At 33.4% G+C, this 144179-nt stretch overlaps 2 pseudogenes; both read left to right on the top strand.

Annotated features, from left to right (window-relative positions):
* The first annotated feature begins 20574 nt into the window (after positions 1-20574).
* On the top strand, positions 20575-27288 carry LOC149562502 (disease resistance protein Roq1-like; annotated as a pseudogene).
* Positions 27289-38032: 10744 nt separating this feature from the next.
* LOC149562501 (disease resistance protein L6-like) lies at positions 38033-125942 on the top strand (annotated as a pseudogene).
* The last annotated feature ends 18237 nt before the right edge of the window (positions 125943-144179 follow it).

The following is a 144179-nucleotide window of genomic DNA, read 5'->3' as shown; positions in this document are numbered from 1 at the left end:
CACTTGAACGTTGGAAGTGGTTGTTGAGGGCCAAATGCACAAAGTTTTGATTAGTTGATAACTTGAAGCCACAAAGAAAAGAGTGAAAACATGAGAAATATTACAATTGATGATAGGATGAGCCTAAAGAAGAGGAAGAAGTGGGTCATGTTGATTTCATTTTTGGAGCAATATTGGGAAGATAGTTATGAGATGTTGAAATTCTTGTTGAGGAATTAGAGTTACAGCTAGAAGATGAAAAAGGTGAGAGTAGCCCAGACGAACAAAGAAGAAAAGAGAGGAGAAAAAGGTCACGTTGGACTGTCATTTGGTGAATGAAAGCTACTGCATCAAATTTTGGGATTCATACTTTTTCACTCAAACTTGGGTTTTTGCAAAGAATTCCATATTACTCTCTATCGTAACTAGGAGAACATATTACTCTCCATCATAATAGCCAGAGTGTTATCTATCTAGTAAAGAATGTTACTTTCCATGCAAGAACAAAGAAAATTGATGTACAATATCATTTTGTTTGTAATATGGTGGAAGATGGAAAGGTGAAGTTGGAAAAGGTTGTTACTTTGGAGAATGTTGCAAATGAATTGACAAAGCCAATAAGTATTGAGAAGTTTAGATGGTGTGTTGTGTCTATGGGCCTTGGGGCCTATGTTGTGATACAATAACTACTGTAAGGTTTTTGTTAGGTGGGAGGTTATTGAGATAAGGTGACTCAGCCTTATCATGATTTACTAATTTTTTTTTTAGAAAGATGCTAAATGAAGATGAAATCTTTTACAAGGATGGACTTGGAGAAGAAAACAAAAAGTTTCCCTTCCATCTCTAATTCATTCTCTTTTCTTTTAAAAGGAAACAGTTATGCATAAAGAAAGTTTATAATATAATTTGTAGATGCATTGAATGTAGATGCTTTAGAAATTATTTCCTTTTGTACGAAAACTCTATAATTACAAGGCATTGTTGTAGAGAATTATGAGAAATGGAGAACTGCTTGAAGATGTTGCTCGAATTATTCTAGATTTTGATATCTCATCTAATTACTCTTGGAGAGTTGTGGCTCTAGAGACTGTATTGTAACTTTGTTGCTGATAATACAATTGGGCCTTACTTTCGAATTGTGCATTTTTTTCCTAGAAGGGTTTCCCTGTTTATGTGTATAATCCATTTTATGTATGTGTTTATTTAGCTTGCAATAGTTTAAGGATTTGTGAGATAAATGTTAGCATCATCTCTCCTATTAGATTTAGCATTTGGAAGGGTTTCAACACTTTAGTTTTCCTTCAATAACAAATATAAAGTCAAGGGTTAAATACAATTGTGTATATATATATATATAATTTCCTTAAAAAAAAATTGAAAACTATAGTAAATAAAAATCACACAAATATAAAAATAGAAAAATGGGATCAATTTCTATCAATATAATTGGACTTTTTACATTGGCTTTTCATAATCAACACAATTTTCATGAATTATGAGATATTCTTTAGTTTAAACTAAACATAGAATTAAATATAAAATCTTGAGTGAGTTTCAAATATAGAATAATACATTTACAATTTCATGTAACAAATTATTTATTACTGTGTTAAGTTTTGAAGACTTCCTAGTTAAGAGGCTTACAACTTATTACTGTGAATTTAAATGACTATGGATTTATTATTTTTTAATATAAATTAATAATGATAAATTTAAAATATATTTACATTATTTTTTATTAAGTTAAAGTTCATGTTAGCCTTAGAATTAAATTTAAAGTTAGTGTTAGGATTAACATTAGACTTAGAGTTAGTGTCAGTATTATAATTCTCATACTAATCTTTCAGATTGCAAATACTTGATATCAAATTGAAGTCTAAAAATATAATTAGAAAGCATTGCATTCTAGAAACATCATTGAGAGGTAAAAAGTTACAGGGTAGTTGATTGAAGTTGGTCTCTGAAAAATCAATGATAAACAATTTAATCATGGAGGGAAGCATCATGGTGGGCATATGGTTATTAAGTATTGTAGTGATTTTTGGTTGTTGTATTTTCATTTAGATTATTATAGAAGAATAATTTATGTATTTGAACATAGCATATTTAATTTGTATTGAAATATTTTTGTATATATATTTGATCCACAACTCTACTTTAAGCATTTTTTAGGCCACTTAGCTTTACTATTTTATGCTTACAAATCATGGAATCTAATAGAGACAAAGGTAAGTTAATTTCCAACATGTATAATTTGAAAGACTACAAGTTGGAGAGAGAGTTGAGCTTAATGTACTTGTCCCAAAGAGGAAAAAATAAGTCATTAGCATAGTAAACAAATTAGAACAAAGTAAGTTAGAGATTTAATAATATTATGACAGCTCCTAAACTTAAATGTTGGACTGCATTTGTTAAGTGTAAGTGCTTTCATTTAATCCAATCTCTTACAAAATTGACTTTTAGATTTATGTTTAACTATTTTGTATGTTTCTCTCCTCCTATGTCTTCACCGAGCTATTATCTTCTCTAAACTAAAAATCTTATTTTTCAATAGATAGAATGACATTTTAATAATAAGGTTTAGGATGTCCATATTGTGCGTTGTTTTAATGCTAGTTACAAGGAAGATGAATCACCAAAGTTAAATTAGTGCACACCATGCCATTCACTTTAAAAGGCAATTAAATTATCAAATTTTTTTAATCTAAACTTTTTTGTTCAAAGTTATATACTAATATTATATTTATAATTCAGGAAAATAATTTCTTGTCAATCTTATTTTTATTTTCATTAAAAAGGATAACAATGCAAATTATTAAAATTAGAAGTAAACTTTCTTTAGTGTTCAAATACAATCTTTCTTTTGATGAATAGTTAGTTTATCGGCCTTGTGCCATTTGAATTTATGGGGTGATCTTGTATCCCCCGGTCCCTTTTATGTCAATATGTAGCTTTAAATTATAATTAGTGGAAAAAGGTCTATTCATCAAAAAATATAGTCTTTCATCTAATCAAAATTAAAATATTTTTAAAAATAGATTAATATTTATTTATAAAATAATATTTAGATGCTTAACAATATTATAACAACGCCTAAACTTAAATGTTGGACTACATTTATTAAGTAAAGTAATTTCATTTAATCTAATCTCTCACAACAATGACTTTTAGATTTATGTTTAAAGTATATTCTAGGTGTCTTCCTCTTTCTTTCCTCCTTTATCTTCACCTCTACTTTCAACTCTGGTTAAAAGCAAAATGATTCACCAAAGTTAAAGTAGTGGTCATTCACTTTGTGCTTTCTAAAAGCCAATTAACCTAACAATTTTTTTTAATGTGAACTTTTTGGCTTGAAGTTATATACTAAGATTATATTTATAATTAATAACAATAATTTCTTGTCAATTTTTTTTTAATTAGAAAGGACTACAATTAGAACACAACTCTTGTTTAACAATTAAATTCATTAAATTATTAAAATTAGGAGTAAACTTCAGCCTTGATTTTTTCATTCATTTTGACTACTTTTTAATATAAAAATAATTTAAAATGTTTAAAAAATAAAAGCAAGATTTATAAATTCTACATTTGCTTAATATTTTTTAATTTTTTAATAACAGATTTCTATACAACTAACTCAATTTTATTAAGATCTTTATTGTATATATTCTAGTTTTCAATTAATATATGTTTAGTAAATTCTATTTATTTAAGATTATTTTTTTAAACAAAAATAATTATGATTAATTGTGCCTTTGTGTTTAGCGATGAAGGGAAAGCAGAGTTGTTGAAGGCTATTGAAAGTCATGTTAAGAAGCATGATTAGAAGATTCCATTAGTGGTGGCTGATCATCCTGTTGGTGGCTTGCAATTTGAGAATACAGTATCGGTAGCGCTTTCAATGAATTATTTCCACATTTGCAATCTTTGTTCCCACGGTATTCGATTTCTCAAGGTCTTTTGAAGAAGATTCATGATTCTCCCGCCGGCAGATCCCGCCGTAAATGAGCCTGAGATGGAGAAAAACTGTGCTTCTTTAAGCAGAATTTGATTTCTAGAGATCTTTTGTAGAAGCTTCATGATTCTTGGAAACAATAAAAAAAAATTGTGTTCTTTGAGGGTTACTAAATGCAATTGTGGTTAAAGATTTGATTCTCTATATCTTTGCTTAATTCTTTGTTTAGAGTTTGAATTCTCAGTGAGTGTAGTGGTAGAAAGATTTTTATGGATAGTGTAGTTATATGGATATTTTGAATTAAAAAAATTCATAGTTGGAGCGGACAAAGCCATTAATGAACCTGAAATGGATTTTATTGGTGTTTCTGTGAGGCTTATTGAATGCAATTGTGTTTACAGATTTGCTTTGCTTAATTCTTTCTTTAGCATTTGAACTCTTTGACTGTAATGGTATTCAATTAAAAATTTTCATAGTTGGGCTTTGTCAGATCGAAGTCTCCATTGTTGAATTTGTTTCCAAATTTTAAATTTTAAATTATTATTATTTTTTAGAAACTTATTAAAGTAAAGAAGTGTAGGTATTGATAAGAGGACATAATGATATAGACTTTGAACCTTGTTTCTTGGAGATTAAGGCAGTTTTAAGAAACTTAAACTTTATGAACGAGATTTTATTTTAAAAAATACTTCAAATACCAGCTGTCTTTTATGTACACAATCAAAGCTTTCTGAAAATTTGTAGTTAAATATATCGTTAGGAAAGGAAAAATAATAGTGAATGGAGGTCAAGAATAAACATTAATTCATAAAAAATGGAAGTTAAATGCATAGGAAAGGTAGAATTTAAGCACCATAGAAGTGGATTTGGCACAATTAATGACAGCTAACAGGAGCACAAGTAGTATTTGTTATTTGGCTATTAGAATTATAATATTTTAATTGTTCTTTGCATTCGTATATTTAAATTTGGGTCATTACTTTCAAATTCGCGAGATGTTCTATTTTTTTATTTTTAAATTTAAATATGTAAATTTGGGTCATTACCTTCAAATTCCTTAGACATTCTATTTCTTTTGATTTTTTATTATATATATATTATTATTTTTTTATAAATCAAAATTTTATGACCATGAATTAGATAAAAAATGTATTAAATTGCTCAACGAATTTAAGAAATCAAAATTTCACAAGCCATTAGCTCTTTTTCTTTTCCAAATTTTTATCTTATTTATTGAGGTTGTTAAAGAATACGCTTAGTTGCCAAATTGTATATACATATTTTTAGTTTGTATTGGTTGTATGCTAAATATCATTACAATAACTTTTGATTAAATAGTGATTAAACTATTCAATTTGAACAAATAATTACTCAAAATTTCTTTTTAAATTTTTTGGTTAGATTTTTATATAGCAACCTACTACATTTTTATTTTAAATTTGATCAAAATTCATTTTCTTGACGGTGTTGGTTGAAATGTTGGTAGTTTTATTAGCAAATTGAAAAAACTATGTCTCTTATGAAGCTATTTTTTTGATGCACATATTTCACCAGATTTTTATTATAGTTCTACTAGAATTTCATTAGTGTTGGTAAACAAATTCGTCACCTAGAAAATATGACTTGGCCCAATGGAGTATGTGGAAAATAGATGTCTTCAATAGTTGGATAGGCCCTTGATATCCAACCTTCCTCTGCATTTAGAGGGGTAGCTCCCTCGTAAGATAAAATTTGTGAAAAGATGAGTAGAACTTAGAAAATAAAAAGGAAAACCATTGATGGTGAATGCACTACACATCTTTAATGTTTTCATAAAAATGATGTAAATTGTTAATGAGAGCAATCAAGGACTACACTTGAGAACTATCACTGACACAATGCTAGTTCAACCATTCACGAATACTCACACCATACCATGAAAATACTCATAAATGAATCAACACTTCAACAATTCAGATTCTTTAGAAAGAGAACGCCAAATGAGCTTCCTTAATTTTTTTGCACCAAGAAAGTAAGAAATAACTGATTACAAAAATAACAATTGTGCACACTTTCCAAAAATTGCTTTGTTATCAGAGCATAAGTGTTCCTTGTCTCCCCTATTGTAGCAGTTATAGAACTTCTCGACTGGAAGAGAAGAACCTATTACAATTGATTTTCAATCTTTAAATAATTGTTTGCCAAGAAGTTTGGCAACCGCCCAACTTCTTACCGAACTCTTCTTTCAACTTCTCCTATACATTACTATAATAACTATTTCTATTAAAGAACTAATTATTTTACAATCATTTGCTATATCCTCGACTCTAATTTCACAAACCTTTATCCACACTATAATAATAATTAATTCTATCAAGAATTAATTATTTTACATTGCTCTTCAAAATTTAATCCACTCCCTCTAACTTAACAATTATATAATAATTAATTAATTCTTGCGGAATCAACTATGTGAAAGATTGATGCTCTTTTAGATTAATTTGACATTTAACTATTTTGCTTTTAAATATATTAATATTCACCTCTTTTAGGAATTAAACATTAGATAAAGCAAAATAATTAATAAATTATTGATTTAAAAGATTTTATCTTTCCTTTTTAATACCTTTCCACATATTCTCAGCAATTTCTGGAAGAGATTGTGTCTGAGTTTTTTGTGTCAACATTTCGAATCACACTCTGCCATTTGTTTAATTTACCTTTCCACATAGTTGAGCGGAAGGGAAATACTTAGGGTTTAAAAACCCTAGGTAACAATTAGGAATTTTTGAAAAGAGAAAGAATAATTAAAAATAATTTCTATTTAATATTTATTTAAATATATTCACAAATTTTACTTTATCAAAAATTCCTAAATAAATAACAAATCCAAGACCTTCCAGATAAGTTGTGTTGTAGGCTTTTGCCTTTAAAATTAATATGTATTATCTTTTACTTTAATTTCTTTAAAATTTATCTTCTAACATGTATAACAATTAGTATTTGTTAAGCGATTATTTAGAATTTCTAAATAATATATTATTAGATTAAATATTATATTCTTAATCATAACACTTATTTTAATTAATGATTAAAAAAATTGTTTGGACCAATTAAAAGATTTTAGTTTTTGAATTTTATTATAAATTTATTTTTTGATAATTAACAACATCTATATAAATATACACACATGTGTGTTTGTATATGCACGCACACACACACACACACATACATTTATTTATTTATAGTGAAGTTCGATACTTATATTAATAAAAACTGGTTTAAAAGGGCTTCTAGTGAAAATAAATATTTATGAAATTTTAAAATTGTGAAAATTATGTATTTTGAAGTTGTCCTGCAGGTCTAAACCCTCTATCAAAAATAAAATACAAATAAAAATACATATTTCTTAAGTTTATGAATTGTAATATATAATTTGTAGTTATTGAATTGTCCAAAATATTCAACTCCCTATAAGATGATTTCAACTCCTTATGCTTTCTCTCTTCATCTTATGGATTAGAGACTAGAGAGTGTCAACCAAATTTTGATGAATAAATACAGGTGATCTAAGATTCATGAAGTTGGATTGACAACTTCTAGATATAGTTGTGCCAATATTACCATATAAAATTCTTCAATGATATAGTTATTTTTTAAGTTCTACTCATCTTTTCACAAATTTTATCTTACGAGGGAGCTACCCCTCTAAATGCAGAGGAAGGTCGGATATCAAGGGCCTATCCAACTATTGAAGACATCTATTTTCCACATACTCCATTGGGCCAAGTCATATTTTCTAGGTGACGAATCTGTTTACCAACACTAATGAAATTCTAGTAGAACTATAATAAAAATCTGGTGAAATATGTGCATAAAAAAAAATAGCTTCATAAGAGACATAGTTTTTTCAATTTGCTAATAAAACTACCAATATTTCAACCAACACCGTCAAGAAAATGAATTTTGATCAAATTTAAAATAAAAATGTAGTAGGTTGCTATATAAAAATCTAACCAAAAAATTTAAAAAGAAATTTTGAGTAATTATTTTTTCAAATTGAATAGTTTAATCACTAGTTAATCAAAAGTTATTGTAATGATATTTAGCATACGACCAATACAAACTAAAAATATGTATATAAAATTTGGCAACTAAGCATATTCTTTAACAACCTCAATAAATAAGATAGAAATTTGGAAAAGGAAAAGAGATAATGGCTTGTTAAATTTTGATTTCTTAAATTCGTTGAGCAATTTAATACATTTTTTTTTATCTAATTCATGATCATAAAATATATATATATATATATATATATATATATATATATATATATATATATATATATATATATATATATATATATATATATATATATATATATATATAATATAAAATCAAAAGAAATAGAATGTCTAAGGAATTTGAAGGTAATGACCCAAATTTACATATTTAAATTTTAAAATAAAATCAAATAAAATGTCTCGCGAATTTGAAAGTAATGACCCAAATTTAAATATACGAATGCAAAGAACAATTAAAATATTATAATTCCAATAGCCAAATAACAAATACTACTTGTGCTCCTGTTAGTTGTCATTAATTGTGCCAAATCCACTTCTATGGTGTTTAATTTCTACCTTTCCTATGCATTTAACTTCCATTTTTTATGAATCATTGTTTATTCTTGACCTCCATTCACTATTATTTTTCCTTTCCTAAGGATATATTTGACTACAATTTTTAGAAAGTTTTGATTGTGTACATAAAAGACAGCTGGTATTTGAAGTATTTTTACGCCGAGAGGCGTTCTATACAATGGCAGCACAAATGCCCAGCACGGGAATATGCCAAGATTCCTGTCAACAAAAAAGAATTGGGAGCAGTTACAAACTTCCAAATTAAATATTAAAAAAGAATTCCCCAAATAATAGCTGGCCGAAATAATAGGGAGCCAAATGGAGGCCGAAATAATAGATGGCCAACATAAAAGACAATAAAAAATATTTCCGAAATAATAACTGGCAAAGAAGATGCCAAATGAAACCCGAAATAATAGGGTCCGAAATAATAGGCTCCTATAAATTTTAATAAATTACATATATTCTTTTTTAAAATATGAAATAAAAATACAAAATTAATTTTTTTTAAAGTGAAATTTTTTTTTTAAAAAATTAAAAATTTAAAAAAAAGTTTTAAAAAAAAGTTTTAAAAAAAGTTTTAAAAAAAAGTTTTAAAAAAAATTTTTTAAAAAATTTTTAAAAAAAAATTTAAAAAAATTTAAAAAAATTAAAAAATAAAAATAAAAATAAAAATTAAAAAAGAAATTTTAAAAAACGAAAAAACAAAAAAAAAAACGTTATGTGAACGTGGTCGCAGCGTGCGGCAGTAACAGCCGCTGCTGTCAGCGACAGTTACTGTCGGCACTAACACACATGTCAGTGCCGACAGTAACTGCCGCTGACAGCAGCGACAGCAGCGGCAGTTACTGTCGCACGCTGTGTAAGTATGGGGTGGCGGGGGTGGTGGCCCGTCACCTCATTTAAATTTTAAAATTTTTTTTTTTGAAATGAAACGCATGCGAATCTAATTATTAAAACATTTTTTAATTTAAAAAATTATTATCAACGACGATGTGTAGCGACGTGTACACATTTCATATGTGTATTTTTAAAAAATTTAATTTTTTAATGTTAATTTGAATTTCGAATTTGAGTGAAGTAGTGGAAATTGAAAAGTTTTTTTAGTGGAAATTGAAGAGTTTCTTAATGGGAGATGAAGAGTTTTTTCCGTGGGAGATGAAGAGTTCTCTGTCTCATTATAAAACACTCATCTCCTCTCATTTTTCTCGTCATTTGTAAAAGAATACATTTGCAGAAGACAAGTTTTCAGTAAAGCTTCATTGTTTTTGTTGAGAGAAGAAAAGAGGGAGATAAATCATTTGGAAAAGCATTCTACATTTGAAGATCACCAAGTAGATCAAAAAGCTAAGTAAGTTTTTTATTTATTTTTTGTTTATATTAAGTTTTATTTCGCATTTTGATTTAATGTTAATTTGAATTTCGAATTTGAGTGGAGTAGTGGAAATTGAAAGGTTTTTTTAGTGGAAATTGAAGAGTTTCTTAATGGGAGATGAAGAGTTTTTTCCGTGGGAGATGAAGAGTTCTCTGTCTCATTATAAAACACTCATCTCCTCTCATTTTTCTCGTCATTTGTAAAAGAATACATTTGCAGAAGACAAGTTTTCAGTAAAGCTTCATTGTTTTTGTTGAGAGAAGAAAAGAGGGAGATAAATCATTTGGAAAAGCAATCTACATTTGAAGATCACCAAGTAGATCAAAAAGCTAAGTAAGTTATTTATTTATTTTTTGTTTATATTAAGTTTTATTTCGCATTTTGATTATTATCCACATTAAGAATTGTAGTTACACTATTTACATTTAGTTGTAAGTTATTTTTTAAATTAGATTTCTTAGCTTTTACATCGTTGTATTCAAATTTACATTTGCATGTTTCATGCATAATTTATATATAGTTGCATGTTATATATTTAGATATGATTTGTGTAGATTATTGTTTTTTCATATTTTTCAATGTTTTTTATAGATTAATGTTGTATTTTGTTTTCTATAATATTTCATATGGATGGCAATGCCGCCATATCAATATTTTTTAAAAATAGTGATTTATAAATTTAATGATTACTATTTTCATTTACAAAAGTAGTTTGATTTATAATATTTTTTTAATTAAGAATAATATATTGATTTATATTAATATTCTGAGTTAGATTACTATTTCGATCAAAATAATTTTGTAATCAACATTTAGATTATTACGCCGAGAGGCGTTCTATACAATGGCAGCACAAATGTCCAGCACGGGAATATGCCAAGATTCCTTGTCAATAAAAAAGAATTGGGAGCAGTTACAAACTTCCAAATTAAATATTAAAAAAAAATTTTCGAAATAATAGCTGGCCGAAATAATAGGAAGCCAAATGGAGGCCGAAATAATAGGCTCGAAAAAGTAGGGCCCAAAAAAGTAGGACCCGAAAAAATAGGGGCGAAATAATTTCAATATGATTTTTTTTTTTGTTAACTATAATTTTGCATGCACATTCATGCCTTTTTTTTGCGGGGAGTGGGGGAATTTGAAACAAATTCGTGGAATGTGAAGAGACGTCTGTTGGGGGATATGAGGAGCCTCCCAGAAGTTATAAAACCAAGGCTCCTCATTTCATTTTCATTTTATGTTTTTGCAGGAAGGAAGAGGTGGAGGTTATTGGAGGATTAGATTGGAGTTTTTGAATAAGAGTAAATTGAAGTTTTGGAGTAACATTTTTGCAGGTGAGATTTCTATTTTTTATTTACATTTTCATTTAGATTTAGATGTAGAAGTAAATTGAAATTCAAAATTAGTTATAATATTCTACTTTGATTTACATTTCAATTTTAATTAATTTCATTTAGATTTAGAATTCTGTTCATATGACCGAAATTGAGGCCACTGGAGGACCTGTGCAGAGTTTTTCGTGGAGATAAGCATGTGGGTACTGAATCAAGGCACATTAGGCCTCTTGGAGATGTAATTGCGGTGACTTCCATGGCTTTTTGAATCGAAATTCTTTTTTTCCTTTTCAGCCGAAGACTGCTTGCAAGAAATTTTGCAGAGTTTAAGATTTGATTGCTTATGGCCGACTATTCTTGGTAACTAATATTTCTATTGTATATTCCCATGCCAGCACGGGAAGTTTTAATCTATACAATTTATTTTGTGCATTTAGTGCACAAACTAAAGAATGCATATGCAATCAATTTTTTTATCAATCTTTATGATAGCTTTTTTTTTAAAATAGAAAATAGAAATTATTCTTTTACGTATGTAGAAAAAAATTAGAAAGATTTTATGTATGTAAAAAATTAAAAGAATTCTATATACATCTAGATTTATTGAAAAGAATTCTATTTACATCTAGATATTTTGATTGAAATAACCATAATGTAAAAAAAAATATAAAATAGAAATGTTAATATATGTATGTAGAAAAAATTAGAAAGATTGCATGCATCTAAAAAATTCTATTTACATCTAGATTTTTTTACAATGGAAAAAAATGGATAATAGAAATATCAGTTGCATGTTTGTAGAAATAAATTTGAAAAACATGTATCTAGAAATTAAAAAGATTCTATATGTGTCTAATTTTTAGATTTTACTTTATTCTAAACTAATTATTGATGGATATATATTTTAAAAATATTTATGTAGTTTAAAGTTTAGATTTTAATTAATTTGTATGCAAATAGGAAAAAGAATAAATATTTTATATATATGTAGATTAATTTCTATTTTTAAAATTTACAAGTAAATGAGTACTTTATTCATTTAAAGTAAACAAGTTTTTAAGTAATATATTTTTATTTTAGAAATATATTAATCATAATGTTCATTTATTATTACTTATTTAATATACTTACTCTCAAATCTAAGACAATAGAAATGATATTTTATTAACTTTGAAATAGGGAAGTGTTAAGCAAGTTTGTTTACAAAAATACCAAAAATATATTTGGTCTTTGATCAAATTGGAGTTAATATTAGAAATATAAATATGATCATTAACAATTAAGCTAAATTCAGTTCAAAACAATAATGTTATTTAAATTTAAATAATTTTTTTTGAAAAGAATTCTATTTACATCTACATATTTTGATTGAAATAACCATAATGTAAAAACAAAATATAAAATAGAAATGTTAATATATGTATGTAGAAAAAATTAGAAAGATTGCATGCATCTAAAAAAATTCTATTTACATCTAGATTTTTTTAGAATGGAAAAAAATGGATAATAGAAATATCACTTGCATGTTTGTAGAAATAAATTAGAAAAACATGTATATAGAAATTAAAAAGATTCTATATGTGTCTAATTTTTAGATTTTACTTTATTCTAAACTATTTATTGATGGATATATATTTTAAAAATATTTATGTAGTTTAAAGTTTAGATTTTAATTAATTTTTATGCAAATAGGAAAAAGAATAAATATTTTATATATATGTAGATTAATTTCTATTTTTAAAATTTACAAGTAAATGAGTACTTTATTCATTTAAAGTAAACAAGTTTTTAAGTAATATATTTTTATTTTAGAAATATATTAATCATAATGTTCATTTATTATTACTTATTTAATATACTTACTCTCAAATCTAAGACAATAGAAATGATATTTTATTAACTTTGAAATAGGGAAGTGTTAAGCAAGTTCGTTTACAAAAATACCAAAAATATATTTGGTCTTTGATCAAATTGGAGTTAATATTAGAAATATAAATATGATCATTAACAATTAAGCTAAATTCAATTCAAAACAATAATATTATTTAAATTTAAATAAAATAAGCCATGTTTACTTTGAAACATCAAACAACTAATTAACTAATACAATAATTAAAATAAATGAATCTATTATGACATAGAAAAATATTTTCGAAGTATAATTTCTTTGTTTTTAAATCAATATGAGTTTTTTTTTTCTACTTGAAAAGATAAACCATCCTAATTGTCATCCTTAGTTAACCCTAACAACAACCCCTACCTTAGCCCTAGCCCCAACAATGATGTACAATATAACTATAATCCAACATTAAACTATAATTATAGCACTAAAACATATCCCTATTGATATAACGAAAATCTCAGTCCAAACCATAATCTAAACCAAAAACCTACACACTAATATTGGTTATAGTCCTAACCCTAAAATCTAACCCTTAACCATAATGTAAAAAAAAACTCCAAAATATTGATCAAAATCCTAAACCTACCTATATGGATAACCATGATATTAAACTCTAAATCCAGTCCCAAGGTCCTAACCATGGTGTAAACCTATAACCGAACTCTTAAAAAATTTACTAATCCCTGATCCTAATCACATTCCCAACTTTAAACTTGAACCATAAACCATAGTTGTAACCATAATCATAAACTTAAACAAAACCCTAACCCTAAAGGTACAATCATAAAATTAATCATAGCTTAGACCCTAATCCTAGCACAAACCACAATCATGACCAAATATAAATCTTCACCTTACCCCTAATCATAATTTCAATGTTAACCCTAACATTAGTTTCAATCCTACCATGATATGAACCCTAATATAGACTTCACCTTGATCCTCACCCTAATCTTAAGTCTAATTAAACCCTGACTAAAACCTAATCTAAATGATATATCTAACTATAATCCTAACTGTAATTATCATACAACCCAATGCTAACCCTCATGTATATTTAATCCCTAATCTTAACTCTAAATATTCTATAAACTCTAGAATTGACCTTGATTCTAACCATAACCCTAAAATCTAAATTGTAACCATAGCACGAAAGGTGGGGACCCTTGCTACATGGCACAATTCTGGGTCTTGGAGCCTTGCGAAAGCACTACAGAGTGAGGAAATGTCATAAAGGTGACATGTAGTAGCATGATGCAATTTTGGGCTTTAGAGCATTGCAGAAACAATGCAGCTTAAGGAGGTGCTAGAATGGAGACTCATGGAAAGAAGAGGAAAGACATTCATGTCGCTGGCAAAAAACTATGAAAAGAGATAACATGATGTCTTAACCTCCCACAAAAAATGCAAGGTTGATCCCAAGGGGGAATTTGGTTTCCCCAAAAATGAATGTTGGTCATCGATGAAGGTCTTCCTCTCGAAATAGACGGCATAGATGCATCGTGAATCCTCACCAATGAAGGATTAAGTCGCAACCATCGATGTAGATTCTCCCCTCAAAAAGGATGATTGAGATGCAACGAGGAAACTCCTCCCAATGAAGGATTAAGTCACATTCGTCGATCAAGATTGGCTTTATTTCCAATGGATGACTAAGATGTAGTGAAGAGATTCCTCCCAACAAACGAAGCAGATAGCACAAAAGGTGTGAACCCCCTCCATGTGGCACAATTTTGGGTCTTAAAGACTCATGAAAGCATTGTGGAGTGAGGAAATGTTGGAAAGGCAATGCGTGGTAGCATGATGCAATTTTGGGCTTCAGAGAATTGAAGAAACAATGTAGCATGACGATGCATCAGAATGGAGATGCATGGCAGCATCTTGTGCAATTCTAGGCTTTAGAGTGTTTTGAAGACACTAGCATATAAAGAAACATTAGAATGGGAATGCATGGCAACATCTTGCACTTTTGGGAAGATGGGAAGATAGCTCGCGAAGAAATAAGAGTTATCGAATCTCGCAGCATGAATCAACCCGACCAAGAAAAAATGATCCAGCGTGGTCAATGAAGAAACCGAGCCAACACAAAATGTTAGCCGCCAACTTTAGCGATGTTAACCCTCTGCAAAGAACCTATCCCATTTAAGGTCTCTCAGATCAGACATCAGTGATGGGTTGAATAGGGGGAAAAAATAGCACACAATGCCCTCCTAAATGAAATTCTAAATGTAACATTAATAACCACAGTCCTACTTCTTTCCCTAACCTTATCCATGAGCGTGGGAATATACATATTATTATATAGGGCACCTTATATAATAATAAATATAATCTAAAATCCCAACCCTTACTCCCCTCCTAACTATAACTGTGACCATAAGAAAACTTCTAAACATAACCTTCCTCTAACTCTAACCCTAACCCTAACCCTAATTGTAACCCTATCCCTACCACTAACTGTAACCCTGGATCTAACTCTACCATAATTGGACTTTAACCCTAACTATAATTATAACCCTAAACCTAACTCTAACCTTAACTGTAACCATAACCGTAACCCAAAACCTAACCCTAATCATAGCTAGGATTCTAATACTCTGTCTACCCCTAACTCAAACTATAGCCCTAACTATACCTCAAACTCTAACCGTAACTCATATTCTAATCCTAAACCTAACCCTAACCTTGACCCTAACCCTAACCCTAAGCCTAAGCCTAACCCTTTGTCTACCCCTATCTCTAACCCTAACCCTAACCCTAACCCTACCCCTAACTCTAACCCTAAATCTAACTCTTTCTGTAAATCTAACTCTACCATAATTAGACTCTAACCCTAACCCTAACTTTAATCCTGACTGAAACCCTAACCCTAACCCTAACTCTAACCTTAACCCTGACTCAATCCCCTTACCCCAACCTTAACATTGATATAACGCTCTCTCTATATAACCCTAACTCTAAGTATAAACCTAACCCTAACCCTAACCCTAACCCTAACCCTAAATCTAACTCTAACCCTAACTGTAAGCGTAACCCTACCCCTACCCATAACTCTAACTGTAAATCTAACTCTACCATAATTGGATTTTAATTTTAACCCTAACCCTAACTCTAACCCTAACCTTGACTCAAAACTCTAACCCTAACCCTAACTCTAACATTAACCCAACTGTAAAATTAACTCTATTGGTAACTCAAACCCTAAAACTAACCCTAATTCTAACCCTAACTCTAACTCTAGCTCTAGCTCTAACCCTAACTCTAACCATAACTCAAACTCAAACCCTAAACCTAACCCTAATCCTAACCCAAATTATAATGCTTTGTCTACCCCTAACTCAAACTATAACCCTAACCCTAACTCAAACTCTAACCCTAACTCATACTCTAACCCTAAACCTGACCCTAGCCCTAACCCTAACCTAGAACCTTACCCTAACCCTAACCCTAACCCTATCTATAACCCTAATCCTAACCCTAACTCTAATCCTAATCTTAACCCTAATTCTAATCCTAACACTAACCTTAACCCTACCCCTAACTCTAACCATAAATCTAACTCTACCATAATTAGAATCTAACCCTAACCCTAACCTTAACCCTAGCTCAAACCCTTACCCTAACTTTGTCCCTAACCATATATCTATGTATGACTATAACATTTTACATTACAATATCCCAAAAATAAAAAATATATTTTTATCTAAATTAAACTCCTTATATTAAATTTAAAATAATATTTGACTCAAACCTTAACCGTAACCCTAACCTTAACCATGAGCATTACTCTAACCCTAACCTTAACCATAAACATAACTCTACACCTAACTCTAACCCTAATTCTAACTCTACCATAATTGGACTCTAATCCTATCCCTAACCCTAACTATAAGCATAACTCTAACCCTAGCCTTAACCATGAGCATAACTCTAACATTAGCCTTACTATAACCCTAACACTAACCCTAATCATAACCATAACCATAACTCTAACCCTAACCTTAACCATGACCATAACATTAACCCTAACCTTAACCATAAACATAACTCTAATCTAAACCATAACCATAACTCTAACAATAACCATAACCATAACTCTATCCCTAACCTTAACCATAGCTCAAACCCTAACCCTAACTCCAACCCTAACTCTAATGCTAACCCTAACCCTAATTCTATCCCTAAGGTTAACATTAACTATAATGGTAACTTTGTCCCTAACCATATATCTATGTATGACTATAACATTTTACATTACAATATCCCAAAAATAAAAAATATATTTTTAATCTATATTAAACTCCTTATATTAAATTTTTAAAAATATTTTGAAGCATAATTTTATACTAACTTCATACAACTCTAATTAAAAATTAATTAACAATTTTATAGTAACCTTATCAAAATAAAAAATAAAAAGTAAATATTTTTCCTATTGCGCCGCGACTGCCACTAGCTATATATACCTCTATATATATTACGCCGAGAGTAATCGTTCTCGAGGCGCCTATTTTTATTTTCATTAATCCCAACTTCGATTAAAATAACTTTGGGATTAAATAAAAATAGGCGCCTCGAGAACGATTACTCTCGGCGTAATATATATAGAGGTATATATAGCTAGTTTAAAATAAAATCTCGTTCATAAAGTTTAAGTTTCTAATAGCTATAGCCGTCTAGAGACTTAAAACTGCCTCAATCTCCAAGAAACAAGGTTCAAAGTCTATATCATTATGTCCTCTTATCAATACCTACACTTCTTTACTTTAATAAGTTTCTTAAAAATAATAATAATTTAAAATTTAAAATTTGGAAACATATTCAACAATGGAGACTTCGATCTGACAAAGCCCAACTATGAAATTTTTTAATTGAATATTATCCTTACAACCACACTATCCATCTATGACTAAAATCCAGCTACCATTACAGTCACAGAGTTCAAACGCCAAACGCTAAAGAAAGAATTAAGCAAAGCAAATCTGTAAACACAATTGCATTCAATAAGCCTCAAAGAAACACCAATAAAATCCATTTCAGGTTCATTAATGGCTTTGTCCGCTCCAACTATGAATTTTTTTAATTCAAAATATCCATACAACTATACTATCCATCCATGATAAAAATCTTTCTGCCACTACACTCACTGAGAATTCAAACTCTAAACAAAGAATTAAGCAAAGATACAGAGAATCAAATCTTTAACCACAATTGCATTTAATAACCCTCAAAGAACACAGTTTTTTTTATTGTTTACAAGAATCATGAAGCTTCTACAAAAGATCTCTAGAAATCAAATTCTGCTTAAAGAAGCAGAGTTTTTCTCCATCTCAGGCTCATTTACGGCGGGATCTGCCGGCGGGAGAATCACGAATCTTCTTCAAAAGACCTTCAGAAATCGAATACCGTGGGAACAAAGATTGCAAATGTGGAAATAATTCATTGAAAGCGCTACCGATACTGTATTTTCCAAAAGAACGACGAATCGCCTTCGCGGCTTCTTTATTCTCAACAAAATGCGAGCAAATCCACATCAAAGTCGCCGCCTGAGTGCGCGGCGAGGCTCTCAAATTGCAAGCCACTAAATTCTGAATCGCTTCGGCCGCCAGTTCTCTACAAATTCAACCATTTCACAGTCCACCGAATTCGAAGATTTCAGAAGCTGCAAAAGGTGAGCCAGGTTAGCCCTAACTGACTCGCCGCGGGCAAATTTATCCATTTCTTTCTCCTCAACAGCCGAAGAAGAAGAAGATCCGAATGATAAATCCGTAGAAAATGCTGCCGTAAGTGAATGCTGCCGCAAAGTAATAATCCCTTTTCACAGGCGGGAGTCGAAATTTAAAAATGAAATTCAAATTAACTGCAGCTGTCACTATCCCCGGGGAGAGTTAAAACAACCGTAATAGAAACCGGAAAACAGACAAAATGCTAGATGGGACCACACCAGCCACTTAAGCGGTCAAAGCTTAGTGTGTGATGGTTGAGCCAGGCCGGTCGCCACTTCAAGAAAAGCCTCCCCATCTATTTTTATACCCCCCCACAAGATGAAAAGTGCCATACTTAGATGAAAGTATGACACTTGTGTCCAACCCCTTGAATATGAGAATGTGGATCTATTTCTCTATAACATAAAAGGTATGGGCATCTAAGCAATGGATGTTCAATGAAGCTAAAAGAAAATAATTATCCTACTTTTACTTCAAGAAAAGCCTCCCCATCTATTTTTACCCCCTTAAGAAACAAGAAACTACCCCGTCTAGCTCCTTGCATACTTCATCTGAGCAGAAGATTTTGGACAAAGTTGTGAACAAAGTTCCATTGAAGTTAGATACCTCTAAAATGGGTAGTTTAGAGATATATACCTATTGAAAGATATAATAATCTCTTGAATGTAATGGACCAATTGTCCATATTGGGGTTCTCCACTCCTTCAATTCATAGCTACTCCTCTAATTCCTTAGAGGAATATTTCAAAGAGTTTGACAAAAGGTGGTAGATAAGAAAAATAAAAAGAAAGACAAATTGGATGTAGGGAAGGATAGTAGAAAGGGAAAAGTCTTAGGGAAAGAACCTAGTTCCAAAAGATTTGGGAAAGAAAAAGAGAATGGAAAATAACCTGCTTTGGAAGGGTCCCACAATGATAGAAATTTGAATTGAAGAAAGCAGGAAAGGTAGAGTAACCATGAGTGGGTTTACTCTAAAGAAAAGAGTAGCTTTGTCCCATAATTTTATTTTGATGATGAAAATTTTGTCATGGATTCTTAGAGGTCTAAACACCCTCATAGTCAAGAAGTTGAGCATAATGCCTATGTACCATCATCAAAATGATATAATGGGATTTGCAAGTTAAGAGAAATTTTTATGAAAAAATTTCCAAGCATGAGCTTGCACTTGAAAGTTGGAAGTGGTTGTTGAGGGCCAAATGCACAAAGTTTTGATTAGTTGATAGCTTGAAGCCACAAAGAAAAGAGTGAAAGCATGAGAAATATTACAATTGATGATAGGATAAGCCTAAAGAAGAGGAAGAAGTGGGTCATGTTGATTTCATTTTTGGAGCAATATTGGGAAGATAGTTATGAGATGTTGAAATTCTTGTTGAGGAATTAGAGTTACAACTAGAAGATGAAAAAAGTGAGAGTAGCCTAGATGAACAAAGAAGAAAAGAGAGGAGAAAAAGGTCACATTGGACTATTAGTTGGTGAATGAAAGCTAATTCATCAACTTTTGGGATTCATACTTTTTCACTCAAACCTAGGTTTTTGCAAAGGATTCCATATTACTCTCTATCATAACTAGGAGAACATATTACTCTCCATCAGAATAACCAGAGTGTTATCTATCTAGTAAAGAATGTTATTTTCCATGCAAGAACAAATAAAATTGATGTACAATATCATTTTTTTTGTAATATGGTGGAAGATGGAAATGTGAAGTTGGAAAAGGTTGTTACTTTGGAGAATGTTGCAAATGAATTGACAAAGCCAATGAGTACTGAGAAGTTTAGATGGTGTGTTGTACTTATGGGCCTTGGGGCCTATGTTGTGATACAATAACTCCTGTAAGGTTTTTGTTAGGTGGGAGGTTATTGGGATAAGGTGACTCAGCCTTATCATGATTTACTTAAATCTTTTTTAGAAAGATGCTAAATGAAGACGAAATCTTTTACAAGGATGGACTTGGAGAAGAAAACAAAAAGTTTCCCTTCCTTCTCTAATTCATTCTCTTTTCTTTTAAAAGGAAATAGTTATGCATAAAGAAATTTTATAATATAATTTGTAGATGCATTGAATGTAGACGCTTTAGAAATTATTTCCTTTTGTACAAAAACTCTATAAATACAAGGCATTGTTGTAGAGAATTATGAGAAATGGAGAATTGCTTTAAGATGTTGCTCAAATTTTTTTGGATTTTGATATCACATCTAATTACTCTTGGAGAGTTGTGGCTCTAAAGATTGTATTGTAACTTTGTTGCTGATAATACAATTGGGCCTTGCTTTTGAATGGTGCATTTTTTTCTAGAAGGGTTTCCCTATTTATGTGTATAATCCATTTTATGTATGTGTTTATTTAGCTTGCAATAGTTGAAGGATTTGTGAGATAAATGTCAGCATCATCTCTCCTATTAGATTTAGCATTTGGAAGGGTTTCAACACTTTAGCTTTCTTTCAATAACAAATATAAAGTCAAAGGTTAAATACAATTGTGAGAAATATATATATATATATATATATATATATATATATATATATATATATATAGATAGATAGATAGATAGATAGATAGATAGATAGATAGATAGATAGATAGATGGATGGATAGATAGAATTTCCTTAAAAAATCAATTGAAAATTATAGTAAATTAAAATCACACAAATATAAAAACAGAAAAATGGGATCAATTTCTATCAATATAATATGACTTTTTATATTGGGTTTTCATAATCAACACAATTTTCATGAATTATGAGATATTCTTTAGTTCAAACTAAACATAGAATTAAATATAAAATCTTGAGTGAGTTTCAAATATAGAATAATACCTTTACAATTTCATGTAACAAATTATTTATTACTGTGTTAAGTTTTGACGACTTCCTAGTTAAGAGGCTTACAACTTATTGCTGTGAATTTAAATGACTGTGGATTTATTATTTTTTAATATAAATTAATAATGATAAATTTAAAATATATTTATATTTTTTTATTAAGTTAGAGTTAAAGTTCATGTTAGCCTTAGAATTAACATTTAAAATTAGTGTTAGGATTAACATTAGACTCAGAGTTAGTGTCAGTATTATAATTCTCGTACTAATCTTTCAGATTGCAAATACTTGATATCAAATTGAAGTCTAAAAATATAATTACAAAGCATTACATTCTAAAAATGTCATTGGGAGGTAAAAAGTTACAAGGTAGTTGATTGAAGTTGGTCTTTGAAAGATCAATGATAAACAATTTAATCATGGAGGGAAGCATAATGGAATTTAATCATGGAGGGAAGCATCATGGTGGGCATATGGTTATTAAGTATTGTAGTGTTTTTTTTGGTTGTATTTTCATTTAGATTCTTATAGAAGAATAATTTATGTATTTGAATATAGCATTTTTAATTTGTATTGAAATATTTTTGTATATATGTTTGGTCCACAACTCTACTTTAAGCATTTTTTAGGCCACTTAGCTTTACTATTTTCTGATTACAAATCATGGAATCTAATAGAGACAAAGGTAAGTTAATTTCCAACATGTATGATTTGAAAGACTGCAAGTTGGAAAGAGAGTTGAGCTTAATATACTTGTCCCAAAGAGGAAAAAAATAAGTCATTAGCATAGTAAACAAATTAGAACAAAGCAAGTTAGAGGTTTAATAATATTATGATAGCTCCTAAACTTAAATGGTGGACTGCATTTTTAAGTGTAAGTGCTTTCATTTAATCCAATCTCTTACAAAATTGACTTTTAGATTTATGTTTAACTATTTTGTATGTTACTCTCCTCTTATGTCTTCATCGAGCTATTATCTTCTCTAAACTAAACATCTTATTTTTCAATAGATAGAATGACATTTTAATAATAAGGTTTAGGATGTCCATATTGTGCATTGTTTCAATGCTGGTTACAAGGAAGATGAATCACCAAAGTTAAATTAGTGCACACCATGCCATTCACTTTAAAAGGAAACTAAATTATCAATTTTTTTTAATCTAAACTTTTTTGTTCAAAGTTATATACTAATATTATATTTATAATTCAGGAAAATAATTTCTTGTCAATCTTATTTTTATTTTCATTAAGAAGGATAATAGTGCAAATTAGAAGTAAACTTTCTTTAGTGTTCAAATACAATCTTTCTTTTGATGAATAGTTAGTTTTGCGGCCTTGTGCCATTTGAATTTGTGAGGTGATCTTGTATCCCCCAACACCTTTTATGTGAATATGTAGCTTTAAATTATAATTAATGGAAAAAGGTCTATTCATCAAAAAATATTGTCATTCATATAATCAAAATTAAAATATTTTTAAAAATAGATTAATATCTATTTATAAAATAATATTTAGATGCTTAACAATATTATAACAGCGCCTAAACTTAAATATTGGATTGCATTTATTAAGTGAAGTAATTTCATTTAATCCAATCTCTCACAACAATGACTTTTATATTTATGTTTAAAGTATATTCTAGGCGTCTTCCTCTTTCTTTCCTCCTTTATCTTCACCTCTACTTTCAACTTTGGTTACAAGCAAGATGAATCACCAAAGTTAAAGTAGTGATCATTCACTTTGAGCTTTCTAAAAGTCAATTAACCTAACAATTTTTTTTAATGTGAACTTTTTGGCTTGAAGTTATATACTAAGATTATATTTATAATTAATAACAATAATTTCTTGTCAATTTTTTTTAATTAGACACGACTACAATTATAACACAACTCTTGTTTAACAATTAAATTCATTAAATTATTAAAATTAGGAGTAAACTTCAGCCTTGGTTTTTTCGTTCATTTTGACTACTTTTTAATATAAAAACAATAAAAAATGTTTAAAAAATAAAAGTAAGATTTATAAATTCTACTTTTGTTTAATATTTTTTAATTTTTTAATATCAGATTTCTATACAACTAACTCAATTTTATTAAGATCTTTATTATATATGTTCTAGTTTTCAATTAAAATATGTTTAGTAAATTCTATTTATTTAACTTTCATTTTTTTATCCAAAAATAATTATGGTTAATTGTGCCTTTGTGTTTAGTGATGAAGGGAAAGCAGAGTTGTTGAAGGCTATTGAAAGTTATGTTAAGAAGCATGATCAGAAGATTCCATTAGTGGTGGCTGATCATCCTGTAGGTCTTGATGAAATTATAGAAAACTTTCAAAGCTATGCATTTGACTCTCCTCAAGATGTAGCGCCAAGCGCCTCTCGAAAAAGAGTACGAGGTAGTCCCATATCACTGTCACCATATGTAAACCCAAAAACTATGGCATAGTGTCGTGGACTATAAAACTTACTTACTTACTTACTTTTTGTAAGAATTGTGGAAATTGTTGGCATGGGTGGGTGTGGCAAGACCACACTAGCAAAAGAATATTATAACAATACAAGACATTCAATCTATAAATGCAGCTTTATTTCCAATGTGAAGGATGTGGCTAAGAAAGATCTACACAAGTTACAGAGAAAAATGTTAGAAGACCTTGGTTTTGGTGCTGTAGAAAAAAAATATAATGATGTTGAATTTGGAAAAGCAATCATACAAAAGTATTTGAGATCTATTCAGGTTTTTATTGTACTAGATGATGTTGATCATCGAGATCAATTGGAATATCTACTTCCAATAAAACACAGTCTTGGATATGGTAGTATAATTATTGTGACAAGTAGAGATTCCGGCATTCTTACGTCATGGGGAATTTCATACATATATAAAATGAAAAGCCTAAATCCCAAATATGTCAAGAACCTCTTTTGCCATCACGCTTTCCCACAAGCCTCTCCAATACATGAATTTGAAAGCCGTATTCACGAATTCTTAGAAGTTTGTCAGGGATTGCCCTTATCCTTAAAGGTTTTAGGAGGATTAGTTTATGGGAAATCTAAAGATTATTGGGATGATCAATTAAAGGTGGTTTCTAGATTATTGCAAAAGGATATTAAAAGCATATTAAAAGTGAGCTTTGATGTATTAGAGGAAGAAGAAAAAGAGATATTTTTAGATATATGTTCTTTCTTTATAGGAAAAGAAAAACAGTTGGCCGTGAGGGTGTGGGATGGGTCTGGATGGAACGGGCTATACAGTTTTACAGTACTTGAAAATAAGTGTTTGGTTGAGGTCGATGGGAAAGACCTAATAAGAATGCATGATCATCTCAGGGATTTGGGAAAAGAAATTGTATATCGAAAAGAAATTGCAAAGTCGCCGTACCGTCTATGGTCGCCACAGCAAATAAATGAGATTGAACTGGAGGGACAGGTGAGTGTGACATACTGTTTTGCATGCTATTCAGTTTTTTGCTACAGAGATGCTGTTGCGAACTGTTTTTTAATCTCGCTCTGTTTTTACATTCAGGAAAGCGTGCTGACTCGAGGGGTCAGGGGGATTGTAGCAGAGAGAGATGATTTTAGTAAAGAGTGTACCGAGCTTCTGGAGCGTGTGAGAAACTCGGGTAGAAGGGTTGAGCGGCGGAAGTTAGAAATCCTGACTGTTGAAGGCAATGGGATGCGATGGGACTACTTTCCGCACAGAGTTCTTCCGCCGTGGCTCTCATTGAACAAGTTAAGAATTTTAGAGCTTGAAAATGCTAGGAATCTAGAAGAAGTGTGGAGCGAGACTGCCGAAGTAAGTAACTTCCTTTTCTGTAGAGGATTCTATGCACAGTTTCCTATCTTCATGCATTAGTTGTATTGTGTTGTCTTAATAAAAGACGAACGTTGCTGCAGCCACCTGTTCAGCTGAGAGAGCTACATATCTCTCTTGAGCGTAGTTTCCTGATCAGATTTCCAAGGTCAATAGGACGTCTACAACATTTGAAAAAGATATCGATATCATTCAACATCACGGGCAGTGGAACAGATTCTCTACCAGAAGAGTTTTGCCTTCTCCGATCGCTGGAGCACTTACAGATAGTTGGCTGTGAGAGGCTCAAATGGCTGCCTGATAGGTTCGGCGATTTGACAAGCCTGCGGCATCTAGATTTGAGCGACTGCTATGGTTTGAGTATTTTGCCAGCTTTATTCAAACAGCTCATAAATCTACAATATATTGATTTCAGACGGTCCTCCAAGCTCAGCTTCCCGTCTGAAATTCTTGAAAATATGAGAAAGCTGGAGACCCTGTATGTGGAATGTTGCATTCGATTGAAGGAGTTTCCTCAGTTAATCGCAAGCCAGGGGTCACTCAAGAAGTTGGATTTTGGCGGCCTGCCAAACTCAGCATGCTGCATGGAAATTCCAGATAGCATTGGTCAACTGAGCAAATTGGAGGAGCTGAAGATAAGCAACTTTTCGTTGACAGCTTTGCCAGCTTCTATCGGGAATCTGTCCTCCTTGAGTGACCTCAAAATTTTTGAGTGTGATAAGTTGGAATCCTTACCAGAAACACTTGGGCAGCTTACTAACCTTCAATCTCTACATATCTGGAAGTGCCCTCTGACCGAATTGACTATCCAGCCGGGGTGCAGCCTCAAAAGAATATCACTTTGGTATATATCTCTTGTGAGGAGGATATCAATATCTCAACAATGTTGCCCCAGCCACGAATATCTACATCTTAACCATAATGAACAATTAGAAGAGATCGATAGCCTGCCAATATCAGTCAAGGATATAATAGTGCTATCGTGTCAAAAGCTGAAAAGGATAAGCCCTAATATTGTTATGCCTAACCTAGAGAGTCTTCTTATACGGGATTGTGAGGAAGGATTAGATGAGCTTCCAAACTTTGCAGAGTCAGTCTCACTCCAAGTTTTTGAAATCAACAGGTGTGGTCAACAGGTGAAGAAAATACAAGGCATAGAAAATTGCAGGTCATTGCGGACATTGACAGTACATACACGTTGGGAGGCGCCAGGTATACAGAGTCTTGAGAATACAAAGAGATTGGGAATAGTAGAGCTGTTGGCATGGAACATATCGGCACTGCAACACTGTCTTGAAACTATAAAGGTAAAAATAACTATTAGATACACGAACTCATTATTATATGGGTCGACTGATGAATGTGTGTACGTTTTGCAGAATAAATCATTGCCAGCTGACTGTGTGATCTGTGCAAGGACTGTGCGTGGCGTAGAGAATGTTGTGAACTCTTTAGCCTTCCCAGGTCTCACTTCATTTGGCCATACAGCGACAAATGACAGGAGTTGCACGAGCTTAAGATGTGGGCAGAAACGTTCTTCCGACGAGGCAATTATGTTGTGCGTTGTTATAAATTCATCTTCCAATAAAACCTCTCTCAACTTTAAACATCATCGAATGCATATCGAGGAAGGAATGGTAGAAGATGAAGATGAGGATATAGTAGGTAAGGACGTGGGAATGGGTGGGTTGGCGAAAAAAACAGAGTTATTGAAGCCTTCTATCAGTTATTGCAAAATCTAGAGAATATGACACTACCATGAATCAATAAGAAATATCAGCCATTGTAAGGTTAGAAAAGTTATGACTGTGTCTCTAAAACACCTACTTTTCAGGGCATTTTTGACTAGATTATAAATTAAGAATAAGAATAGAATTCATTTGTGCATAATGTTAATTGTCTCATCAATGATGTTAAATTATTTGATTTATGTCAAGATGTTTACATCTTTTGATTTTATTTATGAGTTGATGATAAGATGTTAAGATATTTTTATTGGTTTGACTATATAATTACGATATCATGTTTAATGTTCATCATTGTAAATGATTTTTTATTATGATGTACATTATGATGAAATATATTATTTTAATGAAATTCATGAATATGTGGTATGTCTTATTTGCACATGTGGTATTTTTTTTGGTAAATTATGGTATGTTAACAAATACAGATTTGTGATTGTCACGAGTGACAATTTAGGATTTTTTTATATGCATATGTTTCATGTGACCTTAATTTATTTTTAAATTCTTAGAGGAAATATTATTGCGAGAATGTTAAAGATTATAGGGGATTAAGAATTTATTTTAGTAAATCTTTATTTTAATCTCAAAATATTATTTTTGATTTAAAAAAGTTTCAAATAGGATATCATTCAACCATAAGTCTCAAGGAAGAAAAATTTGGCCTTTACTTTGAATTAATGACATATTGAACCATAGTCATTGTGAAATCTATTTTTTACTAAAATATTGGAGGAAGACTTAACTATTTGCTTGCGTGTAGGAGTGGGGAATTTATGGTTTTCCTAACATTGTTTGTTCTATTTTCATCAGGAGGCATTTCAAAGGGTTGGGGGAAAAACCAAGCATAGTGTTATTAAGGTAGGGGTCCTATGGGAGGGGCTTGGAATTTTTTTCTGTAAAACAGGAGCTTCAAATGTTTAGCTCTCAATTAAGTAGGTGAAAATGGCATAGGGCTAGAAATAGCCCCACGAGCTTAGGGAAGAATTTCATCATTTTTCAACAACCTCTTCTTCATTTTTTCCACCAATATGAAATAATTGCACAACCAATTTATTAGGAAATACAATTTTTTTTTTAAATTATGAGACAATCAACTTCCTTGAATTTAAGAGTTATACTTTTTAAGTTGATTCACATATAAAATTCATGGGTCTTCTTTTCATTTTTATATTCCTAAAAAATCTTAGTAGCACCTGCTCTATTTTTAAGGAAGTGAGTACCCATGGAACCCTAGCATAATAGGAGATTTCATCTCCTCTAGAAGAGGAAAAGGAAGAGCGATAGTTTTTGGGGAAAGAATTTGAAGTGGTGTTGCAGCTACTTTAAAAAAAAATAGCTTAGCATTGACTAGGAGGAATTGAAAATTATTACTCATATTGTGAGAAAAGGAGGTCACATCTGGGAAGAGTCTAGTGGCGATGTACAATTCTGCAACAAAGAAAAAAATTTCTTTCACACAACAACTATCTAGCAAAATCCAGGTTTTTACTTCTTAATTTGAAACTATTTCTCTTAAGTTTCTATGTGTGATGGTGTTAGAAGTGAAATCTAGCTAGAATGATAAATAAAGAAATCACATTGTCTTGCTTTAGTTATTTTATTTAATGTACTTGTCTTGTTAATGGTATTATTTTTACTCTCAGTCAAATGTCTTCACAAATTCTAGAACATGTCATTTCAACACTCTTGGTTGAAGAAAAGAGAAAAATTATAGGGGGTTCAAGATAATATGATCAACTCATTCGTGCATTATACTCAAAGGACAATATAGAAAAGAGAATGTATGGTAAGAATGAAATTGAATATTTCTATTGTAAAAAGGTAGGACATATTGCAATCAATTGATAAATTTGTGCAAATGACCTTCTTAAAAGGTAAAATTAAATAATCAACAAATATAGTAGTTCACACTTAATCACATGATGTTGTTAGTGATGATGACATAATTGAAAATGAAGAACTTGTTTTATTTTGAAGAATTCTATGCTCTTAAAATAGAACAAGATGTAGAATAGCAAAAAGAAGGAATAGATCTATAACATAATCAACAAGAGCTATGATGTTTGAGAACAATGGGGCAAAGACATTTTTGAGAGAAGAAATGAACAAAATAGTATATACAATGAACAAAGTGCAAATTAGACAAGGTACAAACAAGAATCCTTATGAATTATGGTTTGGGCATGTATCATCAGTGATTGCCTAGCTAAGTGGGCAAAGTTAGATGTTGTCTAGCTAAGTGCGCAAAGTTACATCTTGCATTTGTGAAGAGTTATGAAGCTTGAGAATCGACAATTTTATGTAATTGTAAAATATAATGTAACATGTATTCTATTATCTTAATGAAGTCAAATATTATAGTTGTAATTTTAGAAAGCTATTAAAAAGATCAAATTTCCACAATCCATTGTAATACATTGATTTTTTTCTGGATTCGATTGTATTAAGATTTTTACCATCAAAGTTTTGAATCACATATACAATGAACAAAGTGCAAATCAGACAAGGTACAAACACGAATCCTTATGAATTATGGTTTGGGCATGTATCATCGGTGATTGCCTAACTAAGTGGGCAAAGTTAGATGTTGCCTGGCTAAGTGCGCAAAGTTAGATCTTGCATTTGTGAAGAGTTATGAAGCTTGAGAACGGACAGTTTTATGTAATTGTAAAATATAATGTAACATGTATTCTATTATCTTAATGAAGTCAAATACTATAGTTGTAATTTTAGAAAGCTATTAAAAAGATCAAATTTCCACAATCCATTGTATTACATTGATTTTTTTCTAGATTCAATTGTATTAAGATTTTTACCATCAAAGTTTTGAATCACACAATCCATTATATTACATTGATTTTTTTCTGGATTCAATTTTATTAAGATTTTTACCATCAAAGTTTTGAATCACACTACGTGATCCATAATTAAGATGAAAGAGAGCAAGAGATGTAAAAATCTAAACACAATCAAATCAAAATAATATTAATTTAATTTAGAAAGCCTCAAGGCTGACTCAATAATATATTCTAGGACTTGGTATAAAGAAAGGATTATTTTGTTGGTTGTAGTGTGTGATTATGGTTGAGATGTGAGTATGTGAACTTGGATATAAGATCCGGTGAACCTAATATTGAGTACAAGAGTATTTATTGTAGTAGAGGCATGGCAAGAGGATAGAGAATGTGTATGTGGAAAAGTTTTTTCTAAGATTAGCTATATTCGATATTATTCTATGAAGGACAGTATGAAGATCAGTTGGATGTTGAGTTTAGTGATCTTGGCTCTGAAGCTATTTGGACAGTTGCTCCTTCTACTTTGCACAACTCCTAACAAGGTTGACACAACTCCTAATCAGTTTGGAGTCTCCTCATAGGGATTCAAAGTGGCCTAATAGGACTGATATGTATTGAATGTAATTCATTGACTCCTTACAAGGTCCATACTCTTACAAGGAACTTATATTAGTACATCATTTTGTGGGTACCATCTCCACTAGGGTTTTCCTTATGATCAATGGTTTCCTTAGTTAAAAAGTCTTGTTTTATTGTGTATGGTTATCTCCTTATGGTTGTTTTTCATATTGATTACATGTTTTAGATTTAATAAGGATAATTAAAGTTTCTTTGATCGTATAATTAATTCACCTCCCCCCCCTCTCAGTTATTTTCGTGGACTGTACTTTCTAACAGATCATCTATGCAAAGTTGGGGACCCTCCTGAAGGACACCTATATCCCCTCCTACTTGAATAGAGATAAAAGAATATGGGATAAAAAATTTAGTGGAGAATTTAGTGTGAAATCAATGTACAATTGTATTATTGGTGAGGGACAGGCTTTGACAGGAGATATATTTGGTAGACTCACTTCCTCCCCAAGATTAATTTCTTTTGGTGGTTTGTTATGCACAATAGCATAATCACTATTGATAACCTGAAAGGGTGTAGCTTTCAAATGGTCAATCTATGCATTTTTTGTAGCTGTGAGGAAGAGACCATCTCCCACCTCCTAATCCATTGCTTCTATTCTGCTAAGATCTAGCAAAATTTATTTAGCTAATTGGGGATTTCTTGGGTTCTAAATAGTGATTCTCAATTATTCATACTAGGGTGGAGATCTCCTCACACCATTACCCCATTAAAATGTTATGGAAATCCTTCTGCCCTATGCATGTTGGAACATATGGATAGAGAGAAATAATTGTTTATTTCAAGAAAAAATTACCTGGTTCTTATCTTGAATTGCCTTTGTGTACCAAGTCCCCAAATTCTTTTTGGAATGGTCTTGCAGAAAAATTTAGTTGTAAGATAGTTGGTTGGAAAGGAAATTCTCTTAGCCAAGCAAACAAGGTTACTCTTCTCAAAAACTATTTACAAAATCTTCCAACTTATGCTTTAAGTCTTTTTAAAATTCCTACCAAGTATGTTCAGATTATGGAAAGAATCCATAAGAACTTCATTTGGTCAAGAACAGAAGAAAGGAAGAGGTTTCTTCTAGTTTCTTGGTACAGACTATGCAGGCCTAAGGCCATGGGATTTCTTGGTACTAGAAAAATGAAATTCCTCAAATACGGCTTTATTAGTGGCTAAAAAAATCTAGAGGATATACAAGGAGGAAAGAGAATGAATTGTAATTTGGAAAAGGAAATATCTCTACAACTTTCCTACTCTTGATGTTTTCCTTACTTCCCCTAATATGGATAATGGTTCCCTTATCTAAAACTCGGTACAAGATGCTAAGTAATAGGCTTGTATAGGGACTAGATGGAAATTGGAAGATGGCAAGAAGATTAGATTCTAGGAAGATGACTAGCTCAGTAACCACTCTCTTGTGGACTACTTTAGTGAGGAGGATCTCATTAATTCTTGCAATAGGACCTTTGGCAACAAGGTATCAAATTATTGGATTCATACTAGTTATGTAGATTCAAATTCTATTCATCCTAGATTGTTTGAGATTCAAATCTAGTTGAATTCCCAGAGGATCAATTTGGGAAAAATTGATTCCCTTGTTTAGGCTTAAAATCCTAATTGTTGCTATTATGTTTCTTCAAGTATCATGCAACCCTTCTACTGTGAGGATTCTATTCCCTTTTGGGCTTAATGTTAGCTGAAAGGGTTGATCCTCCAAATTGGGGATCTTTTATTGGATAATAATTAAACATATAATTCTCACTATGATAATTTATACAAGAGAGGGTTTCATTTGGTTAATAGATGCTTGCTTTTCAAAGGTGAAATTGAGACTACCATCTGCATGCTCTTTTAATGTCCTTTCGCCTAGGAAGTTTGGTAGGCTATATTGGCTGGTTGGAATTTATACTTTATTTATAGCAATATTAAAGACTTTATAGCTCAATGGTGTTGCCCAGCTAATAATGTCAACGTAAAGTGGTTTGGAATTTGAATACTCCTCACTTATGCTAGAATATCTGGAAAGAAAAAATTCATAGAGTTTGTAGGAACTGTGAAACCTCATCTTGGGTGATTGCAAAGAAAACAAACAAGTCCATCAAGGAAATTTTATATCTCTACCAAAAAAGAAGGAACTTGGATGAAGAAGATTATGATCAGAATGCTCCTCTACTCTACAATCTTAAACTTTAGGTTGTAAAAAGTAGAATAATGAGTATGTTGTTTGATTGTCTCTACCCCCCTCACCCCATAAAAAGGATGGATGAAGGTAATTTTTGATGGAGCCCCCAAAGGAACCCCCATCCAAGCTAGCTATGATGGGCTCATCAAAGGCATTATTTTATTTTTCTTTGGTACTATTATTGTTGTACTAGGGGTTTAGTAATGCCATGTTACTAAAGCTAATGGTGCTCTTGAGGTTATTATATTTTCTAAAGATCTTCAGTGTAGAAACTTGTACATAGAGGGTGATTCTAATAGTATTTTAAAATATCTTTTTGGGAAATCCCCTCCTATGTGGAAATTCGATAACATTATGAAAGATGCCAAATCTATCATTGTAAGTTTTGGTAATGTTATTATTACACATATTTACTATGAAGAAAATAAGGTGGTAAATTGGATTACCAACTTGGAGGTCCATAGTAAGCATATTATACTTTCAAAATAGGATCTTAAGTTTAATTTTGAACTTAACAAAATAATAAAGGCAGTTTTGACACATATTGTTGAGGGAAACTATAGATTAATAAGATATATTCTTATTATCTCTATTTTACTTAAGTCAAACTTTAGGCATATAATAATTAAATCTTTTTTCTAAATTATTATCATACAACCTAGGTTTTACCTTTTAGGGTTCTAATATCCTTTATAAGGACTAATCTATCTTTGTAACATTCATTCAATCCAATTTGTAATTATTTTTTGCACATTAAAATTTCTCCTCTATAGATCCAAGAATTCTACCCTCCATAGCTTTTATTTCTCTTTTTGTGACAGGGATTTGCATATAGGTGATTCTTGGGAGCTATGGGGTTGATCTTTATTCAACTTCAACATGGTGTTATCTTCATGCCTTTGTTCATTTCTCGAGAGTTACAACATTGGTGGGGAGTCTATTTTTCAGAACACTTTGACCTCAAATGGACATCACCATTGAGCTCAGAGCACTTAAAAACACCTGTTTCCATATAAAATATGTCCAATTTGGACGCTATTGAAATTTGCGGCAAAAAAATATTGGAGCTAGGCTGTATGGCTAATGCACACAAATTGAGGTATTTTTTTTTTTGGCATTCATTTTTTTAAAAAATATTTTATATAATTTCAAAAAAATCACTTACAAAAGGGGAGGCACGTGTATTTTTTATGCACATAAAAGGAGGTTTTTGTCAAGAAGGAAGATTTTTAAAGGGCACGGGCCCTTTTTTTTTCTTGCATTTTTTGGGGGGATGTTATATGTGACACTGTCCTTGGCCTTGGCTGATATCACATGTCACATAAGGGACATTTTTGCAAGGTCGTGGCCCCTGACATGATGGTTTTAGTTCTTGCACATGTTAACATGGATGGCAAAATTTTCCTTTTCCCAACCAACGATCCTCTTATTGTGTGGAGTCCTTTGATAACATGTTTATTGGGAAGTGTTGCAGCTCCTTACATGCTTTCAAAATTTTTTCTCACCAATATTGCACCTTTGACTGTGCCTTGACCATGTGATTCTGAGTATGCAAATAGTTTTCTTGGGTCAACACCCAATTAGGGGTTGGTGTGGCCATGTGGACCCTTGCGCATAGTCCTTGGCTCCCATACTCCTTGGGCAATGCCAACTCACCCTGTAGTTTATAGTTTTGAGAAAGTTATTCCTCACATCAGTTGTATTTGGCTTGATTAAAGGTTTCATCTATGCATTTACTTGGGTAGTTTTAGCCCAATGATGGACCATTTTTTACAGTTACCTTAGTAGCTTGGAGGAGTGATCAGTGGTTTTGACTGCCATGGCATTTTGTTTTGCCTCATTTTGGAAATTTTTGTAAAACACATAGGATATCTTTATGTCCACTGATATTTTCTTCTAGTACTAACTTTCTTTTTCCAAGCACTCTATCTTTTTCTAGAAAATGGATTTTTTTTTGGCAAGGGATATTTTCAGACAATTTTTGTCTGAATGGTTATTTGACTGTCAAATTTGGGCTTGTCACCTACTGACGTCTATGTCATGTCAATTCTTGCACCATCACTCTTGTCACCACTTCTATCTCTATTTAGACCTACCTTTGCATTTTTTCTCATATCTCAAGCATACAAAGGTTCTATTTTCTGCAAACCAGATATTGTCAAAAAGTTGGTTCTAAGCCAGTCATAATGGTATAGATGATTTTTAGATTTGATGGCTTTTTTTTGTTCTCAAAGTCAAAAGCTTTTTTGTTTTCTAGGAGACATATCATGAGCACCTAATCTTTGATTTGCATTGTTGGAAAGGTATTTTTGTTCTCTTGTGATTCTTGTTGTTTTTCTAAATTATACTCCAAGTACATTGTATTCAATTTTTTGCATTTTGGTAGATATCTTCGTTGTTTCAAGTCTAGTGATTGATTTTGTTGCTTCATATGATTCATCATGTGTTGTCGTATCTATTGTATCAGCCTTATGATTTGAGTAGTGTCATCTGAGGATACTAATGCAAATTATTGTATTCTTGGGATTCCCCATATCTTGTGCATTATTGTACATGCGCTACTCTGATTAAAGTGTCATGGGGGTTCAATTTTTTTCCTTTCTTTGTCATCTTCCTTTATCAAGTCTTTCTTCCATGACATTAGCCTCATGACATGTCTGAGATTGGTCACCTCAATACACGCATATGTATTCTTTTGTGCATCTTGATCATGGTTCCTTGACATGCAATTCTTTTGGCCCACTTTTCCAATTGCCTATCACCTCACCCTTGCCTGCATTAGAGGGGATTCTTCTATTGGTTCTTATGCTTTTTTGGTTTGATGGAGTGCACTATGCATTCAATATTTGTTCTTATTTACTAGGCAGATACAATAGCTGGGTACCTATGCATTTTGGTGAGATTGATCATTTACCATATATACTTTTATTTTTGTTCTTTCTTTGGTTATAGCCTTCCATATTCGACTGATCATTTCTTCAGGCTTTTCATGTTTCATGTAATCTGTATCTTCAATTTAGTTGTTTTATTTTGTGTGCCTCCTGATTGGAGTAGTGTCTTCTAAGAACACTCATGTAGATTATAGTCTTCTCTACTAGTCAAGTGTTATTTTAGTGGAGGTTCTTTAGATCAACAGTTACTTTTGATAGAGCTTTGCAACTTCTACATGGTACAGTGGTGTTCTTCATGATCATGTTTTGTTCCTATCTTCTGGTGCATTCTCTATTTTGGAGGCTTCTTTAATCCTTCTCTTGTTCTTTCAACATTCTTTCCATCTCTTCTTGGAGTAGGAGTTTACTCATTTATTTTCTCTATTTTTCCTCTTTACAGAGATTTGGTTGTTCTTGGGTACCTCATCAAGCTTTGTTGTTAGAGCCCAAATCTACTTTTGGTAGTAGTTTCTAGGTTTTTAGCTACTCCCTAAGTTTATCTTAAGGGGGGTATAGAGTAATAAGATATTTTCTTATTATCTTTATTTTACTTAAGCTGAAATGTAGGCATATAATAATGAATTCATTTATTAATTATTATCATAAAACCTAGGTTTTACCTTTTAGGGTTCTGATCTCCTTTATAAGCATTGATCTCTCTTTGTAACATTCATTCAATACAATTTGTAATTCTTTTTTGCAAATTTAGGAATGTCTCCTCTATGGATTAGGGAATTCCTACCTCCATAGCTTTTGTTTCTCTCTTTCTATGATAGGTGTTTGCATGTAGATGATTCTTATGAGCTGTGGGGTTGATCTTTCATCAACTTCAACAAAAATATTCCAAAGAATTATGGCAATGACATATGAGAGCTTGGTTTTCAAACTATCATGAACTGAAGATGGGTTTGGTGCAACATGTCAAGCAATTATTTCTCACTGGCTTGATGGGTTCTCTTTAGCTTAACTATCACCACTTGTGTGTTTAAGGGTATTTTAAATTTGAGTGTTGGAAATAGAGACATGGTTCTTTTTATAACTAGTATAGAGAAATGAGTGGTACACTGAAATGTCAAGAATTGGGCTCCTATAAGGCATTGAAGGATATCTCGACTGTTTAGGAGTAGCTCAAGTGGGGCGGTGTTACCATATATTTGGAGTGTCTTCATGGCTACAAGGTGAAATCTACTTTTGAATTTTTTAGGGGTTGGAAAGATGATATTGCCACAATTTATAGTATTTCTTTTTCACTTGCTCTTGATTTCATTTTAGATATTTCTAGTCTTTTGAGTGAGCACATGAAATTTTATAAGGAGGAAAAAGTAGTTGATGAAGATGTCATCAAATTCCCCAAAAATAATGAGAGGGAGGCCCTAACCAAAGTGGATGATTTTTACTCCCACATGCAAATCAAACCTATTTGGAGGAAGGTGTTTTTGTGCATCGAGGGTTAGTTTACCTTGGATGACAGGAGCTCTACAGTTCGTAGCTATAATTTTTTTCTTTCTAAATCATTTTTGTTATAGGAAAAGGGATTCTTTTTCTCTTTACATTTTGAAATTGTTGAATAATTGTGTTATCTAGCATTAAAAAAAAACAAGAAAGACAATTATGCATGAAGGGCTTATTTTCCTTTTTGTTGAATATATTAAAACTCATACTCCAAAACTAGCCATTAAAAATAACGAGGGAGAAGGGAAAATGTGAAGTGGGGTCAAGAGAAATATCCTTGGTGGTTCAAAATTAAGAAAGGGAAGATTATGTTGGATGATAGTGGCAATGAGATCAAAGACAAAGGAATAATCTAACAAGGGTTTGTACATCTAAGGATTTGTTATCATTTCTACCAAATGGCATTTTACCATCCCATTACATCTCAAAGCAACATAAAAACAAAAAAGTTATGAAGAATCTTCTAAAGTACTTTGAAATAGTGAAGGTTATCATTTCTACCACTTTTCCTCTATCCTCTAATATACTAGAAACTGTGTAGTAAGGTTACTATGAGTAGGCCCCTCCACTCATCTACTTCTCACTCCCTCTTATTGACTAGCTTATCACAAACACTCACACATTTCATATTTCTTATACTCCTTCTATGCCCTCACTACTTTACTACCATTCTTTTCAATCCTCCTCACTCTCTTTGATTTTCATATTATTTTCTCTTATCATGGCCAGTCTCATATTTCTCCTTTCCTTTCCTTCTTCTGATTTTTTAGTTGATTGGCAATGGCTAATGAGAGTAGCAAAGCCTTTGAGAAAATTGTGCCACCATTTGCATCTAAATCATCTTCAAAACCAAGTAAGAAAATGAAGAGGCCACCTTGCAATGTGTTCAATAACCATCATGGGCCTGACACTAAACTCACACTTTAAACTTCTATTAATGATACCCTCGAACCCGTGGGTCTTGAAGTTTTCTTGAATCAATTAGAGCTTGAGCTTGGCAATTCTATACCATCTAAAATACAGTATTCCATGACCACTTCTTTCCTTCACATTTTCATACTTGTAAATTTAAAATAAGCAATATATATATATATATATATAATCAAGAAGACCAAACGTAAGAAACACAATGTTTATTGGTTTAACAAATTTACTTATGTCAACACCCTAACAAAGATCACTTTGTTATTAATATTTGATACAATTAACATAGACTAAACATAGTCATTTATAAAGGGTTCTTTAGTACAAAGAAGAGGAAATGAATAGTCATGTGACTATAAGATTTCATACCCAATAATCTTCTCCATGAAGTCTAACTAATACAATTATCTAGTGCAACATCACTCACTTCCTTTTTTGAATCTTATAGAAAAATGAGGCTTTAAGACAATCTCAAGGTCACTCCAACACACTCCAAATGAACCTTCCCTACATTAGATTAGGGTAAAAAACAATTTCTACTAGAATTGATAAAAATATGCACATATTGTCCGACAATGAAATTTACATATGCTATATTTTTCTGTACACCTATTAAGATTCTCTCTTCCACAAGGGCCATCTCCAACCGAAAACTTTGATTACTAAAGCATATTTTAATGTAAGAATTCTTGGGCTCTTGTAATAGTGTTAACAACTTGATGGCTAGAACTCGATCAATAGAATCTTGTTGTCCTCCTGAAATATCAAAAATAGGTTTTTTCATAGGAGAAATTCAATGGTTCCATCCATTTCTTCATTTACTATTATAGATCCTCATTGAAGGATATCCAATATTAGGGTAAGTGCACCAAGTTGTGGTGCCAAAAGGGGGGTTATAAGTGGACACCTTTTTTCTGAAATTGGTAATTTATGAACTTCAACAAGAATTTGAAGATAGTTACACTCAAAATTTTAAGATATGACAAAAAGAAAAGTAGTAGTCCTTTGAATCTAGTTTCTAAACTACTATTTTTTTTTTCAAAATGGTTTAATTTTAGGTCCTCAAAAAAGGGGGCCACAGAAAGTGGTACTATTTTTTCCAAAAAAAAATAACACAGTACAAAGTGTGGGCCCCCTAAAATTTTCACTTTTTTTTGAAATTCTTTAATCACTCTAGTAAAAAAAATACCTAACACTATGTAGTTTATCCCATATTTTTTTGGTAATTTTATAATGTGTATTTTTTTTATTGAATTTTTTAATCAAACACATCCCAACAACATGAAATATATGTGTGCTCACCCTAGAAATGATTGAAAACTAATTTAAAATCAAAAGTTTTTTTTTTAAGTGTGTAGAATGGAGTCTAGTTTCTAAAAAACTAAGTTTTTACAAAATTCGATGAACGAGCTAAAATCTACAGCCCAATTAGTACATGTTGGTTTTTGACAAAAAATAGACATACATTCAAAATAAATTATAGTTGAAAGGCTTGAAATAGTTCAAATAGAAAATAATTTATATGGTTATATAGCTAACATAGATACCTACAATGTCATGTAACTTGATTTTATTGATGCTCAACCATGAGGAAACTTGAAGGAGAGAACACAAGAAAAATCAATCATTTTTTATATGTTTGTAGCAAAACACATCTCAGACCAGTTTATAGACTCCAAACCTATGGGTTGGATCCCCAAGGCAAACCCAAGCCTTAGGCTTGGTATAATGCGAAGCTTTAAATAGCATGTGTGCCCTATAGCATATGCGCACTATTTAAATCTTTTAAAAATTTGAGTCTTAATAGTGCATGCATGCTTTAGTGTGTACGTGCCTTAGTGTGCATGCACTATTAAGACCTAAATAGTGCATAGAGAGAGAGAGAGAGAGAGAGAGCGAGAGAGAGAGAGAGAGGGGGGGGGGAGGAGAATGGGAGTCTGTGTGTGTGTGAGAGAGAGAGTAGGGGATGGGAGAGGAGAGAGAGAGGGGAGATGAGAGTGTCTGTGTGTGTGAAAGAGAGAGGGTAGGGGATGGGAGAGGGGAGAGAGAGAGTAGGTAGTGGGAGAGGGAGTGGGAGAGGGAGAGGGGGGGATGGAAGTGTGTGTAAGAGATAGAGTAGGGCATGAGAGAGTGAGAGAGAGAGTAGGGAATGGGAGAGAGAGTGAGAGTAGGGGATGGGAGGGAGAGGAAAAGAGAGAGTGTGTGAGATATCTAGAGAGTAGGGGATGGGAGAGGAGAGAGAGGGGGGGGATGGGAGTATGTGTGTGTGAAAGAGAGAGAGTAGGGGATGGGAGAGGGGAGAGAGAGAGAGAGAGAGAGAGAGAGAGAGAGAGAGAGAGAGAGTAGGGGATGGAAGAGAGAGTGTGAGAGAGAGATTAGGTGGTGGGAGAGGGAGTGGGAGAGGGGGAGAGAGAGGGTGGAGGGGGGGGGGATGGGAGTATGTGTGTGTGAAAGAGAGAGAGTAGGGGATGGGAGAGAGAGAGAGAGAGAGAGAGAGAGAGAGAGTAGGGGATGGAAGAGAGAGAGAGAGAGTGTGTGTGTGTGTGTGTGAGAGAGAGAGAGAGAGTAGGGGATGGAAGAGAGAGTGTGAGAGAGAGATTAGGTGGTGGGAGAGGGAGTGGGAGAGGGGGAGAGAGAGGGTGGATGGGAGTGTGTGTAAGAGAGAGAGTAGGGGATGGGAGAGAGAGTAGGGGGTGGCAGAGAGAGAGTACGAGATCAGAGAGAGTGAGAGTAGGGGATGAGAGAGTTTGAGAGTGAGAGAGAGTAGGGGGTGGCAGAGAGAGTAGGGCATGGGAGAGAGAGAGTGAGAGTAGAGGGTGGGAGAGAGGGAGAGAGTAGGTAGTGGGAGAGGGAGAGCGAGAGAGAGAGAGAGGAGGATGAGAGTGTGTGAGTGAGAGAGAGAGTAGGGGATGGGGGAGGAGAGAGAGTTGGGGATGGGAGAGGAGAGAGAGGGAGGATGGGAGTGTGTGTGTGTGTGTGTGTGAAAGAGAAAGAGTAGGGAATGGGAGAGGGGGGAGAGAGAGAGAGTAGACTGAGAGAAAGAGAGTAGGGGATGGGAGAGAGAGTAGGTGGTGGGAGAGGGAGTGGGAGGGGGAGAGAGAGAGGGGGGATGGGAATGTGTGTATAAGAGAGAGAGAGAGAGAGAGAGAGAGATGGGATAGAGTGTGAGAGAGTAAGGGGTGGCAAAGAGAGAGTAGAGAGGGAGAGGGAGAGAGGGAGGGAGCGAGGGAGGGAGGGAGGGAGGGAGGGAGAGGGAGAGAGAGAGAGAGAGAGAGAGAGAGAGAGAGAGAGAGAGAGAGAGTAGGTAGTGGGAGAGGGAGAGGGAGTGAGAGAGAGAAAGAGAGGGGGGATGGGTGTGTGTGTCTATGTGTGTGTGAAAGAGAGAGAGTAGGGGATGGGAGAGGGGAGAGAGAGAGCAGGGAATGAGAGAGAGTAGGTAGTGGGAGAGGGAGTGGGATAGGGAGAGAGAGAGTGGGGATGGGAGTGAGAGAGAGAGAGAGTAGGGGATGGGAGAGAGTGTGAGAGAGAGTAGGGGTGGTAGAGAGAGAGTATGGGATGAGAGAGAGAGAGTGAGAGTAGGGGATGGGAGAGAGAGAGTAGAGAGGGAGATAGTGAGAGAGAGAGAGAGAGAGAGAGAGAGAGAGAGAGAGAGTAGGTGGTGGGAGAGGGAGTGGGAGAGGGAGAGAGGGGGTGGATGGGAGTATGTGTGAGAGATCTAGAGAGTAGGAGATGAGAGATATAGAGTAACTTGAGAGAGAGAGAGAGAGTAGGGGATGGAAGAGATAGAGAATAGGCAGTGGGAGAAGGGGAGATAGAGAGAGGGGGGATGGGAATGTGTGTAAGAGAGAGAGTAGGAGATGGAAGAGAGTGTGAGAGTGTGAGAGAGAGTAGGGGGGTGGCAGAGAGAGAGAGTACAGGATGGGAGAGAGTGAGTGAGAGTAGGAGATGGGAGAGAGAGTGTGAGAGAGAGTAGGGGTGGCAGAGAGAGAGTAGGGGATTGGGGAGAGAGAGAGAGAGTGAGAGTAGGGGATGGGAGAGAAAGAGAGTAGAGAGAGAGAGAGAGAGAGAGAGAGAGAGAGAGAGAGTAGGTGGTGGGAGAGGGAGTGGCAGAGGGAGAGGGGGAATGAGTGTGTGTGAGAGATCTAGAGAGTAGGGGATGGGAGAGGAGAGAGGGGGGGATGGGAGAGAGAGAGAGTGTGTGTGTGTGTGTGTGAAAGAGAGAGAGAGAGTAGGGGATGGGAGAGGGGAGAGAGAGAGAGTAGGTTGAGAGAGAGAGTAACAGATGGGAGAGAGAGTGTGTGAGAGAAAGAGTAGGTGGTGTGAGAGGGAGTGAGAGAGGGGGATGGAATGTGTGTAAGAGATAGAATAGAGGATGGGAGAGAGTGTGAGAGTGTAAGAGAGAGTCAGGGGTGGTAGAGAGAGAACATGATGGGAGAGAGAGAGTTAGAGTAGGGGATGGGAGAGAGAGTAGGAAGTGGGAGAGTGAGTGGGAGAGGGAGAGTGAGAGAGAGAGAGAGGAAGATGAGAGTGTGTGAGTGAGAGAGAGAGTAGGGGATGGGAGAGTGGGTCGAGAGAGAGTATCTTGAGAGAGGGAGAGTAGGGGATTGGAGAGCTAGAGTAGGCAGTGGGAGAGGGAGAGAGAGGGGGATGGGATTGTGTGTAAGAGAGAGAGTAGGAGATGAGAGAGGAGAGAGGGTGAGAGAGAGTAGGGGATGGGAGAGAGAGAAGGTGGTGGCAGAGGGAATAGGAGAGAAAGAGCAAGAGAGAGAGTAGGGGATGGGAGAGGAGAGAGAACAAGAGAGAGAGAGAGTAGGTGATGGGAGAGGAGGGAGAGAGTAGGGGATGGGAGAGGAGAGAGAGAGAGAGTAAGGGATGGGGGATGGTGGTATAGGGAGAGATTTTTTTCACATATAGTGTGTACACGCTATATGAAAACACCAAAAATTGGTCATAAAGAAAGTTTGGGTCCTTGCTGATCCATATTCTTCTTTTTGTCTGTTGTGTATTCTGTTGTTCCAATAGAAATCATGGGTTTCAAGTTGTTGGAAGTTAGTAAAGACACTTTTTAAACATTCTTTCATTCTATTTGAAGCTAGCAAACACCAAATTCAATCATTGGATACGCTATTTGAAGGCTTTTTGAATATTCTTTCTATAGAAAAGGTTAGTGCAGTCATTTTTAAATATTCTTTGTTGTTATATAGAGACAAATTTGATTATAATTTGACATGTTGTAAAATATATAGTGAATTCATTGAAATCTATATGTTTGAACGAATTGTTATTTGGAAATGGTTAGAAATTTGGCAAGTTGTTTAATATATATGTATTCATTGAAATAATTGTAATTTTTATATGTTTTTGAATGATTTGTAATTTACAAATTGTAAGTAATTTAGATGTTTGAATAATTTGACATATAGAAATCATCATCATGCCAAGGAAGAAACCAAAAACTCAAACAAATGAAGAGAGGGAGAGAGATTTGGCAATTAAAAGAGATAAAATGAAACTACTATGTGGGGTTATCCCACAATAATGGGTTCCACTTTTTGACCAATTTTGACATTGAAATCAATATTTTTGCAACAAACGTCACGTTCAAGTGACTATATCTCCAAAACTATAAATAATTTCAAGATGACATAAACTAGTGATTTTGAATACTTTGTTCCTACTTTGTAACTATATTTTTTAATCTAAAAAAAAAAAATATTTATGTCAATGTTATTTTATCTCCTCTGAAAAGTGGTACATAATAAAATTCAATATTTTAAAGAGTGACAGTCTGTTTGACACACATAACTTTTTTTTTATAAATGATAATGAAGTAATCCTTTCAGCGTTGGATTTGTAACATCAATATCCAGTGTCTACATTTGGTTTGATTTATTTTTGTTGAATATTGTATAGTTTATGAAGTTTTGAAGTGACACGAATCGTAATTTAGACATACGTTCCGTTTGACACAGATAATTTGAAGTCAATTTATCATAAACCTTTTTTTTTTTTTGAATAGTAAGGTATCTCAATAAGATAGTGACTACATATTTTTCAAAAAAAATTTGACCTAATTTACTAATTTTTCCGAAGTGTCGAAGTCGGTTGATGTTCAATCGGTAATGAACCGGTAATGAACCTATAATGAGTTAAACTCATATTTGAAAGTCTTAACGACTAAAATATGTATTAAAATTATAGTCATTGGAAAGCTTGCTCCGAGCAGCACATTTTGACATTTTTTATTTTACAGTAGGAGATCATTCTCCTGCAATTATGGGAGTCAAAAGAGCAAAAAATAAAAAAAATTACGAAAAAGGAGTTCAAATTTTCCTAATTTTGAGTGTTCGCTCGAACATTGTGTTCGAGCGAACATATTATGCATGTTCGCACGAACACATGTTCAGGCGAACATGTTCGTTGCACTTTCACAGCGGCTGAAAAAATATCTGGCTATGTTCGTGCAAACACAGCTAAAAATTTTGTGTTCGTGTGAACAATCAAAAAAGCCAAAAAATTATCAAAAATGGGCCCTGCGCCTACATGCATGAAACATCATTCTATCCGCGAAACAAAAACCACCATGTCTCACGTTTCAATCATTGATTGCAAATTTTCATTATAGACGTCATTTTGTGCCATCAATCTCTGTATTTAGTATCAACCTAATAGTGCATTGCAGGCATGTCTTTGTCATGAATTTTGTCCACAGATAAATCAAAGGTAGGTGAGAGATTTCTCAATATTTACAAATTAATATTATTCCTATCTTCGTTCACGCTTTCATCAATATTTCTTATCTTCATTCACATTTAATTGAATTTTTTAATTTATAACTTGAATTAATAAAAAATATTTAATTTTATTTTCAAATCAAATTCTTTCGTTAAAAATAAATGTGTCATAACTCTTTATGAATTCTCAATTTCTATAAAGAAATAATCTAAGGTTTTCATTTCCTTCTAGAACATAGATTAGATGATTTTGTGTTACTAATGGTCTCCTTGCAGCATGTGGCAATTGTGGGATGAAGACATGATCATAACAAACTACTAATGTTTGCTTTGTAGGACGTTGTCGAAGACCATTGTGTGTTTGTCAAAACCATGTGTGTGGATTTATTAGATTAAATAACACTTCGTTTGGTGCTTAAAATGAACTTTTTATTTTCTACCTAGCGTATTTACAGTGTTTAAATCCCTAGGAGTTGCATTGGACGTATCCTCTCCCCTCGCCATTCGTGGATCTTGGGTGTAAGAGAAATCCATGTAACTTCTATAGGAGGCTTGCCTTGGACCAAGATACTCGATATTGGGTATGCCAAGGGACGACCTGAGAGCGGTAACGAGCCAAAAGACAGGTCAACGTTCCAGCCGCTATATAAAACTCAATTACGGTGAAAGCTGTGTTGGCAGTATTGCTGAGTGATAGCTCTCCTCCAGTATCCTTGTGGTGCGTCAAACCCCAGTTCTCGGAGCTGGGAGACTTTTTGAGGAAGTTTATCACTCACTTGTTGAACGGAATGCCCTTACTAAAAACCATGTTTTAGTGGCCAAAATCCTTTCTATCCACTGGCTCAAGGGGTCACCCATGCCCATGAAGACATCCTACATTCTCGCGGTCCTTAGTAGAGACAACAGTCCCTTGGGAAGTCATGCCCCTTGGGAAGTGGATCTTGGTAGCCCCGAGAAGTGAGTGCGCTGTAAGGGGGAGCCTGTGGTGCCAAGGTCCTAAGTTGTCCGCTTTGGATAAGCGCAGCTAAACTTTGGTTTTAGTAGGAATTCAGTGGATACAGTCCTAAAGCCTAGGTTATGGTGTGACTGTTCACTTTTAACAACAACTATTCTTGTCTTAATGTGTCTTGTGTGTGTGTAAAACATAATCAAGATAAAAGCCAACATTCAAATTTACACCTTGAAAATTTGCAAAACCTTGTCAAAATATCAAACATTGTCAAAACATTGTCAAAACATTACAAACTTTGGTTCAATACATTCAAACCTTGGAAAACATAGCAACTTGTGCTCCTAAACGTGCTTGGCAAAACATAGATTTCACTCTTGCATAGCATCCACTTGCATTCTTCATAGTTTGAGCCTCATACTTGCATCATATAGACTTCATATAGCACCTTTTTAGTACCCCTTATATTCACATTGCAATCATTAGCATTTAAGCTTGCATCCTTTGCATTTCACCTAAAAATTATCACTTTGCATCTTCCATCTTGCATCTTTGCATACCCAACCCTCATCTTGACTACTTTAACCATCATTTTGGATGTCCTACACATCATTTTGAGCATTCATTTCGAATTATCTCCTTCAATGTGTCTCTCCCTCACTGCTCTCTCCCTCTCCCACACACACACAAACACTATTTACTTGTGTCTCATTTTTATATTCATCCCTCCATCTCTGTCTACCGCTTTCACTTCTCTCATCACCTATCCATTTTTTTCTCCACATACACCTCTTCTCTATATCCATATTTCTACTCCATCTCTCCCTTTATCCATCTCTATCCCTATATCTCCCTCTCTACCTTCTCTTAGTTATATATTTCATTCTCACTATCTTTGTTTATCTCTTCCTTTTATCTCCATATCCCTCTTCTTCTCAATCCCTTCACCAATTGGGCCTTTTCTCCATCTCTATAGAGGCACTAGTAAAGTTTGACCCATTTTTCAACAAAAAATCTAGAAAACATAGCTCTTAGAATTGCCTTAGTTTCAGCCCAGCTTTCCAACTGCTACCTATGTCAAGGTAGATTTGGCTTTGTCATTTTGATCTTATCTTTTTTTGTCATTTTTTTCATCAAGATCCAAAGTCTATTGTCATAACGTTAAACTCTTAGGTTAATACCTTGTAAAGATTTCACCTAAGTTAAAAAAACCTTATGTATACCGAGCTATCATTAGCATAATCATATTTCTAAATGTCATTTTTGACTTACCCTAGTGGTATATCCCCCTCATATTGAATTTTTCAAACCTTAACATCATTTTCACTATCAAACCCTATCAAATTGTCCATCAACCAACGTGTCTTCTTGATCACCTATCCTCATTTTGCATAGCCTAAACATCATTATCAACCCTAGGAAACCATCCCTTGCATAGTCTACTTTGCGTAAACCTACCTTTAACATCCTTACCAAGTCCAAAACATAACCTTAACCTTCATTTTGCACATCATAATCTTCATCTTGCATACCTTCAAAATGACACCTTGCATTTGCACTTGCGTAACATCCCTAGGAAATTTGTACTTTGCATATCAAAACCCTAGGTCATTTATCATTTCCTCACATTGCATAACATCCCTAAACACTTAAAAATATAAAAAACACTCATATCTTGCATACCCACATCTTAATTATCAAGTTTTGACCTCTTTTATCAACTGCAACCCTGTTTTACCAACTGCACACTTCATGGGCACAGTTGGTAGTTTCAGGGCGCACTTGGTAGTTTTAGGGTGCACTTGGTAATTAGGTGTTTCATTCTAGGTTCCAAAACCGTAATTTGCACTTCCACACCTTGCATTGCATCCCAAGACCTTAAGAAACACTCTAAATCACTCAAAACACTCAAAATTTGCATTTTAAGAAACTTTGGAGCTACATCATTTGCAGAAGAAAGAAGGACATGGGAGCTACAAATAAAAGAAGGGGTTTCTAACCTTGTGTTTACTTTTTTTGATTAGTCTGGCTTTCATGGTAGACTAGTGGGTGTTAATGTATGTTGATTGAGTTTTGTGATTTCTCATAGTATATTATGCATTTAACCCATTTTTCTAGTCCTACAATAAGAACGAAAAAATTAAAGAGACAAAACAATTATATATTTTATAAGAAATAAAAATTTATTTTTTAGGACAAACATTATAGTATTCATACCATGTTATTTGTTTGTGATTCAATGATGGCTTAAGAAGGATTTGGTGCTTTGCTACTTGTAAAGAATGCAACTCACAGATTTTAGTCATATAATGAAAAATATTTATGTCTTGTTGCAGATGACTATATTCTATTGATTTCTGTCAAATAATTTAAAATTACTAACAGCGACAGACAAATCCGTACAGTGATTTTTTTATCTGGTTACTGCACAAAATTTATCTTGAGGCAAGGGATAATTTTATTTTTATTTTTATTTTATAATGGGAAACAAGAGAGGAAGGCAAAACAAATATGCAAGGAAAAGATCTGGTGAAGCAGAACAAAGAAATATTCAAAAAACTGTGGCACGTTATCATCGAATTAAACAAGGTGAAGGAAATGTTGAAGAAGGCTCAACAAAAGTACAAGTAGTGCCTATGGGAGAGAGGTCAGGAACACTCCCTATGGAATCTCAGACAATGAATGTTGAAGAAGGTTCAAGATCAGTCCCTACAAAGGTTCAAATAACAGAAGTCGGAGAAGGGTCAGAATCTTTCCTTGTTGAACCTCAAATAATGGATGTTGGAGAAGGCTCAAGATTGGTCCCTATAGAAATTTCAGTAACAAAAATCAGAGAAGGGTCGAGATCAGGTGTATGAACTAGTATGGATGAACTCTTAAATATTGTCCAATCTATAAAGTATGGTATTTCTCATAAGAATTTAGATCATTTACTTAAAATGGATGTAGATAAATTGAGAAAACTTGCAGCTAGTGTTCAACCATTAAGTTTGTCTAAGAGAAGGTCAATGAAGAAGAAGATAAGAGAAATTATGACTCAATTTGATAATACTAAAACACTTGAACAAGCTCAGTTGCTTTCACTTTTGCTTACACAAAAAAAGTTGCAAGAGGCATTGAAATTGTTAGGTGTAAACACAACGTCAAAAAAGAGAAGATTTTCTAACATGCAAACTGATTTGATTGAAAATGTTAAACAAGGTTTGAGAAACATCGAAAAACACTCTCGAACTAAAGATAAGTCTGGGGCAAGAAAAGTGATGTTGATGTCTGTTGCAAGTAAGAATATGACCCAAAATAAACAAATATCTTCAATTTCGTCTGAAATGGGTTTTAGTAGGAAAACAATGAGAGAATATGTTAAGAGAAGATTAATTGTGGATGACAGTACTATGGAGGGCAATTGGGCAATCATGTGTAGAGCACCTCGTTCTAATAGGATTGAAGAGTTATTAAAAAAATTAATCATATCATTTTGGATTGATAACACTCATCCTTCATCAAATAGTAGAGATGTTATCAGGCATAGGATTGCACCTGGTCAATATGAACATCATACAAAACATTGGTTGGACACAACACAACATGAGTTATATGTGTCATTTTGTAGTCAACATCCTCATGTAAAAGTTGGGCAAACATTGTTTGAAAAATTGAAGTCATACTTTGTGAGGTCAAACAAAGTGTTTGAAACGTGTTGTTGTCGTCATCATATTGAGTTTGATCTCCACTATCAGGTATTTTGAAAGTTTGTAGAAGACACATATGGTTTTCATGTTGCTCCTGCTAGTAGGAGAAGTGAGTTTATATCATCCATTTTGTGTGACAACATAGATGATCTAGCTGGTCAAATAAATTGCATCGAAGGATTATGTGAAACATGTGGTGAATTGGCTCTATTTCCTTTGAAAACTGAAAATATTGACGTAACAAAAATATTGAATTGCAAAAGTTACAAGTATGTCAAGAATGAAACAAAGTTAGGGAAAGAAACAAAAAGGCTGGAATATGTTGAAGAGGAGTTGCCTGTTCTAACATTTATTGACAGATTTAAGAAATTGATTCAACCTTATATTTGTCATGCATTTTTTGCAAAGTGGCAAGCACAACAGTTTCAAACTCTGAGAGATAATTTTCCACTTGGAACAATTGTATCAGTTTTTGATTTTGCAAAAAACTATTCATTTGTTCATCAGAAAATAATTCAATTAGATTATTACTTTAATAAGCAGGTCACTATTATGGTACATGTTTTTTATAGACATGCACAGTTAGATTTGGATGGTGTTTAGAGTATAGTTCAAGCATGAGTAATTATAAAGGAATATCATTTTTATATAAGTGATGATAAAGAACATGACATTCACTATGTAGAACATTGCTTCAATACGTTCTTTTCTTATTTGAAAGAAAGAAACATAAATGTTGATAAACATTATGTTTTTTTTGATGGATGTGCCGCGTAGTTTAAATCATCTAGACCATTTTATGCATTGTGTAGATATCATCACAATGAGAATATAAAACACATATGGAATTTCTTTGAGAGTGGTCATGGAAAAGGTGAACATGATGGTGCTGGAGCTTGCATCAAACATGCTTTGTGAAAATATCAAATGAATTATCAGGGAGTTCATGTAAATGATGCACATGATGTTGTTGAATGGTGTAAGACTCATTTTGCATTAGATGAGGTCGGGACATCATCAACAATGAGTCGACAGACACCATATAGAGTCTTCTGGGAGATAACAGGTATGGATGTGTACATCTATTTCACTTTTATGCACGATTAAATTATTAAATTTTATTGTTAAGTTTTATTTTTGAATTCGTTGAAGTTTAAATTTAATTTTTCTATATTTTCAATTTAATGAACTTTCAGGTGTCAATAGAAAAAATATGCATGGTTGCAAGAGGATAGAAAAGACACGTTCTTTACATTTAGTCATGAGTACAGATAATTGCAATTGGACATTGAAGACAAGAGAATACTCATGTTTTTGTGACAGTTGCATTGATGAAAACTATGAAGAATGCATCAATCAGACACATGGATATACAGGTGCATGGATTTCGGTACCACTTGATGTTACCGATAAATTTGATAAAGAAGATGAAAATTTTGATGATATTCCATTGATTTCTGATGATTATAATCATATCTCTGGATTGGTAAAAGTGGGTGAGTATCATAAAAATTAATCTCAAGTTTTTATTTAATTATCGATTTCAATTGTCTTATATATATTGTACACATGCATTCATGTATACTTGTTATTTAGGAGATATCTTTGCAGTGATTGCTGAGTCTAGAAATCATGAATGTGTCAGTCATTATTTATTGCGATGTACTGCAGAGAGGACAAAGTTAGATGACCCTGAAGAAAGTGATGGAATGTTGTTCCCCATAGGTAAATTATAAATATACATATGTACATGCACATATATATTTAAATAAATATATATATTTAGGTAACTTCATATCTGTGAAATTTTAAAACACTTAAATTTGTGGTACAAGTTCTGTTGTGATAGAGGGGACATATTTGAAGCAAGAGAAAATAGTCCAATATGGAATACACTTTGTTGATTATCAACCTGACAACAAAGTTTTACAATATAGCCACCTGGTCGTTGCTACAGGGCTTTGTCTGCATCCAGTCAAACTTAAGCGTGCACGTCACAAGTGGAGACTAGACAGTGAAGATCATGAAAAAATATTGCATGTTATAAGTGTACATCATGGTTGATTAGACCTTTGAGATTTATTTAATAATAATTTGAATATCAACTTTGGTGAAATGTGTTTTCAATTACATACTATGGTGAAATTGTGTTTTTAATCTGAATATCTGAGTTTCAGTTATCATTAGTTTATTTTAAAAACTATAATATTAATTGTACTATGGATGGATTTAATAATTTAACAACTCGATATAAATAGGCTAGAAGTTAGTTCAAACTTACATAATTTCATTATCTATGTTACAATTCTTAAATATCAACTTCTTTTCAAACTATTGAATTTCATCTTGAATTAAATGTGTTTAGATTAATTGTACGATCATAAGTTCTTTATTTTCATTAATTTATTAAAAAATTATATAATTTAATAATTAAAATTAATTGTACCATGGATGAATTTAATAATACTTCACCTTAAAAAGTTCCAAGGAAATTCAAGTAGTTGCAAACAATAAATATGGTGATTTTGTATCATTGTAAAAAAAACGCATACTTTCTAAGCCCACAGAGGTCCTCCAAAAGTTATAATTAAAAACCATTTGTTAAAGAAGATCAGAAACATTATTATTACAATAAACTTCCACGACAAACCACTTTAGAGTCGGTTCAAAAAAATTTGTTGGACGACTAAAAATTGAACTCTCGTTAAAAAAAAAGTATTTTATGATCGTAAACCTTTATAAAATTAATTTGAAAATGAAAAAAATTACTATTCTTAGTTAGGGTATGTAATCCTTTGATTTGACAATTTAAAATCAGTAGAGAACATTCTATTCTAGTTAAAATCAATTTTCTATTTTTCAGGTAGTTTATTAACGTTGAGTTATTTACAAAAAAATGAGCCTACACATTGATCAGGAAAAATTACTAGCTGAGGCTTTTGAGTGCATTATTTCTCTCACTTCCATCACAATGCGAGGAAACTCATAATTTAAAACAGATACAACACAACTTAAATGTATTCCAAATCGATGAAGAGCAACTTCTGCTCCACCAATACCAGAAAATAGAGAAAGTACTCTAACGCCATCAGGATATAATGCTTTCAAGACTGATAAATGATATGCAATTGTATCTGTTTGGAATGAATTACCCAAACAACACAAGCGGTGAGTCGGACAAGAAGTTCTATGAGTGTGATCTCTATCAAATTTTAATATAAGCTCTATTTCATGGAGTTCTAGAGGGGCGAGGTCACCTGGCCCCACCCATACCAAATTCCACTCTTCACACTTTTGAAGTATATATTTCTGCGCACTATCTTGCAGTTGCCCTCATGCATTCTGAATCATAACTCTTAGTTGATCAATAAGGACAGTGCCACATCATCTTGAGTCTATGGAATTTCTTTTTGTCGTCTGATCCCATGAAGGCCAATACTTTTTTATTTGCGGAAGTGCTTCCTGAATAGTCATGGGGGGAGAGGTTCTACTTGAAATCGCCAATAGGTTTCCCAGGAACTCCAAAACCAATTAGTTCATTGGGACACAAATTAGGGATTGCATCACATAATTCAAACATTGCTTGCTTGTCTTTCATAGTACCCTCTATGTATTTTTTATACTTCAACACTTTCATTATCTATGTTACAATTTCTAACTTACACAATTTCATTATCTATGTTACAATTCTTAAATATCAACTTTTTTTCAAACTATTGAATTTCATCTTGAATTAAATATATTTTTAATTGTATGATCATAAGTTCTTAATTATCAAATTTAGTTTATTAAAAAATTATATAATTTAATAATTTAAATTAATTGTACCATGGATGAATTTAATAATTTAAATTCATTTATCAACTTGTACACATATACACGTCTCAAGAATAAACATCTACAGATCTAATATATCTCTATGTATCTAAAATGCAAACTGTAAATCTCGAATAAATATACGTATGTAGCAAAATATAAAAATTCATATATACGTACATCCTCTTGCTGAGGCGCATCAACCAAGCCCTGCAAATATATATACATATATACATACATGTGTTAGAGTTCTATCTTTAAAACATATATATACATACATGCATCATGTACATATACGTTCAAATTAGATACAAATTTGCATATATATATAGATATATATCTAGTTTTCAAAATATTTAAATAACTTTAAACTAACTATTTAAAACTCAAGTACCTGAGCACTACCAGGTGCCTCAATAGAATCATCTCTCTCATGTATATGATGTCCTGAACCAACAGTATGTGTAACCATGTGCTCAGCAACCTGTGCCTACATGATTTATTACGAGTTAAAGATTAAATTAAATATCTGCATATATATCTAAACTAAATTTTTCAATAAATGAACATATTTTTTAATTTCATATATATTTAAAATTAAAAATAAATTATATATGTACCTGGGTCTCCGGAGGTGGAGGATGATCAGCAGACTTCATCATATCATCTACTGATGCACCTGAGCCTGAAACTCCATGTCCAATTGCTAGTAAATCTGAGTGAAGTGGACTGTGTAATTGGATGAGTACATCTAGTGTAGAATTAGTGCTACCAGGTCCGAATAATAGGTCCATGTATGATGAAAGACCCAGGGTCGAACTAGTATCAATCTCAGATAGGCCACTAAAATATGGCAGTTGATCCTAACCAGGCTTCAAGAGACTATCTCTACTAAATGTGATATGTCAGAGCTGGTAGATCCTAGTGATTCTCGTATTATCAAGAATTTAGGATTAGTGGATAAAGGATTTAGAACTAGTACCGGTAAGAGATCTCAGCCATGAAAGAGGAAGGTTTGTAGAGTGGGGAGATGGAGTCTTCCTCCTAATGCAATCCTAAAGATTGACACTGATGGCTCCTCCCGTGAGAATCCTGGACTGGCTGGAGTGGGGGGGATTAGGAGAGATGCAGATGACAATGTTATTTTCATATTCTCTATTCAGAAAGGAGTTCAATCCAATAACGTGATGGAGGCTTTGGCCATTAAGGTGGCTATGGAGCGGGCTTGTTCTCTTGGTTGGAGGAGAATGGTGTGTGAGTCTGACTCTCAAATTGTTGTGATATGATAAATAATCGGAGAGTGGATGAATCTAGCTAGCAAATTGCCTCTATTGTTAGAGAGATTCTCCACTTGAGTAGCTTTGTGGATGGGATCTATTTCTGTCATATTCCTAGGGAATGAAATGGAGTGGCTGATGTCTTGGCAAAATGGGCATCAGAGAAAGGTGCTGGTTGGGATATTTCTGTTAGGGATGATCTTCTTGCTGATCTTGCTGGGACTTTCGAGCAATTAGTGGAAAAGGACAGAATGTAATTGGTTTTGGGTTGGTGTTTTGGTTGGTTGGGTCTGAGGCCTTCTGTAATTTGGTTTTATTTGAATAAATTTTTACCCCTTTTTTCTTTTAAAAAAAATAATGTTTCGAGGTTTAGGTTTCAAGTTGGGTTACATATATATCATTTAAAACAAGGGTCATACTTCATGTATGTGCATGTATCTCAAATGTAATTTTTAACAATTTAAGATTAGGGTCAACTTGTTTTAATTTTATGTAAGTTAGGCTTCAATTAGGTTTTCAAATAGGATTTTAGTGTAATTAGGTTCAATTTTAGGGTAAGATTTAAGACCTTATGACATTGTCAAGGTTTACACGAACTTACATAATTTCTAGCATTAAATTTAAGGGTTAATATTAAAGTCCATGGTTAAGAATTTAGGATAAGGGAACTTAGCATATGAAGTTTATGATTTAGGGTATTTATTATCATTTATAATATTGGGTTTAGAAATTAAATTTTAAGGTCAAGGTTAGGGTTTGGATAATGGTTAGGGTTAGGGTTAGGGTTTGGATGTACATGTATGTTATATTCATACAGGTAGAAATGCAAATTAATATACATTCTTATATATGTATAATTTAGGATCTCCCCTTAAGACATGTCATTGAATTATATAGTTAATTATATACTTCTAATTATTAAGACATTAAAAATAATAACATATGTACATTTAAACATGAATATTGAAAACATATGTATGTACATATATATCTACCACATGAACATATTTACATGTACATTTATGAAATAAAATATACATTTTAATCTACATTCTTATGTATAATTTAGGATATCCCCTTGAGACATGTGTTATTAAATATAGTTAATTACACTTAGTTATAAGATAAATTAAGATCAATAGTTAACATATACACAAATTATACATATAAAAATGTGAATTTATTAAAATTATGTACACACATTTACTTTTAACCATGAATAAATATACATGTACATCTATGTTCAAAATAAAAAAATTATACATTTTAATCTATATTTTTACATGTACAATTCAGGATCTAGACCCTTAAGATATGTCATTTAATTAAACTTCTAAGATTAAGACATTAAAGTGAATTTGACATATTTACATTTAACATTAACATATATATATATATATATATATATATATATATATATATATATATATATATATATATATATATATATATATATATATATATATATATATATATATATATATATATTTTAATATTTTTCTTAATTTGACTTCTAAAATTTTGTAATGTTTTTCTAATTTTTTTAAAAATATTTTTTCTAATGTTTTTCTAAATTTATTTTCAAAATATTTGAAAACTATAAATTTTCTAATATTTTTTTAAATTTGTTTTCTAAAATTTATATTATTATAAATTTTCTAACGTTTTTCTTATTTTTTCTAAATTTGTTTTTAAAAATTTATATTAAATTATAAATTTTCTAATGTTTTTGTAATGTTTTTTCTAAGTTTATTTTCTAAATTTTATATTAAATTCTAAATTTTCTAATGTTTTTGCAATTTTTAAAAAAAAAATTGTTTTCTAAATATTACATTAAATTATTAATTTTCTAATACTTTTTCTAATTTTTTTAAAATTTATTTTTTAATATTTTAAAAAAAAATTATATTAAATTATAAATTCTCTAATATTTTTGTAATTTTTTTTCTAAATTTTGTAATGTTTTTGCAATATTTTTTTCTAAATTTTCTAATTTTTTTAATATTTTTTCTAAATTTTCAATTTTTAAAAAATATTTTAAATTGTTTTTCTAATTTTTAACTATTTGTTTTCTAAATTTTATATTAAATTATAAATTTTCTAATTTTTTGTAATATTTTTTTATAAATTTTTTTGTAAATTTTATATTAAATTATAAATTCTCTAATGTTTTCATAATTTTTTTAAAAATTTGTTTTCTAATGTTTTTCCTAAATTTTATATTAGATATTTTTTACTATTTTTTCTAATGTTTTCTAATGTTTTCTACATAATATTTTTCTATTTTCTAAATTAATATAAATAAACAATAAAAATATTAAATTAACATTTAGATATGTTTTATAAACTATTAAAAACGTAAATAACATTCAAATATATTTTCAAAACTATTAAAAACTATATAACATTCAAATATGTTTTAAAAACATAAAAAGAATGCATTGAAAACATTAAAATCTATTTTGATAATATAAAAAAAATACTTAAAAAATGTTCATTAAATTAATATTATTTTGACATACCCGATAATGAAAATGAGAACGAAAATGAGAAGATGATGTCGACAGAAGTTGCTCAAGTCACACGTTTGCCCAAACGCTCAATGAACAGTGCTCACCGTAAAAATGAATTTGGAAAAGTGAAGAAGATGTTTTAAGCCGCCGAAATTTTTGTCAATATATGTTCGCGCAAACATGTGTTGCGTACTTGTTCACACGAACATGGCACGATATGTTCGCGCAAACACTTGGCGGAAACATGTTCACGCGAACATGTCTAGGGTGTTTGCGCGAACGTACGAGAAATGGAGATGCAAAAATTTGTCATTTTTTTGAAGTTTCTTCCTCCCACAAAAGTGGTACCTAGTATTGTGGGTTCACCCCATGAACAAATAAAACTGCAAAGCAATAATGAAGAATTGACTTTTGAAGAGGAAAAAGAACCACTGATACAAAGAAACAAAGAGGAAGAATTGCAAAGACAAAGAGAATGAATGAGACTATTATGCTGAAGAAGACAACTGAATTGTGAAGCTACACCATCTTCCAATGTTGGAGTCATATCATCCTCTCATGTTGAAGAGACGCTAATTTGTAGATCTAACGATGTACACACTCCATCATGTCATGTTGAAGGCACAACATCAACATATCAAGTAGCTGATATTCCATCTTTTGCATCTTATTGCCAAAGAACATCATCTTTGGTTCAAGGCACACAAAACAGTCAACCTTATGTTGATGTTCAAAATGTTGAGGGAATGGAAGAGATTATAACACCTTCTAGAATTTTTTTTAGAAGACTAAAATACTGACAAGATTAGCAAGTGTACTTGTCAAAGAGAAGTTAATCGTATCTGGAGATTATTCTTTGAAGAATTAAATATTATAGGTCAATGCCAATTATTTGTTGAAATGATGAGGAATTTGAAATTTAGGCCTATCACAAAGATTCTTGGGCTAATAAAGATGGATGATTCAAATGAAAAAAGCATTGTAAAGAATCTAATGAGTGCTTATGAAAAAGTGGGTTCTAAATCACACACCAAAGATAGTAATATCACAAGATGAGTACTTAGATTGACAATAGTAAGTACCCAAATGAAGATAGCTTGACTCATGAGAAAGATAAGCAAAACATTGAAAATTGGTAGAGGTAATCTAAGGAGAGCCATGCTAAGGCATGAGAGACTACAAGATCCCAAAAAAAAGAGTTATGGACATTTAGCGGTAGACTACCGTGAAAGGATAAAGAAATTAGTGAAGCTTTGAAATCATTGATTGAAGATTTTTGAAAAAATAAAACACGTGTTTCCCCTAATCAAAGAGATGTTATAAGAAGGAGGATTGGTAGCCAAAATTTTGACCCACTTGCGAAACATTTTTTTGACTCAACTTAGAAACATTTTTTTGCAACATTTATTGGTATGTATCCTCAAATTCAAAAAAGTCAAAGATTTTTTGAGATGGGTAAACCTTTTAATCTGAAGATAAATCACACATGCACAACTTCTTGTTGTAGGATACATATTGAATTTTCTAACCATTTGGATGTTTTTAGGCATATAGGTGTGCTTTTGCATTCTAAGTTTGTTTTACAAGATTGTGACATGAATGAGCCACCAAGATCTTCAAGGGAATTCATATCCAATATTTTATGTGACATAGGGGATGGCCAACAATATTACAAGGCATCATGCTTGGATGGTACATGCTAATTTTGTGGTTCTTTGTAACTTTTATCAACTTGTGAACATATGGATAGTACACATGCAATTGGAAATGAAATAGTAGATTACAAAAAATATAAAACAATGACATATGCTCTAAAAGATGGGAAATAGGGTAAAAGATGTGATTTAGTCATTGAAAAGATTCTAGTGTATGAGTTCATAAAGATTTTTTGTGAAAAGATTATTTATGAGTATGCAAGGCATACACATAGAGCTCAATGGCTAGATTTTCAATTCAAGTTGTGCAAAGATACATTTCCACTAGATACCATTATTTTAGTTGTAGACTTCATAGACAACTACACACTACAACTACAAAATGAGGTGCAAGCAAAGTATTATACTTCTCAATAGGTTTCCATATTTATTCACATAACATTCATGCATTCACCTACAAGTAGAGATGATGACAAGAAGATTTTGAGGGAGTGCCATTTTTACATTAGCAATGATCGATCACATTCTACGAAGTTTTTACATGGTTGTTTTCAACTATTTTATGGAGATTTGGCTAACAAGGGCATACCATATCGTCAGCACATTTGGTCAGACAATTGTGCATCTCAATTCAAGAATGCATGGATGTTCTATAGGTTGAGCAAGATGTCCAGGTTGTGTAGAATTTAATATATGTGAAATTTCATAAAGGTTGGTCATGGAAAGGGAGAGCATGATGGTACAGGCGCATGCATCAAAAGAGCCTTAGCTTGTGAAGAACTAAAGTACAAAGATGGAACAATATTGAAAGATGCAAAATCTATCATCCAGTGGTGTAACGCTACAATGGGTTGAGGTAAGGAAGGTGAGTCTATGGTTCATAGAATTTTTTGGTTGATAGATAATACTAACATTGCACCATATGAGGATTGTTGCACACTAACAAGATCAAGTGAGTTGCACTCTTTTAAAAGCACTGATGCAAGTTCATGGAGTATCCACTCATCAAAAATGACATGCTATTGTCCATCAGGTGTAGAGAAAAATTGGGATGATTGTGAGTGGGCTGAATAGGTGGACAAATGGGATATACGAGTTTTGGACCCACTTGACACCTATCGTCCCCCACAAGCACTGGAAATGGTAGAGATAGATTTTTTTTATTGACTTTGACTGCTTGTCTAATCTAGTGCAACCTGGTAATATGTATATTTATATATCTTTGTAATTTCAATATGTAACTTTATAACTTTTACCTATGTATTTTCTAAATTAATGACCGCATTTTGTACATTTATCACTATAGGCCATGTTTTTGTTTTTATTGCACCTGAAGACAATGAAGAAGGGGTAAATTATTATTTGTGTCATTCTGTCCAAGCCAAACAAAAATTGGATCACTCAGTTATAGATGGTGAAGTTTTAGAGTACCATATTGGTGTGGTGGTTGTAACTAACACATGACTTAGATGATATTCTAAAAAGAACCCTAACTTGTGGTTATTTGAGGATTGACAAACAAAGAGGAAGATTCTTCATTATTCAAATGTTGTTGTCAAATCAAATGTTCACTTGATAAAATATGGTGGAAAACCACATAATAAGACTCTTTGGAAAGTTTACGAGTTAGACCACGAGGCAATACTTGAGACATTAAAATGTAGAGAAGATCTAGTTGGTTTATTAGATTGAATAGAGAGAGAGAGAGAGAGAGAGAGAGAGAGAGAGAGAGAGAGAGAGAGTGTGGTGCAAGGTCACCTTGAATTATTGATGTAAGTGACAGGGTACTAGAAATGAAGGTTGGGAGAGTACAACCCACAAGGACACATAAAAAAAGTTTGAAAGCCCAAACAAGGCCCAAAACCCCATACTTGCACCTTGACAACAATAAAGGCTTAACATATGAAACCTACTCCAAACATGGAACCATGAACACAGACTTTAGGCATTTTTTTTTACATTAGCAGGGGCATATGGACTGAATTTGAAGGCCTCAAACTAAGAAAAAGTCATAGTTCCTTCATTAACCTCTTCGATTCCTAGTAGCCCAACAAGCAAGGTTATGGCTTGCAAAATAGTAAATGTTGAATGGAAGCAAGAACTAACCACCAAGACACCTCCTACTCCTAATATACCATCAAATTCCAAAGTGCTAACATTGCATACACAGAAATGTTGCATTAACTCATGGGGACAACAATTAAGGCTAAAGGGCTGATTAGGCCACTATTGCAAAGGAAGTACTATTTAGACATGTGCTAGAACCACCAAATGGTGTAGGGGTGCCTTGAAACATAGGTCCCTCACCTTTTTAATTTTGTTGTTGTGCTCCTAGAGAGCTTTTGTAAGTAGTAATAAGTGGTGCAGGGAACCAAGGCAAAGAAGTGCAATAGGTCCATGGATTAGTCATTTGAATAAGGTTTTTGTAACAAGACCATATGTAAGGTCAATTGGATCCTTAGTGTCAATATAAGCTAGGATACCAAATTGAACCAAAGGTCAAATTTGAGGAATTTGAATTATTTTTTATGCAATAAGGAGTTTTTAGGTCTTTAGATAGATTTAAATGCCTTGGGTTCTTTGGGCAAATATTTAGGTGTCTAGGAGGTTATTAAAGAAAAAATGTCAATGTTGTCATGCAAAAAAAATGCAAAATGGCAACTTTTCTTGCTAAATAATTGAAAAGGTAGTTGAACGTTGGCATAACCATTTGAATGATGGTTATGACCATTGGAGGAAATGAATAAATGTTTAAAAATGTTATACATGGAGAGGCAAACATAGTTGTATGGACTGGTGAAGATTTACATGAATAAAACTCTAATTTTATGCCATTTTTCTCTATTTTTCTAAGTTGTACAAATGTGTATAGATTGGTGAAGGAGATCAATTATCATGATTGGATATCTTGATGAACTAGGTCTCATTTGAATTTGGTTTGAAGGTTATATCTTTTCATTTTCTTAAGTTATTGCATTTTTTGTGAAGGTTGCTTATTTGGGCCTGAATTCAAGGGTTTTGGCAAACATTTGCCTCTAACTCGCAAACCCATGGTTAGAATTTAATGCCTCTTTGGGGATACAATTTAGGGGAGTGTACTTTTATATGGTAGAGTTCTAGACCTAGAGGAATTGGTTTGATATTTTTACTAGCCGACCCTAAGTTGAACATCCTAATGTGTTTAGGTAGGAATTGAAGAAGTGGCATTTAGGCTTCCAAACTAATTGTCTAAACCTAGATGAGGGCTGAAATGGAGTTTTAGGAAGGAGTGGAAGAGTTCCATGGGGTTGAGTTGACTCTATGAACCCATCTTCAAGCACTTGCTTTGGAAACCTAGCCTAATTAGGCCTATTAGGTCTACGGACTAAAGTGGAGTTTGGGTATGCTAGAATGTAGTCAGCCCTTGATCCCTTGAAGTCTTTAAGAACTAGGTAAAGGATTTTTGAAAAGGTGATAAGTTGGCCTTGTCCTTTGGAAAGTTTTGAAGTTTTCCAAGGAAAACTAAATTTTGACCTACTAGGATTTCTAGGTGTAAGTTAGGGATATTGATCCTTTGAAGGTGTTGGGACCTTGAAAGTGCATGAATCCTAGTGGTTTAGTCCTAGAAATTCTGAATCAAGTCTAATTTTGAAGTCTTGAAACTTTTATACTTGTTTTGGCTTAATTGGCCTAGTTGAGGACAAGTGTCCCTAAAGCCATATTTTGATCCAAGTTTGCCAAGAGCCCTAGGAAAAGGGAAGGACCTTAGGAGAGTGGAGTCCACTTGGATAAGTAAAGGTCATCATTTGGAAAAGGCTGGTAACCAAGACATCATCTTGAAGTGGGTTTGGGTACCCTTAGAGGTCTAAGAACCAAGTGTCAAAAGTAGGTTGTGTGCTCTGTATCAATAAGGGTCATTAGACCTAGGCGTGATAGCTAGGGTGTCGGAAGTCACAATGTCTTTGGAAGAGTCACTAATTGGCCTAAAAGAAAAGGCATACCTTACCATAGGGCAATGATCAACTTAAGGGATAAGTCTCTAGCTTAGTTAAGGGTCCCTACGTAGAATTTCTAAGGGATAGCCCATTTAACATGTTGGAAGTGTTAGAAAGAGCAAGCAAGAAAAAATTGCAAAAGTTGCTATATTGCAATTTTTGCAAAAAAATGCTGATTTTGCAAAAAATGGTGGATTTTTCCTTTTAGAACTTGAAGAAGGCCGACACAAGCCCTAATATTGAAGGGAAAAACCTAAGAAGACATATAAATACCTTCCTAACCCTAAAATAGGCATAAGGAATTGTCATTTGTATGGACAAGTGTTGTAGCATGACATTTTGAAGGCAAAATTACTGATTTTATGAGTTTTAAGACATTTTTGGTATTGTCCTCTTTTTTTGTACCTAATGGAATCATAGATAGGGTTAATTAGAATTTTTTTATTTTAGGAAGTTTATTTTGAAAGTTGTTTGTTTCATAGTTATAAAAATCTTTCCATTTTAGACAGTTTGCTGTCCTATTTTCAGCAACTTGTAGAAATAATTGTGTGACTCACTATCCCACCATTGGAATTGTACAGCCTCTTGGGGATAGTTATTACATTCAATGTACTATATTTTAAAAAAATCAAGGTCCTTAAAAATGTTGGCAAGCATTTTTAAGCTCTTGCACTAGGCAAGATAAAGCATGCTCAACTAGGGAATAGTGTTGTTGCAGAGCTTGTTTCTTGCAGGTTGTGGAGATTTTTTGTAGAATGCTTTTGGAGGTTGAAATAGAGTGATAGGAGGTTCCTTGGGTGGAAGGAAAAGCTTCCATCAATCCATTTAGCCATCAAACAAGACCAAACAACAATTTTTTCCATATAAACCCTCAAAAACCCTCTAAATTAGCAAGGGTGTTATACGGTCATTCTAGGGTCTAAAACCTAGAAATTCTTAAAGCTCTCACAAATTGAATAGAGGTCCATGAAGGCCATTTGGACTAGTTAGTTGAAGAAAAAGGAGATAATCCCTATTTTGTAGGTGAAATAGAGCTAATTGGGGTTCTTCCTTGTAGCCCTATTTTGGAGAAAAAGGGTGAAATCAGGTAGAAACTTAACCATAGAAAGATGTTTTAAGATGAAAAAGGAGTAAATTTCAAGGTGTTGAGACTCCTTCCATGATCTTGGAAGTGGTTGAGAAGAATGGTCAAAAAGACTTAGTTTTGTTGAAGACTTTGAATGCTCTTCATTCTAGAATGGTAGCCTGGCAAAAAGAAAGAAGTGAAAACTTATCGAGATAGTGGAGTAGGTTTTAGATTGGGGGATCTTAGCTTGGAAAATTTCATATATATCTATGTGGTGATCTTGCAAGACACCCTCAGTCTCAAAGGCAGACAAGAAGCATGAATTAGTGATTGGTTCATCCATACTTCTCCCTATCACCAAACCAATTGTACATGTTGAGGAATGTTCCGAATAGCATAAATCCCAATTTTGAGGCCTTGGAAATGAGTTTTAAGGTCTCAAGTGTTCACTATACCAAAATAGTGAGTTGGTGCATATATGCTACATGCACCTAGGGCATCATCTTTCTCCCTTGTACCTGCATTTTTGCAACTAAAACCACAAAAATAGATAAAGTAGTTATGATCCAACCAAATTTTCAACTATGGTTAAATGAGTCTATTGAACAAATAGATACAGCAGTTATGAAGAATAATTCATGCAGTTTCAATCTTTTAACACCTTTTATGATACCAAATGTAATGAGAGACTAGAAAGTATTTTGCATGTAGTAGAAGGTTGAATTGTATAGGCGGGGATAGAAAAGAGTAAAGGACATCTGAAGCAAGTTAATTGAACAATGCACATATTGTTTCATCTTAAATAATGAAGTATATTGAGATGTGACTTTCTTTAAAAGGGTTCAAAGGTAGATTGAAGGTCATCATCAACATTATTTTTGTTTAACATAACATTTCAATATGTTGCTCTTGATTTTTTCTTGGTAAGAATTAAGTATAAATCTACACAAAAATCCATTTTCATTGTGGCTCATGTCTCTTAGGCCCTTTTTTTATGTCTTTGAATGCCCTTGCATTATCCTCATAGTTACTAGTGTATAGGTTGATATTTTAATCTCAACATGTGAATAGTTTGTCTTAGTTCTCATATGTAGTCAAGGTGCTTGACATCAATTACAAGTCATAAACATGCATTAACAAAATGCAATTGGGTCTCACAAACTTGATTGCAAGTTTTCTCATGCCTAAGTGGTTGGCAGGCCTTAAGACCCAACCAATAAGTCATCCTTCTATGTTGATAGAAAAGTATTGTAATCAAGTCTCTAGCAATTGATTGCAAGCTCTTTAAGCATCTTCATATGTCATCAGGTTAAGTCTTGCATCCCTACAATCTAGTCTTGAAGACCTAATTGCATATCACCCTCTTAACACAATCATAGTTAAGTATTTGAGACTTGATTACATATCAACATGTATTGAACTTACAACTTGTAATGTAGCTCTGGGACCCAATTTCATATTGTATCTCTTCTACACTTTCAATAAAGTATTTAGGGTATGATTACATATCTTCTTTATAGACACTTGTAGGCAAAGTCTTGAAGACTTGACTATATATTATCTATAATTCATTCTTGTAATTGAGTTAGCGAGACCCAATTACATACTAACATTGCATATCCACTTGCAATTGGGTCTTTGAGACCCAACTACATGCCAAGTCTTTACGTATCCACTAACGTGATTACAAACATTTTTTCTTAGTTATGCAAAAAGTTGCAAAGTTGCATAACAACTTTTGCAACTTTTATTGCATTTTTGCATTTTTGTGCCTAAAGGGCATTTTAACTATGTAAATGAGTCCTAATTGACTCAATACAACTATTAGACCCTAAATGACAAGCATATGCACTCAAAATACAAAAATTGTGCCCTTGTGGCCTCATTGAGCAACGAGCTTATAAAACACCCAATATTGCTAATGGACCACACAAAAGGGTTAATGGAAAATCTAGGATTCTAAAATCATGAGCTTATTGAAAATATGGAAAGAAAACTAGAAAGAGGTCATAAATGACCCAAGCAACTTGATTACATGATTTCATAAGAGGGGTGCTCCTGCACCAATCATAGGGCCCTCACCTTTTCCATTTTGTTGTGTTATGCTCCAAGTGAGCCTTGTAAGTAGAATAAGTGTCATTGGACCTAGTTGTGGTAGTATGGGTATTGGATGCCATTTATTGCAAACTTGCAAACACGAAGAGTTTTATTGTTGCATTTCACCCCTGTGAGCATCACCTAGATCCAATGAGTGCTAAGTGTTCCATTTATTCTCATGAGAGATGGATTTGTGTTAAATCACTACTCATGAAACATGGGTCAATGAGTTTGACTCAAAAATCACATTGTTAAATCCTGATAGCAATATCACAATTTGACTTGCTGTGGAAATTATCTCCTACTTATCACCCAACAGGAGTAGTTGTATTTAATATTCATGCTGCAACAATACATTCGGCATTACAAATACCAATCAAATAACTAAAACCATTACAATCTTAGGCATTAACACCATTTCAAGAGGAATTAAAAAAATCATATATGTCCTCATCAATGAAATGAGTTTCATTGACCCAAAGTTTCTACTTAAAATAGATAGTAGGCTTCACCAAGCATTCCCATATGACCAACACCTATATTTTGGAGGAATCTCAATAATATTGGTTAGTGACCTCACACAATTGCCACCTATAATGGATAAGCCCATCTACACAGCACACACAATAATAAAGCTACCATCAAAAAAATTAAGAACAATGATTAGTTTCTAGACATGTTGTTTCAATGGTAAGGAGAATCAACACTACAATGGTTGTTCTGCCAAGCTCTACACAATATACAAAATGTTGAGCCAACACAAGCAGACTAGGAGCTACTAATGACATACACACCCAACTACATAACAACAATTGAATAAGAGTTGTTTGACAATGAAACCCACTTATTCTCTACCAATACCTAAGTTAGTATATAGAACAATAATATACTTAAAAATCTCAATAGGCCAATTGTGCTAAGCATATGAAACCAATCTAAAGAGAGCTATGAATATGGTAACTTATGAGGAATAACTCAACACTCTAGTATTACTCTTCCAGGGATAGAATATCATGCTTATGTCAAACATTTGGACACAGCCAGGTCTTGTAAATTGGGCATTGGGTGAGCTAGTAGATACAATTTATGGTAATGGGTCAAAGCCACTAGAGATACCACTATATATTGTAACACAAATAAACAACTACATAAGGATTCCATGGAATGATGAAGATTAGTACCAAACATGCCATTATGTTTAGGCAATAGAAGATAAATACCAATTACAATGTCTTGGGCATTCACTATATGAAAATCTCAAGGGTTAACCCTTAATAAGGCAACAATAGACATTGACAGTAATGAAAGACAAAGATTAAAATTTATGGCTTTATCCAGAGTAAAGACTTTAAATGGATTATGTCTACAACCATCCTTCTCATTTGAGAGATTTGTAAAGATGTGAAGCCACCTGTATATAGTCTTGCGAAAAAAAGAGAGGAGATACGATTATAGAGCCTATCTCAACAAAATATATTAAGATAATGTGTTGGTAGAGCTAGGATCTATAGTCAAACCTTTGTATAGCTCAAATTCATAGCACCATGTAGATTGTATTCAAGTATGTATAACGTTGTATATGGAGCAAGCAAATAGCATGGAATTATTCACAAAATATACAAGTTTATTCTCTGATTAGTAATTTAAGTATAGGACAATGTGGAATTTATGAAAACACTGTTATAGTTAATGAGTTGGTGCTATGTGCAGTCACATGGTAAAGTCATCAAGGAGAGTTTCATGATCAACACAAAGGCACACAATAATGAATAAGATATATGTTTCTATACTCAAAATATCATTATATAAAATATACATGACAAAGTAATTCAATATTTTAACTCCTAGTACACCTTAACAAACATTATCTCTAAACATCAAATTAAATAAATACTTAATGGGAAGGCAGAAGAAATACATCATTTGTGCATAGGACATCTAAAAAAAATTTGGAAATGGCAATGAGCCTATATCTTGCAATGATGAATGTTGACTTGGGGATTTTATTATTAGCAAAATGAAGTTAAATAATCAAAACAAAGTCTTACTTTATACTATAGCCACTACCAAGGGTATATATTTGTTTAAGGACAAATGTATAACAAGTGTTGTCTTTCTTTAAGTCAAAAGATCAACTGCATGTTAATGAAAGCTCTTCCATTAAGGGCTAAGAATGGAAGGATATATTCTATAAAATTTTAGTTATGTCTACTATTCTATTTGAATCCACTTTATTTGACTCTATTGGTTAAATAGAAAGCATTATTCACTAATTATAGACTACATTTTTTTCATTATTTCTCCAATCACAGGGTAATACTGATGCAGAGCCCTCCACTATCACCCTAAGAAGACTAATTCAACTTGAAGATTCAACAAGAAACTTGGAATCCACTCAAGGAGTTAACCTCACTCAAGGATCAAATGAAGCACTCTAACTTTGTAAGTTACTTCCACACACCATTCTTATGAATTCACTTCCTACTTCATTGCCACAATCTCTTATTGCATCAATTTCCTCCTAGGTCACCTAGTGTACCTAGCACCTCCACCATACCAAAATCCAAATTAGACTTCTCTCACTGACCCTAGCACCTTGGATCATCTTATCATGGCCTATCTACCATGATCCAACTCTCCACCAACTCCCAACAACTCATCTTTCACCATTTCCCACTTTAGCCCTCCTAGGCCTAGCTAGTAGCCTTGTTAATACTGAAATCTGCAAATTCCATAAAATGTTCCCAAACAACCTGGTGAAGTAATTAACTTTCCAAATACCCTTTTGGGATTTGTAAAACCCATCTCAACCTCAAGACCTCATTCCTTGACTAGTGAAGACTTTTAATACTGATTGCTCCCTTTCCTAAGCCTAATTAGGCTTGCTCAACAAAAAGAACTCCTAACTCTACTTGTCTCCAAGGTCCTATGACCAAAAATAGTATTTATAAAGGTTAAAATACCAACAATTATCAACTTTATTTGGTCTTACCAACAGATCTACTTGTTTATCTACCAAACCCTCACTTTGGGGTTAGAAAACAAGGGTTTCATAGAAAATACCCTTCCCTGCAACAAACCTCACAAAAAAGGTTCTAACACCTTCTAATACATCCATATGGATGTTTCCAACCATCATATACCTTCTCCAATCATTAGATCATTCCCAGTAATGACTGGTGTGGGACTGGTTTCCAAAAATCAGCAATTTCCCACCATTTTTGGTGCTTCAAACATTATTCTTCAATCCTTGGACATTTTCAATTTATCAAAAGGATTTATTTTAAATTTGACTCACCACACCAATCAAAAAAGACACATTGGTGGGTGAGTCAAAGCAATTTTATGAAAAAGCTTGCACTAATGACTATCTACAGTCACACTATAGTCACGTTTAACAGTGAATTCCTTTGGCTTGTCACTAACTAAAACTCAAAGAATTACAATAACTTGTAGAGAAAACCAAAATAATAATGTTCACATTGGGATCTACTCAATAACACATTGCCAAGTACATTTGGAGTCTATTAATGCTGACTGTACCTTGGCAGAGACCTCCAAAATTGCAAAGAATTAAGTTTTATTGCTCATAAACTTTGTTTTTAGTCTCATACATTATGAATCACATTCCCTTCCCTCAAAACCCCACGGATTCCATCAAAAATATACATAAAACTCCAAAAATAACTGAGAATAACTACTTCTAACTACCTACAACAGTCATAACTGACTATTCACTAACAAAACATATGAAAAATGTTGTCAAGTTGACAACAAAGTTGTCAAATTGACAACTCAACCTTTCTAAACTAATATAAAGACTCTAAAAAGGTTTAAAGAAAACCTTTCATAGCTTCTTACTTCTACTAACTCCCAACTAACCCTCCTTAATCCCATCCTTTAGCCATTTGTGGCTATATTGACAATATTTTGTCAGGTTTTATATTTTTGCATTTTTAATGCATTCTTTGCATTTTATCCATTGACTGACCCATGTTTCTTTATTATGGGATCATAATGACCTTAAAAATTACATCAACTTCAAACGACCCCTATCCCATAAACCTTACACCTTAGCCATTTTGGCCTAGTTGCCAATCTTGGCAATCTATTATATTTTTAAGATTTTAACATTTCTATTACATCCCAATGGCTCAAAGGCTATGGTACATTATAAAATGACTTCATAGGTCCTCATTAGGTCTTCATTCCTTTTTTGAATTCATAGGTCATATCCTTAGTTCCTAATAATGACCTTGTGTTCTTTATCCTCATGGGTGGCCCTGCACCAAACACAAAGGCAAACATATGTACTCAATTGTAAATCGAATCTACTTTCCAAGGTTGTTATATGATTTTACTATAAAATATTGTTGTCTCATCTTGATTCCTATGAAAATCATTCACTCCCAGTAATAGCGTGTGTTATGCTTAGCATAAATGCTAGCATTCCTAATCTGGTTAGCTTAATCTCTAAGTTTAGTTCATGGGGGAAATCATCTGTCATAAATGTCATCTACCAAGGCATACTAAAAATATTTCCCCTGGAAGTTTTCATGAACCTTATCTAATCCTCTCTTATTCAAAAAAATTGCCACCGTGCAAAGATATCTCGTCCGTCTAGATAATAATAATTAGTATTTAGTTTAAACAAATGGTAGTGCTCTGATCTGCCTTAAAACTCACATCCTCCTCCTAAGGACTACATAATATTTAGGAATTTGACGACTAATATTGATACAGGAGCATCCTGGGTTACATGACTATCTTGCATGTTTATCGAGTTTAGTTTATGCTAAGTTACAATGGCTTGCATTTCCAAATTCTTAAGTTGTTACTAAGTTCTCTTCATTAGTCGAGTTCTCTGTTGTTGTCAAGTTCCTATGATTATCAAGTGTTATGTGGATGTTGAGTCCCTATGGTTACCAAACTTTGTTCAAATGTTGAGTTCTTTGGTTGCTAAGCTCTGTGGTTGCCGAGTTGGTTTGGTTGTTGAGTTCGTATGGATGTCAAGTGCCCTATTTCATGGAGTCTTCATTTGCTGAGTTGTCTGTGTGTAGTTTCCTATTGTGGTCGTGCATTTAATTTTATGATTGTTAAATGTTGTGAGATGACTTGTGGCTTATTCCAAATTTTCATTTTGATAGTTTATTTTGTTATAATTGCATCGGGCCAACTTGTAGTCATGCATGTATTTAAGAGGTCTTGGTTAGAGTCTAGGGAAGCATTATTAGGGTATTTGAGGAAGATGAGCAAAAATAAATGTGAAGCTTGATCATTGTAGATTGTAATTGAATTGATATATTGCTGTAACCCAGAAGGCTTTACACTTGGGCATGTAATTGGTCCTTTGGTGAATATATGAAAGACATTTTTTTCCTCTATCTCACAAGTTGTTGTCATTTTGGTGTTTATTTCTATTTTGTTTACTCTTGTAGGTGTTTGAATAGTTGGGAGTGCCTTTGACCCTAGTTATCTCAAATCTCCCTATGTCAATGGTATAAGAGCCTAAGGTTTTTCCTTGTAAATATTTGATCGTGTAGAACCCTAAATTGAATTTGGTTGTAGGGCAACAGATCTGAGGATTTGACCTATAACTTGTAGAGGGTTATGATCTTGTAGGAACTTGATTATAAAGATGGTTCAAGGTAGAGGAAATGTTGATAATGCAATATTGGATACATTAAGACAAATTAAAGCTAGATTAGATGTTGTTGAGATAGCCTAGAAGAGAGGAGTGCATCTTGATAATGTGAGTGATGATAAAGCAGTTGCACCAAACCCTAATCCAGAATATGAGGAAGATCAAGATGAAGCAAGATTGTTGAGAGTATTGACTAGGGCACATTCAAAGCCTGCTATATAAGTTGTTCCTTATGATGGAAAATTGGACACCAATACTATGTTGGATTCGATCGCTAATGCGAAAAAGTTATATGAGTATGAAAACACCCTTGATAATAAGAAGGTGAAAATTGTAGTTACTAGGTTGAAAGGTTATGCCTCATTGTGGTGGGAGAATTTGCAAATTGATAGATGAAGGAGAGGAAAGGAGAAGATTAGAACTTGGGTAAAGATGATAAATAAGGTGAAGAATAAATTCCTTCCTGCTGATTAGCATGTTAACTTGTTGAGAAAGATGCAAAATTTGAGACAAAGAGACATGAGTGTGAAGGATTATACTGAGGAATTATATAGGTTGGACATCAGATTTAGACATGTGGATGATGAGGTAGAGAAGATTGCAAGGTACCTAAATGGATTGAGATCTAGAATTCAAGATGAGATAAGTTTTGTGAAATTGGAAAGTGTGGAAGAAGCATACCAATATGCCATAAAAGCTGAAGAGATCTTGATAAAGAAGCATGAACAAAGATAGAGAGGTAGAGGTGGTAGATTCCAAAAAGGCAGAGGTAGATCTTATGGAGAAGGTGATAGATTTGATGATTTTGTGGAAGATAAGGGAAAATATGAATAGAAAAGTGGTGACAAGAACAAGATTGAATTGAAAGGGGGTAATTCTTATTGAGAAGGCACTAATTCTTATTGAGGAAGAGGTAATTCTTATTCTAGAGGTGGTTTTCATGGTAATTGTTTAAGATGTGCTAAAGAGGGACATGGATCTTTTGAATGTAGAGCCTCTAAAAGTGGACAAAGTAATATAAATGTTGTAATTCAAGAAGACCTTGAGTTTGCTGAAGGAGAAGTATTATTAGCCACAAATGTATAAGGATGTTCAAAAATTTGTAAAGAGCTGTGGAGTTTGTCAAGTTGCAAAAGGAATAAGTCAAAAATACTGGTTTGTATACACCTATTATTGCTCTTGAGAAACCTTGCAGTGACATTAGTATGGATTTTGTTCTTGGATTACCTAAGACAATAAAGGGGTATGATTCCATATTTGTTGTGGTGGATAGATTTTCTAAAATAACTCATTTTATACCTTTTAAGAAGACATCAGATGTTGAGCATGTTACTGAACTTTTCTTTAAGGAGATTTTTAGATTGCATGGGTTACCAAGAAGTATTATTTCTGATAGAGACAATAAGTTTGTTAGTTATTTTTGGAAGACTTTATAGAAGAAGATGGGTATTGAGTTGAAGTATAGCTCTACTTTCCATCCATAGACAAATGGACAGATAGAGGTTGTCAATAGAAGCTTGGGTAATTTGTTGAGATGTTTAGTTGGAGACAAACCACATAATTGGGAGATAGTATTGGCACAAGATGAGTTTGCATATAATAATTCTATGAGTAGGAGTACATGAAAAACACCTTTTGAGATTGTTACTAGAATACAGCCTAGAGGAGTATCATATTTAAGATATATTGCTCATGAAGAGAAGAGAAGAGAAGTGGAGTAGGAGAAGAGTTTTTTGATTTTATGGAGTCTTTCCATAAGGAAGTGAAGTTGAAGCTACAACAAAATAATCAGAAGTTCAAGGAGAATGTTGATAAGTCTAGAAGACATATTTTTTGAAGTTGGTAATGAGTTGATGGATCATTTGAAGAAGGAAAGGTTTCCTATTGGGACATATAGTAAGTTGAAGATGAACAAGTTTGGACCTTGCAAGATCCTGAAGAAGTTTGACAGTGGTAATGCTTATAAAGTTGAGTTACCTGATGACATGGATATATCTCTTATATTCAATCTTGCTGATTTATACAAGTGTTATGAGTCAGATGATGAAGTTGCTATATCATATGATTAACCTAAGAAGTGGATTGAAGGAGTTAAACAGGTGTTAGATCAAAGAGTTGGTAAGAGCACAAGGGGAAAGGATTATTATGAGTATTTGGTGAAATGGAAAAACAAACCTATGGAAGATGCTACATGGATTTCTCAATTTGAGTTGGATTTAGCTCAGATTCTGATGTCTCAATGATTCAGGAGAAACATTTTCTCCAACCCCAATTATCTAATGCAGGAGCATCTTGGGTTACATGACTATCCTGCATGTTTATCAAGTTTAGTTAATGTCAAGTTGCAATGCCTTGCATTGTCGAGTTCTTAAGTTGTTATTGAGTTCTCTTCATTCTTTTGCTGTTGAGTTCTTGTGGTTGTCGAGTGTTTTGTGGATGTTGAGTTCCTTTGGTTACTAAGCTTTGTTTAGATGCCTAGTTCATTGGTTTCCGAGCTCTGTGATTATTGAGTTTTTTTGGTTGCCGAGTTCATATGGATGTCAAGTGCCAATATTTCAGGGAGTCTTCATTTGTCAAGTTGTCTACGTGTGGTTTCCTATTGTGGCCGACCCTTGCATTTAATTTTGTGATTGTCATCTACTGTGAGCCAACTTGTCGCTTATTCCAACATTTAATTTTGATAGTTTATTTTTTATATAATTGTATCAGGTCGACTTGTGGCCATGCATGTAGTTAAAAGGTCTTGGTTGGAGTCTAGGGAAGCATTATTAGGGCATTTGAAGAAGATGAGTAAAAAGAAATGCGAAGCTTGATCATTGTAGACTGTAATTGAATTGATATATGGTGGTAACCTAGAAGGCCTTATAGTTGGGTATGTAATTGGTCCTTTGATGAATATATGAAAGAATTTTTTTTCCTCTATCTCCTGAGTTGATATCATTTTGGTGTTTGTTTTCCACTGTGTTTACTCTCACAGGTGTTTGAATAGCTAGGAGCGTCTTTGGCCTTGGATATCTCAAATCTCCCTGCGTCAAATATGGAACTTGCTCATCTTCTGGTTTAGGGTACAATATAGAACTATATACCTCAAGCCTATGATTGCAAACAAATTAAAATATGTGAGATTTCAGGTCAAAAGCACACCTTGAAACATATTTTTTATCATCTGCAATCACCTAGAACAAACTGCAAAACCTCCATCACTTCAATAGATCACTAAGTTGCAATTGATATTATGCCATGTTTTAGAAATACATAAATTTTCACATATAAAGAAAATTTTAGCTATGGAGGAGATCTTCCAATTATATATAACTGCTCTGTCACTTTGCTATAATGTTACATGATCATAATGGAGAAAAAATATTAAGATGTTACTTCTATTTAATATTAGTTCTATTTTCCAATAAAACCTCTGAAATGGGTCTACTAGATACTAATTATTTGGATGTCAGGACTGTGTAGCATCAAAGCAACTATATGAAACCTCTACCACTTATTGAAAAGGTTAATATATCATAGAACCAATGCATTTTGAATACATTGGTCTGATAAAAATTCATCAAGTGCATTTTTGGCCAAGCTTATAAACTACTTTTATCACAAGCTAAATACTTTAATGTGATATTATGTCTATAAATCTAATTCAATATTGTTTTTGTATATGCAATTGATCCATTAGACTTGTGTTTCTCTTTTTGTTATCTATTTTGAATTCAGAAAGTTGAATATTATTAACCTTTAGCATATATTTTTTAAACATTTGAGATCACATCCATTTATCTATCATGGATATCTTAATTTTTTTTTGTTCAAATAGATATAGTAGATTATTGAAAAATTATATCATATATAACCTTGTTCCCTACTCATTTTTTGTTGGAATTTGACCTTTCTATTCTAATTCTAACGCTCAAGGTGGTAGGCAGAAAATACTCTCTCTTATGGTTTGTTTGGTTCCTGGAAGATGACAGGAATTGGCTTTTTCAAAACCTAGATTTGAAAATTTATGCATTTGTTTGAAAATTTGTAAAATGGAATTAGCATATGGGACTTCCAATTTTTCCTCAAAACCAAGTTTTCTAACTTCCTACTAAAAGTAGGAATTGAAAATCAAAACCTGATTTTGTTTTTTAAGGAGTGTAAAAACAATAGATTGGACTACTTTTTGAAATTTTCCTTCAACTCCAAGCTTACACATAAAAATGTGTCTTCACACATATCTTCTGAGTGAAACAAACAATTTCAATAAAATCCCAAAAATCGGAATGAAGATATACAAAACCTTGATTTGGCTAAACCAAGGTTTGTAGAAATCTGAGTTTTTCAAATTCCATGAACCAAACGGACCCTTAATGTATGTGTGTTAAGATAAAAGTCTCTTTACGCACATATCTTGTATACATGTACTTTTGGTTGCTTAAACATAAAATCTATAAATAGCAACAAAACAATAATTATATACTGAAAAAGTTTAGCTCTGTTAACAAAGTTCAAAAATGAATCTATAAACAAGAGCTCTTGTTGAGCTAGAGTCCCTGCCTTAGAAAGTAGATTATTATTTTAAAAAATTAAGGTAAGTGTAAGATTTTGAAAATAATTTAAAATAACTTTACTAAAGAAGCATTTGTAAAATTAATTAAACTAAAGTAGTAGACAAGTGTATAATTATATGGAACATGATTTTTTATAAATTATTAATTAGTGTTTTATTTTACATAACTCCATCTAAAACATATGTTCCTTCACTAAGTAGGAACAACTCGTTAATCCAATTGTTTTCATAGTCCTAAATGTATACTTAAAAATAAATAAAACAAATGAAATAAACGACTCTTTGATTTTGCAACCTCCAATTCATTTCCACTATTTGTGCAAACTAATAGAAAGTGCCCAAAGATTTGTGTGTGTGACTTGGGAGAAGTGAAAATTTTATTCTTAGTTTGTAGTCAATTTCCATGGATACATATATTTCATTTGTGCTTCTTTCACATCACACCCTATCTCTTATGGGCAATGGCTACATAGGCACATAAACCATTTACCATACAAGGGGAAACACTTAATTTATTTTTGAAAAGTTATCATTTTATAAAATTCAATTTGATTACAAGAATATTATTTGAGTTATAGTTTATTATTATTATTATTTTTAATTTTCAACATAAACTATTAGATATAAATTTAAAGTAAAAATTATTAATTTTTTATTGAATGTATATTTTAGTTAAACTACTAAATTAAAATTATAAATTATATATAATTAGAAGATATAATAAATTGTTATATAAGTAAATTGTATAAATTATATAAATATATTAAATAATTTATAAAAATATTTTTCACTTAAAGAGTACCCACCTCTAATTATGAAAATTTTAATATCTATCTATTATATTATTCATAAAATATTATAATTTAAATTTAAATTTTTCAAACGAATTTTAAAAAGCATAAATTTGAAGTATAGTTTCACAGTTAATATTGATGAAACATCTCACATGATTAGAAATAAAATATAATAATAAGATTTTAAATAAGAATGATTCTTCATTCATGTGGTTAACAAAAGACTTTCGGAAAATAAGAATCCATAAATTCAGTGTTTGGACAGATGAAACTCATGTTTTAAATATTTTTGTTGTTACAACGTTTTTCTTATCCGACCGTAAGACATCTTGGGATAAATGTTTATTCTGGAGTAGACACATTGACGGCCACACATTTATTATGTTGTTATGGTCTTCCTTTTTCCTTTTCTTGTTTTAAAAAGTTCAAATTTTGGAGAGGAAATTGGTCGAGGGCCTATAAAAATTTAGAAATTTGAATGTGATAAATCAATCTAAAAATATTGTACTAAAAACCTTAGCTTGAAAATCGTCTTCTATCAAAAAAAATTAATAGGGATGAAACTTGAGGTCTAACGGGAACATTGGTTCTCTGCCAGGGACTAATAATATCAGTTAGGAGCTTGCATTGTTTGGTGCAAGTGCTAATGTAATTAGAGTTATAACTTTATTAGTTCCTGCCTACGGCAGGTAACTTATGCTTTGGCTTAGTCCATTGTATTAATAGCTGCACCAATCAGATTTTAGATTTCATTCATATAGTAATGCTTGAAAAAGGTTTTGTAATTTGCATGATTTTTTGGAATTGAAAAATACAATTTTTTGAAAACCTTATTGGCTCATGATGAAAAAGGCAATGAAAAAATTTAATTTTCTTCAACAAAAATACAACTATTTTTTCCAACAGCTCTATTAATGCAAGAATTAATTGCAACTTTATCTTTTCTTTTCTTGTGACAAGTGGATAAATTTTATTAAAAAATAATCATTTTCCTAACACCTCATGAATGCATTAATTTCAATTTTATCTTTTCCACATTTGTGACTAGTGGACAAACTTTTTTTTAAAAAGACAATCACTTTTAATTGATGTTTATTTTTGTAATTTGTAAAATGCTATTAAATATAGGCATTTTAATCAAGTATAGGTATTTTAATCAAATATAGACATTTTAACTCTTTTAAATTGTCAATTTCTAATTTTTTTTTTTTATATCGCTTAATTTCATATTTATTTTAATTTTAATTTATATATAAGTTTAAATTAGAATTTAGTTTCTTTTATTTTGACATATCTAAACCAATGCTTTTAATAGATTTATTGTTTATTTTTTATTTATATATATAATTTTTATTATATTGATATTTTTAATTTATACTTTAAAATACATAATACTAATTTGTATCAATTTTAATAAAGTTCAAATTGTTTAGCTTTGTATATTATCAACTTTATTTATGATAAGTGTGTTTGGTTTTTTTAAAGCATAAATGTTATTGTTAAATTAATTTATGTTTATTTATTTTTATGCATTAGATTTAAGCTTAAGAATATTGTCCACCTTCTTCAATTAGATGAATTTATCGCTTAAACAAGATATATCAAACAATTTCATCACTAAAATTAATCAATTTAACTCTTTTTTAAAAAAAAATTATATAATTTTATCTATATCTTATATATAATTAGTTCATAAATATCTTTGGTATCATAAATGTTCTTTACGATGTCATCTAATTTTAATTTACCATGATACTATAATATTTATTTATGTATTCTTTTACTATTTTAATTAATATATATCATTGCAGTTATATAATTTAATAATATACTGACTATATTCTGTAATTTAATTTAGCTTACCACTATAATATTCTATTTGTGATTACTATTTATTTGTTATTTTATTAAATTAAATACATTATATTTTAACCAAAACCTACTTCAATCAACCATAAAATCATTAAGGCAGGAACTTTAGCGATTGCACCCCTTGTTCATGTCATTTCTATCATTTTTCCTCTAATATTCCATTTCATCGTGATGCCTCCATTAAAAAAAAAGTTGTCAGTAAGCATCTTCTAAAGTGCTTTGAAGTAGGTACCGAGGGTTATCATTTCATCCACGTCATTTCTACCACTTTCCTCTAATATTCCAAAAACCATGTAGAAAAAAGTTAGAATGAGCGGGCCCATATTGCACCCATGTTGCTTCCCTCTCATTCTCATTGACTTGCGTATGGAAAATGCTCCGCATTATGTGCTCGCTACTTTCTTCTGCTCTTTACAATCAGTTTCAGATGTCTCCTTAACTTCATTTCTTCCTTTGTTTTATTTGCTTGGCAATGGCGAATAAGGGTAGCAACACCTTCGCAAAAATTGTGTCACAATCTTCATTTGCATCGTCTAGTTCAAACCCAAGCAAGAAAAGGAAGTAGGCACCATGCAACCTTTTTTTTTTTGAAAATGTGTAGATTTATATATGTTATTTCTGGAAATTTCCATTAATTTGCAATAAGTTTGGGCGATCCATATTTTTGTTTTAATTCAATTTTATATTGAGCTTGGGTACAAGAGAACTTCAAAGGGCTCGTTTGGTGAGTGGAATAGGAATATGTATTCCAAAAATTTTGAATTCCTTTTTTGGATGCACCAAAATGGGATTGGAATATGAGGTAAGATAGGAATACGTATTCCAATTTTGGCCCAAAAATGGGATTTTGCAATTTTATCCAAATAGGTGGTATTGGAATACGTATTCCTATTCCATTTTTTTTAATTTTAAAAAACATAAATTTTTGGGTCCGTGAATTCCCATCAAATATTGGCTGAACCAAATATTGGCTGTACAATTCATGAGACTCTAAGCACACTCTGGCTGCCTCCATCTACCAAACCCTGAAACCCATGGGCTTCCAAGTATTCCTCGATCAACCAGAGCTTGACCTGGGCGATTCGATACCCTCTGAGATACAAGATGCCATGGCCACTTCTTTCCTTCACATTGCCATACTTTCCCCCAATTACGCAGAGTCTGCCTGGTGTTTAGCCAAATTGTCCTACATGCTGAAAACTGGCAACACAATAATTCCAATCTTCTACAATGTTGATATCGTTCATACCTAATTGGGATAAAGGAATCTACACAGATGCATTCGTCAAGCACGAAGCAAAAGGAAGGTACTCTTCAGAGAAGCTGCAGGATTGGAAAAATGCGCTACAACAAGTTACATATCGTGAAGGCTACAGTGTTAAGGAGAATGAGTAAGTGCCAGAATACTCCCATCCTTATCTCTCCATCTTTAATCCTACGTCTTTAATTGGAGGTTTTTGGTGTATTATTAGTCGCTGTTTCATGTTTACATTTGCTTTTGTCTAGATTTTGAGAATACAAATTATTGAAGTTGTAAAATTTGAAAATTGTTTTAATAACAGTAATATTTCCTTATTTCTAGAAAAGTATGAGCGCCTGACATAATTTTGGTCATCATAATTCAGCCAGACGCACAAAATTAATGACCATATATCAATAAACATAAGACTTAGCAAGTTGACTACAAAATTGAGGACTTGATAGAATTGCCCACATCCCCAAAAATTGTAGTAACCTGTGTGTATAAAATCAACAGTACCCGGTTGTCATTTCCACCCATCCATGAAATAAAACAGAGAAATATGGAAGAAAAAGCGCAATACCAACCGCACATATCTCTCAATTCTTAGTATACTTCTGCAGAGTACTTAGTGATTCGTAGATTCAACTTGAAGAGGATCTCCAACCCAACTTTAGTAATTCCGATTTCTTTTTGTGCAATCTTTCAAGCTTGGAGGGTTGGCAAATCACAAGTTGAGAGAAATAGGTCAATCAGGGTAGTCATGCCCAGCATTTGAGACAAACAAAATTTACTTAACAAAAAACAGCTCTTGAGGGGTTCTCGCTTTGTTATAGAGGAGGATTTAACCATGAGACAACAAGTAGAAAGAAGAATGGAAATGGAAAAAATCAGAACAGCTAGAAATGAAAGCAAAAGAGCTTGGATGTTCAAGGGAAAAGCAATTATTGCTCATTTTGGCTACCGCTCCAATGAAGGGCAGCAAGAAGGCAACAAAGGTGTGACAACAAACACATTAGCATGCAGCGATACAACAAGATCAGCAATCACGCTTAGCGATAATAACTTAACTTCAAGTCTTTCACATCAAAACAAATAGCAATCAAACTTAACCCAGGCATCCTTAAGTTTAGTTTGTTGGAATTGCAGAAGTTATCCATGGAGACGTGGGCCTGGGTTAGGACCTATTGCGGAAGGCAAAGACATTATTTGTCTCATAGAGACACATGAGCATGAGGGATGTAAGACCTCATTGTTTGAAGGCTACTGGAAGATGGCAGTGTGGAATGAGGTAGTGGGAAATGGTAAAGGTTATGGAGGTATAATGGTTTTAGTAAAAGAAAGGGAAGGTCGTGCCATTCAGTTGGAAAAGACTGATTCTAATAAACAATTCATATAGCTCAAAATTGTGGAAAATAACACTCTTATCAGGATTGCAGCCTGTTACTTTGCTCCACAAGTATCTAAAACTTATAAAAAGTGTGGCTTAGATCACAATGACCCCTATGCTGCGTTAAAGAAAGATGTTGCTATTTTTTCGCAGCATGGGGATGTTCTTCTTGTTGGAGATTTCAATGCTAGGACAGCAAATTGGCAAGCAAGTATTTTCAACTCCAAAGTAAATGATAACCCTATTTGGCTCACAGAAGAAAGACATCATCAATGGGAAAGAATATCCGAAGATGCTAAAGGCTGCAATAATTTTGGGGAAGAATTGATCACTCTATGTGGCACATTTGATCTCATAATTTGTAATGGTTTGGCTAGATGGGCTAAGTCAGGCACTTTCACTTGCAACACATACAACAGAGCAAGTGTAGTAGATTATGTAATTTGTTCGTAGAATTTGTATGAAAATGTTGAAGAAGTTGCAATTGGAGAACACATTTGGGATCTCAAATCAGATCATAGACTGCTGTGCGTAAATTTGTATTGGGCAAAGGATAGGCGGATTGGAGCAAAAACCCAAGGCCCTCAATACCCCCCTTCTCAGGGCAGAATTTTGTTAACTTCAGAAAATAGTAACACTTTGAGAACTACTCTTAAGGAACTTTGTATGGGACACCCTATGTATAAACATGGTGTTAACAATTATGATTTATCAAATTTGATTCATGGGGCTCTTTCAAAATGCAAGAGAGCAAAAAATAGAAAATCTGAAACTAATTGTTTTTCAGCCAATGCTTGGTTTGATAAGGAATGCAAGAGGGCTAGAAGAAACCTAAGGGAGTCAAATAAAACTAACCTTGACATTGAGGCCTACAAACAGATCCTAAAGAAGAAAAAAACTGATTTTATGTTCACAAGGAGAGGAGTTAATTTTCTTGAGAAAAAATAACCCCAAACATTTTTGGAAAGAACTCCAACCAAGGAGAAAACAAACTAAAAATAATAATATTATTGCCACCCAATGGTTTGAATATGCTAAGAAACTTTATGAACAAGAGGGTGGAGTGGGACAATCACCTTTGGTCAATGATGATACAAATCTTTTCACTATGCAAGAGATAGAGGCAGGGATTAAGAAGTTAGGTGGAGGTAAAGCAAAAGACCTTGTTGCGCTCCAAGCAGAATATTTGAAGTGGGGTATGAAAACTCTTGCACCGCACATCACTAAAATTTTCAACAAAATTTGCCAAGAAGGGTTTCCGAAAGATTGGACAATCAGCCTTGCAATACCACTTTTTAAGAGTGGTGATGTTAACAATCCCTCCAACTACAGGACTATAATGATCAATCCCCTCTTTGCTAAACTTTTTGGCAGCATGATAGAAACTAGGATCAGCAAATGGGCAGAAGAAAACCATAAACGTGCTAAAGGGCAAGCTGGTTTTAGGCCAAAGCACTCGACAGTGGATCACTATGTCACTTTGAGACACATTATTGAAAAAGAATGGGAGAAAAAGGAAGAGGTATTTTGTTGCTTTGTCGACTTTAAAAAGGCTTTTGACACCGTCCCGAGAGACAAGCTTTGGTTTAGGATGGAAGAATTGGGGATTCCTATGCATCTCAGAGCTACTATTCATAGGATGTACGAAGAGGTGAAAGTTAAAATCAGAACTTCAGATGGCATTTCAGAATGTTTTAGGAGTGATATCGGGGTCAAATAGGGCTGCCCTTTATCTCCTACTTTGTTTGGTTTATATATTGACAAAATGAAAGAGTGGTTAAATATGAAAAAGGGTGAGGGCATTTAGCTAGGTGAATTTGTTATAAAGCTGCTCCTATATGCGGACGATCTCATTTTAATTGCAAAATATGCCTATGGTTTGCAAGATAATCTATCTTCTCTTGAGCGCTTTTGCGGAATGGTGGGGATGCAGGTCAATATCAGCAAGACTAAGGTTATGATTTTCTCTAATAATAAAAAACAACACCAACATGAATTTTATTACAATGGAAGTGTTCTTGAAGAAGTTGCGGAGTATAAATACTTTGGAATCGATTTCAACAAAAAACTACGCTGGTCTAGCTGCAGGTATAAAAGGATATTAGGTGGGTGGAAGGCTATTTATGCTCTTCAGAATAGGTGCCGTGAAGCAGAGTTGTGGGATTGGAAAACTATTCAAACCTTGTTCAGTCTTCTTGTGCTGCCAGTTGTTCTTTACGGGTGTGAATTATGGGCCAGCAACACTACTATAGCACAATGGAAACAAATCGAAGGAATCCAAAAGTGCTTGATCACAAGCAAGTTTAAAATCAAAAGCACTGTTCCATATGATATCATGCTAAGTGAAATGGGGGCTGCTCCTATTGAGGCACTTGCTATGGTTCGCCTTCTAAGTTATCTAAAAAGAATCAAAAAAATGGAAGAGGATAGATGGCCTAAAGTGGTCTTTAGTGACACACTATGTCAGCGAAAAAGGACATGGATGCAACAAAACATCAAATTGATGAGTAAATGGAATATTCAATTCAATATGTGCCCCACAAATAATAAAGAAATAAAGATCTTTGTCATGGAGAAATTCTACAAGAGAAATTGGAGAAGTGAGATCGGAAGGAAGAAATTATATTATATAAATGAGTTCAACTCCGCTTGTGATCAACTCCAAAAAACATACATAGGAGCCAACATTTCTTGGAGGGCTAAAATTCTTATTGCTCAGCTGAGAACCAACTCTCACCAACTTCATTGTGAGACCGGATGTTGGAAGAGGCCAAAGGAGGCTTGAGAAGAAAGAATTTACAGATTCTGCAATTCTGGGAAAGTGGAAACTAAACAACACTTTATTTTAGAATGTGAAGCCTACAAGAGTAGTAGAGATAAATTTGCGGATACTATATGTGACAGTTCTTGGCATAACTTATTCAACGAAGAGTACATTGAGCAATTGGGTGGACTCATCATCATCCTACACAAGCAACGAACATTGTTACTAAAGTTTGCTTGAGTTGTCTTGCTGTCCCATAGGCTATTTTTAGCCTCGTGGACGTTAAAATTTTATCTATCTATCTATCATCATATTCAACATTAACAAGATTAAAAATTTAAAAAATTAGGGTTTATAAAAATTATCAGATATACCCATAGACAGAAGTGGTATAAGAATGTAGAATAGTCATGTGATTTTGTGTAATTGTGGTAAACGTCACCCTTCTCGATGCCATGATTAATTAAATACAATTATTGTCTAGAATCTTCTTGCTAATTTATGCCATGGCATTCAAGATTAAATAAAATATGTTTTGGAAGAAATATCTGCTCAACTCCACAACACAAACAAGAAGAAGAAATCCCCCACCAAAATATGGCTTTCTCTAAACAAAGTGTAAACTCTAAAAAAAGCTTTAATATCTCGATTGTGCAATCACATTTTCAATGGAATGTGCGAAACAATTGTCAAAATCATGCATTTTGATGTGACAATCAATAGACAAGTTCACGTGCTTGTCGTGAATGATCTTGAAATTGAGAATTTACATCACATAAATCCAAACACCACAATATAATAAGTTAGAATACATTTTCAAAAACAAAAAAATTGTTTTGCTTAAAAAGCAGTCTTCACTCTCACTTTTTTTTTTATCACTTTTTCCTTGTTAATCTTTTGAACTAAGTAAAACTTATTGAGATTTTAGATTCGCAATATGTTGGTAAAGTGATAAAAGCATGGATATGAGTATTTTTAAATGAAAAATATGTTGAAATATTAGTATTGATATTTTAAATATTAAAAATTAGATAAAATAAATCAATATATAGTATAATTTTTAAGATAGATTTAATTAGTTCTTTCCTAAACTAATGGAATCATATGGGATCATGAGATTCCATATTACTTACATAAATCTAAAAATTTGAAGATATACTAATATTTGCAAAAGCTATATTAATTTGCATGTTTTTCTTGAAATTGAAAAATATAATTTTTTGAAAATTGTATTGACCCATGATAAAAAAGGTAATGAAAAAAAATTCAATTTTCTCTAACAAAAATATAAATATTTTCTAACAACTCTATAAATGAATGCATTAATTACAACTTTATCTTTTCCACATTTGTGACAAGTGAATTAATTTTTTTAAAAAAATCATTTTTATCTTCCACTTCACAAATGAATGTTTAATCAATATTAATTATCGCCATTTATTTTCCTTGCCAAGTCCAAATATAGAGTTAAATGTTATATATTTCTTATTTTAAATATATTTATTATTAGTTTCACATTGATGTTTATTTTTTGTAATTTGTATAATGCTATTCAAATATAGAGTTAAATATTTTTATATTTCTTATTTTAAATACAATTATTATTTAAGATAGTTTATGAAGAAGAAGTCATATGAATTTATAGAGTTAAATGTTTTATATTTCTTATTTTAAATATATTTATTATTAGTTTTACATTGATGTTTATTTTTGTAATTTGTAAAATGTTATTTCTTTAAGTTTACACTATATTTTACTAGCTATCTTACCAAGTTCAAATATAGAGTTAAATATTTTTTATTTCTTATTTTATACATATTTCTTATTTACATTGATGTTTATTTTTGACAATTGTAAAATGTTATTTTTTTAAAGTTTGCATTGTTTTACTAGCTACCATTTTACAATTTTGCTCAATTTTTTTTATACCATTAATACTACCCCTTAGACTTACTACGTATTTAGGTACTTTGATTTAAGTAATCGACATTTTTTTTGCTTTAAGTAGCTGGAAAAGTATATCATCAACAAGTTTTTGCTAAAAAATGTAACTAATTTAATTTTCCCTTCATGCAATACTACTTCAGTCAACCGTATAAACATGAAGGCACGAACTTTGGTGCATGCGCCCCTTGTTATAATATATATTTCGTTTGATTATAAATTAATTATTTATAGTATAGATTGTTTTTTATTCATAATTTATTTAATTATTTTGGACTTGTATTTTCTTTTATGAATAGTCCTTTTCTACTAATAAATAATATACTAGTTACAATTTACAAAAAAGGGTTGGGGGATAGAAGATCACCCCGCAAGAGTTCACTTGGCTGAAGCTGAAATTAACAACTATTCATCAAAAAATAACTTTAAGTAACCCTCATGCTACCAGAACAGTGCTAGCTGGGGGGGGATCATCGCAATCATGGAAACCCCAGTCATCCCTAGGATTAACAGGCGGGTTGGGAGCAATCCAACCAACAACAACATCTTCAAGGGCTTGGTCTTTATCTTTATCATCTACTCATGGGGGTGAAATAACCAACTTAGACAAAATAACCATTTGTCAGATGTAGTAAGAGGAGCACCAGGAGGGGGAGCCACCGGATCCGGGGACCAACCTGAGCCACGACAAGGTTGAGACGCTGAGTGGCGTCACCAACCACCATCACCACCACTAGGAGAATAGTGGCAGGGAGCTTGCGAGTGTGGCGTGTGCGAGCGATAAGCATAAGAGTTGTGGCCCTTGGGAGGAGTGTAATCAACTAAGGTATCAGAAGGCACTCTAGCAATCATATATGGTGCATTACCCCAATGATTTAGTAGCTTCTGAAGGTGCGCCACATCCAGAGCCACCTTATTGGCTTGGACTTGAATCTGCATCATTACAGTGTTACAAATGCACATTTTAGTGTACATAGAAATATTTATGTCAAGAAAATTGTGAGTGAAAAGAACAACATACCTATCTCTCCACAAAGTAAACAAAATCTCCATCTTGAAGGTATGCTAGAGCTGGCTAAACTGCCTAGGGAACTTGGGGGAATCGCCTAACAAAACCTTTTCTGAAAAGGCTTAAAGAAATCATGAATCCAGTGCCAATAATTTTGGGCACGTCTACATAACCAAAAAAATGTAAACAAGACTCTAGTTATCCATAGAATGGACACCGAGGATCTGGAACCCCAATATGCTTGAATTGAGGCCCAAGGGGGAGACCTTGAAACAATAGGCACAAAGCAAAATGGGCAATCTTAGGCTCAATATTGGCACTCCAAATAGTGTCGAAACACTTTCTCCATTGAGAAAGCGAAAATTGTAGATGCCAGCGTTGGTTGAGGGTATCCACCATCAACAAGTGGGGAGAAAGCCATTGATACCCCATACTTGGTTTGTAGTTGGTGAATGGTGTGGCGAGATACCACTTCTAGTTTATCAACCAAGGTTGAATAGACTGGATACCCACCTTATGAATTAAGTGGTCTAGAATTATGGAAAGCAACATATCAAAAGTCTATTGATTTGAACGAGCAAGACGAAATTGGATTTGCATGTCTTTCCAAGATTTGAGATTTATAGAGACCTTGGAAAAGAGGTCCTTAGGTATCTTGATGCCACATTTGAAAAAATGTAGAGCACTAGCACCTTGAGTCTGAGCCAAAGGAACACCCTAGATGGAAAACAATAGAGACCACCAAAAGTTCTCTTGATTCAAGGAGAGCCTATCATGAAACCCATCACAAACTAGCGAAACCAAGGCTTGATAGCTTACCAAGAATTTCATATGCTCAAGTGATAACAAAAGAACCCTGAATGTGCACAACTTCCTACATGATGAAAAGGGTTTGAAATCCAATCCCCTTCCATGCAGGCCTATTAACAGGAGATCCAGAAGCAATGCAATGTCAAACCAAAACTTTCCAAGCTTCATCACCAGTGATGGCACATATAATCCACTTGGCACAAAGTGTGAGGCCTTGCTTCTATGTGGAAAGAAGGCCAAGGCCTCTAGACTCTTTGGGGGAGACACCAAAAATCCTAGGCCACTCTATGAAAGCCATGATGATCAAAACCAAAGGCCCAAAGAAAGTCACAGAGCAATTTATGCCATGACATTGAAGATTAAATAAAATATGTTTTCGAAGAAATATCTGCTCAACTCCACGACACAAACAAGAAGAAGAAATCCCCCACCAGAAAATGGCTTTCTCTAAACAAAGTGTAAACTATGAAAAAAGCTTTAATATCTCAATTGTGCAATCAGATTTTTAATGGAATGTATGAACAGTTGTCAAAATCATGCATTTTGATGTGACAATCAATACACTAGTTCACGTGCCTGTCGTGAATGATATTGAAATTGAATTTACATCACATAAATCCAAACACCACAAAATAATAAGTTAGAATACATTTTCAAAAACAAAAAAAATTATATTGCTTAAAAAGTAGGCTTCACTCTTACTTTTTAAATTTCATATATATTTTTTCTTTTTTATCGCTTTTTCCTTCTTAATCTTTTGAACTAAGTAAAACTTACAGAGATTTTAGATTCTCAATATATTGATAAAGTGATAGAAGCATGGATATTAGTCTATTTTTAAATGAAAAATATGTTGAAATATTATTATTGATATCTTAAATATTAAAAATTAGATATATTAAATGTATTATTTAAAATAAATCAATATATAGTATAATTTTAAAGATAAATTTAATTAGTTCCTCCCTAAACTAATGGAATCATGAGATTCCATATTACTTACATAAATCTAAAAATTTGAAGATATACTAATGTTTGCAAAAGCTATATATTAATTTGCATATTTTTTTGAAATTGAAAAATACAATTTTTTGAGAATTGTATTGGCTCATGATAAAAAAGGCAATGAAAAAAATTCAATTTTCTCCAATCAAAATACAAATATTTTCTAACAACTCTATCAATAAATGCATTAATTACAATTTTATCTTTTCCACATTTGTGACAAGTAGTTTAACTTTAAAAAAAAAAAAATCATTTTTATCTTCCACCTCACAAATGAATGTCTAATCAATACTTATTATCCATATCTATTTTCCTTACCAAGTTCAAATATAGAGTTAAATGTTAAATATTTCTTATTTCAAATATATTTATTATTAATTTCACATTGATGTTTATTTTTGTAATTTGTAAAATGTTATTCAAATATAGATATTTTAATCAAATATAGAGTTAAATGTTTTATATTTCTCATTTAAATACATTTATTATTTCAGATAGTTTATGAAGAAGAAGTCATACGAATTTATAGTATTAAATATTTTTTAAGTTGTATAATTTAGATATTTTAATCAAATATAGAGTTAAATATTTTATATTTTATATTTTAAATCTATTTATTATTAGTTTTACATTGATGTTTATTTTTGTAATTTGTAAAATGTTATTTCTTTAAGTTTACACTATATTTTACTAGCTATCTTACCGGGTTCAAATATGGAGTTAAATATTTTTTATTTTTTTATTTTAAATATATTTCTTATTAGTTTTACATTGATGTTTATTTTTGACAATTGTAAAATGTTATTTTTTTAAAGTTTACACTGTTTCACTAGCTACTATTTTACAATTTTGCTCAATTATTTTTAATACCACTAATACTACTCCTCAAACTTATTACATATTTTGGTACTTTGATTTAAGTAATCAACATTTTTTTTTCCCATTAAGTAGCTGGAAAAGTTTATTGTCAACAAGTTTTTGTTAAAAATTGTAACTAATTTAATTTCCCCTTCATGCAATACTACTTCAGTCAACCATAAAAACATGAAGGCACGAACTTTGGCGCATGCACCCTTTGTTATAATATATATTTAGTTTGATTATAAATTAATTAATTATAATATAGATTGTTTTCTATTCATAATTTATTTAATTATTTTGGACTTGTATTTTCTTTTTTGAATAGTCCTTTTCTATTAATAAATAATATACTAGTTACAATTTACAAAAAAGGGTTGGGGCATAGAAGATTATCCCGCAAGAGTTCACATGGCTAAAGCCAAAATTAACAACTATTAATAAAAAAAATATTTTTAAGCAACCTTATGTTGCCAGAACAGTGCCAGCTGAGGGGGGATCATCACGATCATGGAAACCCCAATCATCCTTAGGATTAACAGGCAGGTTGGGAGCAATCCAACCATCAACAACATCTTTAGGGGCTTGGTCTTTATCTTTATCATCTGCCCGTGGGGGTGAAATAGCCAACTCCAGGCAAAATAACCATTTTTCAGATGTAGTAAGAGGAGAACTAGGAGGGGTAGCCATCAGATTTGGGGACCAACCTGAGCCATGGTGAGGTAGAGACACCGAGTGGCGTCACCAACCACCATCACCACCATTAGGAGAGCAGTGGCATGGAGCTTGTGAGCATACGAGTTGTGGCCCTTGGGAAGAGTGTGATCAACTGAGGTATCAAGAGGCACTCTGGAAACTGTACATGGTGCATTACCCCAATGATTTAGTAGCTTCTAAAGGTGGGCCACCTCCAGAGCCACCTTATTGGCTTGGACTTGAATTTGCATCATTACAGTGTTATAAATGCACGTTTTAGTGTACATAGAAATATTTATGTCAAGAAAATTGTAAGTGAAAAGAACAACATACCTATCTTTCCACAAAGTAAACAAAATCTCCATCTTGAAGGTATGCCAGATCTAGGTAAACTGCCTAGGGAACTTGGGGGAATTGCCCAACAGAACCATATGCCAGGAAAAAGGTTTTGGCTAAAAAGGCTTAAAGAAATCATGAATCCAATGCCAATAATCTTGGGCACGTCCACAAAACCAAAAAAATGCAAAAAGGACTCTAGCTGTCCACAAAATGGACACCAAGGATCAGGAACCCCAATATGCTTGAATTGAGGCCTAAGGGGAAGACCTTGAAACAACAAGCACGAAGCAAAATGGGCAATCTTAGGCTCAGTATTGGCCCTCCAAATAGTGTCAAATCACTTTCTCCATTGAGAAAGGGAAGACTGCAGATGCCAACGTTGGTTGAGGGTATCCACCATTGACAAGTGGGGAGAAAGCCATTGATACCCCATACTTGGTTTGTAGCTGGTGAATGGTGTGGCCGGATACCACTTCTAGTTTGTCAACCAAGGCTGAACAGACTGGATAACACCTTATGAATTAAGTGGTCTAGAATTATAGAAAGCAATAGATCAAAAGTCTATCGATTTGAACGAGCAAGATGGAATTGGATTTGCATGTCTTCCCAAGATCTGAGACTTATAGAGACCTTGGAAAAGAGGTCCTTAGGTGTCTTGATGCCACGTTTGAAAAAATGTAGAGCATTAGCACCTTGACTCTTAGCCAAAGGAATACCCTAGATGGAAAACAACAAAGACCACCAAAGGTTCTCTTGATTCAAGGAGAGCCCATCACAAAACCCATCACAGACTAGCGAAGCCAAGGCTTGATAGCTTACCAAGAATTCCATATGCTCAAGTGATAACAAAAGAGCCTTGAATGTGCACAACTTCCTGCATGATGAGAAGGGTTTTGAAATCCAATCCCCTTCCATGCAGGCCTAGAGATGATCCCTAAGAAGGTCTCTAGTAGGGATAGTGATAAGTTGAGTAAAAGAATCTCTCTAGAAGAGATTCAAAAAGCTATTAAGGCCATGGCCAGGGATGGATGGATTGCCCATTGAATTATATAAAGAAAATATAGACTAGATTGGGGAATAGTTTCTCTTATTCTATAATGATGCTTTTGACAATGGCTCTTTGGGTAGTGATGTGAAAAGAGGTGTTATCAAGCTGCTTCCTAAAGTAGGAGAAAAATCTTTGGTCAAAAATTGGAGACCCATTACCTTACTTAATGTATCCTATAAAATTATTGCTAAATTGTTGGCTAGAAGGATTGTAGATATCACTAAGAACATTATTTCAGTTACTCAAACATGGTTTTTTTGGAGAATCTCATCACTAGTTGGGAAGCCTTGAATTGGGCTAAGGAGAGCAGTCAAGAGGTAGCTATGATTCTCCTTGAATTTGAGAAAGCATATGATAGGGTGGAGTGGCCATTTGTGCTTGGTATGTTGAAAGCCTTTGGTTTTCCATACTATTTTTGCAAATGGGTTGAGATTTTGTTCAAGGATGCCTCCATAGTTATAGAGATCAATGGGGAATTTTCTAAACCTATTATTCTACAAAGATCTATTAGACAAGGTTGTCACATAACACCCTCCTTATTTGTGATTGCTATTGATGCTCTATTCTATGTTTTGAGGGATGTTTCTTTAGGGCACCTTGTTAAGGACATCACCCTTTTTAATGAAGAGGGATTGATTAATGCTCAGTTTATAGATGATACTACTCTATTCTTGGAGATCTCTGAAGAAAATTTTTAAGTGGCTATGTACAGACTTAATTTCTTTTGCTCTGTATTTGGAACCAAGGCAACCCCTCATAAATTTTTTGTTATGGGATGGGAGGATGCCCCTCCCAACTGGGTATCTAAGTTGGGGTGGTGTTGGTCTAGCTCCAAAGTTATTAATAGGTACTTGGGTATTCCTTTCTCCTTGGATCCCTCTTTTGCAGATATGTGGGATTGGATGTTTAATAAGATTAATGGTAAACACCTGAAGTGGAAAACCCATTCCCTTTCTTTGGCACGAAGGGTTCAGGTAGTTCAGAAGGTGCTTTCCTCTCATCATATCTTTTTGGCTTCAACATGACTGTTTACTAAGACCCAGTTCGGGATGCTTCAAAAGATTCTTAGAGACTTCTTATGGTCGGATGGTTTAGGGTCCAAAAAGAGACATTTTTGTAAAGTGGGAGTGGTGTTGTCTGCCCAAGCAGTTGAGGGGGTTGGGGATCAAGGACATTAAGGCCCAAGGTATTGCTTTGGCAGCCAAAAGGATTTTCAAATCCTTTTAAGGTAATGAGCCTTGGAAGGTTCTGGTGAGAAATAATATTGAAAGGTCAGTTATTAAAAAAAGTAAGCAGTGGGATAATATTCGCTTTTGGGACATTATTATGGGTGACTTCAAGATGAAAGTATTTAGATCTAAGGTATTCTCTTCTCTGTGGTCTACATGGACACAAGTGAGGGAGATTCTATCTTGTAGGAATGCCACTAGGGGTCCTCCTAAGTTTATTGTTACTTACAGATCAATCTGGTGGGGACTATATTTGAATGACAAACCTCTGGCTCTTACTCAGAGTTGTTCTGCTAAAAAATGGAATGAAAAAGGTATTTCACTTATCAGAGATTCAATAGTAAATGATAGGTTTGGGTCATGGGATGAGATCTTTAAGAGGTTTGATATTCCTAAAACTCAAAGGAAGACATATACTCTTCTGGAGAAAGGTGAGAAATTTATAGACATCAAATCTTTTATCAGAAATTTGAAATGGAATGATGGCACTAACATTGGTAATACTTCTATTAAACAAATTTATGATATGTTTAAAAAAGAATCAATCTATGTTACAATGTATAGTTGATTGTTGGGGTCTTAGCTGTCCTTTCTCAAACTAGCATTTTTTCTTTGATTATTTCTAGAAGGGTCCTTGTGAACATAAGGTTATCCATTTTAGATGGTTGTTGTTGCTTAAGAAGCTTGCTATAGGGCCAGTGTTGTCTTCCATCAATGTTGAGCTTGTGATTTAGAATCTTTGTAATAAGCCTAAGAGTTTTAAACATGTCTTCTTTGAGTGTATATTTGCTTCTAAAATTTGGGCCATTTTTTTTGGATTTCTAGTTGTTTGGAATAACTAGTAGGTTTTCAGAATACAAATTATTGAAGTTGTAAAATTTGAAAATTGTTTTAATAAAAAATATATTTCCTTATTTCTAGAAAAGTTTGAGCGCCTAACATAATTTTGCTCCTCATATTTCAGCCAGAGGCACAAAATTGATGACCATATATCAATAAACATAAGACTTAGCAAGTTGACTATAAAATTGAGTCATTCATAGAATTGCCCACATCCCCAAAAATTGCAGGAACCCTGTGTGAATAAAATCAACAATACCCAATTGTCGTTTCCACCCATCCATGAAATAAAACAGAGAAATATGGAAGAAAAAGCGCAATACCAACCACACATATCTCCAAATTCTTAGTATACTTGTGCATAGTACTTAGTGATTCATAAATTCAACTTGAAGAGGATCTCCTACCCAACTTTAGTAATTTTGATTTTATTTTGTGCAATCTGTGGGTTAGCCCATCTAATTCCTCAATTTTTGCTGAATAGATTGTAATCAGAGATGTCATAAATTTGATCCTGTTGTCTTTGTAAGCTCACATTCATAAGTGTTGTTTAGATCTCAGCTTCCTAAAATTGTAAAATATGCAAACTTCCTCTTCCGAAGACTCTTTTGACCTCTTCCAGTTCTGGTGTCACATTAAAGTTGGTGGGAGTTGTTTTAAGCCGAGCAATAGTATTTGGCTCTTCACTTTTGTGATAACCCTTTCATCTTCCAAACACATTTCATCTCCCAAACACATTTCCCCAATTCCTCTTATAGTACATCATATTCAACATTAAAAACAAAAAAAAATAGAGTTTATAAAAATGATCAGATATACCGACAGAGAGAAGTGGTATAAGAATGGAGAATAGTCGTGTGATGTTGTGTAATTGTGGTAAACAACACCCTTCTTGATGCCATGATTAATGAAATACAATTATTGTCTAGAATCTTCTTGCTAATTTATCCCATGGCATTCAAGATTAAATAAAATATATTTTCGAAGAAATATCTGCTCAACTCCACAACACAAACAAGAAGAAGAAATCCCCCACCAAAAAATGGCTTTCTCTAAACAAAGTTTAAACTTTGAAAAAAGCTTTAATATCTCAATCATGCAATTAGATTTTCAATGGAATGTGTGAATAGTTGTCAAATTCATGCATTTTGATGTGACAATCAATAGACTAGTTCATGTGCCTGTTGTGAATGATCTTGAAATTGAATTTGCATCACATAAATCGAAACACCACAAAATAATAAGTTAGAATACATTTTCACAAACAAAAAAAATTGTTTTGCTTAAAAAGCAGGCTTCACTCTCACTTTTTAAATTTCATATATATTTTTTCATTTTTATTGCTTTTCCCTTCTTAATCTTTTAAACTAAGTAAAACTTATAGAGAATTCTCAATATATTGATAAAGTGATAAAAGTATGGATATTAGTCTATTTTTAAATAAAAAATATGTTGAAATATTAGTATTGATATCTTAAATATTAAAAATTAGATATATTAAATGTATTATTTAAAATAAATCAATATATAGTATAATTATAAGATAGATCTAATTAGTTCTTGCCTAAACTAATAGAATCATGAGATTCCATATTAGTTACATAAATCTAAAAATTTGAAGATATACTAATGTTTGCAAAAGCTATATTAATTTCCATTTTTTTAAAAATTAAAAAATACAATTTTTTGAAAATTATATTGGCCCATGATAAAAAAGGCAATGAAAAAATTCAATTTTCTCTAACGAAAATACAAATATTTTCGAACAACTTTATTAATGAATGCATTAATTATAACTTTATCTTTTCCACATTTGTGACAAGTGGATTAACATTAAAAAAAAAAAAATCATTTTTATCTTCCACCTCACAAATGAATGTCTAATCAATATTAATTATCCCTATATATTTTCGTTACCAAGTTCAAATATAAAGTTAAATGTTTTATATTTCTTATTTTAAATATATTTATTATTAATTTCACATTGACTTTTATTTTTATTATCTATAAAATGTTATTCAAATATAGATATTTTAATCAAATATAGAGTTAAATGTTTTATATTTCTTATTTTAAATACATTTATTATTTAAGATAGTGTATGAAGAAGAAGTCATATGAATTTATAGAGCTAAATGTTTTTTAAGTTGTATAATTTAGATATTTTAATCAACTATAGAGTTAAATATTTTATATTTCTTATTACAAATATATTTATTATTAGTTTTACATTGATGTTTATTTTTGTAATTTGTAAAATATTATTTCTTTAAGTTTACACTATATTTTTCTAGCTATCTTACCAAGTTCAAATATAGAGTTAAATATTTTTTAGTTCTTATTATATATATATATTTCTTATTAGTATTACATTGATGTTTTTTTTTGACAATTGTAAAACATTATTTTTTAAAAGTTTACATTGTTTTAATAGCTACTATTTTACAATTTTTCTCAATTTTTTAATACCATTAATACTACCCCTCAAACTTACTACATATTTTGGTACTTTGATTTAAGTAATCAACATTTTTTTTTTGCTTTAAGTAGTTGAAAAAGTTTATCATCAACAAGTTTTTGCTAAAAATTGTAACTAATTTAATTTCTTCTTCATGCAATACTACTTCAATCAACCATAAAAATATGAAGGCGCGAACTTTGGCGCATGCGCCTCTTGTTATAATATATATTTAGTTTGATTATAAATTAATTAATTATATTATAGATTATTTTCTATTCATAATTTATTTAATTATTTTTGACTTGTATTTTTTTTATGAATACTCCTTTTCTATTAATAAATAATATACTAGTTACAATTTACAAAAAAGGGTCAGGGGATAGAAGATCACCCTGCGAGAGTTGACACGGCCGAAGCTGAAATTAACAACTATTCATAAAAAAAAAACTTTAAGCAACCCTCAGACTGCCAAAACAGTGCTAGCTGAGGGGGGATCATTGCGATCATGGAAACACCAGTCATCCCTAGGATTAAAAGGTGGGTTGGGAGCAATCCAACCATCAACAACATCTTCAGGGGCCTGGTCTTTATCTTTATCATTTGCTCGTGGGGGTGAAATAGCCAACTCCAGGTGAAATAACCATTTGCCAGATGCAACAAGAGGAGCACCAGGAGGGGGAGCCATCAGACCCAGGGACCAATCTGAGCCACGATGAGCCAGAGACGCCGAGTGGCATCGCCAACCACCATTGCCACCACTAGGAGAGTGGTGGTAGGGAGCCTGGGAGTGTGGCATGTGCGAGTGATGAGCATAAGAGCTGTGGGCCTTGGGCAAAGTGTGATCAACTGAGGTACTAGGAGGCACTCTAGCAATCGTACATGGTGCATTATCCTAATGATTGAGTAGCTCTTGAAGGTGTGTCACCTCGAGAGCCACCTTATTGGCTTGGACTTGAATTTGCATCATTACAGTGTTATAAATGCACATTTTAGTGTACATAGAAATATTTATGTCAAGAAAATTGTGAGTGAAAAGAACAACATACCTATCTTTCCACAAAGTAAACAAAATCTCCATCCTGAAGGTATGCCAAATTTGGGTAAGTTGCCTAGGCAACTTGGGAGAATCACCCAACAAAACCATATGGCAGGAAAAGGTTTTTGGCTGAAAAGGCTTAAAGAAATCATGAATCTAATGCCAATAATCTTGGGCACATCTACAAAACCAAAAAAATGCAAAAAAGACTCTAGCTATCCACAAAATGGGCACCGATGATTAGGAACTCCAATATGCTTGAACTGAGGCCCAAGGGGAAGACGTTGAAACAACAGGCACGAAGAAAAATGGGCAATCTTAGGCTTGATATTGGCACTCCAAATAGTGTCGAAACACATTCTCCATTGAGAAAGGGAAGAATGCAGATGCAAGCGTTGGTTGAGGTTATCCACCATCGACAAGTGGGGAGAAAGCCATCGATACCCCATACTTGGTTTGTAGCTGGTGATCGGTGTGGCTAGATACCACTTCTAGTCTGTCCACCAAGGTCGAACAGACTGGATACCCACCTTATGAATTAAGTGGTTTAGAATTATAGAAAGAAATAGATCAAAACTCTATCGATTTGAACGAGAAAGACATAATTAAATTTGCATGTCTTCCCAAGATTTCAGACTTATAAAGACCTTCGAAAAGAGGTCCTTAGGTGTCTTGATGCCATGTTTGAAAAAATGTAGATCACTAGCACCTTGAGTCTTAGCCAAAGGAACACCCTAGATGGAAAACAACAGAGACCACCAAAGGTTCTCTTGATTCGAGGAGAGCTCATCACGAAACCCATCACTAGACTAGCGAAGCCAAGGCTTGATAGCGTACCAAGATTTCCATATGCTCAAGTTATAACAAAAGAGCCCTGAATGTGCATAGCTTCCTACATGATGAGAAGGGTTTGAAAGCCAATCCCCTTACATGTAGGCCTATTAACAGGAAATCTAGAAGCAATGCAGTGTCAAACCAAAACTTTCCAAACTTCATCACTAGTGATGGCACGTATAATCTACTTGGCACAAAGTACGAGGCCTTGCTTCTGTGTGGAAAGAAGGCTAAGGTCTCCAAACTCTTTGGGGAGACAACGAAAATCCCAGGCCACTCTGTGAAAGCCATCATGATCAAAACTAGAAGCCCAAAGAAAGTCACGAAGCAATTGTTCCAATTTGAGATATGAGGCTTTGGAAGGAGCCCAAAAGGAAGAATAATAAATATGCATAGCCGCCAGGACCTTCGAAAAAATTAGGAGTTTCCCCGCTAGAGAAAGGGGCTTAGTAATCTGGTATTCGAGTTTCTTTTCAATTTTCACAAGCAGAACATTCCACAAATCCATTGATGAAGCTTGGAAGGCAAAGGAAGTGTGCAAAAAGTGAAAAATCTCCTTGTGTGTGACCCATTTTCATTCGAATTGGTGAAGCCATGGTGGAACTAGAAGAAAAGATTGCCTATAGTAGAGTGTTTTGTGCTATTGGATAGTAGAACTAGGGGCTTGACAGAAGGCGTCTAGGCATTGCAAAGCATTAGTTATGTTCTCCTCATCCTCCAAAAGAGTGAGAAAGGAATCATCAGAAAAAAATTCCCATTAACCAACTAATGTGAGGAATTTGGCAAGGAGATGCCATAGACCAAACCAGAGGAAGCAAAGTGGGCTAGCAAGTGACCAAATCCTTTAACAACAAGAACATATAAAGCCAGAGCTAGAGGAAAACCATGTCAGATAGAGTGAAAGAGCCCAAAGGCTTTAGATAGTAATACAAGCATTAGCATCTCCAAAAAGCATCTCCACAGATTGAAGAAAATTGAGTTTGAAACCTAAAGCTTGAAGCATAGGGAAAATGAAGGGCCATTCAATTCAATCATAAGCTTTAGCAAAATCGATTTTCAAAAACACAGTCTGCTCATTGGATTTGCTAGCCCATTCCATGCCTTCCCAGACAATAATGATGTTGTCAAGAATATACTTGGACTTAATAAAGCTAGTTTTCTCTGGCCGCACAATTAAAGGTAGGAGATGCCAAATTTTAAGAGATATTGCCTTAGCAATAATCTTATATGACACATTAAACAAAGTAATGGGCCACTAGTTATAGATATCCTTAGGGTCGCCAACTTTAGGTATGAATTTGATGTTTCCTTTGTTGATAATGACTCCTAGACTCTAAGAATAGTAGGCTTTAAGATAAAATTTGTGCAGGTTTGGACCAATAGACTCCTAGAGGTGCTTGTCAAATTCACAGGGAAACCCATCACACCCAGGGGATTTGTCATCAACCATGGAAAAGATAGCCTTCTTAAGGTGTTAGATGGTGAGAAGCTATTCACAGTAAGCACGTTTCTCGATCACTAGGCAATTTGGAGTAATAGAAATACACTTTCTGAGGGCTTCCTCCTGAGCAACCGAATCTCCCTACGAAGCAAAAACATTTTCATAGTAGTGAAAAAAAGCTTTTAGGATGTCAAGGAGATTAGAGAGAACAAAATTGCCCTGTTTAATCTTTTTAATCCCAAAATTGGTATGACGAGCTCTAAGATCTTGGAAGACTCTTTAGAAGCCTTATCACCAACCTCTAACCAATGGAGGCGAGCTTTGAGTTGGGCCCCTCGAGCAACATAATTATCTACAATCTACTTGTCATGATGAAGCTTGGCAAGCTGGATTTATAAATCAACATCAAACGGGTTAAGGGTGAGAGCTTCAAAATCCTTCTTGAGGGCCTTGGTAGTGGAGTCATAAGATCATCATCTGAAAACTGCCAACTGCAGCCCATAGATGTGTATAAATCTAGTAGTTTTGGTAACAACATCGTTCCAACATTGAATCTAACCTATCTAAGAATGTAGACGTGGCTCCAAATTCTAAACATGTAGGATATGAGCAATAGTGGAAGCATGCATCAACAGTGACATATTGAGGAAAAACTGCATCTTGACAGCTCGTTGGACAACTATATGCCAAGAAATGGTAAAGTAAATAGGATAGTGGTCGGATAACGTCACATCTAGTAGAGGAATGACAGGTAAATCTCGATCCTCAAAAAAGGAGAAAAATGTGTAGTAATCATGGCATGATCAAGACGTTTTAAAATGTGGTCAGAGCCAGCTCAAAAATTAGACCAAGTGTGCCAGACACCACTAGGCTGGCAACAGTTAGTATTGGGGTCATAAAGGCCCAATTTATTACACATGTAGTACCAAGCTTCCCTTTCCCCAGCTGTCCAATGAAAAGGCAAAATGTTGTCTTTGGCAGAGGCTAGTTCAACCATATTAAAATCACCACACATAATCCAAGTAGCTGGAGGGAAGTTGTTAGCCATCCAACACCACAATTGAGATCTTTTCACAGCATCATTGGAAGCATAAACATTAACTACTCTGAAGGAATGATTGTTGACAAAAATCCAAATTATTTTGTGCATGGGGTCGAAACCATGCGAAATAATAGCAGAATGAAGACAAGGTGACAAAAGAGTAACTACACCACCTTTACAAGTTTCGTGCTAAGAGGAAAACATAATGCCATTCAACCAAATGACGCGACATGCAGAAGAAAGCATGAAACCAAAGATTTTAACCTCCTGCATGCAAAGAAAATCTAATTACCAAGTCTATGACGAGTATCCTTGACATAATACTTTTTGGAGAGGTCTATAAGACCTCGCACGTTCCAGGATAAAAAGTTCATGAAAACTCTTCCATATCTTCTTCATCCTCGAGAGAGGAGTAGCTATTTTGCAAGAAAGTAGAAACTTGGTTGAAGCTAGAAGGAAACTCTTATGGATTGATAGCCTATTGTTTCTCCTTTGGTTTCTTAACACGTCCGAGATGACTGGAAGAACGTCGTACACTCTTGAGTCGTAATGGATGATGCAACAAACATTATAGGAGTGGCAGCCCTTGTAACCGTCTTGATCCCCTATGAACTACTAGGGTTTGAAACCTATGAAAAAACAAGATTTGACTCCGAAAAGAATGTCATTGACCTTATAGTGGCTGAGGTTTTCCCTCTTGTTTAGATATGAGGAACCGAAATGACAACAACATATGACTATTTAGGAGCTGAGGAAGCCTTGCCCTTGTGCTCAACAGTAGTCCATTCATCCTTTCATTTTCCTTCTGTTGGTTTGGCAGGGGCCTCCTTGGGTAGGGATTTAACCTTAGGCACTGCCAAAGGGCAATCCCTAATCTTGTGTTCCATTGATTGGCACCTATAACAGGTGTTCGGTAGGTTCAAATAGAGCACCTTCTAAGAGAAGGTTTGGGAACCAATCTATGTCAACAAAAAATCCTTGAGATCCTTGGAGAGATCAACCTCAACACAAACACATTTTTGAGGACGGGCATTAAAAAACTTTTTGTGCTCCTTAGTAACAACTTTGCCAAGAATATTGGCAATGGACTCAATAAAAGGCCAACACAGCAAGGGTAAACCTGAGAACTCAATCCACAGAAGAATCCTAAGCTTTTTGTCATAAAAAATGGTGAAGTCTTGCGACCATCTTTGAAACACTATCAAGGAGGAATGCATTGACTAGGGGCTATTGTTAAACACCGCGTCTGCTTGAGATGGGTTAGCAAAATGAAATAAAAAAACATTTAGTAAGGTTTTACACAGCGTCAAGGCGGACTCCGTAAGGAGTCCAGCTTTTGTTAACCCATTCTTGGAGCATAGCTTCAAAAGGAGTCCTACCCACAAAATACCCTATCAAGGTATGTTGTTCTTGCCAATCACAAGTAGCATCAAATTCTTGTAGAGGAAAGATAATTTTAGGATTACCTCGTGAAAGACCTTCGAGACAAATTTGCGAGGATGTCTGTTCAATGGAGGCACCATGGCTTTTCGAAACAACAACATTAACACCAGTATGAACAATTGGGTCACTGATGGTCGGGGCCATTATAAACTAACCCTAAAAACTCCCGCACTAAATGTGGTTTGATAGGTAGTGAACACATAATGAAATCTTAGACAGAGAGTCATACACAAGGAAACTCAAAAAATGCATGAAACCCTAGCAGAGCGAGAAAAGACTTGACTTGTATTATTTACATTTTGAATTTTGTACATCAAAGAACTTCTTTATCAATTATCTATTTTATTTTATTTTAACAATACAGTGGTTATACTTAGAAAATGAATGTTATTTTTAAACAACATTTCTTTAATTATTATGAGATGATTTCTTCTCATTTTTCTCATTATAAACAATATATCTTCATATAATAAGAATAAATGACTTGGCTTAAATTATATATCTTCATATAACAAGAATAATTAATTTATCTCAATTTTGTAATGGTAGTTATACATTAACAAGTATTGAAAAAACAAATCTTAGATTTTGTAAACTAAATTTAAAATAAAAAGTTATTGGTACTAAAATGTGTCTATCTTATGATTTCTTGTAGAAAATTTCTACTTGATTTCAAGATAAAAGCATCATATAACCTATATTATAGAGAACCACGGTTGTAATTTTTGAAATATCTGATTGTTATGAAAGTGAGACAAAAAACAATGTTGATAAACCTCATCTCTAAGGAGCAAACCCATTATAAAGAAACACCTCAAATTCCATTTCATATGATATGAATTGTTATCTCTATTGCATGCTAAACTCAGATCTTGTATACTTATTTGTTCTTTTCATTAACTCATAATCCCTTTTCATATAATGAAAGATCATAAAAAATGGCCACCTAAATTCATATTTTGTATAGCGCAATATATCAACTAGGGTGTTCCATGTCAAGCAATAATTTCTATTATTGTCTTCATTGTCCACTAATCCTTTGACATAGGTCCACCTTACTGAATATGCTTTCATCTTTTAGAAGTGCTCCATCTAATTTCTAACACACAAGGAAGGGACCAGAGATCTTGTTTTTAAAGATCTTCATTAATTTGCAATAAGTTTGAGTAATCCATATTTAAGTTTAATTCAAATTTTTTAATTAGTAATAAAAGTATTTATATTGATGTCAAAAAAGGATTACATTTAGTTATTTTGCCACTAAAGGCTATACTAGACCCAACCATGAAACTAGTACGTCCAACCCACCAAGAAACCATGACATTGACACAACTTTGAAATTACATTGAGTTTATTGCCCAACCAAACCAAAATGTGGTCTAGTTACAACAACCAAATTAGATCATCTACAACTAAACACAAAACCCACCTAGACCATAGTTTACTTGAACCAATTTGTTTCTTCAATGCGAGAGAAGTCGGGGATTTCCCCACCCAATGCTGCAACATGCACCCAATCGCTAGACATTGCAATATGATCATTGAACAATGACACATCCACCCCTATCCAAGCCTCATTCGTAACCGAGGAAGATGCATCACGAGCCTTGCCCATTCTACAACCATGCTTCACTAGAAGTCAATGATGCACCCAAGGATGATAATAATTATCAACATGAGCAAAATATTTGATTATTGTTGCCTTTCTCTTCCTAGGACCCAACCCAACACCTAGAGTGCAAGCATATGCATGGGATTGCAGGAAGAAAGTTAGCTGCCACCAACCCATACGAGAAACCAACTTATGAACTTTTAGAGAAGTTGTCGAAGACCAAACAAAAAGCAAATGAAGCTCATCAAAACCACCACCAATTAAACGCCATTGTTAGTGACCCATATGCTAACCAATCCCAATTTCTGCTTTGTGCATGATGTCCTCAATTCCCACATCTCATTTTGGTTCCAAACATTCTCTTGCCACTGAAAGAACCTCCACCTTGGATTTTTCCACCATTAGAGCTAAAACCATAAATAGGGAAGAAATGTTGAGATTGGAGTGAGGACTCCAAAGGTGAACTATATATTCCTCCTTGAAAATAAGTTTTATCGCATCTCAAAATAAGTCCTCATCAAATTTAAAGACATTGTGCAACCGTTGAATCACTGATGCGGCTCCTTCGAAGGTTGATATTTTGCCTCTGGTACATACAGAGATTTTCCTCCATTCTCTTAGCCACACACTCTGCTCACACCATCGCTCAAAATCAAAGAACATTGAATGGAAAAGGTAAGATAGAGCAATTTTAAAATCATAGGGAAGCTTCCAGAAGGAATGAAATTTGATGCCCAATTCATAATGACTTGAGTTCACACACAAATCTTTGTACATGCCCATTTTCACCAATGCTACCGTAGCCTTACTTAGCACCTCCATTTCATTATGGGGGAATTCACAAAAAATCATCAAGTATCAAGGTTAGTAACGAAAGGTCAACTTCCTATGCTCAATCATAATTGTCCTACGTACGGAGCCTTTTTACACATGTCATTAGTATCGAACACCATCACCTAATCACTTCAATTTCACACTTTGATCAATCACATGTCCAATTTAGAAGGTGGGATATTGCTAGTCTTTAATGATTTCAAAATCATCTTGCAATGACCTACCACTCCCACATTACAAAGTCTATTAGCTAGGAGTTAGCCTCTCTTGGCACATGGGAAATTTTGAAATCGTCCACTTTATTGAGCAAGATTATGATTTGTTTGATATATTTGTCTAGATACCTAGTCTCCAAACTCCCTTTAACAATGTCATTTACTACAATCTAAGAATCCCTCTCTAGATGTAATTTTTTGATGCCAATTTTCACTCCCAACAACGCTTCTTCAACCATAACAAGGCACCCAACTTGGTTGTTTGTGCCATTGGCCACCCTCTTTGCACAAAATGCCAAAATACTTCCATCTTCTATCCTAGAAACAATACCAACTCTTGAGGGACCCATGTTTCCTTTAGAGGCCCTATTAGAATTGATTTTTGTCCAAGTTGGATCAGATGCAATCTACTTAACATAGGGTTGTAGAGGCAAGGAATCAAATGTCAAAAGCCCATTTATGGGCTTGTATTGAACATGAGCCATTTTTTCTAAATGGAGGTGTCTCTTTGATTGAAGGGGATCTTGCTCTAACTTACTTGAGACACTACATTAGTCACCAACTCAAAAACAACTTTCTCCAGCCTTAGAAATATGGGTAGTGTTTTAAGTCAATTATTTTATTTTGTAGAGAGTATTTTAACTAATTATTATTAGAATTTTTAATAAATATAATAATTTTTCATATAATCATCATATTTTGTACAATATCAACATTATTTAATAAAAAATATAATGCACCATATAATATATTATGATATCAATAGATATAATAATATTGCATATAATTATCATATGATCAAAGTATTAAAGATTATACTAATTAATAAATATTTCAATGTATGTACATATTCATGACACCTCATTGCCAAGTCCACAAGATAAGATCTTTAATCTTATCTGTCGTTTTCTATGCACCACATCTCACATCTTCATTATCTATACAATTGACTTTCACCTACACTTTCTTAGATATACACTTACAAATGAAAGCACATAGGTTGCACTTTCATACATTTTACATGTATTTTGACACCCATTAAATATATGGTTGTCTGTTTAATTTTTTGGGTTTAACAAATTACATTAACTCAACAACTAAAATAGCACCCTAACATTTATCCTCTTGTCCACTCGGATCTCAAAATTGGCTCTACAACTAAATTTCGTGCGACCTTTCCTTTGGTTCTAATACCTCTTTGTTATGGTTGTTCTGTAAGGAGGTTGGAAGTGTTGGGGGGGAGGTCTCCTCCTCATCTAACTTCTCAATCAATCACCAACTCCTCTTCTATCGACAAGATGCAGTCTAAGCCTTCTAAGGCCTCTGTCAGCTTGATCACAAACTATTTTGCCTCTATCAATGGGACATCTACCCCTTTGACTCCCTATACTACCAATATAACACTTTATGGTAATGATTCTTTCATTTTGTCCTAAGGTAAAGGTGATTCCTTTGTCAATAAGGTGAAAAGAGCACCCTCTTCGCTAGTTAAGAAACCAACTAAAGCAAGTAGTTCTCATTCTATAAAATGCACAACATTCAAGTTCTAGAGGATTTTATGAATGAACTAGTCAATGACTTAGAGCTATCCCTTATTGGTAAGTTCCTTTCCTTCATGCCTACCATTGATCAACTAAGAAAATGGGCTACTTCAAGATTTTCCGTGTGAGGGAGTGAAAATTAATGCTCGTCTTAATGGTATGCTTCTTTTCTTTTTTTATAATAAAGAAGATGTCATCTAAGTCCTCACTAATAGTCTTTGGACCTTGGGTTCTAATTTTAAGAATATCCAGGCTTTGTGCAAGTGGAAACCTTTCCTAGAGCCAACTGGTGAACTCAGGCCAGTGGCTCTTACTTGGGCCAAGTTATTAGACCGTCCTTCGGAGTTTTGGGGTAACAACATTTTGAAAGCAGTAGTCGAGTCATTTGAGACTCTCCTGGTAGTTAATAAAGTCACAAAATCTCGATCTAGATTGCTCTTTACTAGGATTTTTGTTAGTATACCTATCAACTCAATTCTTCCTACCTTTATTATACTAGAGTCAAATTATGACACTTGTGTCCAACCCCTTGAATACAAGAATGTTGACTTATTTTGTCTATAACATAAAAGGTATGAGCATCTAAGAAATGCATGTTCAATAAAGCTAAAAGGAAAAAATTTCCTACTTTGACTTCAAGAAAAACCTCCTTGTCTATTTGTACCCCCCTCAAGATGAAAAGGGCTCTTCTCTTCCCCCTTGTATTCCTACCCCTTCTCTATTTGTTGGTAAACAAGCTCACTGCATACTTTGTCTTAGAAAAAGATTTTAGACAAAGTTGTAAACAAAGTTCCATTGAAGTTAGATACCTCTAAAATGAGAACTTCATAGATGGATACCTATTGTGAGCAAATGACATCGTGAATCTAATGGAGCAATTGTCTATACTAGCATTCTCAACTCCTTCAATTCATAACTTCTCCTCTAATTACTTAGAGGAATATTTCAAAGAGTTTGACAAAAAGGTGGTAGACTGGAAAAATTAAATAGGACAAATTGGATGTAAGGACGGGTTGTAGAAAGGGAAAAGCCTTAGGGAAAGAACTTTGTTCCAAAATCTTTGGAAAAGAAAAAGAGAATGACACACAACTTTCTCAGGAAGGGTCCCACAATGATAGGAATGAGAATTGAAGAAAGCGGGAAAGGTAGAGTAACCATAAGTGGTTGTCCCATACTTCTATTTTAATGATGAAAATTTTGTCATGGAATCTCTAAACACCCTCATAGTCAAGTAGTTGAGCAAAATGCCTATCTACCATCATCAAAATGATATAACAGGATTTGCAAGTTAAGAGAGAAGTTGTAAGAACACATTTCCAAGCATGAGCTTGCACTCAAAAGCTGGAATTGGTTGTTGAGGGCAAAGTGCACAAAGTTCTAATTAGTTGATAGGTTGAAGCCACAAAGAAGAGTATGAATGCATGAGAAATATTAGAATTGATTATAGGATGAACTTGAAGGAGAGGAATGTTGACAATTGGCTAATGAAGATATTCAATTGTTGTCATTTATGGCAAGACATCATGTACATCCTTGCAGGAAACCTCGGAAATAAAGATACTTAGCTTTTGGTAATCAGAAAATTGTCCCAAGTATGAAATTTGGTATACACCAGTTTATTGTTTTGTTTATAACTTGTTGCTGATGTCATATTATGACTAGTGAAGTTAGATGGAGATAGTATACATGTTGGTGATGACGTGTATAACCTCGAAAGTTAGTATAGACTATACGGAAAAGAGATATTTGTTTTTTAGCAAAATAGGAGAACGTAATTGAAGGAAAGGATTATTCTGTTTACAAAATAATTATTTGTCCAATTAGGGCCAACATCCTAGATGTTTACTCTAAGTTGGAAAAATGTATTATGGTCTTAGCCGACCTAGCAACAATTTGTGTAAAGGCATGGTATTTATGCGAAGGAAAACTTGTGATGAGAAGTAGTGATCATATGTGCTATTGTGATTGTATGCTAACTTTTGTAAGAGTGATATATGTGAAGATTTGTGAAAGCTATTTTGTGATCCAAGATTAAGCTGAAGATCAGAGATCAATCAAGGAAGAAGTTACAGTACCTATATTCCAGATGTTTGATTACTTGTTTGGGCAGTGATCTCATCTTGCATCTACTGTACTACAACTCCTAACAGGGTTGGAATCTTCTAATAGGGATTCAAAGTCTCCTAACAAGGACTCCTTATACTAAATTTTCTCATTGAGTTCTAACAAGGTCCATCCTCTAACAATAAACTTAAATATTATTATATTATCTAGTGGGTATCCTCCCCATCGGGGTTTTCCCTTGGCCAGGGTTTCCATAGTTAACAAAATATGGTGTTATGAGTTATCTTTGTGCATTGTTATTGTTACTATTCAAAATTACTTTATTACTTTGTTATGCATGGTTTAGAGTAAGAAATAATATCCAGTTGGTGACTGAAGTTTTTAGATTACTGATTCACCCCACCACCCCTCAGTAATCCCTATTTCTAACAATTGGTATCAGAGCGCATTTACTTTGAAGAGGCTTAACAACTTGAGTAAGATCCCTATGGATATGGAATAGTTGATGAAGAACCTTGAAGAAGCTCTTGAACAAATTGATCTTTTTACTAAAGAAAGAGATATGCTGAAGGACAAATATGAAGACTCCAAAGTATACATTGGATAATTAGAGGAAAAGATTGAGCATCTCAAATCCAAGCCTAAATGTACTAAATCTGGAACTAGTGATGATGATTATTCGAAGCTAAAGACAGAGTACAAGATCTTGAAGCATGAATTGAAGATTACGAATATGAAGTTGACTTTAAGAAATGATCTTAGCAAAGTTGAATCTGATTTGAAGGTTGAGAATGCATATCCTAGAGAAAGTTTGGCAAAGAAAACATCTGAATTTGAAACATTGAAAGAAGATCATGAAGAACGTCACAAGTACAATACTATTGTGAAAGGTGAATTAACTCAGTGCAAGCAACAACTTGAGAAGCTTTATTCTAGTAGAGAAAAACTTGATGATTCAACGTCAATACAGAGACCTACTTATGATAAGACTGGTCTTGGTTATCTAATTAACATGTTTGCGAAGAAACCTAAGATTAGAACAAATCCAAAAGAAAAAGTTAAATTTGATTATAAGATTGAATCTGGGCAATCTTGTGATAAATCCAAAGAAGTTGGACAAGACAAGGAAGTTGAAATTTTGGATGAACCAAAGCAAGTGGAATCTCTTAAGGAAACTAGGTATGAATTTAGAGGTAAGTGTTTTTCATGTAATAAAATAGGTCATATGAAAAGAGATTGTACAAATAAGTCATTTAATCATTTTAAGAACTTTTATTGTCATAATTATCATGGTAAGGGTCATAAAGAAATTGATTGTAGGAAACATAAGTATGATAATGATAGAGGGAATAGTAGAATGTCTAGAAATAATAACCCTGCAGATAGAAGAAAATCTAATGAAAGGGGATTGAGAGAAGGAAGACCTTATGAAGACAAAAGATAACTCATGTGTTATAAGTGTAACAACTTAGGACATATTGCTTGGAATTTTCATGTGCCTGATGATCAACTGAATCCTAGAAGCAGAGCACCAAAAAGTCAGTTATGCAACAACTTTGGACATACAACAAAGTATTGTAGAATGGACAAAAACTTAGGAGATAGAAAGAACAATGGAAGAAAATTTGGAAACAGAAGGAATGATGGAAAGAACATCAGAAATGACAGAAGGAACCATGAAAGGAACCCTAGAACTAACAAAGACAATGAGGAACAAAGAAACGTAGTCAGTGAACTTGAAGAAGAACTTAATGAGGTATTTTTAAAGGGAGTAGATATCTCAAAAGAAAAGCTAGATGATGATGAGACAGGAAGATTGAAGTCAATTATCGAGTTTGATTCAGCTAAGTTGAATTAAGCTTGTCTACAACACTAGAATTTAAGAACTTCATTAGAGATTGAATTAGAGGTAGCAAAGTTGGGAAAAAGTCTATCCAATTAAGTTTAGATGGTACCTAGGCTCGTTTGTAATTTGGAGCTTGTCTAAACAAGTTATGAAGAAATTAAGAGCTATTGGTATTACAAAAAAGGTTAATTCTGTAGCAGAAGATGAAAACTATGTTTTTGCAGAGAATTTTGTGAAGCGAAGTCTTGAGGAGCTTTATCATGATGAAAGGAGGCTATAGTAAACCTCAGGTGGCATCTAAAGATTAGATAGATGATCCTGAGTAGTTATTTGATTACACGATGTAATTGACAACTTTTTTGTGTTTGCAAAGTACACAATTAATGCAAGATCAAGTTAATGGAATAAATGAAGTACAAAATTGATTTTCACTTCATTGCAAATACATCCAAAGTGAAGAGCACTCATAAGTGACTTGTCAAGGCAATTTTGAAGCAAACCCTATTTTTGGAAAGAGTCACCGATATAATGAGCAATGATAGATGTACAATGGAGAAGATCACAAAAGTATGCAGAAGACATCTTGCAGATAAGATATTGGATAGGGGAAACCTGATAATGAGGATATTTTAGAATGAAATGAGACATATTCAGAATTGCACCTGCAATTATAAATAGATTTAAAAAAGACATTTGTATTATGGTTGATGCAGATTATACTTATATTCAAGCAGTGAAACCTCGAGAAACATTTCTTGATCCCTTGGATTATGAATTGAATGATGATATAGCAGTTGGATATATTGATTTGTTGTAAAAATCAAAGAAAGATAAAGTAGAATACAGATTTGGAACCTATGATGAGATTACCCAATCAACTCATCAAGCATCCTTGGAGAAGGCATCTCACAAGAAGATAGAGTCAATCATGAAGAAAGCTTTATCAGAGGCCGGTATGACTAAGAGTGAGTCTAAGGTAGTCAGGCAAACCATGAAACGCGAAATACTAAATGTGCAACCTTTGTTAGTATCTGTTGCAGAGACATTTTCAAAACAAAACATTTCGTATGGAGTAGTGTCAGATGTGAAACCTAGTGAGCCGAAGAGAAAATCTGAGAGATTAGTGGAAGTAGTGACCGCAAAGACAAAAAGGGTCAAACAACAAGCCACTGGACAAGGAAAGAGGCAAAAGACATTGTTGACAATTGTCGAATCTAGTGATGAAGAACAAGAAGAAGTCAAACAAGTAGAGAAAGTAACAAAGCAATTAGTAAGAATAGCTTGACAACCCTGGAAGCTGAAGATAGAAAAGATTAACTCAGCAATTGCTAATGAAGGCAACTTTGTTTAGATGAAAAAATTTTATTACGTGTATAAATTTTTTGAAAAAGCTTAGATTGATATCTCTACTATGAGATACATTATAGCAAATAATATGAAATTGAAGGATATTGAGGGAATCGTAAACTAGAAAGTCTATGATAGACATATTGAGAAGAAGGCATCGGTAACAGAAGACAATTTAGAACTTCAGAAGTCTATGTTAAGAACTATTTGCAAGACTGTTGACGAAGAAGAGATTAAGAGATTATTGAATAATCTTGCACCTTACTTGAGAAATAAAGTAAGACCATTTTTTTTTATGGTGGGTGAGAAAGATAAACTAAGAAATTAGACAACAAAAACTCTAAGTCAGATGTTGATTGAGTCTAAGACAACATCTCTCCATCACCCAGAACCTCACAAGTGTTGGTGAGCGGTGACACTATGTAGATAGATCAAAACAATGTTACAATTAACATTGATGATACTAATCCATTTGAAGGTTCCAAACTTAATGAACCTAATACCAAGGATATTGAAGATAAATTGAAGAGGAAAAGAGGTTACTTGAAGAAGAAAAGAAGAAAGTGGAAGAGGCCAAGCAGAAATTGCTTGAGGATGAGAAGAAAAGAAAGGAAGAGGAGGAAAATAAAAGAATAGAAAAAGAAGAATTAAGGAAGAAAATTGAGGAATAAAAGAGAGAAAGTGAAAGAAAAGAAAAAGAAAAGAAAGAAGAAAGAAGAGTAAAAGAGGCAGCCAAGAAGCAAAGGGAGGATGACACTAAATCTTCTAGTTCATCTACTCCGTTTTCACTTGCCAGCTTAGCAACTAATTTAACAGGCTCTTCACTGTTACAAGATGGATGCTAAATCTGGCTCGATAGAGCCTCTAGCTCACTCATCTTTCCTCTTATTTGATTGTCAATGTCCTTAGTCAGTTTATATGATAAAGTACACTTAATGTAAAAAATACTACCATCCATCCTTTTGACACTTCTAAAGTTCTTTGATACAAGTATCAAGACTTATCAAATCATTATTAATATAATCAAGCTTTTTCAGAAGAATATAACAGTGAAGAGCCTGCAGAAAACCTTGATGGAGGTTACTAACAGACTACAGAGTACTTTAGCAGTGCACTACACAGAAGCAGATCCAAAACAGAGGGCACAGGTAGTGCTGAAGTCATTTGATCAAGAATTTACTAATTTGTTAAGTGTTGTAGAAGCAAAGGCACGTATTTCACATGATGTTAACTTATTTAGTACCATTTGTCAAAATATTAATAATGATTTGATAAGTCTTGATACTTGTATCAAGGAACTTCAGGAGTGTCAAAAGGATGGATGGTAGGATTTTTTACATTAAGTGTACTTTATTATATAAACTGACTAAGGACATTGACAATCAGATAGGAGGAAAGATGAGTGAGCTAGAGGCTCTATCGAGCCAGATTTAGCATCCATCTTGTAAAATTGATGATTTTGAAGGACAAGTGGCCAATATTCTTAATGATATTAGGGAATATTCTAGAGGTAGAGGAAAATACAAAGGTAAAGTTTCCCTAATATGTTTCTCATGTGAAGGAATTGGTCATGTTGTTGCCAGGTGCCCAAACAAAGAAAGCAAGGATGAGAAGAAAAGTCACAAGTACAATGGTAAGAAGGATGTCAAAAATCACAAATCATTCAAGGACAAAGGTAAGAAAACTTGTTTTATGGCTAAGGATTTTGATAATAGTGAAGATGAGATAGTTTACATTGTTGTAAAAGATAAATCTGATGACGAAGGAGATAAGATGGCACTTATCTCTTATGTGAGCAAAAATGATATATGAATCATAGATAGTGGATGTTTACATCATATGATTGGAGATAAGACAAATTTTGAACACTTTGAAGACTATGATGGTGGTAGTGTAAGATTTGGAAACAATGAACCTTGTTGCATAAAAGGGAAAGGTCGAATCTCATTGACCAAAGAACTTGTATGTGACAATGCCTATTGGGTTGAAGGACTAAAAAATAATCTACTAAGTGTGGCACAACTAATCAACACTAGATTCAAGGTAGAATTTATGCATGGGAAGGCAAGACTGTTGGATGACAAAGGAAAATTGATTGGATCAGGCAAACAAACAAAAGGTAACCTATTTTATCTTGATCTTGGTGATTGCTCATGTTTTATTGCTCAAGTTGAAGAAATTTGGTTATGGTGTAGAAGGTTATGTCATTTAAATTTTGATAATATGGTAAAGATAAGCAAATTTAGGAAAGTAAGAGGTATTGCTAGTTTGAAGAAACCAGATGTTGGTTTATGCAAGCACTGTCAAATTGGCAAAATGGGAAAGACTAGTTTTAAAAGAAAAAACTATCAATCTGAAGATATCTTGGAAATTGTGCATACTGATTTGTGTGGACCTATTGGAGTAGAAAGCTATAATGGATAAAAATTCTTTATTCTTTTTGTTGATGACTACTCTAGGATGATGACTATTATGTATTTAAGAGAGAAGTCAGAAGCATTTGAGAAATTCAAATGGTATTTGGCAAGAGTAGAGAAAGAAATAGGGAAATGATTGAAATTCTTAAGATCATACAGAGGTGGTGAATTCATCTCCAATGAATTTAACAACTTTTGCATTGAAAGAGGAATCAAAAGACAGGTATCAACCCTTGGAACTCTCGAGCAGAATGGAATAGTTGAAAGAAGAAATAGATCCATCATGGATTGTGCAAGGACTCTAATGATTATAAAGAACATTACTATCAAATACTGGAAGGAAGCTATCGGCATTGCAGTTCATACTTTGAATTGAGTTTAGTTGAAGAAAGATTCAGACAATACTCCCTATGAATTGTGGTATGGCTATAGACCCAATGTAAGTTACCTGAAAGTATTTGGAATTAAATGTTATATCTTGAAAGAATCTAGAAAAAGGAAATATGGATGTAAAAGGTGATGAAGGTATATTCTTAGGATATTCTTGCAAAAGTTAGGGATATAGAGGTTTAAATCTGTCAACTCATAAAATCATAGAAAGTGCACATGTGAGAATTGATGAGTTTGCAGAAAAGATTGAAGAAGAAAGAAAAAAAGGAGCCAAAAGATTATAGGAGATTTGTTTACATCAAACCTAATACATTGTTAGACACATTTGTCAATAAGGAGACTTCATCTACCGAGCCCAGTATAGTTACCGAGTTGCAAAAAGTTCAAACCGAGTCACAAGGACTCAAGTCACATTTTGAAGTTACCGAGCCAATGCCTACCGAGTTTGAGCAACCAGAGCCAGAAGTTGAAATTCAAAATGAAGAAGATGGAATTCAGTCAAAAGGCAAAGAACTTGTATTGACTAAGTATGTCAGAAGGCATCTTGCACCTGATTAGATTATTGGAGATAAATCAGAAGGTACTATGACAAGAAGTAAGCTAAAAGGTACATGTTTACTTGCTGATTTTGAACCTAGAAGTGTTAAAGATGCATTAGAAAATGAAAGTTGGATTAAGGTTATGAATGAAGAAATAGAATAGATAGAAAAGAACAAAACTTGGACTCTTGTACCTAGGCCCAAAGATAAAAATGTGATTGGAAGAAAATGGGTATTTAGAAATAAGTTAAATGAAGATGGACAAGTATCAAGAAACAAAACAAGACTGGTGTGTAAAGGATATTCTTAAGAAAAAGGAATTGATTATGGTGAAACTTTTGCTCATGTTGCAAGATTAGAAGGTGTTATGACTTTACTTGCATATGTAGCACATAAAGGATTTAAGGTATATCAGATGGATGTTAAATATGCATTTCTCAATGGTATTCTTGATGAAGAAGTCTACATTGAACAACCAGAAGGTTTTGTTGATCCAAATAAGAGAGACATGGTTTGTAAGCTGCACAAAGCTTTATATGGTCTAAAACAAACTCCTAGAGCATGGTATGAGAGGTTGTAGAACTACCTTATACAGAGTGGTTTCCAGAGAACTAATGATAACAATAGCTTATACATTAAGGAAGGACTAGATAACAAGATTGTATTGGCAGAAATATTTGTGGATGACACTCTATTTACAGGGAATGATGATCTATGCAAAGAATTTTTAGAGTAAATGAACAAAGATTTTGAAATGTTTATGTTTGGTGAGATTAAGTTCTTTGTTGGATTGCAAATACAATAATGCAGAAATGGTATTTACATCACTCAGTCTAAGCATATTAAAGAGATGCTCAAGAAATTTGGAATGGAAGATTCTAAACCAATTGAAACCCCCATGTGTACTAGACTAAAGCTTACCGAACATAATAATTCTAAAGAAGTAGATCAAACCTTATATAGATCAATAATTGAAAAATTATACTATGTAGTTCAGACAAGGCCTGATATTGCTTTAGCATTTGGTATAGTGGCAAGATTCTCAACAAAACCCAAAGAAAATCATATGATGGCAATCAAAAGAATCTTGAGATATTAAAAAGGAACTGAAGACTATGGTTTATGGTATAAACTTGGAGGAAATCTGGACCTAAAAGTGTTTACTGATGTTGATTGGGTAGGAAATCTTGATGATAGAAAGAGCACAAGTGGTGAAGCATTTTTTCTTGGTAAAATATTGGTATCTTGGACAAGCAAAAAACAAAACTACACATCCCAATCCACAACAGAAGTAGAATATGTTGCACTAGCAGTGAATTGTTCGAATATTGTTTGGTTTAAACAATTGTTACAAGGTATGAAGGTTGAAATCAAGGAACTAGTTGTCATGTTTTTTGATAATACAAGCACAATCAACATATCAAAGAATCCAGTAATGCATTCCAAAAGCAAACATATTGCTATAAAATATCATTTTGTCAGAGAATTGGTACAAGAAAAAGAAATTAGATTGGAATATGTCCATACAAAAGAACATATTGTAGACATATTTACCAAGCCATTACCTATGGATGCATTTTTGTATCTAAGAGGTAAGTTAGGGGTCATTCCCCTATGTGAAGCTCACTAAATAAAGTTTTAGTGATGCATCAACAAGAACATAGTTAAAGATACTATTAGTTGATGCAACATAATTAAGAGAATATTGCATATGAATTAGTACTCAAGGTACATTGATACTCATTTGGCATCTATTGTCTTTGGCATGTGTTCTCAAAGAGAGAGAGTTTACTGTCATATCTTTCTGGAATTTGTTTGAAGAGATAGGCAATAATTCTTAATAGAGGGAGATTACTGCATATAAGAGAAGCTTGTGGTATAAAATCAAGAGGGAGAAACTTTCTATCAGAAAAAGTCTTGTTCTCAAATTCTATTGTGCTATGACATGTTGTGTTGCCATCAATGCCAAAAAGGGAGATTGTTGGATACAATTGTCTAATTATGTGTTGTCTTTGATGTTACACAAATGTCATATCAGTTGTTTGTTAGTGCTTACTGAGCTCACTTGGTTAGCAAGACAGTTTTTCTTGTCTGCTAAGCATTCTTGGAGATTACTCTACGAAGATAGTGTCTACTGAGCTCATTCGGGCATCAAAGAAAATTTTGGCAGGAAACAGTGTTAACCGAGTTCTCACGGTTAACAAAGGAAAGTTGGTCAGAGTCAGTGTGAACCGAGTTCACTCAGTTGCCAAAGGATTTCACAAGTTCGTAGTGTTAATTGAGCGTATGTTGGTTAACATAGGAAATCATTTCAGGACTAGTGTTTACTGAGCTAGGTCAGCTAACAAAGGATTTTTGTTAATTTGGGATATGAAGTTTAATTATTTCAAGTATTGATTCTAGCCAACTAGGGTGATGATTATTGGTCATTGTAATTTGCATTGAGCCGACTTGAAAATCTAAACTATATAAATATAAGGTCAAGTTGTGATTTTTAGTGTATACAAGTGTATTGATTGATTAAGAAGGAAAGTGTGAGCGAACTTGAAGGATGGTCTAATATCCTTGTGGAGAAGCAAAGTAATATTTGATTAGGAAGGATCTAGTGTGAAGCAAAACAAAGATCTATAATCATCAATTCAGTTGCATCATATTCAGGTCATTTTATTGTTACTCTCTAACCATTGTAGCATTCATTCAAAATCTCTTAATAGAGTTAGTTTAACAGCCATTTGTAAATCTTCTAACAGGGTGACCGTTCCATTGAATTGTTTTAAAGACCTCTTACAAGGCCACTCCTTATAGGGTGATTAAATCCTCAAACAAGGTCACACCTAACAGTGTGTTTTGTAACCTTTCACTAGGTTGGCTCCTAACAGGGCTCGCTTTAAAAGAGTGAAAAAAATAGTAATTAGTTACATTGGTAGTTTTTCCCATATTGGGTTTCCACATTAAATCTGGTGTCTCTTGTGTTCATTTCTTTTTTTCTCATGTTTGCAAGTTATTACTATTGATGTCGGATTTGCTAAATTTAGACATACTCTGCATTTACCGAGTTACAAGATTCTCTATATGTTTATTGAGTGACGACAGTGATTAATTTTATCAGACATCTAAGGGATCTGTGTATTTATTTTTGTGGTAATCGATTCACCCCGCCCCCCTCTCAGTTACTCCATCTATATTTCCAACACAATGTAGCAGAGTAATAGTACATAGTGCAATCTTTGCACACATCTCTGAGTAATCACATAACAACATCATGATACCATATCGATCTTGGTAATCATTGGCACAAACCTCAGTGAGCCATAAATCACATCATAATATCAAAAATCAGCCATAAGCATAATCAAAGCAACTGATACAGTAACCTAAATCCGATTACCTCAAGGGTGTAGACCACTCATGGTCCCAATCATGATCCCTTCTCAAGGACAGATCAACAAGGTTGCATCCATCAGGATGACTTACATAAGTCAAATGGGAGAGGCACTATGGACTGTCTATCCATCCTTGTCTAGGATGTCAATATTAGCTCCATTTTGGGTGGGGGACTGTATTTCAATAATACTTGGGAGTGAAAGGACTAGAGCTCCATCCCTAAAAGGTGAGCTATTCACCTTTATCGAGGAGATGTTACAAGGTTCTATGGCCTTAGAACAATCCTCATTTAGGAGGTTCAAAAAGAAATTCTCTTTCCCCCCAACAAGATGGGTGGACTTGCTTGATTTGTAATGTGCTAATCTCCCCTTCTTTGAGTTCAGAACTTACATTGCCCTCTTCCATAATAGTATTGTCAATCATCTCCCTCTCTTCTAAGGTAGTAGTATCCTGCATCTCTAAGGCCCTCTCCATCCCATTTTCCTTTGTTTGTTCTTCATCCTTCTCCATGAGTCTCTCATTCTCATAAGAAGAATGAGATGCTATTAGCTGATCTTTGGGGGTTCCTCGTTGGCTTGGTCCTTTGCATATATAGTCTTTGAACATTCTATCACAACCACACCAGGTGAGGAGACTTTCTCTTTAAGTTACTCACTCCATGTGTAGTCCACAACCAGATGGCCAAACATATTACTGTTTTGGCAAAAGGGTGCAAAATTTTCATATAAAATGGGTTGTGACCAAGCACACCATTTAGATTTCTGAGCCACTATAGTCGACAAAGGTTTATTCATCCCTACATTGACAGAGAACTTAGGAAAACCAAGCTCAGCCTTGAAGCCCGTGGTTAAATCAACCTTAATGAAGTGTCTGAAGGGGAGTCCAATCCATCTAAATACTCTCTCATCCCAATATTCTAGAGGAAGCTTGGGTAATCTGACCCAAATAGGCACCAAACTGAATAGGTCACGGCTAGAGAAAAAACCCAGTTTCCATCTAGCAAGTATCAACAGATGCTTTCCAAAGTGCCAAGAGTTCGCTAGGACGATGTTCCAATCTGTTTCAACTGTTAATTCGAATAGGAAGAGGGAGCTTGCCATCACTGAGACCATTACTGATCTAGACAGTCTCCATCTAGAAGAGCACCATTTCCTAACCATGTCCACACTAGGTCTAAAAGAAGGAAATTTACCAACAAGACTCAAGGAGTCTCGAGGAAATCAAATCAACCATAGAATCTGGGAGAGAAATCTTCGGCCTTGTAATACCTGAAACCACTGTTGGTTTCGCACCAAGCTCTACAGGACTCTCGGATCCGATAACCACCTCCAACCAGTTTGGTTTGAGGGGATCGATACTCATGTGATCCATATCATCCATTGGGCCCCACAGAGGGTGGGGTCGCATACATGCCAACTCATCAAGGACTGCTAGTGCCTAAGTTAGGTTAAGACCCCAAGTAGAACAAGGGCCATCTTGGGCATTCAAGTTTTTGGCAGAGAGGACCAAAACAAGGTCCGAACAAGCCAGCACCAGATCCGACGGAGGATGAAGGGGTGGGGGGACTCAATTCCCCAGAGGATTGTGAAGACATGCACCAAAGTTGCAGGTAGGAGCGAAGGGGATAGGTTGCAGAGTGCCTTGTTATGGATATTTTTTATATATTTATTATTTCAAATATTTTTTATATTTTCCAAATTTTTAGTAACTTTCAATGTTTCTTCTAAAATATGTCATTCATATTAAATTATTCATTCATTTATCAATATTTTCTCATATGATTAAATTTTATTAACCATAAAATGAGACAGCTTAAATGACATTATTTTTGAAATTATTGTTATATGAATTCTTATAGAAAATTGTTATCTAAATTAAATATTTAAGAATATTGAAGCATTCACTACTTGCTATATGTATGATGTAAAATTTGATTAGTCTTATTTTTTATATGACCAGTGCAAATAACAAAATAGTAAATAAATCTTTACATATAAAAATGATCACATGAACTCCTGTTTTTCATAAAAGTCATTTACCTAAAATCCAAATACAAACACCCTTAATTTAAAATTTAACATTTCCATTTAAAATTTAAAACATTACCATTTAATTTTATTATTATTAACTTTCAATTTGCTTTTTATTAAAATTAAAATTAACATTTTATGCAATATATTTGCTATAATATTTTACTATAAATAGTGCATGGTAAACAAATATGTTTATTTCACAAAATTATCATATAAAGTTAACTTATATTATATTATTTTGATAACTTATATTATATTATTTTATAATATAGTTAATATTATATGATACATAAGTAATAATTTGACTATACATCTATCTTTTTATCTATCAATACATTTTCTATAACAATATACTAATGGCAAGTGCATGCCACTATGTGACACTTGTTAAGCATTTTTGGTTGTTGAATTTTCATTTAGATTATTATAGAAAAATAACTTAAATATTTAAACATTGTAATTTTTATTTGCATTGAAAGATTTTAGATTATATGTTTGATCCACAAATTTATTCTAATCATTTTTTAGGTCACTTAGCTTTAGTATTTTCAAATTACAAATAATGGAATCTAATAAAGACAAAAGGTATGTTAATTTCTAACATGTATAATTTGAAAGACTACAAGTTGGAAAGAGAGTGGAGCTTACTATGCTTGTCCCAAAGAGGAAAAAATAAGTCATTGGCATAGTAAACAAATTAGAATAAAGCAAGTTGTAGGTTTAACAATATTATAACAACTGCTAAACTTAAATGTTGGACTGCATTTGTTAAGTGAAGTACCTTCATTTAATCCAATCTCTCACAAATTTGACTTTTAGATTTAGTATTTAGTATGTTTTTCTCCTCTCGTATCTTCATCTCTACTATCTTCTCTAAACTAAACATGTTATTTTTCAATAGATAGAATGACATGTTAATAATAAGGTTTAGAATGTCCATATTGTGCATTGGTTTAAGGCTGGTTCCAAGAAGATGAATCACCAAAGTTGAAGCAGTGCACAACAGGCTATTCATTTTAAGCTTTCTAAAGGCAATTAAACTATAATTTTTTTTAATGTGAACTTTTTGATTTGAAGCTATATACTAAGATTATATTTATAATTCAAGAAAATAATTTCTTGTCAATCTTATTTTTCTTGTTCATTAGGAAGGATAATAGTGTAAATTATTGAAATTAGAAGTAAACTTTCTTTAGTGTTCAAATAGAGTCTTTCATCTAATCAATATTAAAATATTTTAAAAATAAAATGATTTATGATAACAAATTAAAAATAACAAATTAATCTCTAAAAATTAATATTAATATCTATTTATAAAATCATATTCAGAGGTTTAACAATATTATAATAGCTCCTAATCTTAAATGTTGGACTGGATTTGTTAAGTCAAGTATTTCATTTAATCCAATCTCACAAAATTTACTTTTAGATTTTGGTTAAAGTATTTTTAACATTTATTTTCCTCTTTTCTCTCCTCCTTTATCTTCATCTCTACTATTAACTCTGGTTACAAGCAAGATGAATCAGCAAAGTTAAGGTAGTGGTCATTCACTTTGAGCTTTCTGAAGGCAGCTAACCTAACAACTTTTTTTTATGTGAACTTTTTGGCTTGAAGTTATATACTAAAATTAAATTTATAGTTCATAACAATAAATTCTTTTCAATAACAATAAATTCTTGTCAATCTTTTCTTTATTAGGAAAGAGTAAAATTAGATGTAATCTTTCTTTAATTATAATCTTTCATCCAACCAAAATTAAAATATTTCTTAACATAAAATTTATTATGATAATATCAATTAAATAAAATAACAAAAATGTTTCCCCAGATCTTCAGCCTTGCTTTTCTTTTCATTTTGACTACTTTTAAATATCAAAAACAGTATAAAAATGTTTGAAAATTAATAAACAGATTTTTAAATTCTACTTTTCTTTAATATTTTTTAATTTCTTAATATGTGATTTTTGTACAACTATCTCAATTTTATTAAGATCTTTCCTGTATATATTCTAGTATTCAATGAAAATATGTTTGGTAAATTCTATTTATTTAAGTTTCATTTTTTTAACCAAAAATAATTATGGTTATTTGTGTCTCTGTGTTTAGCAATGAAGGGGAAGCAGAGTTGTTGAAGGCTATTGAAAGTTATGTTAAGAAGCATTTTGAGAAGATTCTATTAGTGGTGGCTGATCATCCTGTAGGTCTTGATGAAATTGTAGAAGACTTTCAAAGCTATGCATTTGACTCTTCTCAAGATGTAAGAATTGTAGGAATTGTTGGCATGGGTGGGTGTGGCAAGACCACACTAGCAAAAGAATATTATAACAAGACAAGATATTCAATCTATAAATGCAGCTTTATTCCCAATGTGAAGGACGTGGCTAAGAAAGATCTGCACGAGTTACAGAGAAAGATGTTACGAGACCTTGTTTTTGATGCTGTAGGAGAAAAAGTTAAGAATGTTGAAGATGGAAAAGCAATCATAGCAAAGTATTTGACATCTATTCAGGTGTTTATTGTACTAGATGATATTGATCATCAAGATCAATTGGAATACCTAGTTCCAATAAAACATAGTCTTGGATATGGTAGTATCATTATAGTGACAAGTAGAGACTCTGACATTCTTACGTCATGGGGAATTTCATACATATATAAGATGAAAAGCTTAAATCCCAAATATGCCATGAACCTCTTTTGCTATCATGCTTTCCCACGAGCCTCTCTAATAGATAAATTTGAAAGCCGTGCTCACGAATTCTTAGATGTTTGTCAGGGATTGCCCTTATCCTTAAAGGTTTTAGGAGGATTAGTTCGTGGAAAGTCTCAAGATTATTGGGATGATCGATTAAAGGTGGTTTCTAGATTATTGCCAAAGGATATCAAAAGCATATTAAAAGTGAGCTTTGATTCATTAGATGAAGAAGAAAAAGAGATATATTTAGATATATGTTGTTTCTTTATAGGAAAAAAAAAGCAGCTGGCCGTGACAGTGTGGGATGGGTCTGGATGGAACGGGCTGTACAGTTTTACAGTACTTGAAAATAAGTGTCTGGTTGAGGTCGATGAGGAAAACCGAATAACGGTGCATGATCATCTCAGGGATTTGGGAAGAGAAATTGTATCGCAAAAAGAAATCACAAAGTCTCCGTACCGTCTATGGTCGCCACAGCAAATAAATGATATTGAAGTGGAGGGACAGGTGAGCTTGATACACTGTTTTGCATGCTATTCTGTTTTTTGCTAACTGTTTTTTAATCTCGCTCTGTATTTCCATTTAGGAAAGCGTGCTGACTCGAGGGGTCAGGGGGATTGTACCAGAGAGAGAAGATTTTAGTAAAGAGTGTACCGAGCTTCTGGAGCGTGTGAGAAATTCGGGTAGATGGTTTGAGCAGCGGAGGTTAGAAATCCTGACTGTTAAAGACAATGATTTTACAGAGGAATTAGCAAAACTATCAGCAGGTCTTGTCTGGTTGCGATGGCAGTGTCTGACACACACAGTTCTTCCGCCGTGGCTCTCATTGAACAAGTTAAGAATTTTAAAGCTTCAATATGCTTGGAATCTAGAAGAAGTGTGGAGCGAGACTGCCGAAGTAAGTAACTTCCTTTTCTGTAGAGGATTTTATGCACAGTTGCCTGTCTTCATAATTAGTTGTATTGTCTTGTCTTAATAAAAACCGAACGTTGCTGCAGCCACCTGTGCAGCTGAGAGAGCTACATATCTCTCTTGAGCATAGTTCCCCGTTCAGATTTCCAAGGTCAATAGGACGTCTACAACATTTGAAAAAGATATCGATATCAGTCTGCGTCATGGGCGGTGGAACAGTTTCTCTACAAGAAGAATTTTGCCTCCTCCGGTCGCTGGAGCACTTAAAGATAGTTTACTTTATGAGGCTCAAATGGCTGCCTGATAGGTTCGGCGATTTGACAAGCCTGCGGCATCTAGATTTCAATAGTTGGCTTAATTTGATGAAGTTGCCAGTTTCATTCAAACAGCTCACAAATCTACAATATATAAATTTCAATTGCTGCTCCAAGCTCAGCTTCCCGCCTGACATTCTTAAAGATATGAGAAAGCTGGAGACCCTGAATGTTGGATGGTGCAGGCCATTGAAGGAGTTTCCTCAGCTAGTCGCAAGCCAGGGGTCACTCAAGAAGTTGGATTTGGACAGCGGAATAGCAGATAGCATCGGCCAACTGAGCAAATTGGAGGAGCTGAACATAAGACACTGTTCGTTGACAGCTTTGCCAGTTTCTATCGGGAATCTGTCCTCCTTTAGAGACCTCCAAATTTATAAGTGTGATAAGTTTCAATCTCTACATATCAGTCGCTGCCCTAGTCTGACCGAATTGACTATTCCGTCGAGGTGCTTTTCTTCTTCATTGTGCAGCCTCAAAAGAATATCACTGGAGGAACCTTCTCTTGTGAGGATATCAATCTCTCAACAATGTTGCCCCAGCCTCGAATATCTGCATCTTGAGTGTTTTGAACAATTAAAAGAGATCGATAGCCTGCCGAAATCAGTCAAGAGTATACTAGTGCTATCGCGTCAAAAGCTGAAAAGGATAAGCCCTAATACTGTTCTGCCTAACCTAGAGAGTTTTGTTATAAATGTTGGTGAGGGTGGAATAGATGAGCTTCCAAACTTTGCAGAGTCAGTCTCGCTCCAAGAATTCGAAATCATTAGGTGTGGTCAACAGGTGAAGAAAATACAAGGCTTAGAAAATTGCAGGTCATTGAAGACATTGATAGCACACACTCGTTGGAAGGCGCCAGGTATACAGAGTCTGGAGAATATGGGGAGTTTGAGAAGAGTAGAGATGTCAGCATGGAACATATCGGCACTGCAAACCTGTCTTGAAAGTATAAAGGTAAAAATATCTCTTAGGTAAGCGAACTCATTATTATGTGAACAGTATAATTAACTATGAATATGTGTACTGTTTTGCAGAATGAATCATGGCCAGACGAGTGGTGGATATGTGCAAGGACAGCGCCTGGCGTAGAGAATGTTGTGAACTCTTTACCCTTCCCAGATCTCACTTCATTTGGCCATACACTGACGCAAGAGACCTACTCTAGCTGGATTCCACCCGCGAGTTGCATGGTGCTAAGATGCGGGCAGAGACGTTCTTCCGACGAGGCAATTATGTTGTGCTTTATTATAAATTCCTTTTCCAATAACACTTATCTGAGCTTTCAAGATGTAGAGCGAGATCAAGGAATGTATATCGAGAGTGGGAAATGGGTGTGGATCGGTGTTTTCGCATTGATAGAGGACAAAGATGTTTTTAGTTTATATAAACATGAAGATGAAGAAGTTGAAGTTGAAGCTCAAGCTGATGAAGATGAGGAAATGGTAGATTTTGAAGACGAGAGGACGGTAGATGATGAAGATGATAAAGGCGAAGGAATGGTAGAAGATGAAGATGAAGATGAAGATGACGGTTTAGGGTTCATGTTTAATGTCAATGTTTAATGTTTCACTATATAATTACGATATCATGTTTAATGTTCATCATTGTAAATGATTTTTTATTATGTACATTATGATGAAATATATTATTTTAATGAAATTCATGAATATGTGGTATATCTTATTTGCACATGTGGTATATTTCTTTGTAAATTATGGTATGTTAAGAAATACTGATTCTTGCGAGTGACAATTTAGGATTTTTTGTGTGCATATGTTTCATGTGGCCTTAATTTATTTTTAAACTCTTAGAGGAGAAATTATTGTGAGAATGTTAAAGATTATAGGGGATTAAGGATTTATTTTAGTAAAACTTTATTTTCATCTTAAAATGTTATCTTAAATTTAAAAAAAAAATTCAAATAGGATATCATTCAACCATAAGTCTTAGGGAAGAAAAATTTGGCCTTTACTTGGAATTAATGACATAACTAACCATAGTCATTGTGAAATCTATTTTTTACTAAAATATTGGAGGAAGACTTAATTATTTGTGTGTGTGTAGGAGTGGAGAATTTATGGTTTTCCTAATATTGTTTGTTCTGTTTTCACCGGGAAGCATTTCAAAGGGTTGGGGGAAAAACCAAACGTAGTGTTATTAAGGCAATGGTCCTATGGGAGGGGTTTGGAATATTTTTCTATAAAATAGGAGCTTCGAATTTTTAGCTCTCTCAATTAAGTAGGTGAAAATGGCATGGGGTTGGAAATAGTCCCACCAGCTTAGGGAACAACTTCGTCATTTGTCAACAACCTCTTCACTTTTTTCCACCAAAATGAAATAATCCCACAACCAATCTATCAGGAAATATAATTTTAATTTTAAAAATTTATGAGACAATCGACTTACTTGAATTTAAGAGCTATATTTTTAAAGTTGATTCACATATAAAATTCATGGGACTACTTTCCATTTTTATATTCCTTAAAAATCTCAATAGCACCCACTCTACTTTTAAGGAAGCAGGCACCCATGGAACCCTAGCCTAATAGGAGATTTCATCTCCTCTAGAAGGGGAAAAGGAAGAGCGATAGTTTTTGGGGCAAGAATTTGAAGTGTTGTTGCAACTACTTTAAAAAAAGAAGCTTAGTGCTCGTTTGGTTACTGGAATAGGACTGTAATAGGAAGAGAAAATTAGAATATGTTTTATATTTGTTGTTTGGTACGCTCAATTAGAATTGGGAATAGGAAGACATTCCAATTTTGCTCCTAAAATGAGCATATGTCTATGCCAAAAAATACCTGTCATTGGAATAGGCCATTCCTATTCCCAATCTAATTTTTTATTTTTTATTTTTCATTTAATTTTAAAATTTTAATTTTTTTAATTTTTTAAAAAAATAATTAATTAAAAAAAAAATTATAAAATTTTTTAATTATATATATTTGTTTAAAAAATGAAATAAATTATATTTCTCATTAACTTCGATGAATAAAATAAAAATGAAAATAAATTAACTTTTTTTCCATTATTGAAAAAATTAACCTAAAAACAATAAATTAAACAAAAATTTTTTAGGGAAATATTTTTAAAAATACAAAAATTAACCTTATTCCTATTCCATTTTTGTACAACCAAACAATGGATTAACATATTCCTAATCGAATTCCAAGTGAACCAAACATGATTGGAATTGCCATTTTCTATTCCCATTCCCATTCCATTCTTCTATTCTAATTTCCAATTCCTATGCCAACAACCAAATGAGCCCTTAGCATTGAGTAAGAGGAATTGAAAAGTATTACTCATATTGTGAGAAAAGGAGGTCACATATGGGAAGAGTCTAGTGGAGGTGTACAAGCAGGTGGGAAGAGAGAAGCATTCTGTAGGAAGGCCAAAATTTTCTCATCCACACAACCACTATCTAGCGAAATCCAGTTTTTTACTTCTTAATTTGAAATTGTTGTTCTTAAGTTTCTATGTGTGATGGTGCTAGGAGTGAAATTTGGCTAGAATGATAAATAAAGAGATCACGTTGTCTTGCTTTAGTTATTTTCTTTAATGTACTTGTCTTGTTAATGATATTATTTTTACTCTCAGTCAAATATCTTCACAAATTTTAGAAGATGTGATTTCAACACTTTTGGTTGAAGAAAAGAGAACAATTATAGTGGATTCAAGATAATATGATCAACTCATTCATGCATTATACTCAAAGAACAATGTGGAAAAGAGAATGTATGGTAAGAATGAAACTAAACATTTCTATTGTAAAAAGGTAGGACATATTGCAATCAATTGATAAATTCATGTAGATGACCTTCTCATAGGTAAAATTAAAGAATCAACAAATATAGTAGTCCATGCTTAATCACATGATGTTGTTAGTGATGATGACATAATTGAAAATGAAGAACTTGTTTTATTTTGAAGAATTCTATGCTCTCAAAATAGGACAAGATTTAGTATAGCAGAAAGAAGGAATATATTTGTAACATAAGCAACAAGAGCTATGATGTTTAAGAACAATGTGGCAAAGACATTTTTGAGAGAAGAAATGAACAAAATAGTATATACAATGAACAAAGTACAAATATGACAAGGTACAAAAAAAAATACTTATGAATTATGGTTTGGGCATATATCATCAATGATTGTTTGGCTAAGTGGGCAAAGTTAGATGTTGCACTTGTGAAGAGTTATGAAGCTTGAGAGCCAACAATTTTATGTAATTGTAAAATATAATGTAACATGTATTCTATTATCTTAATGAGGTCATATACTGTAATTGTAAATTTAGAAAGCTATTAAAGAGATCAAATTTCCACGATCCATTGTATTATATTCATTTTTTCTAGATTCGATTGTATTAAGATTTTACCATCAAACTTTCGAATCACACTACATGATCCTCATTAAGATGAAAGAGAGAAAGAGATGTAAAAATCTCAACACAATCGAATCAAAATAATAATAATTTAATTTGGAAAGCATCAAGGCTAACTCAATAATATATTCTAGGACTTGGTACAAAGGAAGGATTATTTCCTTGGTTGTAGTGTGTGATTATGGTTGAGATGTGAATATACGAACTTGGATGTAAGATCTAGAGTGAACCTACTATTGAGAAGAAGAGTATTTGGTGTAGTAGAGGCATGGTAAGAGGATAGATAATGTGTATGTGGAAAAGTTGTTGTTGAGATTGGATATATTCAATTTTATTCTATGAAGGATAGTATGAAGATCAGTTGGACATTGAGTTTAGTGATCTTGGCTCTGAAGCTATTTAGATAGTGGGTCCTTCTGCCTTCCACAACTCTTAACAAGGTTGGTACAACTCCTAATAGGGTTGGAATCTCCTCACAGGGATTCAAAGTGGCCTAATATGACTGATATGAATTGACTGTAATTCATTGACTCCTAACAGGGTCCATCCTCTTACAAGGAATTATATATTACTACACCATTTTGTGGGTACCATCTCCACTAGGGTTTTCTCTCTAATCAATGGTTTCCCTAGATAACAAATCTTGTTTTATTGTGTATGGTTATCTTCTTATTAGTTGTTTTTCATATTTATTACATGTTATTTAATAAGGATAGTAAAAGATGCTTTGATTAGATAATTGATTCACTCCCCCCCCCCCCCCCCCAGTTATCTTGGTGGACTATACTTTCTAACAGGTCATCTATGTGGAGTTGGGGACCCTCTTGAAGGACACCCATATCCCCTCCTACCTAAATAGAGATAAAAGAATATGGGATAAAAATTCTAGGGGAGAATTCAATGTGAAATCAACGTACAATAGTGTTATTGGCTAGGGATGGGCCTTTGACTAGAGATATATTTGGTAGAATCACTTCCTCTCAAAGATTAATTTCTTTTGGTGGTCTGTTATAGACAATAGCATAATCACTATTGATAACCTGAAAGGGTGTAGCTTCCAAATGGTCAATCTATGCATTTTTTGTAGCTGCGAGGAAGAGACCATCTCCCACCTCCTAATCCATTGCTTCAATTCCGCTAAGATCTGGCAAAATTTATTCACTATTGATAACCTGAAAGGGTAGCTTCCAAATGGTCAATCTGTGCATTTTTTGTAGCTGCAAGGAAGAGACCATCTCCCACCTCCTAATCCATGACTTCTATTCTACTAAGATCTAGCAAAATTTATTTAGCTAGTTGGGGATTTCTTGGGTTCTAAATAGTGGTTCTCGATGATTCATACTAGGGTGGAGATGTCCCTCACACCATTCCCTCATTAAAATGTTATGAAAATCCATCCCCCCTATGTGTATTGGAACATATGGATAGAGAGAAACAATTGTGTATTTAGGAAAAAAATTACCCCACCAGAGGTGGTTTTCTGAATAACAATGGCTCTAATTAATGAATGTGCTCTGATTTGGAGATGGAAACTGTCCCCCAAACCCCCTACAAAACTAGATAGGTGTTGGGCAAAAGTTTGGGATATATCTTATTTAGAAGAACAAGTGGGTAGTTTGAAGGCCCGAAAAAGGAAGGGTGCTCAATGGAGGTCACCCCCCCAATAAATTGGTGGAAACTAAATTTTGATGGTTCAAGGACAAATAACGAGGTGGCTTCTGGGGGAGTTATCTTGGATGAACAAGGGATCTATATCAAGGGATATATAGGTAGTTGTGGGAAAGCTTCTAGTGATCAGGTGAAAGCATTGGGCCTCCTCTGGGGGTTGGAGATAGCTTGTAATTTTGGAATTCAAAATCTAGTTCTCGGGGGAGACTCCTTACTTGTTATTGAGGTAAATAAAGGGGTTAGTGAAATGATTTGGCATGCCACATCAATTATAAGGGATATGCAAATGTTATTAAGAAGGTATGTGAAATTTAAAATCCAGCATGTGCACTATGAAGGGAATCAAGTGGTAGACAGTTTGGTGGCATCAAACATGGTGCCATCAATCACCAAATTTGGAAAAGTGAGTGTGATTTGTTAGTGATGATAATTTTGCTTGTTCAAAAAGATAGGTTTTTCTTGTAATGATGAATATTTTAAATAGATAGTTTATGGTTCTCATTGTCATAATTGCACTATACTTGGCAAAGGATTTGTTGGTACCTTTTTATTAAATTCCTTAATTATGATTTTATATGTTAAGCATAGGTCTGAAACTAAATACAAGATTTGATACAATTTTTGTCTATCCCAAAGGATGGGACTTTCCAATTATCAATGGTCACTTTTATGGAAAGGCTATAGAAGGGTGACGAGCTAGCAAGACAAGCATATAATTTACTTCGATCTCATATATGGTGAACCCAAGTGTTATGAAAACATCATAGGTCTTTTTATTTATGACTTGTGATGTCATGCGATAAAAGGTTTTTCTCTGGTTGCTTTGTGAATTTCATTGATGTTTGTGGGTGGTATGGTTGTGGAGATGATGGAGGCTTAAGATGATTTGGTGGTTGATCTTGGGGAAGAAGAAATGATGGAGGATGTCAATGCTCAAATTGAGCCACTCAGAGTTGAAGAGCCTATTAGGAAGGACATGGTTGTGTGGAATTATTTGAAGCAAGGTGGGCTAATCACATTTATGGCTCGATCATTGAAGGGCATGACAGGAAGTTCAGTTCACAGTTTGTTGATTCTTGGAAGAATCGCTAGGTAAATGTAAATGGAGTCTAATTTGAGATAATAGTGGAGCTAATTGCTAATGCCACTGGCATGGTTATGGAGGGTAAAAATTTGAGAAATTAGTCGAAGTTTTTGGACAAGACTAGTCTACAAAATTCTATCGAGCCAATGAGGTGCTTGTTCGTTTCTGTGATCCCTTTTCTCTTGAGAGCCTACCTGAACTCTAGCACATGGTATGCTATGTCATTATGAGATATGTTACCATGGAGGAAAGAGTTAAGGTGTGTTACTATTAGCATTTCTCCATCCTTAACCACTTTAGGATTAGGGATTGTATCTCTTGTCTTCACCTATAATTGCATTTTATGGAAGACTTTGTGGAATATATGGAAGAAGAGAAATGAGGGTAAAAGATACACCATTTACCACCAAGCCTTAATGTTTTACCCCTTTAACTTCTACAAAGGCCTTAACCCACAACTTTTGAGTTGAGCCCTTCCCCTCTCAAAATCACTAAGGTTTCCCAAATATCATCCCCTTTTTCTAAAACCCAAATTGACAATGAGCCCTCTACTAGTGCTAGAAAGGCTGGAATGGTGAATATTAAGGTCTTAGATGTTGAAAGTACTAGAACTGCTGCTAAAAAGGGAACTAATACTTCAAGGAAGAGACTAAGAGAGGGAAATCCCTTGGTCACCCCTGACAATTTTGAGTCCACTATTAGATGAGGAAAGAAAGATAACCCTAGATGCAAAATATAAGCCACTAGGAGAAATTATGGTGAACATGAGGAGGAATAGATGGGTAGTGAAGGGAAGAATGAGGAGGACATGGCTGGTGATCACGATAACCCTATGCTCTCCTATGTGTCTGATACTTTTAAAATTGAGACTAATGCTGCAAAGCCTAGGAAAGATGGTGATATGGGTGAGGAAGGAAGGGTTACTTCCCCTGTTAGAGTAATTAATATGGGTAGTCAGACCTAAGGGGTGGAACCTATGGAGGTGATAAATAGAAAGAGTGGAATATGGTGGGGGTGAAATTCAAAAGGAGGAAACCTAGAGGAATCTATCACTAGCCTGATCAATAAAAATGAGGATCTAGAGGAAACATTCAATAGGGTTTTCAACTTTTCTACGCATGTGATGCATTCCACTGCTACCACCCTTCACCTGCTTTAGGATGGGAAGGAGGAGACTAAAAATTCTACAGACATGGAGACAACTTGCTTGTTATATGGCTTCCTTGTGGACGATTGGATGCATCTATTATTAGAGAACCTAAGGAACCAAAAGAGTTAGCTCCTACTCTTATGCTTTCATTTGCTTTTCTTGTATATGGTTTCTAGTTTCTACTTGGCCTGGGGCACTTATTTCGTTCTTAATTACTGGACTTGTTTAATGCCCACATATGTTTATTGATCTAGTTCTATGTATAATCTAGATAATTTGTTAATGATTAGTTGTAGTAAGTTTATGTATAGAAATATTTTAGTTTGGGGTTTCTTGATATTAAGGAAGGGGGCTGATTAATTGTATGGTAATGACTTGTGACTGATCTTCAACCTTTTTTTACTGCTTTGGTTTAGCCCCCATTTTGGCTTCTTTTTAATATCAATTTTTTAAAAAAGTAGAATCACGTAAATACATATCAGCACTTGAAAGTTTTTGCTAAACACCATACTTATGTATATTACATCAGTAAAATAAAATTTTACTATTGTGAATACCCTAGAGAATAGACTACAAAAGATCTCCAAAATCTTGGGATGCTCTATTGCTTCTTTGTTTGGTTCCTATCTTGGATTGCCTTTGTGTATCAAGTCCCCAAATTCTTTTTGGAATGGTCTTGTAGGAAAATTTAGTTGTGAGATAGCTGGTTGGAAAGGAAATTTTCTTAGCCAAGAAAAAAAGGTAACTCTTCTCAAAACCTATTTACAAAATCTTCCAACTTATTCTTTAAGTCTTTGTAAAATTCCTACCAAGTATGTTGAGATTATGGAAATAATACATAAGAATTTCATTTGGTCAAGAACAAAAGAAAGGAAGAGGTTTCTTCTAGTTTCTTCGGACTTATTTTGCAAGCGTAAGGCCATGGGAAGTCTTGGTACTAGAAAAATAAAATTCCTCAAATAAGGCTTTGTTAATCGCTAAACAAATCTGGAGGATATACAAGGAGGAGAGAGAATGGAACGTAATTTGGAAAAGGAAATGTCTCTACAACTTTCCTACTCTTGAAGTTTTCCTTACTTCCCCTAATGTGGGTAATGGTTCATTCATCTAAAACTCTGTATAGGATGCTAACTAATAGGCTCGTATAGGGTCCAGATGGAAATTGGGGGATGGCAAGAAGATTATATTCTAGAAAGATGTCTGGCACAGTAACCACTCTCTTATGTAATACTTTAGTGAGGAGGATCTCATTAATTCTTGCAAAATTAGCTTTGGCAACAAGATATTAGATTATTGGATTCATGATAGTTAGGTAGATTTAAATTCTATTCATCCTAGATTTTCTGAGATTCAAAGCTAGTTGAATTCCTGGAGGATCAATTTGGGAAAAAATGATTCCCTTGTTTAGGATTTAAATCCTGATTGTTGCTACTATGTTTCTTCAGGTATCATGCAACCCTTCTATAGTGAGGATTCTATTCCCTCTTGGGCTTCATGTTGGCTCAAAGGGTCAACCCCCAAACCGGGGATCTTTTATTGGATAATAATTAAAAATATAATTCTCACTATGATAATTTAGACAAGAGAGGGTTTCATTTGGTTAATAGATGCTTTCTTTTCAAAGGTGAAATTGAGGCTACCTTCCACATGCTCTTTCAATGTCCTTTTGCCTAGGAAGTTTCGTAGGCTATGTTGGCTGGTTGGAATTTATACTTATTTTTTATAAGCAATATTAAAGATTTTATAGGTTAATGGTGTTGCCCAGCTAATAATGTCAATGTAAAGTGGTTTGGAATTTGAATACTCCTCACTTATGCTGGAATATCTAGAAAGAAAAAATTCACAAAATTTGTAGAAATCGTGAAATCTCATCTTGGGTGATTGCAAAGAAGACAAACAAGTCTATCAAGGAAATTTTTTATCTCTATGAAAAAAGAAGGAACTTGGATGAAGAGGATTATGATTAGAATGCTCCTACACTCTGCAAACTTAAACTTTAGGTTGTAAAAAGTAGAATAGTGAGGATGTTTTTTGATTGTCTCTACTCCCCCACCATATAAAAAGGATGGATGAAGGTGATTTTTGATGGAATCCCCAAAGGAACCACTTCCAAGCTAGCTGTGATGGGCTCATCAGGGACATGAATTTTTTTTGCTTCGGTACTATTATTGTTCTATGAGTGGTTCAATAATGCCATGTTACTAAAGCTAATGGTGCTCTTGAGGTTATTAAACTTGCTAAAGATCTTCAATGTAGAAACTTGTAGATAGAGGGTGATTCTAATAGTATTGTAAAATATCTTTTTGGCAAATTCCCTCCTATGTGGAAATTTGATAACATTGTGAAGATGCCAAATCTATCATTGAAACTTTTGGTAATGTCATTATCACACATATTTACAGTGAAGCAAATAAGGTAGCCAATTGGATTACCAACTTGGAGGTCCATAGTAAGTATATTATGCTTTGAAAAGAGGATCTTATGTTTAATTTTGAACTTTAAAAAATAATAAAGGTAGTTTTGAAACATAGTGTTGAGGGAAACTGTTAAAGTAATAAGATATATTCTTATTATCTCTATTTTACTTAAGTCAAACTTTAAGCATATAATTATTAATTCTTTTTTAAAATTATTATCATATAATCTAGGTTTTACCGTTTAGGGTTCTAATCTCCTTTAAAAGGATTAATCTCTCCCTGTAACATTCATTCAATACAATTTGTAATTTTTTTTGCACATTAAAAATGTCCCCTCTATAGATCCAGGAATTCTAGCCTCTGTAGCTTTTATTTCTCTTTCCATGACAGGTGTTTGCATATAAGTGATTCTTGGGAGATGTGGTGTTGATCATTATTCAACTTCAACATGGTGTCAGGGCTTCATATCTTCATGCCCCTATTCATTTCTTAAGAGTTGTGGCATTGGTTTTCAGATATAAGTTCTTAGAGGTATTTTACATTGGATCTAGGGGGAGAGAGGGAAGGAGGGAGTGTGGGGGTTGGGGAGTTTGGATGCTATTGAAATCTATGGAAAAAAAATATTACACCTACGCCGTATGGCCAATGCACACAAATCAAGTTTTTTTTTTTTTTTTGCATTCAATTGTTTTTTATATTTTATATTTCAAAAAAATCACTCACAAAAAGGGAGACACATATATTTTCTATGCACATAAAAAGAGTTTTTTTTGAGAAGGAATATTTTTAAAGGGCGCAGGCCCTTGTTTTTTATTGCATTTTTTGGGGGGATGTTATATGTGACACTACTCCCAGTGCCTTGGTTGATATCACCTGTCACAAAAGGGGCATATTCTTTTTTAGGGTTGCGGCCCCTAACATGATGGTCTCAGTTCCCGCACATGCTAACACAGATGGCATGATTTTCCTTTTCCCGACCAAGGGTCCTCTTACCGTGTGGAGCCCTTTGATAGAATGTTTATTGGGAAATGTTGTGGCTCCTTACATGCTTTTGAAGTTTTTTCTCATCAATCTTGCACCTCTGACTGTGCCTTGACAACTTGCGATAGACACCTTTTCGAGAAGAGTTGTGATTTTGGTGCAATTCTTAGTATGCACATATTTTTCTTGGGTCAACACCCAATCAGTCACTGGTGTGGCCATGTGGACCCTTGTGCATAGTCCTTGGCTCCCATACTCCTTGGACAATACCAACTCACCCTATAGTTCATAGTTTTTAGAAAGTTATTCCTCACATCGATGGTATTTGGCTTGATTTATGGTTTCATCTTGGCATATATTGGGTAGTTTTAGCCCAACGATGGACCATTTTTTACAATCATCTTAGCAACTTGGAGGAGTTATTGGTGGTTTTGATTGCCATGGCATTTTGTTTTGCCTCATTTTGGAAATTTTTACAAAACACATGGGATATCTTTATGGCCATTGATATTTTCTTCTGACACTGGCTTTTCTTTTCCAAGCACTCTATCTTTTTTTGGCAAGGGATATTTTTTAGGCATTTGTTTTTTTTCTCAACGATTATTTGATTGTCAAATTTGGGCTTATCACGTACTGACATCAGTTTTATGTCAATGCTTGCATCATCACTCTTATCACCCCTTCTATCTCTATTGGGACCTACCTTTTCATTTTTTCTCATATCTCCAGCATGCAAACTCTATTTTCCACAAACTAGATATTGCCAAAAAGTTAGTTCTAAGACAGTCATAGTGGTACACATGATTTTTAGATTTGATGGCTTTTTTGTTGTTGTCAAAGTCAAGAGTTTTTTGTACTCTAGGAGACATATCTTGAGCATCTAATCTTTGATTTGTGAATTATTTATATTGTTGGAAAGGTATTTTTGTTCTCTTGCAGTTCTTGTTGTTTTTCCAGATTATACTCGAGGCACATTATATTCATTTTTTTTCATTTTTGCATTCTGGTTGATATCTTCACTATTTTTGGTCTAGGGATCGATTTTGTTGCTTCATATGATTCATCATGGGTTGCACTATCTATTGCATCAACCTTATGTCTCTTCTAGTCTTTGTAAATGCCTATTGTGTGCATTCTTGCAAACACACTTAGATAAAGTGCCATATTGGATCTGCATTTTTCATTTAATTATTTTTCCTTGTCTTGTCTTCTAATTTGAGTAGTGTCATCTGAGGATACTAATGCAAATTATTGTATTCTTGGGATTCCTGATATCTTGTGCATTATTGTACATGCACTACTTTGATTAAAGTGTCATGGGGGTTCAAATTTTTTTCCTTTCTTTGTCATGTTCCTTTATCAAGTAAGTTTTTCTTCTATGACATTAGCCTCATGACGTGTCTAAGATTGATCACCTTAGTACACACATATGCATTCTTTTGTGCATCTTGATCATGGTTTCTTGACATGTAGTTCTTTTGGCCCACTTTTTAAATTGCCTGTCACCTCACCCTTGTTTGCATTAGAGGGGATTCTTCTGTTGGTTCTTATGCTTTGTTGGTTTGGTGGAGTGTGTTATGAATTCAATATTTGTTCTTATGTACTAGGTAGATGCAGTAGTTGGGTACCTATTCATTTCAGTGAGATTGATCATTTACCAGATACACTTTTCTTTTCATTCATTCTTTCTTTGGTTGTAGTCGTCCATGTTTGATTGATCATTTCTTTAGGCTTTGGTGTTTCATGTAATCTGTATCTTCAATTTAGTTGTTTTCCTTTGTGTGCCTCCTTATTGGAGTAGTCTCTTCTAAGAACACTCATGTAGATTATAGTCTTCTCTACTAGTCAGGTGCTATTTCAGTGGAGGTTCTTTAGATCAACAGTTACTTTTGATAGATCTTTGCAACTTCTACATCCTTCAGTGGTGTTCTTCATGATCATATTTTGTTCCTATCTTCTAGTGCATTCTCTATTTTGGAGGCTTCTTTAGTCCTTCGCTAGTTCTTTCAACATTCTTTCCATCACTTCTTGGAGTAGGGGTTTTCTCATTCATTTTCTCAATTTCTCCTCTTCACAGAGATTTGGTTATTCTTGGATACCTCATAAGGCTTTGTTGTTAGAGCCCAAATCTACTTTTAGTAGTAGTTTCTAGGTTTTTATCTACTCCCTAAGTTTATCTTAAGGGGGGTGTAGAGTAATAAGATATTTTCTTATTATCTCTATTTTACTTAAGCTAAACTTTAGGCATATAATAATGAATTCATTTATTAATTATTATCATACAACCTAAGTTTTACCTTTTAGGGTTCTAATCTCTTTTATAAGGATTGATCTCTCTTTGTAACATTCATTCAATACAATTTGAAATTATTTTTAGCACATTAAGAATGTCTCCTCTATGGATTTGGGAATTCCTGCCTCCATAACTTTTGCTTCTCTCTGTCTATGGTAGGTGTTTGCATGTAGGTGATTCTTATGAGCTGTGGGGTTGATAATTCATCAACTTCAACAAAAATATTGCAAAGAATTATGGCAATGACATATGAGAGCTTGGTTTTCAAACTATGATGAACTCATGATAATTTTGGTACAACATGTCGAGCAATTATTTCTCGTTGGTTTGATGGCTTCTCTTTGGCTTAACTATCATCACTTGCGTGTTTAAGGGTATTTCAAATTTGAGTGTTGGAAATAGAGACATGGTTCTTTTTATAATTGGTACAGAGAAATGAGTCGTGCCTTGAAATGTCAAGAACTAGACTCCTATAAGGAATGGAAGGATATCTCGACTGTTTAGGAGTAGCTCAAGAGGGGTGGTGTTACCACTTATCCAGAGTGTCTTCATGGCTACAAGGTGAAATCTACTTTGGAATTTTTTAGGGGTTGGAAAGATGATATGGCCACAATTTATAGTATTTCTTTTCAACTTGCTCTTGATTTCATTTTATAGATTTCTAGTCTTTTGTGTGAGGGCATGGAATTTTATAAGGAGGGAAAAATAGTTGACAAAGATGTCATCAAATTCCCTGAAAATGATGAGGAGAGGGAGGCCCTAACCAAAGTGAATGATTTTTACTCCCACATGAAGATCACACCTATTTGGAGGAAGGTGTTTTTGTGCATTGAGGGCTATTTCACCTTGGATGAAAGGTACTCTACAGTTCATAGCTCTAATTTTTCTTTCTAAATCATTTTTGTTATAGGGATAGGGATTATTTTCCTTTTTACATTTTTTAATTGTTGAATAATTGTTTTATTTAACAAAAAAAATACAAGTAAGACGGTTTTGCATGAAGGGCTTATTTTCCTTTTTTTTGAATATTATATACTCCAAAACTAGCCATTAAAAATATTGAGGGAGAAGGAAAAATTTGAAGTGGGGTCAAGAGAAATATCCTTGGAGTTCCAAAATTAAGAAAGGGAAGATTATGTTGGATGATAGTAACAATGAGATCAAAGACAAAGGAATAATCTAATAAGGGTTTGTACATCTAAGATTTTGTTAATTTCTACCAAATGACATTTTACTATCCCATTACACCTCAAAGAAACATAAAAAAAGTTATTAAGAATCTCCTAAAGTACATTGAAATAGTGAAGGTTATCATTTCTACCACTTTTCCTCTATCCTCTAATATACTAGAAACTATGTAGAAAAATTATTATGAGCAGCCCCCTCCACTCATCTACTTCTCACTCCCTCTTATTGATTGTATTATCACAAACACTCACACATTTCATTTTCTTCTACTCCCTCTATGCACTGAAATACCATTCTTTTCAATCGTCCTCACCCTCTCTAGTTTGCGTATTATTTTCTCTTATCACCAGTTTCATATTTCTCCTTTCCTTTACTTCTTTTGATTTTTCAATTGATTGGCAATGGCTAATGAGAGTAGCAAAGTCTTTGAGGAAATTGTGCCACCATTTGCATCGAAATCATCTTCAAAACCAAGTAAGAAAAGGAAGAGACCACCTTGTAATATGTTCAATAACCACGTGGGCCTGACACCAGGATCATACTTTCCACTTCTATTAATGATACCCTCGAACTCGTGGGACTTGAAGTTTTCTTGGATCAACTAGAGCTTGAGCTTGGCAATTCTATACCATCTAAAATACAAGATTCCATGACCACTTCTTTCCTTCACATTTCCATACTTGTAAATTTCAAATAAGCAGAGAAATGAAATAAAATATAAAATCAAGAAGACAAAACATAAGAAACACAATTTTTATCAGTTTGACAAATTTACTTATGTCAACATGCTAGAAAAGAATTAATTTATTATTTAATATTTGATAGAATTAACATAGGCTGAACATAGTCATTTATAAAGAGTTCTTCAGTACAAAGAAAAGGAAATGAATAGTCATGTGATTGTTAGACTTCATACCCAATAATCTTCTCCATGAAGTCCAACTAGTACAATTATCTAGTGCAACATCACCTGCTTCCTATTTTTAATCTTATAGAAAAATGAGGTTTTAAGACAATCTCAAGGTCACTCCAACACACTCCAAATGAACCTTCCCTACATTAGATCAGGGTAAAAAAAAAATCTACTAGAATTGATAAAAATATGGACATAATTTCAAGAGCCTTAGCCTTGGGTTGTCCAACAATGAAATTCACATATGTTATATTTTTATGCACACCCATTAAGATTCTCTCTTCCACAAGGGCTATCTCCAACCCAAAACTTTGATTACTAAAGCATATTTTATTATAATAATTCTTGGGCTCTTGTATTGGTGTTAACAACTTGATGGCTAGAACTCAATCAACAGAATCCCATTGTCCTCCTAAAATATCAAAAATAGGTTTCTTCATATGAGAAATTCAATAGTTTCATCCATTTCTTCAATAGGTCCTCATTGAAGGATATCCAATATTAGTTTACTTGCTCCCTTTGCATAAAATTGCACAATTGAGCTACAATCTATGTTTGGCTCTTTACTAAAATAGTGGTTTGGTGCAAGAACCATGGGTGGAGGTTGATTCACACCAACACTGCAGTCGTTGGTATGCATGGTGTTAGTAAACATATTTTTCCTTCAACAATAATGAAATAAATTGACTATTAAATGCCCAGAAAGAAGAACAAATAGAACTAAGAGTTGGATGAGTTATCATTGATTGATAACTATCCTCTAAATTGAGAGGTACAACTCCCTCTTAGAAAGATTTACAATTAATTAGATGATTGGTTATGTCTTTTACCTAAAGACACGAAGGTTTTCTGACATTCACCCATCGACATGGGATGAATGTGATTATCATATTAAGAATAGAATAAAGAGAGAGAGAATGGAAAGTAGCCACGTGAATAATCATTAAACTCCCTTTACATCACAAAGAAATAGAGAAAACATAATATTCTTCTAGAACTATGAATAATCAAAGGAATGAATTCAAAATATGAAAGCAATGACCATACGATCAACAACAATCCTAGAATTACACTTTCAGACCACACGATCTAATGAGCATAAACTATTTTTATTATGAATTCATAATAGAGAATCCTAAAATTGACATTTACATGCAATTATAAAGAAATATAGAATAAAAAACTAATTCCTCTATCCCCTGTTACAATCTAGAAATCTCTTCTTCCCTGTAGCCACTCGACTTTTGAAAAAGAAGAACCATCGTTTGATGTTTTGTTGCATATTTATCCCTTAGCTTTCCGGTGGCTTCTCAGTTACCATTATTGATTTTTGGAAAACCTCTCATTTTTCTTCCCTCCTCTTTTCAACTCCCTCTCCTTTTTTTTCTTTATAAAATATATTTGTCAAAATATACGTTGGTGATGAGATGCTATCATGATTTCATAATTATCATTGACAGTTTTGATAGTTCACACAAATGCTCATAACTTTTAATATATAAGTTATCTAACAAAAACATTTGGAGAGAATTTAAAAAACTAACAGCTAGAAAAAATATTAAAAAATTAGCTCAATCCAACTATTAGATTGAAATATATGCCCCCTCAAAACATGACACATATTTCTGTCATTATTTTGAAACTATTATGGATAATCTTGATAGTGGCGCACTCAGACATATGTAACTTTTGATTCGTTAAGAATCTAACAAAAATATTTGGAGAGGATTTAGATAATTAGGATTATTAAAACGTGTCCAAAAATAAGGTTGATCCAATATTTGGATTGGTAGATATGGCCCCAATACCAAGACTAATATTTCTATCAGCATTTCATAACTGTCACAAATAAATTTGGCGGTGTTGTATTCAAATATGAGTATCTTTTGATCTGTTGAGAATAAGAACAAAATATTTAAAGGGGATTTAAAGAGCTATATTTTTTCAATCATATTTGAAAATAAGCTCAATCCAATGGTTGGATTAAAAGTTATGATGCCCACGCTGAGACCCGTTTCTTCCTGTCCAAAAATATGTAGGTATAGGTTATTGTTGTTAAAAACTAGACAATTTGAAACTACGCACTTGAACTTTCTTGTTCAAGGTTCAAGTTCAACATGAAAACTTGCCGACCTAAACTTTGAAACAAAATGATTTTGAACTATCTAAAGACTTCAACTGGTTCAACCATTTTAACTAGTTTCTCCTCAAAAATTGAACCACTGGGCTTCTTGCAATTATGAACCACCACATTTCGAACAAATGAACTTGAACTTTGAATATGAACTCTAAATCATACACCTTACATATCTAAACTATATTTCAAGCTTTTAAAATTTAACTATGAGTGTCTAAACATATGAATCTGCCTTTCAAACTTTGAACATTTGAACTTTTAGGTTCAAGTTCAATCATGAGCATAGGTGTTAGAAACAATAGTCGACCAAGATAACTAGGGGGGGTGGGGGGCGTGAATCAGTTATCCAATAATTAAAACATTTATCAACCTTAAATTATCTTAACCATTCATCCAAAGTAGATAAAAATCATAAGAACATGCACATAGACAATTACACTATATATGTTAACTAGGGAAACCCTTGATCAGAGGGAAAAGCCCTGTGGGAATGATGCCCACAAGATGATGTAATAATATAAATATTCCCTATTAGAGGATGGACTATATTAGGAGTCTATTACAACATTTAGTACATATGAATCCCTATTAGGAGACTTTGAATCCTCGTTAGAATATTCTAACATTGTTAGGAGTTGTAGAAGATAGAAGGACCGATTGTCCAAACAGCTTCTCGGGCAAGATCACTGAACTCATTGTCCAATTGATCTTTCAACTATTCCTTGTAGAATAATTGTATGTATTGTACTTTAACTTCTTTCCTCTATCCTATCAACCAAAAGAATAACTATCAGACCTTGTAGACTAGGTCACGAACCTCACATCCAAGTATCAAAATTCAGATCACCACAATAAAACCTTGACAATGAAGTTTCCTTCACCTTTTATCTACTCTTCTTATCATTGCATTCTGCTCTTTTGTGTTTCTTACAATCATTATCTTTTTTTTCATACATGATAAAGGAAAATGTCCTTAATTTATAACAAATCAATAAAATAATTCCTTGATTCAGTTGTTACACCTTCTCAATTAATTATTATAGGACCACATTAAGAAGACATTACACTTAGTGACAACATTACATTTTCACCTTGTAACTTGAATAAATTTCTGTACACATAACATTATGACGAGCAAGCTTAGCCATGTCATCTCCAACATGTCTTTTGTACATCTTTAACTTCAACTTCTTAGAATAATAAATGTACTAAGAGATATAACAAGTTTACCAGAACATGCCTCTGTAAACTCTATCATAGAACAATCTTCACCGAAACTTACATAACTTCTTCCAAACTTAATATCTTATGCTTTTGAGGTTAGCTGCATGTACTAGACATATATTGTGATCTCCCTTTAACCTCACTAGTCAAAGTACTCAATGATCTATCTATACCAACTTGATCTTTACTGTTGTTCTTTTGTCAAATACCACATAAACTATTATATTGACATCAATGAAAAAATGACCATGAATGTAAAGTATTATCATGATAATGATCTAATCATGTTTCTACAATGCTCCCCCATAGGAATTGAACCGCCTCACAATACGTGTTCCATAGTCATGCGCTAGGCCTGG

This window comes from Cupressus sempervirens, chromosome 4 (genome assembly GCF_028749045.1).
Source record: "Cupressus sempervirens isolate cs-2001-9-10 chromosome 4, ASM2874904v1, whole genome shotgun sequence".
Lineage (NCBI taxonomy): Eukaryota > Viridiplantae > Streptophyta > Pinopsida > Cupressales > Cupressaceae > Cupressus > Cupressus sempervirens.
This window is presented reverse-complemented; position numbering and strand designations above follow the sequence as displayed.